Source organism: Stylophora pistillata, chromosome 6 (genome assembly GCF_964205215.1).
Source record: "Stylophora pistillata chromosome 6, jaStyPist1.2, whole genome shotgun sequence".
Classification (NCBI taxonomy): Eukaryota; Metazoa; Cnidaria; class Anthozoa; order Scleractinia; family Pocilloporidae; genus Stylophora; species Stylophora pistillata.
Genome location: NC_142524.1, coordinates 3,468,284 through 3,610,818, shown reverse-complemented (window position 1 = coordinate 3,610,818; position 142,535 = coordinate 3,468,284). Strand labels below are relative to the sequence as shown.

The 142,535-nt window shown below is 37.9% G+C and overlaps 13 protein-coding genes, 1 long non-coding RNA gene and 1 pseudogene across 15 annotated transcripts in view; 5 read left to right on the top strand and 10 right to left on the bottom strand.

Moving 5' to 3' along the window:
- LOC148727759 (uncharacterized) overlaps positions 1-523 on the bottom strand; it is a 5,145-nt gene extending 4,622 nt beyond the window's left edge. The window contains exon 1 of the mRNA XM_088763160.1: positions 81-523. Coding sequence (XP_088619286.1) covers positions 81-333 — 253 coding nt within the window. The 5' untranslated portion in view covers positions 334-523. The remainder of the gene's footprint in view (positions 1-80) is intronic.
- Positions 524-565: 42 nt separating this feature from the next.
- Positions 566-3,100, top strand: LOC111345840 (uncharacterized). The gene is made up of 4 exons (XM_088763155.1): positions 566-1,068; positions 1,150-1,305; positions 1,392-1,522; positions 1,613-3,100. Exons 1-4 carry the CDS (start codon positions 650-652, stop codon positions 2,305-2,307), a joined length of 1,401 nt encoding a protein of 466 aa, XP_088619281.1. The 5' UTR covers positions 566-649; the 3' UTR covers positions 2,308-3,100.
- Positions 1,379-3,830, bottom strand: LOC148727758 (uncharacterized). Its single transcript, XM_088763159.1, has 2 exons — positions 3,403-3,830; positions 1,379-1,516 (listed from the first exon to the last, which is right to left on the bottom strand). The coding sequence occupies exons 1-2, from the start codon at positions 3,748-3,750 to the stop codon at positions 1,481-1,483; spliced, it is 384 nt and encodes a 127-aa protein (XP_088619285.1). The 5' UTR covers positions 3,751-3,830; the 3' UTR covers positions 1,379-1,480.
- A 6,754-nt stretch (positions 3,831-10,584) lies between these two features.
- LOC111339018 (carbonic anhydrase 2-like) lies at positions 10,585-15,234 on the top strand. Its single transcript, XM_088763157.1, has 8 exons — positions 10,585-10,932; positions 11,879-11,944; positions 12,270-12,314; positions 12,663-12,991; positions 13,388-13,447; positions 13,706-13,772; positions 14,300-14,490; positions 15,067-15,234. Exons 2-8 carry the CDS (start codon positions 11,881-11,883, stop codon positions 15,181-15,183), a joined length of 873 nt encoding a protein of 290 aa, XP_088619283.1. The 5' UTR covers positions 10,585-10,932; positions 11,879-11,880; the 3' UTR covers positions 15,184-15,234.
- A 3,157-nt stretch (positions 15,235-18,391) lies between these two features.
- On the bottom strand, positions 18,392-19,150 carry LOC111339019 (uncharacterized). The gene has a single exon (XM_022945594.1). It carries the CDS (start codon positions 19,148-19,150, stop codon positions 18,392-18,394), a length of 759 nt encoding a protein of 252 aa, XP_022801329.1.
- Positions 19,151-19,264: 114 nt separating this feature from the next.
- LOC148727757 (uncharacterized) lies at positions 19,265-19,954 on the bottom strand. Its single transcript, XM_088763099.1, has one exon. The coding sequence runs from the start codon at positions 19,952-19,954 to the stop codon at positions 19,265-19,267; it is 690 nt and encodes a 229-aa protein (XP_088619225.1).
- Positions 19,955-30,556: 10,602 nt separating this feature from the next.
- Positions 30,557-36,184, top strand: LOC111339017 (carbonic anhydrase 2). The gene is made up of 8 exons (XM_088725755.1): positions 30,557-31,902; positions 32,849-32,914; positions 33,241-33,285; positions 33,634-33,962; positions 34,352-34,411; positions 34,670-34,736; positions 35,264-35,454; positions 36,031-36,184. The coding sequence occupies exons 2-8, from the start codon at positions 32,851-32,853 to the stop codon at positions 36,145-36,147; spliced, it is 873 nt and encodes a 290-aa protein (XP_088581881.1). The 5' UTR covers positions 30,557-31,902; positions 32,849-32,850; the 3' UTR covers positions 36,148-36,184.
- A 9,353-nt stretch (positions 36,185-45,537) lies between these two features.
- On the top strand, positions 45,538-52,574 carry LOC148727756 (uncharacterized; annotated as a pseudogene).
- Positions 52,575-55,560: 2,986 nt separating this feature from the next.
- Positions 55,561-60,846, top strand: LOC111339020 (carbonic anhydrase 2). Its single transcript, XM_088763097.1, is given in 8 exon segments — positions 55,561-56,038; positions 56,432-56,476; positions 56,708-57,036; positions 57,282-57,341; positions 57,966-58,038; positions 58,340-58,530; positions 59,338-59,377; positions 59,380-60,846. Coding segments are annotated over 8 exon segments (1,296 nt in total). The 3' UTR covers positions 59,460-60,846.
- Positions 60,847-62,258: 1,412 nt separating this feature from the next.
- Positions 62,259-65,415, bottom strand: LOC148727755 (uncharacterized). Its single transcript, XM_088763096.1, has 4 exons — positions 65,343-65,415; positions 64,466-64,861; positions 63,395-63,534; positions 62,259-62,770 (listed from the first exon to the last, which is right to left on the bottom strand). Exons 1-4 carry the CDS (start codon positions 65,413-65,415, stop codon positions 62,609-62,611), a joined length of 771 nt encoding a protein of 256 aa, XP_088619222.1. The 3' UTR covers positions 62,259-62,608.
- Positions 65,416-65,798: 383 nt separating this feature from the next.
- On the bottom strand, positions 65,799-71,965 carry LOC111339044 (carbonic anhydrase 2). Its single transcript, XM_022945623.2, has 8 exons — positions 71,812-71,965; positions 69,619-69,680; positions 69,188-69,214; positions 68,636-68,967; positions 68,208-68,300; positions 67,801-67,867; positions 67,259-67,518; positions 65,799-66,767 (listed from the first exon to the last, which is right to left on the bottom strand). Exons 2-8 carry the CDS (start codon positions 69,665-69,667, stop codon positions 66,642-66,644), a joined length of 954 nt encoding a protein of 317 aa, XP_022801358.2. The 5' UTR covers positions 69,668-69,680; positions 71,812-71,965; the 3' UTR covers positions 65,799-66,641.
- A 6,512-nt stretch (positions 71,966-78,477) lies between these two features.
- LOC111339021 (carbonic anhydrase 2-like) lies at positions 78,478-81,931 on the bottom strand. The gene is made up of 6 exons (XM_088763095.1): positions 81,896-81,931; positions 81,338-81,649; positions 81,050-81,142; positions 80,845-80,911; positions 80,375-80,634; positions 78,478-79,675 (listed from the first exon to the last, which is right to left on the bottom strand). The coding sequence occupies exons 1-6, from the start codon at positions 81,929-81,931 to the stop codon at positions 79,550-79,552; spliced, it is 894 nt and encodes a 297-aa protein (XP_088619221.1). The 3' UTR covers positions 78,478-79,549.
- A 4,425-nt stretch (positions 81,932-86,356) lies between these two features.
- On the bottom strand, positions 86,357-91,919 carry LOC111339045 (carbonic anhydrase 2-like). The gene is made up of 8 exons (XM_022945624.2): positions 91,798-91,919; positions 90,355-90,416; positions 89,963-89,989; positions 89,320-89,651; positions 88,866-88,958; positions 87,835-87,901; positions 87,321-87,580; positions 86,357-86,854 (listed from the first exon to the last, which is right to left on the bottom strand). The coding sequence occupies exons 2-8, from the start codon at positions 90,401-90,403 to the stop codon at positions 86,729-86,731; spliced, it is 954 nt and encodes a 317-aa protein (XP_022801359.2). The 5' UTR covers positions 90,404-90,416; positions 91,798-91,919; the 3' UTR covers positions 86,357-86,728.
- Positions 91,920-96,976: 5,057 nt separating this feature from the next.
- Positions 96,977-126,473, bottom strand: LOC111339022 (mucin-like protein). Of its 2 annotated transcripts, none has more exons than XM_088762482.1 (37): positions 126,192-126,473; positions 120,369-121,175; positions 119,976-120,035; positions 118,418-118,587; positions 117,962-118,047; positions 117,587-117,774; positions 116,827-117,302; positions 116,205-116,290; positions 115,572-115,759; positions 114,924-115,094; positions 114,406-114,527; positions 113,927-114,015; positions 113,110-113,306; positions 112,421-112,591; positions 111,707-111,877; positions 111,305-111,475; positions 110,651-110,821; positions 109,929-110,099; positions 109,389-109,525; positions 108,749-109,123; positions 108,334-108,434; positions 107,845-107,934; positions 106,837-107,348; positions 106,258-106,476; positions 105,355-105,687; positions 103,560-103,814; positions 102,885-103,081; positions 102,414-102,753; positions 101,485-101,607; positions 100,929-101,051; positions 100,598-100,720; positions 99,939-100,061; positions 99,504-99,632; positions 99,076-99,209; positions 98,794-98,903; positions 98,020-98,370; positions 96,977-97,701 (listed from the first exon to the last, which is right to left on the bottom strand). In XM_088762482.1, the coding sequence occupies exons 1-37, from the start codon at positions 126,262-126,264 to the stop codon at positions 97,578-97,580; spliced, it is 7,467 nt and encodes a 2,488-aa protein (XP_088618608.1). In that variant the 5' UTR covers positions 126,265-126,473; the 3' UTR covers positions 96,977-97,577. The 2 variants fall into 2 exon arrangements, with proteins under 2 accessions (XP_088618608.1, XP_088618609.1); XM_088762483.1 differs by having other exon boundaries at positions 120,396-121,175.
- A 3,564-nt stretch (positions 126,474-130,037) lies between these two features.
- On the bottom strand, positions 130,038-133,402 carry LOC148727754 (uncharacterized). The gene is made up of 3 exons (XR_016002243.1): positions 132,712-133,402; positions 132,124-132,200; positions 130,038-130,866 (listed from the first exon to the last, which is right to left on the bottom strand). It is a non-coding gene; the product is annotated as an uncharacterized LOC148727754 (long non-coding RNA).
- Between the last annotated feature and the right edge of the window lie 9,133 nt (positions 133,403-142,535).

Below are 142,535 nucleotides of genomic sequence, written 5' to 3'. Positions count from 1 at the left end.
TAACACAGTTTGAAAAAATCAAAATGAAAGTGCACCAGCCTTGAAGAGAAATAGACTGATGAACGGAACTCAAATCTTACTTGAGTTGGGTCCGTTGTCGATAGAGGTTTCAGCTGGCAGTTCTTGACAGGAACTGCTCCTCAGCGTCCTCGCACGAAGCTCCTCAATGTTTTGATGGAGCAAAATCTCGGCAAATTGGCTGTTACTTAGCCCCTTGATATTCAACAATTCTTTCCTTTCATTCCACAGGCGAAAAGTTGACTTTCGAAGGATAATTCTTTTTGTTCCCTCGGTTGCCTGTGGTCGTCCGCGGTGAGGAACATGAAAGGCCATCGAAGACCTCCGGTTTACCCGATAAATTTTCTCCCAAACAGAAAAAATAATTAAGAAATAACTAGTCAAATAGAAAGAACAATAAATTTGGAACGCGATTGAGGAAATTCAAGGCCTCAGTGAGGCAAATGTACTCGGATGAACGAGGATTTCTTTCCACTTCACCACTTGTCCAATACCGGATGGCAGAGAAAATGGCGGATTTCACATATCGCGCGCGCAATGTATTGTGGTTGGAAGGGATCCTTTAATCCATTCGCTACTTTCGCATGACCCATAATGCTTTGCGCCTTGGGGGGTAACCACTGTAAACAAAATGGCGGATCTTGATGCTCAACGCAAGGTGAATTTGAAACTCCCAAAAACCTTCAAAGAAGTGTCCAGTTTAACTAAACCGAGGCTGAAAGAAATCTGCAAAGTATTATTTATTGATTTTGAAAAATCAATTGGTAAAAAGGCACTTGTCAACGTCGTATGTAACGCTTTAAAAATCTCTACTTCGGGTCTTGGAAGCAATACTACCAAACAATCTTCTACTTCGTGCACCAACACTCCAACAATTATGTACCTTCCAAAACTAAAAGACTGGCAGAAGAACTTAAATGGAGTACCATTACTGATGGAAGAATCCATAGTAAAAGAGTACTTGATCGGAGCTGGATACGACAAGAAAGCAGTGAGAAAATACAAAACACTACGTGCTTGGGAGCACAAGCAGGGAATTCATTCAGTCAAGTAAGTTTACAATTGAAATTAGCAATATTGATCTGTTTGAAAAGTTGTTAAATTGATTTTTTATTTGCCTTGTTTCTTTAGAGTTCATTTGCTTCCTGAATACAAGAACTTTTGGGCTCTCAGAGGCAGTTGTAATCCCTCGTTTTGTACGGACCGTGAAGAAAGTAAACTGATGTACTTGGTACTACAAAGGTCTACAAGCAAGCCAGTGTTTTCCCACTTCACATGTACTGTTGGGTATGTTTGTTCTGCCATTTATAAAACAGCTCGTACACGTAGCTGTGAATGATTTTTCTGATGTAGTATTAATTATTTATTTATAGATTGAGAGGTGACTGCAGCCATATTGGAGCACTTCTTTTTATGCTCTGTGATGTTGTGGCAGAGGGGAAACAGCAGCTTCCACCAGATCTCACTTGCACTGATTTGCCATGTTCATGGTCTGATCCTAAAGGTAACAGCATTTCACTTCTTGTTAAAACATTTTTAATTTTCCTTTTTGTGGAAACATTTTTGTAATATATATATATTTTTTCATTGCCAGGTGTCAAGGTTGAACCAGTCCTTGTAGAAGATATAAATTTTTATAAAGCCAAGTTTGGAAAGGAGCCTCCTGTAAAGAAATTAAAGCCTACTCCAACCATAACAGAAAAATATTATGGTATTGATGATCTGGAAAAACAAAAAATGGAGGAACACAAAATTAACTTGAAAAGAAATATTTATGATGCAAATCTAGGTAGTCCATTGCCACCAATCTACCACATTCTTGGTAGTAAAGAAAATTACACTATATCTGAAACTGTACTTCATAATCTTCCTGATTTTATGACAGCTGATGACATAAATCTTGTTTTTTGTCATGAAATACAAGTTGATTTTGAAGATAATGAAAGAACCAAACAAGAGAACATTATAAGCCCTATAAAGGATCATCCAGCATCCTTATCTGATATTCTTAGGAAAGCAGATTCAATCATTGAGAAGATTAGCGTGGATGATGACAGAATTAATGAAATTGAAAATGCCACAAGAGAACAGTCGAGGAGCTCCCAGTGGCATGCTGAGCGCTTCCCTAGAATCACTGCATCCAAGTGTAAGCGTGCTCTTATAAAAGAAACAACAAGCCCCACCAAAGCCATGCAAGAAATCCTCTGTTACAACAAAGCCTTTCAATCACAATACATGAAGGATGGAGTCAAATCAGAACTGGAAATTATTAATCAATATTCTAAATGAACAGGGAATGAAGTACAGCCATATGGATTTTTTGTATCCAAGTCCCATCCATTCTTGGGTGCCTCACCAGATGGACTTGTTGGTGATAATGGTTCCATTGAAGTCAAGAAAATTCATCCCCAGGACAGTGAAACACTAGAAACTGCTCTCTTGAGGCTTAACATTGTGAAAGCTACTGATAGCATAAATGAAAACCATCCATACTATTATCAAATTCAACAGCAGTTGTTTTGCACTGGAAGAAAGTGGACAGAATTTATTGCTTCAGATGGCATCAAGTTATTTTTTAAACGAGTAGTATACAACCCTGAGTTTTGGAACACTAAGTTGTCAAGACTTGAGCAATTTTATTATAATGTACTGCTACTGGAGCTTGCGTACCCTAGAGTGAAGGATGGTTTGGAAAGGATAGGTAAATTAGGCATTGATATCTCCACTTTATCTACCTTAAGGCAAGAGTAAGGATATTTCAATCTGCTTTGGAAGTATGGGTGAACTATGCATTGTTTTTTCCTACTTTATCAAGGGATATAGAATCAAAATTGAAAGGAAGATTACGATTAACCATAATGAAAATCACTCTAATATAGGTGACATGTATAGCTTTTTTGCTTAAATAGATTTCAATGGAATAATATGCAAGTAATTCTATTTTCAAACTTTAATAATAATTTACTTGCTTCACAGCCAAGACTCTAGGTGTTGCTAACATTTTTACTTGGTAATATATTATAAACATGAAAATATCAGAAATATAAGAAATCAATAAAAATAGCCAGTTCTTGTTTCAAAACTGTTTGTGCTCACTTTAAAATTGTTGTCTGAAAATTAACTAAATATGCACATACAGTAAAAATCTGTTCTGCCAAGTGAGCCATACTCAGTCGGACTTCATTATCAAGAATGTGATAAGTTTTGATCCTTTGAATTGCCCTTTCGACATGAATTCTGGCTTCTGCTATTTTTTCAGACCTTTCCCCCTCTTCTTTTTTCATTTCTGACCCCCCTTGCCCTTTAAAATCCGGAATAGTAACCTTAACCCCACTTTCAAGCATTGTATCACTAATATCAAACCCCCTATCACCCATAACTTACATGTAGTTCAAGTCTCTTTCGCTTTGGCTTTGGAATTTCAACATACTGTGTCGAGTCCGTTTTTAAACTGTTCTTGCTCGACCTAGATGTCTTAATCGAACTATGGCTGTAGATAAATATTGATGGCACGAATGCCTTGTCACTTGGATCGTCAGACTTTGCACCTCCAACAAAGTGCACTGAGCAAAGACGAGTGTTGTCTGTTGGAGTGAAATTCACTCGTCTTATACGTTGCAACCAAGCTCTTCTTCGCCTTTCTTCTTTTGGAATTCTGTAGAACTTTAAATCTGGATTTCGTTTACGGTTATTTGAGCAACCATGGGCACAACAAAAGTCACTTTTACCCATTCTAGAACATGTCAACAACCAGTCCGTCCGACGAGAATCCAAGATGGCACCCACTGAAGTCCAGGTTACCCCCCAAGGCGCAAGGCATTATGGGTCATGCGAAAGTAGCGAATATACATCCCTCAGGCCTACGGCCCTCGGGATGTATATGCATTAATACCTCCGTTCTCGGTATTTATCTCTTACTTAACGAAGGCGTGTACTAACGCCTTAGTACCACTAACTGACAAAAACCTTTCTAATCCGAGAAATATTCCGGATGTGAAAAAATGCAGATTTACAAATAGCCGAAACTTGACGTTCCATTTTTAACTTATTGTCAAAGATTACACCTATGTTCCTGGCATAGTTCGAAGGCTGTATAACAGATCCATCAATCGCTGTAAAAGAAGGAAGCCGAGAAGCAGACAGGTTGCCCGATCCGATGACCAAAAGCTCAGTCTTATCACCTTTAAGTTTGAGTTTCTTCAATGACATCTAAGTTCCAATATCTTGTAAACAGGCTTCGATTCTCGTACTAGTAACTGATGAAACTGAGTCATGCGAAAATTGAACTTGACGGTCATCCGCGTAAAAATGGAGATGAAGATTAAAAGATAAATTGTTTATAAAAAAGAAACACCTCGCAGTCCCAAGACTGAATTACGTGTATAATATACAAGAAACAAAATTCATAGTTAAAATAGTTTGAAAATCTTAATAATAAAAATATACAAATCTAATAAAAACGTTTCACTTAGGATAATCTTGTGTTAAGAAAATATACATACTTAAACATATATATTTACATCCTTAGGCTATAGCTAGCAACAAAAGATTTTTTAAGATGATCAGTCTTGCACACTGGAAGTTCATATCATGGAAGTTCATATCATGTCTTCTTATAATGTCGCCGAGAGGAGACGTATATTGTAAATACATAATCGGATCTAGAACAGATCACTGGGGAACTCCAAACATCAGATCAGAGTGAGAGGAATTTGATCCGTTTATGCTAACAAATTGACTGCGGTCGGTGATATAAGACTTAAACCAAGCAAGAACCTTGCCTTTGATACCAAACCGACTATAAAGTCTGTGAAGTAATATACCATGGTCGACCGTGTCAAATGCCGCAGATAGATCGAGCAGTAATAAAACAACAGTACAACCACGCTCCACAGTACGTGAGATGTCGTCATGAACTCTCAGAAGGGCAGTCTCAGTGCTATGCAATATCTTGTAAGCAGATTGTAAATTTCTCATCAAGGTTGTTGTCATCAATATACTGCACAAGTCGTGCCGCAACCGCTTTCTCGATCAATTTAGAGACGAACGGAAGGTTAGAAACAGGACGAAAATTCTTAAAATCTTCAGTATCTAAATTAGTCTTCTTTGAGAATGGAATAATGGACGAAAATTCTTAAAATCTTCAGTATCTAAATTAGTCTTCTTTAACAATGGAATAATCCAGGCAGTTTTGAGGGAGTTTGGTATAAAGTGCCTCGTCTAAGGAAAGATTTACAATATCAGTTATCACTGGCAGCAACATTGGTAAACATTTAGTTTGCAGAGAAGCTGGTAGTGGATCGAGAGCACAAGTTTTAAAACTGGTGGATTTAATAAAGTTAGCTATTAAGTCAGTAGAAACACGTTGAAAAGTCGCAAATTCACAGGGCCGGGATTGAGTCGCAGAGTTATTCAAGTAAGGGAAAGTCAAAAATACAGAACCATGAACAGGTAAACTATCGCGTATACGTCGTATCTTGTTAATAAAGAATGATTTGAACTTTTCATCTATGGCCATATCAGAACCCTCAGAAGGATAGCGTACTATCGGTTTCCTGTATAACAAATTATTAACTGCTTGAAATAATATTTTCTGATCTCCTTGGTTGCTTTCAATTATAGATGAAAAGTGTTTCTCTTTTGCGCAACGAATCAAGTGATTCACCTCGCGACGATGTTCGGTGTATAATAGATGATTGGCTTCGGTGTTATAGACCACTTTCATAAATGGCTGCCGGATTAATATTCTTTTGTTTGAATTTAAATTAGCCCTACTGGCCTCGTTCTCCAGTACAAAATTCAAAAGAATACATTATCTCAAGCGAGGCCAGAAGGGCTAATTTAAATTTAAACAAAAGAATATTTATACGGCAGCCATTTATGAAAGTGGTCTATGCGCGCGCCATCGTCTTTCCAGTTTTCTTCTCTTTCTCTTTGCAACTTTAATTTCATCCGTAAAGCATGCAGCATACAAGGGCGAAGAGTAACAGACCTACGAATAATTGGGGCATGATTGTCGATTATGGATTGAAGAGGGGAGTTGAATTGATGAATAGCTAATAGAAAGGTGAGAACTTATCCATACCTATGGCACGTAAACGTCGAAAAGATACCATTTGATCTTGAGCAACAGGTTTACAAAAATCTAGATTACACCGGATCATAAAATGATTCTTGAAGGCATTGGCAGTTTTCAAGGTAAATTTCTTATAGTTCTTTTCTTTTAGTAGCTAATTTACCAACCGGGATAATTTTTCGAGGCAGGTACAACTGAGAGGCAAGAAAGAACTCCAGAATTCAACACACCGATAGTTCTTGGAGGTATCTATCGTTTTGAAATCGTCGAAATAAATCGAGTAAATTAACGAACAGCCTCAGTCGTTCAAAGAAACAGGAATGGACTTAACTTGGAAGGGTGCGTCCATGACAAAATTTTCAAATATCCTTCGCCACTCACTGGTAAAAACGTTGTGAAATGGCCGACCCCTGAACAGTCCATGTGCTTTACCCTATCCCACAGATCATAGCGACTCGTGTAATAATGTAGCCAATTGATTAATATGCAAATCTATGCAGACAAAGAGCGGCCATTTTGAAATTTATATCTGAAAAACCGCTGACAGAACAAGTGCCATTTTTAGGTGCATCCCAGCTCAGCTTGTAATTAGAGATAGATGGATCCAATTAAACTTCAGCATTTTGTACTTTTGGAACCTCCGTGGGAGTTTCTAAATTAAACCTTGGAGAGTTAATATCACATTAAATAGATATTACTCAAAACAAAAGGTCAGGGTGAAGCACTTAAAATGCACTTATCATGACGAAAGGATTGCAAATTTAGCTCTCTAAACTAAGAACAAATATTAACCGAGTTATCTGTTATTAAAATTATCTCTCAATCACCGCAACTCGATTTCATTATTTTCAACCAATTAATACTTTTATAATTACTATTATTATCATCATTATTTATTATACTGTTTTTAAATCACTGTTACTTCGTTCCTTTTAATATCATTCTGTCATCGTTGTACCGCCGCTCTTTGGTATGGTAGACGATGAAAAGGCGTGCAAACCTTTTGTCCTTGCGGAAAAGCGGTAGAGCTCGACGAGGAGAGATTTGATATTAACATATTTATAAGACAAAGGCTTCGACAGAGAATAAAAAGTAGCGGTTTGCGAAGGAGATGTTCGGTTTATGAAATATTACTTTGATATTTTATGATTTAAGATCTGTGCGTCGAAACGTTTTTCACAAGAGCAGGGCTTCTTTAATGTCATCGGATGAAGCTGAGGTTGTAGCCTTTAATAGAGGTCATTCACCTCATTTGATCGTCTATATTCCTACACAATTGGGTCCTTCATACTAACCTCTTCTTCTATACTTTTTTTTTACTCTTTGTTGTTTCCTGAGATAGAAAAAGCTCTTTTCTGCTTCTTTCTTTTTCTTAAACGAGTCAAATTCTACTTTACTTTACTCTTATAAATTTACAGAAAATAAATATATGTATGTACAAACATATAATCATAGTAAATAGCTCTTGGAAGACCTAACAACAGGAATGAACGTCCCTAATGATAAAGGCCACCAGAAACTATATATAAGAAAACGTGAACAAAAATAAGTATACATAATGACAGGCAGTATCATAAAACGAGTATAATAAAATGCTACATGTTAAAACTTAGTGCTAACTAAAATTAAATAACAATTACATTAAATCACCACTATCAATAGCAAAACAGTAGAGTCTTAGGTCATTTTTGAACATAGAAAGTGATTCCCTTCTCCTAATAGATATAGGTAAACTGTTCCAAAGACGAGCAGCTGTGGGAAAGAAAGACGACCTGAATAATTCTGTTCTTGTATAGTTAGTTTTAAAAGTTAGTTCAGTGTTTTTTAAATTATGGGGTTCATGTTCAGAATCATAAAACTGCAGACACTTAGAGATGTCGAGGTCATAATAACTATGCAGGCATTTGAATAAAAAAGTTAAGTCTAAATAGATATGTCTAGAAGATAGTGACGTCAAACCAGTCTTATTCAAACGTTCTTTGTAAGAAATCCTATTCCCGACCATGAGCTTAGTCGCCCGACGTTTTACAGCCTCTACCATATCGCTTAAATAAGCTTGATGAGGAGACCACACTTGAGAGGCGTAATCAAGATGTGGTCTAACGAGGTGAACATACAGCTTTTTAATAACATCAGCAATGACACACGACCCACAAGATCTTCTTTTTAGAAGCAAAACCTTATTAGCTGTGTTGACTTTGTTAATAATATGATCATGCCGGGACAATGTATTGTTAACAAGAATTCCTAGATCCTTTTCACACCGTGTCTTCGCAATGACATTGTTACCAAGTTGATAAGAGGAATTTTTAGGCTTTTTCTTTTTGGAGATACTAAGATGTTTACATTTAGCAGCATTAAAGGACATACCCCAGAGGCCACTCCAGTCTTCAATTGAACAGAGGTCTTTTTGAAGAGCGTCATGATCATCTAAACTCAGCAATTCTCATCGTCTGCATGAAGGTGGATATTTGTATCAGCACCGATGTAAACAGCAATATCATTAATGAAAATAAGGAAAAGAAGAGGACCTATAATTGAACTCTGGTGGACACCAGATGGAACATATCTCCAGTCAGAAGCATGCCCTTCGATGACAGTTCTCTGACACCTATTGGTCAAATAACTTCTAAACCAAGCAAGGAGTTGACCCCTTACACCAACCATCTCCAGCTTATAAAGTAATTTCTCATGAGGAACTTTATCGAATGCTTTAGCCATGTCGAGGTATATGACATCTGTCTGTATGCCGGCATCAAGGAATTTTGCAGTAGAGTGCAAAAATTAAAGAAGCTGTGTGTCACATGATCGATGCTGCCTAAATCCATGCTAATTAACATTTAAAAATTCCAAGACATGATGATACAATCTTTTGTGGACATGTCTTACAAGGACTTTAGACAGTATATAGGTAGTAAAGCAATTCCACGGTAGCAATTCCTAGGTAAACTTTCTCGGTTCAGATGATTCGTCTCCGAAATTTGTAGTACCGCTCAGGGGAAAACATTTGAGCACTGTGTTAAAGAATCATTCAGGTGTTGTTAGGTGTGGGCAGTATTAATGTCAGGTCTGATAGATCTTGATGCTCATATACTGATATCTGCGCATTTAATGATATTATGAAATATGATATTGATGATAATTCAAATGGTTGTTTTGAAGTAAGCTATATTTTCAGTGTCGGCTGATCAATCGCGTGGTAGATAGCTGTTTCTAAGGTCTGGTTTCATATCTTGGGAAAAAAGCCTGGCGATCGTTGATTTCAGGACTTCTAAAACTATTTCAGATTTTGCCGATATATCGTGAGATGGATAATTGTGAATCGCAAGTTCTGTAGCCAAGCAACTAAAGGATTGGTAGCGAGTTAAAACTATCGCTGACTACCTCGACAGTAAAAACTAAGGGGTTTCATAGATTTCAAATGATCGCCAATCATCGCCGAAATCTGGGTCAATGAAACACCTCAATAATTTTTCTCATTTGATGCCGACCATTCTGGGCAATACGGGATGCTTGAGATATCGAGTGTTAACTTGATTCGTTGGAAACTCTGGCACGATCTGGTCATAAGGGAATTCGTTTGCACCTTTTAATTTTCCCGACACATGAAAACAAGTCTTTTTTCAAAGTTTAAGATAAATTTAGACTCGAAATAAAATCTAATCTCTAGGTAGAAAGCTAGGTATACATTTCTAAGGTTTGCCATTCTTCTCTCATAATATTATAGTATTTTAGCGAGGTGTATCATTGCTTGATACTGTCGTTTGTTTATAGTCTTTGGTCGAGACATATTTTCAAAACACAATTTTAAGTCTTTCAACTTTAAAATCAAGTTGTTCTCTTCTTCCAGACATAAGGTGCTTTTTCTTACATGCACCCGATAAATACGGAAATATACAGAATTATGTAAGGTAAAATCTTATGATATCTGCTTCAGTCTGAAAGTTGATATCTATGCTGGGCTACAATTTTTACTCTCTCTTAGCTCCTGGGGTATATGAAAAAAAAAAATAAAGAAACTAAAGTGGACTTTGTAAGAATTACACCAGGAATAAATTGATCCATTTAAAATTCAGCCTTTTGCACTGCTTTTTTGAAAATTTGTAACCCGCAATAGTTCCTTTTTTTTTTTAGACGATATTTAGTTGGAAGTTCTAAAGTTGTATTGCCAAGGTGCTTCGTTTCCTATCAAATTGAATAAATATTGGGTAGTATAAATATCGGACTGAATATTCCTGAATACTTTGTCCTGACGTAATATCTCTCATAACTGCTCTCCAAAATATGAAGAAATATCAGTCTCGTTTAGCTTTGTTCAAATAATCAATAAACCACCATGACTCGATTTCATGCTTTTTTATTACCTGTTATTACTTTTTCCGCAATTTTGCCGTTTTTGGTATGGTAGAGATGAAAAATTGTATAAAACAGAGAAAAATTTAAACTGAGCGTTACATTAAATTACATCAGAAAATATTTGTACGTTTATCATTATATCTATTTATTTCGTTTATACAATATTGATCGCATTAATTTTCTGTATATTTTCTGTAACCATGGTTACCGATTCATGATCACTACAAGTGACAAAAATATTAGACTGATTCTGTTAAATATCAGGTTTATGAGGTAAATGATGGCTTATTTTGATTCTCCTGAGGATAAGTATGATTATATTAGATATTAGGCCAATACCACTTAATCTTAGTGAAGTAATTATCGCCTATTTTGATACACCCGGCTAAGTATTTAAACCTCCCTGATCTCTAAACTTTACTAAGTTACCTCTGGTACAGAGACGAAGCTTAACTACTAAGTGGAGACCAAAATCGACCTCGGTAAGTCATTTGTGATTTTGCTATCAAGTTACTAGAACTGTGTTTTTGTTATTAGCCTACCTCTTCACTTTTTCATGCGGGTGCATTTAGAAGGTTTTTTGAGTGCTCTAGAACAATCCACGAAGAAATAGAAGTTAATACCCATTTTGCATCAAAGCTTAAACATGTTTTAAAGGTCTTAAAATAATTGAGAAGAATATGCTACCTCTCTATAACATCAGGAAAAGGTTAGATATTCTAGTCTTCTCGGATAGGGACGAATAAATGGAGTTCCCGTCTCCTACAGGGTTAGGGTTAGGAGACGTTAATTTCCTACGCACGAAATTACTGCGTGATGGATGTCCTCCCCTGGGGTGGGATGGGTGGGATTTATTGGGTAGACTACTCGCATGGTTCGCATATGTTTCGTTCTAGTCCTACCCTACTGCGGTAATGCAGTGAAAATTGTTAGAAAAGAAAAAAAGAAAAGTTTTTTACTTCATTGAAGCTGCTTATCCGATGAATGTCGACTTGGCATGTAAACAAAATCAGGTTAGCATTTGATTAAATCTAATCAAAAATTCAGTTTCCAGTTCTCTTTGTCCGATTTTCATTCAGTTGAACCCAGTTTAATTGTTGGCAGATGGATGTATGTTACGGAGAATATTTCTTTCATCTCATGCTGGGCAGAAACGTTCTAAGATACATGTAATTTGCTCGTGTCATGTATTTCGATTTTAAAGGTGATCACTCAATTGGAGTTTTTCCATAGATAGTGGATCGTATAACCAAAAATTTGAGGAATTTTTTCAATCAGTCAGAAAGGCTCGATACGTGAAAGTGAACCTTTGTTTTCAAATTTGCTGATATTCTGTGGATGGCCTGAAGTAAAGACAAGCAGTAACCTAAAGTAATGTTTTACGAAAAATATTTGCACAATTATTATATACTTTAATTTTCTTTGAAGGAATGTTGCTGTTACTGTTGTTGCTATCAGCTTTTGGTGTGGCAGTGGGCAACCAATGCGAAGAACGTGAGTACCAGGATATTTTAAGACCAAACTTTTGGAATTTGCTTTACATTAAAGTGATGTACAAACTCTGAAATTCAATAGCGCGGGTTATGTTTGCCAAAGACATATTTTTAGCCCCTCTTGTACGTCAATTCGTAGCTGTGGCAAAAAAGAAGGAAAGAGTAAAGAAAAAAGAAAATCCAAGGCGAAAACCGCTGAAAAAATATCTGGCAGATGCTACAGATGTCGATACATTGTGCCTCTTCATTTCTTACTTCCTTTTGCCCCTCCAGAATAAATGAACCGTAACTTCTTCTAACTTCTTTTCGCTTCTTATTTCTTACAGTGCAAGATGGTGAATTTTTCAGCTACGGAGAAACTACTTCAGAAGGTATTCCTTTTTCTGGCATAGATTTTGGCATGGATTTTGAAGCAGTTAAGAATATACCTCAGGAAATTTAACATTATACATACTTCCCTATTGGGGGTTACCCGTCACCCCCTCCCCCGTCCCCACTCCCCCTTCTCTATTTTTAGGCATTTGTTCTGGTTTCCCTGACAGTACTCCAGTACTCATTTATGTTCCCAGTGGGAGAGAGTAGAAGTGCCTTGAGTGTTTAGGTTCTTTACCAAGAACACAAGAGCCTTAAAACGCCTTGAAAAGTAAAAATCTATGAACACTTCGTAGCAGCTGAGACAGAAGTTAAGATATCCCTGGACTTTCTTCATTTCTTGTTAGCTCCTGGTCCGTCAGATTGGTATAAAAAATGGAGGCAATGTGGTGGTAATCGGCAATCTCCGATCAACATCGACACGAGTCGGGTGAGGCACAGACATTTCCGAACTCTGAAAATAGAATTCGACAGACTGGGCGGCCTGGTCAGTGGGGAGTTAAAAAACAATGGAAACGCTCCCACTTTTTTCGTAGACAAGCACAAGGGAACAGCGAGACTCAAAGGAAGTCGTCTTTCAGACACATACGTGCTTACTAATTTCCACGTGCATTTCGGATGTGAAAACGACCGGGGATCAGAGCACACTCGTAATGGCCACCGTTTTGCTGCTGAGGTAATATGATGCAACTCTTGATTTCTTTCCAAGGAGTTTTTTTTTTTTTTTTTTTTTTTAAATTTTTGGTTTAAGGTTTTTTTTTCGGCTTCGAGGTATCCCTCCATCAGATCACACAAATCAACTGTTCCCTTACTTGAAAGAAGAGAGGACTGGGGAAAAAAAAAAAAGATCACATATGCTTTGAGGTTGAAGGTAGAATAATTAACCTCTTTTGTTTTGAATACCCTAATCCTCGGAGCCATGTTAGAATTTCGATACATCGAAAATGGCCTTCTAAAAGCAACACTTTCCTTGCATTTTTTTCCAGTTGCAATAATACTCAATTTAGACCCGTACTTCGAACCAATGAGTACTAAGGAGAAATCAACTTCTCAACTTTGACTTTCCTTTCAGATTCATTTTGTGTTTGAGGATTCAAGAGGACGGTTTGCAGTCGTAGCTGTATGGCTCAGGGTAAATACTGATAATTATTATTCTTGTTTACCCTAGTGTTTAATGGTTTGAATTAGCGTTAGTGCCATGCGTTAGGTTTCATTTCCTCCTCTTTTCTTTTTGCATTGATGACCCTTTTGTCCGAAAATAAACGGGGACTACGTTCTAAGACTGATTTATATTCTCATAAAGTAATGTATCGTCTGAGAATAGCCGTAAAGCATGAGTTGGAATTATGTGTCTCATATTGTTCGTTTTCTTGGATGATGTTGTTGTCAGGCTTCTAAAAATGAAAACACTATTCTGGGAAGGTTGGCAAATCAGATGCACAAGATTATTGATGTTGGTAAGTTAGCTAAGCTGAGTAATGTAGTAAGCATATTGCTAACTCCCGTGAGTGACAAGGAAGGAATTTCTCATTAAAATATCAGGACAATATCAAGCTGACCGAGCGTTGAGAACAAAGAAAATATCCGTAAGGGATCATTGATTGATCCAATACTAAACTCACCGAGCTTAAATCATGTTCGAATTGTATGGCAGACAGCAAGTAGAATTGCTAATGAGATCTTGTGGTATATCTGGCGTATATCAGCAGCTCTGCAAGTTTTTCTTCTCTTCGCTTTCATCATAAGCGACACTTTTAGAACTTCTCAACATCCAATGATGAAATACTCTGAAAAAATGCAAAGATACGTTTTGAGTGAGAATGACAATGTAGATTTTTTCACAAACCTCTTGTATGGTTGCTCTTCTTTGCATCCGTGTAATCACCACCTCTTTTGGTGTCGTGCTTTTGGTGTCAAAGAAATGGTGACCGCTCCAAGTGTTAGAAAAAATTCCCAAATATCAAAAATTCAAATAATTTTACAGACGAGTCTGCGAAGATAAGGAGGGCGATCGGAATTCGCTTGATGCGCCTTATACCACACAAAAGTCGGAAGCACAAGACATTGGTACTGTCAAATTATTTCCACTACGTTGGCTCCCTCACTACTCCTCCTTGTTGCGAAGGCGTGATGTGGTTTGTCTTGCGACGAACAGTTCCTATCACGGACTATCAGGTAATTATCAACTAGGAAGGGCGGATGTGGAGATTTTTCAGGGGAAGGTCAAAACTTTGATCGAGAAAGGAGTTAATTTTTTCAACATAGCCGAATAAGACTCAAAGACTTGATAATATTAAGTAGTAACATACGATCCTGTCATAGCGAGAACTTTTATTTCAGACAAGTGAAAATACAGACAGGCCTCATAAGGGGGAGGGGAGGAAGAAAGGGATCCTGGTCCCTTGGTTCCTCACCCTCCCCGCGGGATGCCTGTTGTTATCCACGAATTAGAACAAACCCAAGTTAATACATAAGGAATCAAACCTCAAACCTTTGGAATCATATTTTTTTCTTCATCCAGTGCTTATCACAAGACAAAAAAAATAACATTTCTCTATTCCATTACCGAACCCAAAACTTACCATCTTTCTTGTTTTAGCAAGTTGTTAGTTTTGCAATTAACCGGTTGATAGAAGGATAGACATAGCCAATCCATTCTAGCTGAAAGCAGCATCTCTGGGTTAATTACTGGTCAAAATGGATATTACGAAGGAGTTGACGATTCACTGTCTTGGTTTGTTTCGTTTTTAGCTGTCGCAGTTCAGAGTGTTAGAGGGTCGTTTTCCCAAGGACCCCCCGCACATGTGTGACAACTTCAGACCACTTCAGCCGCTCAATCGCCGCTATGTATTTTCTGTTACTAATTAATCGGCTGCTGAGCGACAAAACAAACTAATAAAGTCAACAAGAAATGAAAAATTGCGTCAATTTTGATTACATTTTACTTGCATTTTACTTGCATTTTACTTGCATTTTACTGGAGCCTTTTCTTAAGCTGGAGATGAAGAGAAAGTTCCCTCTACTCGGCCCTCGTCAACAACTAATATATTTCGTCAATCATTCCATGAAAGTCAACAAGAAATGAAAAATTGCGTCAATTTTGATTACATTTTACTTGCATTTTACTTGCATTTTACTTGAGCCTTTTCTTAAGCTGGAGATGAAGAGAAAGTTCCCTCTACTCAGCCCTCGTCAACAACTAATATATTTCGTCAATCATTCCATGAAAGTCCCGATAAAAGTGAGAACAATTTCGGCTTAACGTTCAATCCAAGTTTTCCTTATGAATCTGATCGACCACATCCCTTCATCGATGCAGTAACATCGTGATATGCGGTATGGGTGATTAGGTTTCCGTTGTAGAAAAAAAAAAACCGTGCTCTCGCCTTCTGTGACCAGAATAAATCTATTTGTATTGGAATATATATTTTTGCGCTGGGATATGTATTTTTCCATAAATAGTTTGTATATAACTTTGACAGCAATTTGGAATGAATGTGTACGAGTAAATGTTCTCAAAGACTAACAAATTCGCGTAAGTCCATAGGGTGAACGCTTTATGTGAACTTTTATTCATCCCATGTTATTATGTATTGATGTTATTCATTCAAAAGTATGGAGACAGGTGACGCAGAGACAACAGGCGTAAACTACGTGCCCAAACTATGTGCCTAAACTACTTGCCTATTAAACTACGTGCCTAAACTACTTGCCTAACCTGTTTAAAATATGATTAACCTTTACAAAAAATATCTTTCACTTCTAAAAATACCATCACGCTTCAGAGGAAAAAGCAGCTTTCTTGTACTTTTAAGTCTGAACAACTCAAAAAGTGTTTATTCAGTGTCTGAGTCACTTACTTTGTTTGAATTCCTCAGCAGTTTTGTAACTTTCGATTTCATCGGCAATTTCTTTCTCAAGACAGATCTTTTTTTCCAGAAAGACAAACACAAAGAGCTTTTTGACCATTGTTTTCGCTCATACTTTGATTGAGTCTTAACTTAATGCCTGTCAGGTCTTTCAAAGGTGTGTTTGAACACCTCTCGGGATGCTTTTGTGTATCAACCAATCTGAAGTACCTTGAGGTACCGTCATTCATATAAAAAACGTTACTATCATTAACATAATCATTTCACCACACTCAAGAGGAGACGTACTGCGTCCAAGAATCATGAAAGTGGTGCCAAGTGTGGGCGTAATATATTATGTTTACGTCAATAGATATTGATGCCTGTTGGGAAATGTGATATCGATATTTGCGAACTAAAGGATTTCATTGATATTATCATCATTACTATGGCGGTATAAAACTTCTGGATGCCCACATCCTATGCTCTAAAAGTATGCTGAAACCTAAATTGTTAAAAAAATGTAGACCTCCTAAGATTCTTGCTTATGAAAATGGGAAAAGTTCCTAATGACCGGACCACAAAAACATTATCCTTATCAAGTGTGTTAATATGAATCTATATTATGAAACTACTGTTACGCTTAAAGTCTTCACCGAAAGAGCGATTTGAAGTGGACTGGTTAGGATGGACTTTTTGCATCTGGAAAGCTAATGATCTACCAGAGTCTCCCACAGTATGTTTAATATTATTATTATTTTTATTACTATTATTATTATTACTATCATTGTTATAGTTAGTTAATTATTTTCCTTTTATTTCTGAAAGCAACGTTGTGTTTTCGCCCAAGAACATAACTTTGTCAATACTACTCTAGAAAGAAGCCAATTCGATTGGGAGTACAGAATGCTGAACAGCGGGATTAAGGGTGCTTTGTGGTTGAAATCCATCATGCCTTCCCTAGCGTCAAAAAATAAACTGATTAAACTGCTATGAAGCAAGTTGACGTTTCCAGGTACTAGCCAACTGAATGAGTGAAATTGACGGCCTCTGTTACTGATGAGGTTTTAGTAAAATAACCCTTTCAAGACTTAAAGTCGTAGCCTATTCATAAATACATGAATAGAGTCACCGCTAACGCGCTCAATGAAAAGGGAAAAGAATATTCGATGAACTTGCGCTAGACTACGGAAAGTGTATCATTGCTTTACGCTGTCCTTTATCATCATCTTTGATCAAAACGCACTTTCTAAACACAGTATTTCAAGAGTCTTTATTTTAAAATAATATTTCTGCCGGCTGCCAGACAATATCTGTTTTTTTTTTCCTTTTTTACTCTAAAAATATCAAACAATACCCGGACATTACAGAATACATAAAATGTAGAATCTCACTGTATCTGTTTCGTTCTTAAAAATATAGAAGCATATATGTACTTTCTTTTGACTCTCAAGGCGCATGATAGAGACAATTAAGTATTTAAGACCACAGTAATAGACTGAACTAGAGATAGATCCATTCATCTAAACTTTAGCATTTTGTCAGCCATTTTGTAATTTTCTAACCCGTAATAGTTCTTCGTTTTCTTTCGGATATCTTCACTCAGAAGCTAATAGAGTTTATGTAATCAAGGCCGGCAATTTGATATCCTTAAATAATTAGCAAGAAATTATAACCTATTTTTATTTAGTCAGAATAAATATCAGACTGGTGTTACAGAATAAACGCATTATGACGCAAAGAAAGTTTATTTTGGCTCTCCAAGATAAGAACAAATATTAGTGTTGTTGTCTCTTATCGAAATTTTCTATAAATTTTCAATAAATCACCATGACTAGATTTCGTCCTTTTTAAATATCTTAACCTCAAGGTTTGCCATTTTTTGGTATGGTAGACAGTGAAAAGGAATATAAAGCAAAGAAAAATTAAAGTGAACCTCGCACTAAATATCACCAGAACATCGATTATTATGTTACTGGAAATAATAAATAAATGATAAGACTGACGTTTTCAATATCAGTCTTATGAGGTAATCATTGATGCTCACAATAATTAGTATAAAAAACATTCAATATAAGACTGATACCACTCAGCTAAATTCCCTGGCCTTCCACTGTCTGTTCCTACAAAATTTACACTGAGATCACGTTCTTTATCTGTAGACTGAGTACATCCCAGGGGACCAGAAATAGCCCATCCCAAATGAGTTTCTATCGTTACGGGTTCACCTACCCTCCCCGGACAACATTGCCTGTTTGAAAGTGCCATAAATAATCCGCTCCGATTAGGACATCTATATCTAACTGATCTTCGTTTCGGCAAAATTCAGAAAGCCATATGTCTGCCAAATGGGAATAACTGTTACGCACGATGTCCAGGCGCTCGTTCGGGACTCTCGAAATTTCGGGAACAACAAAGGCCTCTATATGTATTACACCTCCTCTCCCCACTGGGGTCAATGGTATCTCAACCACCTCCCTGAGGTTAGAACTTGTTGCTCGCTGTCCAAAGGTGTTGACAGCGAGCCACTCCCTTCGGACAATTTCTAGGCCACACGTCTCAGCTACGCGTGATGTAACAAACGAAGTATGGCTGGCCGTATCAAAAAGCACTCTTATTCGCGATCTACACTTCCCTGCGACTTGGGCTTGTGCCGTTTGTAGAGCAACACTGTTTCCCGTTTCGATGTGCATGCTGTTACCCACCGCCGAGTCTGAATTGCTAGGACTGCCTTCGCTTTCTGGCGCTTTCCCCTCCCCGGCGGGTCCGTTACAACGGAGACATGAATCATGTTTTCCCTTACAGTACTTACAAATTATAGTGGTCTTACATTCTCTAGAAACATGTCCTCTCCTAATGCAATTAAAGCATCTACCATACCTAAGTAACATTTGCTTACGTTCCTTGACATTCTTGACTTTCTGACAGTCCTCGTGCTTGTGTCCCTCCAAACAAAAGGCACAGTTCATTTGCTTTTCTGTGTGCATTGTGGTTCTTTTCCTCAGCTCATCTCGAGGACCTTTCGCGGGTCGCGTGTTTTTGTTGTACTCTTCGCGCAGCTCGATCTCGTGTCCTAGCGTTTCTAATAATTGTTGCAGGTTCTATTCATGATGATCCTCTCCTCTTGTAATCGTCAGGCGCAGCTGTTCTGGTAGTTTCTCCAGCAGTGAGGGTATCACGATGGCAGAGTAACTATCTTGGCCCACGCCAAGTGCTTCAAGGGCTCGATGCTTAGTCTCAGCAAAATCGTACATCATACGTAGTCGGTTTGTGTCTCTTTCGCTGTAAATGGGTTCCATGTTCAGCAAATCGTTTACGTACGCTCTCTGGATGGCTGTCTTTTTCCAATAGCGTTTCTTCAGAAGGTCCGTCGCTGCTTTGTAATTTGCCGAAGTGAGGAAAAATCCTGCTATCGCTGACCGCGCCGGTTCAACGAGAAGGCCTCGCAGATAAGAAAATTTGTCGACTTCGGCCAGTGTCGCATTCTTGTCAATGGCACTCTCAAAGGAGTCCCAGAACTCCTGCCATTCGCTGATGTTGCCTCCAAACTTTCGAACTTCGAGTTTCGGCAGTTTTGCTCGCACTGGGGCGGTCTGGTGGCTCTGTTGAGCCGGTGAGTTTTCTTGTATTCTGAGACTGCTCGGACTGGGCGGTAACACTGGTGCGTGATGCGTATCGGCCAAACGGTCTTCAATGGCAGACAGTCTCATTTTCACATCAAACTTTACCTTGTTAGTTTCGAGCAACTCTGCGGACATATCTTCTTCGGTGATGTCGTCATCAGTCTCCATCAACTCCAAAATTCGTTTCTTCAACTTCGTCAGCTTTTCTTGTTGTTCTTGGAGGATATCCTTCCACTGAACAATGTCATTTTTTCTTTCCTCAGTGTACCCTTCAAGGCATCCGTCTAAGTCGTTGAAAACCTACGTCAGGTAACTTTTGTGGCCCGCTCTCGACTTTCTCTTGTTCTTCAATTCTCTTTTCGGTTCCCTCATCTTCTGTCAGTATCCGGCTCGAAGGACCAGGTTTCGCAGAATTTCTCACTTACTTTAGAAGAAAGCTCTGCACACGCTGGTTCTGCAGACTTGGACTGTATACTTTCGGTTAACTTGACTTTATTCTTCACAATCCAACATTACACGTTCTGTTCTAGGACCTATGTCAATCCCATCTTTCAGTTACAAAAATGCTACGTTTTATAAGCTACGGATATAACGGCACACCCAGATACGTAAGTCCGCAGTGGTAAGGTAATTTAAGCTAACTTGACAAAGTTCCAATTTTGTTTTACACATCCCGTTACATCGACTTGTTTGACAATCATAGTGTTAATCTACGCATGCGGTTTTACTAGCGAATATTTGATTAAATACATCTTTATTTTGAAGGCTCGATTACACGACGCCGGTCAATACTTCCTTTGACATTTCACAAATCAATGTTGGCGACAAGAAATAATAACTTACTTAATCAACTACTCAATATACCGAAACAGGAAAACTTTATTATGAGCACGTGCAAACTTTTCGCGACAAATGTTTCTATGAGAATGTTTCGACAAAAACGTTCACATGGTCTCAAATAATGAAAATGTTCACTCTTCTAACTCTTTCTTTCCCTCTACTTCTTTCTTCTTCTCCACACAATTGCTTCCTTTCGTCTGCTTGACTCTCTTCAATTTATCTTCCAATCTTTTCTCTATAATGTACTTAAGCAAGTTTCTGACTGCCGTCATTGCCACTCCCTTCAAATCAACATACATCCTATCCCTGGCAAGTTCAGCGTCTGGTCGATTTTCTTCGTGGTCTTCTATTGAGTACAATATTACATCCACATCGATGTCTTCTTCTTTCTTCAAAATATCAACCACTGTCTCTAGGAGAAGGTAAATTTGTTCTGGTACGAAGGCAACTCTTTTCGTGTTGTGAGACATCTTTTCTGCCTTTTGGGTAGCAATTAGATACAGGCAGAAAGAGGGCACCCCTCGGTTTAACATCCTCTAATATATCGCTATTCAACCTATCACAGCCAGATTCTTGGGACACGTAAACATCATGCGATACTCCTGACACACATCCAGAACGTGATACTCCTTTGTCGTAGTTATATTGCTTTACCAGTCTTTGATATAGCGATGCGACTCTGCTGTTTTTTTAAACCATTCTGGGGAATATTTGACACATGTCAAAGTCACCATTTCACTCATTACATCTGAATGACTTAACATGGGATTACGAAAAGACGCAAACACTTCTGTCACATCGTCCACGAAAAACTTATTCCACTTTAAACGCTCTCCCAACTTTTCAAACGCTTCCCAATGTTTAAACATGTAAAGCTGCACGTGTCCTCCTAATGGGTTTGGCCATTCGTTCACCTCTTTGACCGTCTCGTCAAATAATTTATCGCAGGCATTCACGAATCTATACTTGGAGGCGGAGTCGTTCATCTCGAGTACTGGTAATTTCTTCTCGAATACGGCTTTTAAATACCGTAGAAAATAATACACCTCCATGTATTGACGCGATGTAGAAATGATTTCGTGGCGTTTCTTTAGACAGATGGAAACGTTGGCAAAACCCAATATGTAACGTATGACTTCTCGGGGCCCACACACCTTTTTAGGCGCATACAAATCGAATAGATATTTGTTCTGGTACAGTAATTCACAATCGTTGAAAATTCTCACGTCGCTCATGATGCGTTTGCTTTACCGTCCTCGCTACGAATGATGAGAAATTGTCTATTTCTCAAGTTTTTGAGGGTATATCCATCGGCCGTTCGTTGACTAACCGCCGTAAAGGGAATTGACATCTCTGACAATAACACCAATAATAAGGAGTATAATACCAACAAGATGTGCATTGATACCATACTTCTGCCGGTTTATAAGCGATTCCTTTACTCCAACTGACTTGTTTAGGCATCATTCAATTTTAAGTGAAGCAATCTTTTCTGTAATTTCCTGTATCCAGTTTAGCATATATACTTTTCTCAATTCTCTTATCTGTACTCTGTGCCACGCTTCTTTCTCTATCTCGTCAAACAATATATCGCATTGGCCGCATTCGCATGTCAAGTCTTCAACGGAAGGCGTCGCTAAAATGAAGCAAGTGAGTACAAAACGAAAGATTTATATACGCTATGTTTTTATGACAGCTTGTCAGTCAGAGGGAAATATTTTATGTATAACCTAAACTTACATTTCTACATTCATTTCAATCAGCATGTCATATGAAAAACAACTGGACCTAGCACATTTGGGCGAAGAGATTGAACAGAATCCCCAGTGGACCGGAACAATCCTAGACGAGTTATTTGCCATTGTCAAAGAAAAAGCTACCACGCGAGATCTTTGTGAAATACGCAGACAAGTGACAAGATACATTGACGAGATTGAAACCTATGATGCAAAAGTGGGAGAGCATTCTACTTTCCATCAATTGTACAGAGACACGATGACAGCTTTCCTAGCTTATGTTACTTATTTACATCTCAAATATCGTGCAGAGTAAACAAATAAACCAAATGTTGTACTTAATCCCTCCGCCATCTTGGATTCTTTTGTGTTTGAAACACCGTTATGATGTTTTTATTTACCCTACTCACGAAATTTAACCCTAAAAACCCTCGTACACCTACACGAATTTTAACCCTAACCCTAATAACCCCTCGTACACCAACGCTATATGAATAACCCTAATAACCACCTCGTACACCTACGCAACATGAATAAATTAACCTCGGCCGAGACACTCGGACCCAGGCCGTGCGGGAATCACCAGTAAGGCGACCTGCACTACTTAGCTGTATGACTCAGGGTAAATATTTCTTATTCACCCTAGTGTTTAATTGTTTGAAGCTGTGTCAGTGCCTGCGTGTTAGGGTTCGTTTCTTCCTCTTTTCTTTTTACATTGATGACCCTTTTGTCCGAAAATAAAAGGGGACTACGTCCTAAAACTGATTTAATGCTCATAAATTAATATATCGTCTGAGATGCGCTATAAAGCATGGTTGGAATTCAGTATGAGTCTCGTATTGTTCGTTTTCCTGCATGATGTTGTTGTTGTCAGGCCTCCAAAAATTAAAACACTGGGAGGGTTGGCAAATCAGATGCACAAGATTATCGATGTTTGTACGTTAGCTAAACTGGGTAATGTAATAAGCGTATTGCAAAACGCAGAAACCTACTAACTCCCAGTGAGTGATAGGAAGGAATTTCTCATTACAGTCAAACTAAATGAAGCGTACGCCTCAAGATTACATTAATGAATTGATCATTTGGATGTTGAACCCGCCAGTCGTTTAAGAATGTAATAATGAATTGATTATTTGATTATTGAACCCGCTAGCCGTTTCACGAATGCAATAATGGATTGATTATTAGGATATTGAACCCGATAGCCGCATTCGCTTTGAAAAGGCGCGGATCATTGTTCAAATTAGAAGTCCATTTCTGGAGTCCAATAAGATTGTTTTATTATCACGAGGTCAGCGGTATCACGTTGCACGTTTTTCAAGATGGCGGACAATTACAGAAACCATTTGTTGATCGAGTGAAATAGAAAGAACCTCTGATATCATCATTACACTTTGACAAGTAAAGTTTTGATAAGAAGCAATGTTCGAATTTTTTAAAACACCCAAAAAAGGCACTAAAAGCAGAAAAATTTTGGCAACTTTTCGGCAACTTTTTGGAAATTCAGCAACTTTTCGGCAACTTTTTGAAAAAATAGCAACTTTTTGGCAACTTTCAGACACTTTTTAAAAATAGCAACTTTTTTGGGATTCATTAGAAGCGGCCTTTCCTTACACTTAGGTAGCACGGAAAGCCGGAACACTCTTGAACAAAAGCTCATCTTTCAAACCGGCAGTCTAAATCCCACAGGTATCAACCAACGCGTTTCATTCCACTAATTTATTCGTGTTTTTCTCGTTGCCATGTTCCCACCAGTCACCTAGCTCCTTTTTCTGCCTTTAGAAGCACACACAACTCACAATTCCCCTATTCGCTCCGAGGAAGGGCTAACGCTCGAAACGTCAGCTTTTATGATCGTAACGGTGGCCAATTTACCATTTCAACTGTGTTGATATATTAAAATTATGTCTAATAAGTAGGCCAAGCCACAAGTTGCCGATAAATCCCGAAAAAGTTGAATATATCTGGCAGTGCGAAGAATACGACTCGGGCAGGAATACAAACCATGAGCCTTATTAAGGGGAATAGAGAGTATCTCCCTCTCAATCTCAGTTGGTGCAACTGCATAAAAAAAGAACGACTTCTCGTAATTTCGACTTAGGTATCCACTAAAATGACGATAAGATGGTGGTAAATTGAACGTAAGTCTGTGTCCCGCCGAAGAAAAATGTTTATTAAAAATATTAGTGATTACCACGGGGTCATATGTTAAATTACCTCTTATTGGGCACATAACAGAGGAAAAGCCGCTACACTTTTTCTTTCCACGGTTAATTAAGTCATTAATGCCGGCCCAAGTTTGTTTCGTATTGTATAAGTTATCAGAGAAATATTTATGAAAGTATATCTTTTTCGACTTGCGTGAAATATTTAGAATCTTATTCCTATAGATTCTTCTCTTCCCCTTTGTCTCAGAAAGAACTTGTTTAGAAGGAGTCCTCGCTGATTCTAGTTCCAATACCTTGGATTGACATCTTTTGACCTAATTGAAAAAACAGTTGTGTATAATTAACTTGATAATGATGCATAATTATGAAGATTTTTAATGTTCTCTCTTTGGAGATAAAAATCTGAAAGTACCAATATACAATAAAGCACTTTTATCCTACACCTAAACACAGAATAATACACAATGCAAAGAGTTTACTGGTAGGAAGTAAACTGCTCTCGACTGCATGGGATTTCATTGTAGCATGACTGACATATGGCATACCGATGAACATTGTGCCTGGCCAGGAGATCTAAGCTTCCCTTGCGTAAACAGTCATCATAAAAAGCCCTAGAATTGCAATCTCGAAAATAACGTGCTTATTCGGCGGCACTCTCTAGTACATCACTTACCCTCTTGCTGACACAGTCGACTATTCTTTTTTCTTCTTATATAAATATATAAATAAATAAATGACAATTAATATAGCGCCCTATTCAAAAGCTCTAAGGCGCTTCACAATCAAGATAAAAAGTAAAATAATAATCGAACATAATCATTCATTAAAATAACGCTTAAAAAGATAAGTTTTAAGATTACGCTTTAAAGTGTTAAGATCTATACTACATTTTATGGTTTCAGAAATGTCATTACACAGCTTAGGTGCAGAGACAGAAAAGACGCGATCGCCATAAGATTTCAACTTGGAGCGAGGAATCACTAACAAGTTCTTACTCGATGATCGCAAAGACCAAGTAGGCTTATAAGTTTCTAACAAGTCACTGACTAGGGCATAAATTATTTAAAGCTTTAAAAGTATAAAAATAAGGTTTTAAAAATAATCCTCTGCTCTATGGAGAGCCAGTGCAGTTCCCTCAGTAAAGGGGTAACATCATCATGCTTGCGACCACATAAGATCAGCCGTGCCGCACAATTCTGGGCTAATTGCAATCTATGAACTAAATGTTTCGGAAGAACATACAACAGAGAATTACTGTTGTCTAATCTGCATTTAACGAAGGCGTGTTCTAACGCCTTAGTACCACTAACTGACAAAAACTTTCTAATCCGAGAAATATTCCGGATGTGAAAAAATACAGATTTACAAATAGCCGAAACTTGACGTTCCATATTTAACTTATTGTCAAAGATTACACCTATGTTCCTGGCATAGTTCGAAGGCTGTATAACAGATCCATCAATCGCTGTAAAAGAAGGAAGCCGAGAAGCAGACAGATTGCCCGATCCGATGACCAAAAGCACAGTCTTATCACCGTTAAGTTTGAGTTTGTTCAATGACATCCAAGTTCCAATATCTTGTAGACAGGCTTCGATTCTCGTACTAGTAACTGATGAAACTGAGTCATGCGAAAATTAAACTTGACAGTCATCCGCGTAAAAATGGAGATGAAGATTAAAAGATAAATTGTTTTTTAAAAAGAAACACCTCGCAGTCCCAAGACTGAATTACGTGTATAATATACAAGAAGCAAAATTCATAGTTAAAATAGTTTGAAAATCTTCATAATAAAAATATACAAATCTATTAAAAACGTTTCACTTAGGATAATCTTGTGTTAAGAAAATATACATACTTAAACATATATATTTACATCCTTAGGCTATGGCTAACAACAAAAGATTTTTTAAGATGATCAGTCTTGCACACTGGAAGTTCATATCATGGAAGTTCATATCATGTCTTCTTATAATGTCGCCGAGAGGAGACGTATACTGCAAATACATAATCGGATCTAGAACAGATCACTGGGGAACTCCAAACATCAGATCAGAGTGAGAGGAATTTGATCCGTTTATGCTAACAAAGTGACTGCGGTCGGTGATATAAGACTTAAACCAAGCAAGAACCTTGCCTTTGATACCAAACCGAGTATTAAGCCTGTGAAGTAATATACCATGGTCGACCGTGTCAAATGCCGCAGATAGATCGAGCAGTAATAAAACAACAGTACAACCACGCTCCACAGTACGTGAGATGTCGTCATGAACTCTCAGAAGGGCAGTCTCAGTGCTATGCAATATCTTGTAAGCAGATTGTAAATTTCTCATCAAGGTTGTTGTCATCAATATACTGCACAAGTCGTACCGCAACCGATTTCTCGATCAATTTAGAGACGAACGGAAGGTTAGAAACAGGACGAAAATTCTTAAAATCTTCAGTATCTAAATTAGTCTTCTTTAACAATGGAGTAATCCAGGCAGTTTTGAGGGAGTTTGGTATAAGTGCCTCGTTTAAGGAAAGATTTACAATATCAGTTATCACTCACGGGCAGCAACATTGGTAAACATTTAGTTAGCACAGAAGCTGGTAGTGGATCGAGAGCACAAGTTTTCACACTGGAGGATTTAATAAAGTTAGCTATTAAGTCAGTAGAAACACGTTGAAAAGTCGCAAATTCACAGGGCCGGGATTGAGTCGCAGAGTTATCCAAGTAAGGGAAATTCGAAAATACAGAAGCATGAACAGGTAAACTATCGCGTATACGTCGTATCTTGTTAATAAAGAATGATTTAAACTTTTCATCTATGGCCATATCAGAACCCTCAGAAGGATAGCGTACTATCGGTTTCCTGTATAACAAATTATAAACTGCTTGAAATAATATTTTCTGATCTCCTTGGTTGCTTTCAATTATAGATGAAAAGTGGTTCTCTTTTGCGCAACGAATCAAGCGATTCACCTCGCGACGATGTTCGGTGTATAATAGATGATTGGCTTCGGTGTTATAGACCACTTTCATAAATGGCTGCCGGATTAATATTCTTTTGTTTAAATTTAAATTAGCCCTACTGGCCTCGTTCTCCAGTACAAAATTCAAAAGAATACATTATCTCAAGCGAGGCCAGAGGGGCTAATTTAAATGTAAACAAAAGAATATTTATACGGCAGCCATTTATGAAAGTGGTCTATGCGCGCGCCATCGTCTTTCCAGTTTTCTTCTCTTTCTCTTTGCAACTTTAATTTCATCCGTAAAGCATGCAGCATATAAGGGCGAAGAGTAAGTGACCTACGAATAATTGGGGCATGATTGTTGATTATAGATTGAAGAGGGGAGTTGAATTGATGAATAGCTAATGAAGGTCATCATTTAGAGGTGATCTAATGAGCGTGGAGTCTTCCAAGTCAGAGGAGAACTTATCCATATCTATGGCACGTAAACGTCGAAAAGATAACATTTGATCTTGAGCAACAGGTTTACAAAAATCTAGATTACACCGGATCATAAAATGATTCTTGAAGGCATTGGCAGTTTACAAGGTAAATTTCTTATAGTTCTTTTCTTCTAGTAGCTAATTTACCAGCCGGGATAATTTTTCGAGGCAGGTACAACTGAGAGGCAGGAAAGAACTCCAGACTTCAACACACCGATAGTTTTTTGAGGTATCTATCATTTTGAAATCGTCGAAATAAATCGAGTAAATTAACGAACAGCCTCAGTCGTTCAAAGAAACAGGAATGGACTTAACTTGGAAGGGTGCGTTCATGACAAAATTTTCAAATATCCTTCGCCACTCACTGGTAAAAACGTTGTGAAATGGCCGACCCCTGAATAGTCCATGTGCTTTACCCTATCCCACAGATCATAGCGACTCGTGTAATAATGTATCCAATTGATTAATATACAATTCTATGCAGACAAAAGAGCGGCCATTTTGAAATTTTATATCTGAAAAACCGCTGACAGAACAAGTGCCATTTTTAGGTGCATCCCAGCCCAGCTTGTAATTAGAGATAGATTGATCCAATTAAACTTCAGCATTTTGTACTTTTGGAACCTCCGTGGGAGTTTCTAAATTAAACCTTGGAGAGTTAATATCACATTAAATAGATATTACTCAAAACAAAAGGTCAGGGTGAAGCACTTAAAATGCACTTATCATGACGAAAGGATTGCAAATTTAGCTCTCTAAACTAAGAACAAATATTAACCGAGTTATCTGTTATTAAAATTATCTCTCAATCACCGTAACTCGATTTCATTATTTTCAACCAATTAATACTTTTATAATTACTATTATTATCATCATTATTTATTTACTGTTTTTAAATCTCTGTTACTTCGTTCCTTTTAATATCATTAAATTATAGGGTTCATGCTCAGAATCATAAAACTGCAGACACTTAGAGATGTCGAGGTCATAATAACTATGCAGACATTTGAATAAAAAAGTTAAGTCTAAATAGATACGTCTAGAAGATAGTGACATCAAACCAGTCTTATTCAAACGTTCTTTGTAAGAAATCCTATTCCCGACCATGAGCTTAGTCGCCCGACCTTGTACAGCCTCTACCATATCGCTTAAATAAGCTTGATGAGGAGACCACACTTGAGAGGCGTAATCAAGATGTGGTCTAACGAGGTGAACATACAGCTTGTTAATAACATCAGCAATGACACACGACCCACAAGAACTTCTTAGTAGTCGCAAAACCTTATTAGCTGTGTTGACTTTGTTAATAATATGATCATGCCGGGACAACGTATTGTTTACAAGAATTCCTAGATCCTTTTCACACCGTGTCTTCGCAATGACATTGTTACCAAGTTGATAAGAGGAATTCGTAGGCTTTTTTGTTTTTGGAGATACTAAGATGTTTACATTTAGAAGCATTAAAGGACATACCCCAGAGGCCACTCCAGTCTTCAATTGAATATAGGTCTTTTTGAAGAGCGTCATGATCATCTAAACTCAGCAATTCTCATCGTCTGCATAAAGGTGGATATTTGTATCAGCATCGATATTAACAGCAATATCATTAATAAAAATAAGGAAAAGAAGAGGACCGATAATTGAACTCTGATGGACACCAGATGGAACATATCTCCAGTCAGAACCATGCCCTTCGATGACAGTTCTGTGACGCCTATTGGTCGAATAACTTCTAAACCAAGCAAGGAGTTGACCCCTTACACCAACCATCTCCAGCTTATAAAGTAATTTCTCATGAGGAACTTTATCGAATGCTTTAGCCATGTCGAGGTATATGACATCTGTCTGTATGCCGGCATCAAGGAATTTTGCAGTAGAGTGCAAAAATTAAAGAAGCTGTGTGTCACATGATCGATGCTGCCTAAATCCATGCTAATTAACGTTTAAAAATTCCAAGACATGATGATACAATCTTGTGTGGACATGTCTTACGAGGACTTTAGACAGTATATAGGTAGTAAAGTAATTCCACGATAGCAATACCTAGGTAAACTTTCTCGGTTCAGATGATTCTTCTCCGAAATTTGTAGTACTGCTCAGGGGAAAACATTTGAGCACTGTGTTAAAGAATCATTCAGGTGTTGTTAGGTGTGGGCAGTATAATGTCAGGTCTGATAGATCTTGATGCTCATATACTGATATCTGCACATTTAATGATATTATGAAATATGATGTTGATGATAATTCAAATGGTTGTTTTGAAGTAAGCTATATTTTCAGTGTCGGCTGATCGATCGCGTGGTAGATAGCTGTTTCTAAGGTCTGGTTTCATATCTTGCGAAAAAAGCCTGGCGATCGTCGATTTCAGGACTTCTAGAACTATTTCAGATTTTGCCGATATATCGTGAGATGGATAATTGTGAATCGCAAGTTCTGTAGCCAAGCAACTAAAGGATTGGTAGCGAGTTAAAACTATCGCTGACTACCCCGACAGTAAAAACTAAGGGGTTTCATAGATTTCAAATGATCGCCAATCATCGCCGAAATCTGGGTCGATGAAACACCTCAATAATTTTTCTCATTTGATGCCGACCATTCTGGGCAATAAGGGATGCTTGAGATATCGAGTGTTAACTTGATTCGTTGGAAACCCTGGCACGATCTGGTCATAAGGGAATCCCTTTGCACCTTTTAATTTTCCCGACACATGAAAACAAGTCTTTTTTCAAGGTTCAAGATAAATTTAGACTCGAAATAAAATCTAATCTCTAGGTAGAAAGCTAGGTATACATTTCTAAGGTTTGCCATTCTTCTCTCATAATATTATAGTATTTTAGCGAGGTGTATCATTGCTTGATACTGTCGTTTGTTTATAGTCTTTGGTCGAGACATATTTTCAAAACACAATTTTAAGTCTTTCAACTTTAAAATCAAGTTGTTCTCTTCTTCCAGACATAAGGTGCTTTTTCTTACATGCACCCGATAAATACGGAAATATACAGAATTATGTAAGGTAAAATCTTATGATATCTGCTTCAGTCTGAAAGTTGATATCTATGCTGGGCTACAATTTTTACTTTCTCTTAGCTCCTGGGGTATATGAAAAAAAAATAAAGAAACTAAGGTGGACTTTGTAAGAATTACACCAGGAATAAATTGATCCATTTAAAATTCAGCCTTTTGCACTGCTTTTTTGAAAATTTGTATCCCGCAATAGTTCCTTGTTTTTTTTAGACGATATTTAGTTGGAAGTTCTAAAGTTGTATTGCCAAGGTCGTTCGTTTCCTATCAAATTGAATAAATATTGGGTAGTATAAATATCAGACTGAATATTCCTGAATACTTTGTCCTGACGTAATATCTCTCATAACTGCTCTCCAAAATATGAAGAAATATCAGTCTCGTTTAGCTTTGTTCAAATAATCAATAAACCACCATGACTCGATTTCATGCTTTTTTATTACCTGTTATTATTTTTTCCGCAATTTTGCCGTTTTTGGTATGGTAGAGATGATAAAGCGTATAAAACAGAGTAAAATTTCAACTGAGCCTTACATTAAATTACATCAGAATATATTTGTACTTTTATCATTATATCTATTTATTTCGTTTATACAATATTGATCTCATTAATTTTCTGTATATTTTCTGTAACCATGGTTACCGATTCATGATCACTACAAGTGACAAAAATATTAGACTGATTCTGTTAAATATCAGGTTTACGTGGTAAATCATGGCTTATTTTGATTCTCCTGAGGATAAGTATGATTATATTAGATATTAGGCCAATACCACTTAATCTTAGTGAAGTAATTATCGCCTATTTTGATACTCCCGGCTAAGTATTTAAACCTCCCTGATCTCTGAACTTTACTAAGTTACCTCTGGTACAGAGACGAAGCTTAACTACTAAGTGGAGACCAAAATCGACCTCGGTAAGTCATTTGTGATTTTGCTATCAAGTTACTAGAACTGTGTTTTTGTTATTAGCCTACCTCTTCACTTTTTCATGCAGGTGCATTTAGAAGGTTTTTTGAGTGCTCTAGAACAATCCACGAAGAAACAGAAGTTAATACCCCTTTTGCATCAAAGCTTAAACATGTTTTAAAGGTCTTAAAATGATTGAGAAGAATGTGCTACCTTTCTATAACATCAGGAAAAGGTTAGATATTCTAGTCTTCTCGGAGAGGGACGAATAAATGGAGGTCCCGTCTCCTACAGGGTTAGGGTTAGGAGACGTTAATTTCCTACGCACGAGATTACTATGTGATGGATGTCCTCCCCTGGGGTAGGATGGGTGGGATTTATTGGGTAGACTACTCGCATGGTTCGCATATGTTCCGTTCTAGTCCTACCCTACTGCGGTAATGCCTTGAAAATTGTTAGAAAAGAAAAAAAGAAAAGTTTTTTACTTCATTGAAGCTGCTTATCCGATGAATATCGGCTTGACATGTAAACAAAATCAGGTTAGCATTTGATTAAATCTAATCAAAAATTCAGTTTCCAGTTCTCTTTGTCCGATTTTCATTCAGTTGAACCCAGTTTAATTGTTGGCAGATGGATGTATGTTACGGAGAATATTTCTTTCATCTCATGCTGTGCAGAAACGTTCTAAGATACATGTAATTTGCTCGTGTCATGTATTTCGATTTTAAAGGTGATCACTCAATTGGAGTTTTCCCATAGATAGTGGATCGTATAAACAAAAATTTGAGGAATTTTTTCAATCAGTCAGAAAGGCTCGATCCGTAAAAGTGAACCTTTGTTTTCAAATTTGCTGATATTCTGTGGATGGCCTGAAGTAAAGACAAGCAATAACCTAAAGTAATGTTTTACGAAAAATATTTGCACAATTATTCTATACTTTAATTTTCTTTGAAGGAATGTTGCTGTTACTGTTGTTGCTATCAGCTTTTGGTGTGGCAGTGGGCAACCAATGCGAAGAACGTGAGTACCAGGATATTTTAAGACCAAACTTTTAGAATTTGCTTTACATTAAAGTGATAATACAAACTCTGAAATTCAATAGCGCGGGTTATGTTTGCCAAAGACATATTTTTAGCCCCTCTTGTACGTCAATTCGTGGCTGTGGCAAAAAAGAAGGAAAGAATAAAGAAAAAAGAAAATCCAAGGCGAAAACCGCTGAAAAAATATCTGGCAGATGCTACAGATGTCGATACATTGTGCCTCTTCATTTCTTACTTCCTTTTGCCCCTCCAGAATAAATGAAGCGTAACTTCTTCTAACTTCTTTTCGCTTCTTATTTCTTACAGTGCAAGATGGTGAATTTTTCAGCTACGGAGAAACTACTTCAGAAGGTATTCCTTTTTCTGGCATAGATTTTGGCATGGATTTTGAAGCAGTTAAGAATATACCTTAGGAAATTTAACATTATACATACTTCCCTATTGGGGGTTACCCGTCACCCCCTCCCCCGTCCCCACTCCCCCTTCTCTATTTTTAGGCATTTGTTCTGGTTTCCCTGACAGTACTCCAGTACTCATTTATGTTCCCAGTGGGAGAGAGTAGAAGTACCTTGAGTGTTTAGGTTCTTTACCAAGAACACAAGAGCCTTAAAACGCCTTGAAAAGTAAAAATCTATGAACACTTCGTAGCAGCTGAGACAGAAGTTAAGATATCCCTGGACTTTCTTCATTTCTTGTTAGCTCCTGGTCCGTCAGATTGGTATAAAAAATGGAGGCAATGTGGTGGTAATCGGCAATCTCCGATCAACATCGACACGAGTCGGGTGAGGCACAGACATTTCCGAACTCTGAAAATAGAATTCGACAGACTGGGCGGCCTGGTCAGTGGGGAGTTAAAAAACAATGGAAACGCTCCCACTTTTTTCGTAGACAAGCACAAGGGAACAGCGAGACTCAAAGGAAGTCGTCTTTCAGACACATACGTGCTTACTAATTTCCACGTGCATTTCGGATGTGAAAACGACCGGGGATCAGAGCACACTCGTAATGGCCACCGTTTTGCTGCTGAGGTAATATGATGCAACTCTTGATTTCTTTCCAAGGAGTTTTTTTTTTTTTTTAATTTTTGGTTTAAGGTTTTTTTTTCGGCTTCGAGGTATCCCTCCATCAGATCACACAAATCAACTGTTCCCTTACTTGAAAGAAGAGAGGACTGGGGAAAAAAAAAAAAAAGATCACATATGCATTGAGGTTGAAGGTAGAATAATTAACCTCTTTTGTTTTGAATACCCTAATCCTCGGAGCCATGTTAGAATTTCGATACATCGAAAATGGCCTTCTAAAAGTAACACTTTCCTTGCATTTTTTTCCAGTTGCAATAATACTCAATTTAGACTCGTACTTCGAACCAATGAATACTAAGGAGAAATCAACTCCTCAACTTTGACTTTCCTTTCAGATTCATTTTGTGTTTGAGGATTCAAGAGGACGGTTTGCAGTCGTAGCTGTATGGCTCAGGGTAAATACTGATAATTATTATTCTTGTTTACCCTAGTGTTTAATGGTTTGAATTAGCGTTAGTGCCATGCGTTAGGTTTCATTTCCTCCTCTTTTCTTTTTGCATTGATGACCCTTTTGTCCGAAAATAAACGGGGACTACGTTCTAAGACTGATTTATATGCTCACAAAGTAATGTATCGTCTGAGAATAGCTGTAAAGCATGAGTTGGAATTATGTGTCTCATATTGTTCGTTTTCTTGGATGATGTTTTTGTCAGGCTTCTAAAAATGAAAACACTATTCTGGGAAGGTTGGCAAATCAGATGCACAAGATTATTGATGTTGGTAAGTTAGCTAAGCTGGGTAATGTAGTAAGCATATTGCTAACTCCCGTGAGTGACAAGGAAGGAATTTCTCATTAAAATATCAGGACAATATCAAGCTGACCGAGCGTTGAGAACAAAGAAAATATCCGTAAGGGATCATTGATTGATCCAATACTAAACTCACCGAGCTTAAATCATGTTCGAATTGTATGGCAGACAGCAAGCAGAATTGCTAATGAGATCTTGTGGTATATCTGGCGTATATCAGCAGCTCTGCAAGTTTTTCTTCTCTTCGCTTTCATCATAAGCGACATTTTTAGAACTTTTCAACATCCAATGATGAAATACTTTGAAAAAATGCAAAGATACGTTTTGAGTGAGAATGACAATGTAGATTTTTTCACAAACCTCTTGTATGGTTGCTCTTCTTTGCATCTGTGTAATCACCACCTCTTTTGGTGTCGTGCTTTTGGTGTCAAAGAAATGGTGACCGCTCCAAGTGTAAGAAAAAATTCACAAATTTCAAAAATTCTTTTAATTTTACAGACGAGTCTGCGAAGATAAGGAGGGCGATCGGAATTCGCTTGATGCGCCTTATACCACACAAAAGTCGGAAGCACAAGACATTGGTACTGTCAAATTATTTCCACTACGTTGGCTCCCTCACTACTCCTCCTTGTTGCGAAGGCGTGATGTGGTTTGTCTTGCGACGAACAGTTCCTATAACGGACTATCAGGTAATTATCAACTAGGAAGGGCGGATCTGGAAATTTTTGAGGGGGAGGTCCAAACTTTGATCGAGAAAGGAGTTAATTTTTTCAACATAGCCGAATAAGACTCAACGACTTGATAATATTAAGTAGTAACATACGATCCTGTCATAGCGAGAACTTTTATTTCAGACAAGTGAAAATACAGACAGGCCTCATAAGGGGGAGGGGAGGAAAAAAGGGATCCTGGTCCCTTGGCTCCTCCCCCTCCCCGCGGGATGCCTGTTGTTATCCACGAATTAGAACAAACCCAAGTTAATACATAAGGAATCAAACCTCAAACCTTTGGAATCATATTTTTTTCTTCATCCAGTGCTTATCACAGGACAAAAAAAGTAACATTTCTCTATTCCATTACCGAACCCAAAACTTACCATCTTTCTTGTTTTAGCAACTTGTTAGTTTTGCAATTAACCGGTTGATAGAAGGATAGACATAGCCAATCCATTCTAGCTGAAAGCAGCATCTCTGGGTTAATTACTGGTCGAAATGGATATTACGAAGGAGTTGACGATTCACTGTCTTGGTTTGTTTCGTTTTTAGCTGTCGCAGTTCAGAGTGTTAGAGGGTCGTTTTCCCAAGGACCCCCCGCACATGTGTGACAACTTCAGACCACTTCAGCCGCTCAATCGCCGCTATGTATTTTCTGTTACTAATTAATCGGTTGCTGAGCGACAAAACAAACTAATAAAGTCAACAAGAAATGAAAAATTGCGTCAATTTTGATTACATTTTACTTGCATTTTACTTGCATTTTACGTGAGCCTTTTCTTAAGCTGGAGATGAAGAGAAAGTTCCCTCTACTCAGCCCTCGTCAACAACTAATATATTTCGTCAATTATTTCATGAAAGTCCCGATAAAAGTGAGAACAATTTCGGCTTAACGTTCAATCCAAGTTTTTCTTATGATTCTGATCGACCACATCTCTTTATCGATGCAGTAACATCGTGATAAGCGGTATGGGTGATTAGCTTTCCGTTGTAGAAAAAAAAAACCGTGCTGGCGCCTTCTGTGACTAGAATAAATCTATTTGTTTTAGAATATATATTTTTGCGCTGGGATATGTATTTCTCACACACCCCTGGGAGCCATGTCAAGCCAACCACCGCAACGCCTTACACATCACATGACCTTAACCCATCCTCAGGCCCCAGCGGTGTGTGAGAAAAACATTTTCCACTTATTTCGTTCACTCAGCCAGTGGAAAATCACCCTTTTCCATAAATAATTTGGATATAACTTTGACAGCAATTTGGAATGAATGTGTACGAATAAATGTTCTCAAAGACTAACAAAATCGCATAAGTCCGTAGCGTGAACGCTTTATGTGAACTTTTATTTATCCCATGGCATTATGTATTGATGTTATTCATTCAAAAGTATCGAGACAGGTGACGCAGAGACATCAGGCGTGAACTACGTGCCTAAACTACGTGCCTATACTACGTGCCTATACTACGTGCCTATACTACGTGCCTATACTACGTGCCTATACTACGTGCCTAAACTACGTGCCTAAACTACGTGCCTAAACTACTTACCTAACTTGTTTAAAATATGTTAAACTTCGACAAAAAATGTTTAACTTCTTCAAAAACCATCAGGCTTCAGAGGAAAAAAACAGCTCTCTTGTACTTTTAAGTCTGAGCAATTCAAAAAGTGTTATTCAGTGTCTGAGTCACTTATATTGTTTGAATTCCTCAGCAGGTTTGTAACTTTCGATTTCGTCGGCAATTTCTTTCTCAAGACAGCACTTTTTTTCCCAAAAAGACAAACAGAAAGAAGCGCTTTTTGACCATTGTTTTCGCTCATACTTTGATTGAGTCTTAACGCCTGTCAGGTCTTTCAAAGGTGTGTTTGAATACCTCTCGGGGTGCTTTTGTGAATCCACCAATCTGAAGTACCTTGAGGTACCGTCATTCATATCAAAAACGTTGCTATCATTAACATAATCATTTAACCAGACTCAAGAGGAGACGTACTGCGTCCAAGAATCATGAAAGTGATGCCAAGTGTGGGCGTAATATATTATGTTTACGTCAATAGATATTGATGCCTGTTTGGAAATGTGATATCGACATTTGCGAACTACAGGATTTCATTGATATTATCATCATTACTATGGCGGTATAAAACTTCTGAATGCCCACATCCTAAGCTCTAAAAATACGCTGAAACCTAAATTGTTAAAAAAAATGTAGACCTCCTAAGATTCTTGCTTATGAAAATGGGAAAAGTTCCTAATGACTGGACCACAAAACATTATCCTTATACAGTGTGTTAATATGAATCTATATTATGAAACTACTGTTACGCTTAAAGTCTTCACCGAACGAGCGATTTGAAGTGGACTGGTTAGGATGGACTTTTGCATCTGGAAAGCTAATGATCTACCAGAGTCTCCCACAGTATCTTTAATATTATTTTTTTTTTATTACTATTATAATTACTATCATTGTTATAGTTAGTTAATTATCTTCCTTTTATTTCTGAAAACAACGTTATGTTTTCGCCCAAGAACATAACTTTGTTAATACTGCTCTAGAAAGAAGCCAATTCGATTGGGAGTACAGAATTCTGATCAGCGGGGTTAACGGTGCTTTGTGGTTGAAATCCATCATGACTTCCCTAGCGTCAAAAAATAAACTGATTAAATTGCTATGAAACAAGTTGACGTTTTCAGGTACTAGCCAACTGAATGAGTGAAATTGACGGCCTCTGTTACTGATGAGGTTTTAGTAAAATAACCCTTTCAAGACTTAAAGTCGTAGCCTATTCATAAATACATTAATAGAGTCACCGCTAGCGCGCTCAATGAAAAGGGAAAAGAATATTCGATGAACTTGCGCTAGACTACGTGAAGTGTATCATTGCTTTACGTTGTCCTTTATCATCATCTTTGATCAAAACGCACTTACTAAACACAGTATTTCAAGAGTCTTTATTTTAATAAAAGATTTCTGCCGGCTGCCAGACAATATCCGGTTTTTTTTTACTCTAAAAATATCAAACAATACCCGGACAATACAGAATATATAAAATGTAGAATCTCACGGTATCTGTTTCGTTCTTAAAATATACAAGCATATATGTACTTTCTTTTGACTCTCAAGGCGCATGATAGAGACTATTAAGTATTTAAGACCACAGTAATAGACTGAACTAGAGATAGATCCATTCATCTAAACTTTAGCATTTTGTCGGCCATTTTGTAATTTTGTAACCCGTATAGTTCCTTGATTTCTTTCGGACATCTTCACTCAGAAGCTAATACAGTTTATGTAATCAAGGCCGGCAATTTGATATCCTTAAATAATACTGATACCACTAAATATCTGTTTCATGACGTATTCATTACCTATCTATTTTTCCGTTTAAACGATATTGATCTCATTAATTTTCTGTGTAAGTTCTGTAACCAAGGCCATCAATTCATAATCAGTATCAAGGAACAAAAATAATAGACTGACTCTGTTAAATATCAGATTTATGAGGTAAATCGTGGCTTATTTTGATACTCTCGAGGATGATCATCAAATAACATTAGATGCTAGAATAATACTTCTAATCTTAGTGAAGTAGTTTTCGCCTATTTTGATACTCTCGGATAAGTATATAAACATCCCTGATCCCTAAAATTCATCGAGTTACTTCTGGTACAGAGACAAAGCTTAGCTACTAGGTGGAGCCCAAAATCGACCTCGGTAAGTCATTAGCGATTAAACAACAAGTAACTGACTATTTGGCATCGTTATTGGTTGATATGTTTTACTTTTTGGTAATGCAGCAATTAAGATATTAAGATGTTTTATGTCTTGTTAAGTAATCCGCCAAAACCCAGTAGTTAAGTCTATTACAATTTTTTTTTTCGCAAGCACATTGAAACTATGAGTACTCTAGATTTCTTGTAGCGGCCGACCCAAGCGAAGCAAAATTTCGACGACAACTATGAGTTTCACAAATGAAGACACTATGAAGCGCGGATATATTTTACAGACAAGCCTTGAATCGTTTTATTTAACGTAGTCGTGGTATCCAAGTACTTATCGTAAACTGAAATATGAAGTTATAAGGAAGAAGCTAAGCTAAATGCGAATAGACAAACCAACATTCCAAACATTCCGATATAAAAGCAAGATGCAAAGCTAGCTAAAAACTCAAACAAACTCACAGAAGAACTATATATCAGCTCAAGGAAAGGAACATTAGCACTTATATAACAGTCCCGCTTGTAAGAATTGAACCAAAACAAACTTCAATATAAGTTAGGTATTCGGAAGCGAAACGGGAATTCCAAACAGACACTTACTCTAACACAGAAAACTGTCTTACGGCAAACGACAACAACCAAACGATAAACTAAAACAAACTTGAACTACTCTTCTCTAAAAATTGCACACGTCTAGATTAAAAAGGGTCCGCGTGATTTGCTTACGAGATTACTTCGTAATCTCAAAGCACGCGCACGCGAGTCGCGCGCGCACAAGTTTGTTAACGTCTTCTTAAGGAGGCTCGAAAGGGTTTTTTTGACCGCGGGGAGAATGGATTCCAAGATACACGCAAGCTTAGTACTCGCCAGAGAAATAAGCGATGGCGCGCGCGATCAGATCCGCGGCCTAGTTGTAAACAAACATGGCCGCCATGAGCGTTTCAAAATTGCCGGGTACCTCTAGCTCTATTGTTTCCAGCGGAAGTGGTTATTTGAGAAACAAAAATGGAAAGTTTACTTCTTGAAAGCAGGTAGGAAAATGTTCGGATGGCATGGTTCTTGCCGAAAGTGGTCAAAAAATTTTCATTTAACAAGCTAAAGGAGGATGGTGAAGTCGACACCCCATCAATAAAGTCGTGTCGAGTGCATTCGGTAGGTCTTACTTTGTTCCGCGAGAAATTTAAGTGGATACCTCTGAGTGCTACGATTTGTTTCGCATTGTATTTGACTCATAATAAAATGAAATGACCGAGAACTTTCCTAAACAACTCACTGGAAGATGAAAAGGAAAATGAAATCATTGTTGGATCCAGGATTGTAAACATTGACAGTTTTATGAACAGAAATGGAGAAGTGGAAATGTTGCTATAAAAATAAACATAATTTTCAGTAAACAAAGGATCGTAAAAATGTAAATGAGACTTTAAATTAATTCTAATTCAACAACAGACGGTAAAAGTAAAATAAAATATTCATCTTAAACTTGTTAGAAAGATTGTTGATATTTCCCTCGATAACCTGTAAATTACAACTACGAAAAGGCAAACTCGCATTTGTTAAGAAAGGATTGCAAAATTTGTTTTGTTTTCCATTTAAAATGGAATGATGAAAGTTCACGGTTATAGCAGTGGCAAAGAGAAAAAAAAAGAAAAATGAAGCCAAGTCTTGTTCATACCTCTAGTACCTCGCAAATTAAAGAAATTCGCGAAATCTGCGACGACCAACAAATTACTGACGTTTACGAAACCCCAATTTCCACTGAGTTTGTCGCTCATGACAATCTGGAAGACGTTAAAGCAAATTCTTTTCACTAAAAATTATTTTCACTCCTCCACTTCAAATTGCACTTGAACAATAATTATATCGGTCAATCATAGTAAATGCATGTGCATCGCTGAATGAGGCCTTCGATCAAGCCATCTTCTCGGAACAACGACAAGATACCATCCAGACGTTCGATAGAAAGCTTCATCTTTCGACAAACATGGTCCAGAAGCTGGCAGATGCTTGTTTGTCTCATGTTACACGACAATCTGTGTACGAGAAACTCAACATTACCGGCCTCAATGGAGTACTGGTATTGGCGCCATCTGCAAAATCAACTTGTCATCATATATCGAACTCCGCTGGAGAATTCTCTCCGGAGTTCATTTCCAACTGTCGTAACAGTAAGCAGTCTGAGTCTTAAATGATGACTTATTTTTCAGGAAGGTGTAAAATTACAAAACAATGTGAATCCATCTTCAGGATGAACGATTTTTTCCGCTCTGAGGGCATCCATCGATTAATCGCGCGGACACGAACTCGTCCTCGCGAAAATGAGCCTGTGAGTCAGCGGTATAGTTAAAAACGCGTGACCGGATATAAAAGTGTAAGCTAGAATTGCAAAAACCGGAAATAAACCATGCTAAGTTGATGAACTAATATCTCGAAAATTAGTTCGGTGACCTACCCTGATTTTTTGTATACAAATTATTTACATCATTACGCATTTCTAAAGAAAATTTGAAAAAAATCCATCTAGTGGAAATTTTTTTACATTTTAAAACAGCATTTTCCTAAATAATTCAAGTTCTACTAGGTAGTTTTTTTTTATATCACGTACACAGGTAGAGAATGTGATGACGTTTAAGAAATTTAAAAAAAAAAATTAGGTCACCGACTTGGTTTTTGAGATATCTTTCAAAAACTGAGTTTTAGAGGGTCTTTTAGCACTACTGTACTGTTGCCATGGCAACAGATAATGCTTGACGAACCCCCTTAAAAGATTGCCCTAACATAGTGTTATGCATATGTCGATTTATTATCCTGATGATAAGTTTGACAGTCCTGATATCTTTTACTGATTGGCGCTTGCTGTTAATTGTTGAAAACTCTTTCGAGCCTCCTTAACAGCAGGCAAAAAGCGTGGCAGCCGTTACATTTCTAACTAAAAGAGGACGGCGACTGAACTAAAATGATATCGTTTCCATACTTCGTTTGTGTAGCTCTTGCCGGCGGAAGATAAAGCTACTGATTTCTGAAAGGTGTGTAAGTGAATTTGCAACAAAGAGTGGAAAATTCTGATGACTCGAGATCTGATCTCTGATAGTAGTTCAAGCAGCTGATTCTTTTTTGTTTCACAAAACTATATACGACTACCCAAACATAATTAACAATTATTCCACGAGCGCGCGTTGGATATGAGGCGATAGATAGCCAACAAGGCGCGTAGCGCCGAGTTGGCTATAATCATCTCATATCCAACAAGCGTGAGTGGAATAACTGTTTTATTAAAAACTCCCCCAAGAAATTATTATTTTGTAAGAAAAAACAGGATTTTTAGCTCCCTTTTGATTTTAAGCTGACGTGTACGCTTGCCATATTTGTAGATTATGGTATATTGGCTCATATACCATAATGGCTAAGCCAATAAAAAGTCTTGAATTGCATTATCCAATGATCCAGTTTTTAATAATATTATTTATCAAAAACTGGATCATTGGATAATGCAATTCAAGAATTTTTATTGGCTTAGCCATTATGGTATATCAGCCAATATACCATAATCTGTACTTTGGAACATCCGGTTTCTTCCTACCAAATAAAGTCGAGAAGATTTGTTTAATATCTTGGGGGCTTTTTTTTTCGAATGACACTAGATTTTGTTAGACATTTAAGAATATTAAATATTAGCGAGAAAAACACACAACGTTTCGATGACTCCATGTCATCATTCTCAAGTGAGAAGAGAATAAAAATGAATAGTTCATTTATACCGTACGAAGGTGACAAACGTAAAATGTTTAAAATTTTTAATAAAACAATTATTCCACTCGCGCTTGTTGGATATGGGGTGATTATAACCAACTCGGCGCTACGTGCCTCGTTGGCTATCTATCATCTCATATCCAACGCGCGCGCGTGGAATAATTGTTAAATATGAGTCTTCTAAAATGACAGAAACTAGCGAAAAGCAAAACCAATCTTGGGAATCAAATTAATAGTGTCCGTGATACAATCAAGAAAAATGACATCAGTCATAAGGCAAGTCAAGAATCATTTTCAAATTTATTCAAACCAATAACTGGCAAATTAGATGAAGTCATTGACAGTACTTTGAATGTAACTCCAATCAGAAAACGACAAAGAAGAAAAGGTGAAACTCCTGATTATAACATTCCCATTGAAGACGAGGTACCAGACATGAACCTTGGTGATCTTTTTGATGAAACAGTTTTACCACAAAATGATAAACAGATTGTACCCAAACCTCCATCATAGAAAGATTCATTACAAGACATATACTGGGGCGGATCTAGGATTTACTCAAGGGGGGTTCGGAGAATTGTTCCCCTTCTGAGGTGTCCAAGATTTTGAAAATTAGGTCTTCGGAAACATGATTTCCAGCGTTCTGAGGGAAAATTTGGGGGGTTCGACTGAACCACCCGAACTACCCCTGGATCCGCCCCAGATATATGTTGATCCACAATACTTTAAGGAACAACCAGATGAATTACCTCCTGAATACGATGAAGATGAAGTCCCAGATTATGAAATAGATGATGAGGATATGCAAAAAGACATTCTCAATAAGCTTCAACTTCAAGATTAAGGAAATGTTGATAAGATTCTTGCTCAAGAACAAATGAACCCACAAAGATCCAAAAAGTATTTCAAAAAGGTCGTTGAAGAAGCAAAGGTAGAGCGAAATCGACTTAAAGGTTACAAAGCAAACATTACCAAAGACTATAATAAGGGGAAAATATCTTCAGCAGAAAGACAATTAGCTATGAAGCGATTGAATGATGCAAGAGGAGTATTAAGTCAGTATATAAAACATTACGAAACAAGAATGAAAACAATGACTGGAAGTGGTTTGAGAAAACAAAAAGGAGGTAATGTTGTGTTTTTTTAATGATCCCAAATAGCTTTTGAAAAAACTTGAACTCATTAGTGGTGAAATGACAGCTGGCAATACTAGTATCAAAATGAGAAACACAGGTCAAGCCATTCTTGATACTCTTCTGTGGATGTCAATGATCAATAAGAGCCAATACAAAAAAAATTGTCAATAATTATTTCCAGATATAATGTAATTATAATACTGATATAACGGAAAGAGAAATAGTTTTAACATCTTACAAAAACAAATCTGGGAAAAACAAACCATCAGATTTTACAACTCAATTTGTTCAGCTTATAACTCTTGACGAAAATAATCAGTATGTTATTGGCCTTAACAGAATTTTAAACATGAGTTTCACATGGTTTAATGTTAATAGATCACTAAAGAACCAGAAGCTCAAATATAGTAAAAATAACGGCACATCTTTCATCGAAATCACTCTATCAGCTGGTGTATGGAATTATAACAATTTCAACAATTACATTAAATCTCAAACAAAAGATGGTAGTAATTATCCCATAACATTAGAATTTGACGATACAATTTTTCGAGTGGAAATAACACTGGCTGAAAATTATCAGCTTGATTTTCGAGAGAGTATCTTCAATGAGCTTATTGGATTCAACAAAGTGCTTCTCAAATCTGGAACCCATGTTGGCCCAAAAATTCCCAATTTATCTCAAGACACCGATCTTCTAAATATTCATTGTGATCTAGTTGATGAGAGTATGGTAGATGGTCAAGAAACAGACATACTTTACAGACTTAGTACAAGTGTACTCAAGCCATCATATAGTTTCACTCCTGAGAGTCATTATTAATCCAATCAACAAAAACAAAATATCAAGCATTCGTGTCTATATAACAGACGGAAAACGATTATTGATTTGAATGGACAAGACACAGCTTTTCCATTGCTATTGAAGTGACACAATTAATATAACTGATTAATATAATGAGATCTATAGAGTTCAAAAGAATTTATCATCCAAAATTAGGACGTTTTGTTTATAAGCACAAGGGATCGGGTATCATTGTTGACAATTTATTTAAACCAATAAAAAGTATCTTCAAATCAGTTGCAAAACCATTTGCTGAAAGAGCTCCTGATGCTGGTGTTTCACATGATGGAGAACGTCTTGGAAAAGCTGTTTCTCAAAAATTTGGTGATTATATAATGCAAAAATTACACAAAATGTAAAATAACAAAACTCCATCAAAAAGTCCTGCCAAGATGAAACCAAAACAACAAGAAGAATCAACAGACATGATTCTCATTCTGTTGATAAGTGGTAATGGTATCAGACGGTAAAATAATCTAATATAAATGTAATTCAGAACAGATCAGTTTTTTACAACGAAATGAATTAGTAAAAATCCAACTTGATGATGTTATTCGTAACCCAGCTGATGATCAAGAACAATGTAACACCAGTTACAAATTCATAGTCAATGACCGAAGTAGTTTTTTTTTTTATTGGTATAATGCTTACTTCGAGGTCCAGTTCCAGGTTCAAAAGCTAAACGATGGTACTGCCTTTGGAGTAGACCGAGTGACAGTAATCAATGGTGCTCATTCACTTATTCAACAGATGATTATCAAGAGCGGAGGTAAAATTGTTTACGATACGGATAATTTACACAAAGTTGTAAATTTGAAAAATTTGCTTGAATACAGTAATGATTACTCAAGAGGCGTCGCCAAAAATAGTTTATGGTACCTGGATACAGACCATAGAATAGCTAATGCAAATCAAAACGCTGGATTTGAAGCACGACGTCTGTGAACAACCGGAAACAATGATGTAAACGTAATCATTCCTCTCAACCATTATTCATTTTTCGAAGAGCTTGAAGATCGTATGTTGCCACCAATGCAATTACAATTTACTTTATAATAATATACATGAAAAAATTTCTCAGTTCTGATTGGTTAAGATGAATGCAGTTTTCAGTTAATTCAGTGCAGAAGAGAGTTAATGCAGTGCAAAGAAAGAAACAAACCAGACATTCTGGTTGGTCAGAATGATTGGTCAATGTCAATGTCAAGGTCAATGTCAAGGTCAATGTCACTTGCAGGGTTTGAATAAATTATTTTTACACGTGATGCGCGCGCTTTTCTTCTGCAGAGTTATGAGAAGCTACCTCGTATTTTTTCATGTATATTATTAATAGTTATTACACGACTTGGGCAGTCAGAGGGCCAATGACTAAAATCCACTAATCAAAATGCTCTATTGCCGGTCCAATATTCTTTAAGTATTGGACCTGGCACTGTCCCGAATGGTCCCGAATGATACCGCACTTGTGTCCCTTTGAACTTCAGTCGTATAATAAATCTCTTATTAACCAAGCTCGTTCGGGACCGTACTGGAAGAATATCAGCCCTCGGTCTTTTTTGTATGGACCTCGCTGCGCTCGGTCCGTACCGTCAAGACCTCAGGCCGATATTCTCCCAGTACGGCCCTCGCGCTGCTTGGTCTTTGAAAAAATTAACTCGTACTTATTTATTCCAAATTGCACTCGAAATCATGTGATTACCTATACAAACTGTTAAATGACGCAAATCTCATCTGGAAATTGAACGCTGTCAATGATGCTCGTGTTGTCATCGATCGATTCTTTTTAGGGGTTCCCAGACTCCAACCAAAAGATAGTCTTCACGAACAATTTCTATCAAACTTTATGAAAGTGAATCAGTGGACTTATAGTCAAGAAATGTTTGAACAATCAACTGGCACTAGATCATCAGGATTTTATCAGATCAGTCCAACCATCGGTAATGTAAGGCATGTCTTTGTATTTCTTCAGCGTGATAAAGACAATAATGCTGATACATATGATGCACGATCCTCGCAGTAGATAGCGCTATTTAAGCAATAGCGAAAATCAGACCTGAAAAAAAATCAGGCCTGTACGGGATTCGAACCACTGACCTCTGCGATACTAGTGCAGCGCTCCACCAATTGAGCTAACAAGCCAACTGGGAGCAGGCCGTTAACTTGATTCGTAATAAACCCGTGAAAGTGATAAATGAGATACAATGAAATATATGAAGTTCATATATTTTGTACTGCGGTATTAGATACGTATGATGCACGATCCTCGCAGTAGATGGCGCTATTTATGCAGTAGCGAAAATCAGACCTGAAAAAATCAGGCCTGTACGGGACTCGGACCACTATCTAATACCGCAGTTCAAAATATATGAACTTCATATATTCATTCTATCTCATTCATCACTTTCACGGGTTTATGACGAATCAACTTAACGGCCTGCTCCCAGTTGGCTTGTTAGCTCAATTGGTAGAGCCCTGCACTAGTATCGCAGAGGTCAGTGGTTCGAGTCCCGTACAGGTCTGATTTTCGCCATTGCATAAATAGCGCTATCTACTGCGAGGATCGTGCATCATACGCTTTTACTTTTCTTAGTGATTCAAGTAGGGCAGAGACTGCTTCCTCGAACTCCTTAAAGTCCGAAAATGTTAAAATGCACAGTTGGCAAAGCAATTGATAAGAGAAACCGTGTACAAGCAAGATTGAGGGAGACTCAGCGACATTGTCAGAAGCTGAGTACATTTCGTTGAGAGCAGGATTTTGCGACACCGAATCTCGCGTATTTGCGAACATCTCAGGTATAAAGTGTATATAAAACGCAACTAGAATCCTCCCCTTCGCTATTTCAATAAATGAACTGCCAGTTATCGGAACCTCGTGTTTTCGAAAAATTGTCTGAGGTCGTCAAGACGCAAACATTGCAAGTTACCAACAAGAAATATTATGGCGCAAGGTTGTTTTGACGTCCAAGAAAACGATTTCCAAGTGAAATTACCGCTTTTTTTCCACCGTGGGGGAGGAAAATGAGGAAAATGTAAGTTTTTGTTTTCGTCCATTTACGCAATACGCCCCGCATATTTTTATTCATGTTTTTCTCGTTGCCATGCACCCACCAATAACGTAGCTCCATTTTCTGCCTTTAAAAGCACACACAACCCACAATTCCTCTATTCGCTCCGACGAAGGGCTAACGCTCGAAACGTCAGCTTTTGTAATCATTACGGTGGCCAATTTACCATTTCAACTTTGTTGATATATCCAAATTATTTTTAGCTACACCAACTTTAGATGCCAATATCTAGACAAGCAATGAGAATATTGAACAGGACTGACAATCTTTTGTTGATTGATGCCTTATAAATAAGACCACGTAGACATTTTCCCTGTGCTGAGGCATCCGATACCCGATAAATTAAAAACTGAAGAACCCTCGGTCGTTTTATGCCTTACCAACTCCTGACACTTCCTATAAGGAATACTCACTTAGATTATATGCCAGGATTTCATGAAAGCAGGTGCGCGTACGATTTTTTTTCGGATGGACGAAGATGGAAAGAAACCGTAAGTCTTGGATAGGATATATCTTCGACCACAGAAAGTCGGTGGTGGTGTGACTAGGATAGTCTCGTTAAAGAATGATAAATGTCTTCTTTCAAACTGATCTCATAATCATTTTTTAACTGAATTGGATAACTTCGACAATGATGCATCCTTGTGCTTTATATATATTGGTGATTTCCAAACACGTACAACGTTGGAAGGTTGCTAAAGGATCACTGCATCCCGCGGCAAACTGGTTCTCCTAGCTTCTTCGTCCACATGATCAACGCTTCGCCATCCTCTACCAAGCCGGCAACTATTCAGCGGTTGAGCGTGTATGTCATATAACCAGTTACAATGTGGCCGGGGCAAAGAGGCTGCCAGAATATATTTATGCACTCCGGGGCCAGATATGACAGCAGACAGCAAACGATAACATATCAAATGTAAGCAGAAAACTTCCGATAAAATATGTAAGTGATTTCTATACACGTGTCCGTTTTTTAACCATTTTCTTTTTCCTTGTGCTGAGAGGAGACCAATACATCACTGTTCTTTTGTTTTTCGGTGAACCAGCAACTAACTCAAGCTTAACAAATAAAAAGTCAAATATTTGACCGTAATCTGTGTTACATTTTAAACTTTGCAGTAAATGGTTTGAACCCGGGGGTAACATGTGAAGGTGTAGTATGATCGTCCGGGTGAGTGTAGTCCTGAGAAGGACTGTTGTCGGTGGCAACCGACAACAGTAAAGCTGGTTTACTAACTTAGAAACAATAAAGCTGGTTTACTAACTTAGAACAGACTCCCCTAAACAGATGTCAACAACTACCCGCCCCATACAAACGACTCATTCACGACATAAACATCACAAACGACCGAAAAAGAACAACCTAGCTTTACCGACAGACCGAAACAGACCAATCACGACCGACTTACGTCACTTGAGTCTTACAGCCAATAACATCACGGCAAAACCAACCGATCATTTCACACGAACTGGAATAAGAACATTCTACTGACAACAATCATTCACTTGACTCTGATGATGACTTCCGCACAGGTTGTCGAAACGTCAGTCACTGCCACCGACAACAGTCCTTCTCAGGACTACACTCACCCGGACGATCATACTACACCTTCACATTTTAAACTTTGTGGACTAGAAACACAACATGCCTAATGAATACCAAAGTTGACCGCTGGATAAAATTGCAGGCGCGATAATGACTACTTATCTAGCAAATTATATCAAGCCAATAGATGCAACTGAGGCACCACAGAGACATGTATGTATTATCAAGTTTCTACCTAGATTTCTACTAACTATGGTCAAAAAGTTCGACTAAATGCGCCCTTGATGTTCATTGTAGTGTATTGATTATACATGCACTTATTTTGATTATTGACAGCGAGCTTAGTATGGGTTCTAAGGTGAGCACTTTGTACTTAATTCAGTAAATGTACTACTCGCAGTAATCATACTGTACTGGAAATACTTGCAGCTGTAATATTATTATAAGTCAGTTAACTCTTCTACTTCTATATGTGTAACGTGTTTGTTAATAAAGTTCAGTTAACCTTTGGTAATGAAGGAGAGACAGTCTCTCTTGTGTCTGAATGACGACAATACATTCAACATCAAATTCTACGTTTACTCGAGAATAAACCTAATATACCTGCGAAAAAATTTCTCAAAAAGAGCTCAACTTTCGCTATTCAAAGGTTCTCTCCTCAAAGGTTCTCTCCTTGTTTGTGTTAAAACGATACTCTCTGAGAAATTTCTTGTAATTTCAAGCTATTTTAGGTTAATAAAACAAATATGTAGTTTACGGAATTTTGATGTTATAGATTAAAAAGCGAGAGTTAGATGTAAATTTAAAGTCAGCACGGGTGATTAAATCAGTTTCTCCGAAATTTTACAACCGATTTTGGAAGTCCAGTGATGGCTTTCACTACCCATGTAGAAATAATGATCAGAAATGGTTGGTCATCGGAGATATTGGGCCTTAAAATACCCTTATTTTTGGACTTTGTCAAAACCAGAAAAAGTTGTCTTCACTTAAGCGAGATGTAAGGGAACGAATGAAATGAAAAAGTTAAAACAGTTCGATTTTCTTAAAGCCTAGCAGTTGATTGAATTGGCAGATGGCTTTTCAATCTATCACTGTAGCAATGCAAAGTTAGGAAAAGTGGGTTTTCCAAGGGGGACACTATATCTCCCAGGAAATTAAATTTTTTGACCTATGATTTTCACACATTTGTTAATTCATACTACTCAGTATTTTTACCAAGTTTGAGCCAAATCGGTGATTTGAACTTTATCACCCTCTGCCCTGTTTTCTCGTGGACACGCTCTTAAGACTTGAAGTCGTAGCCTATTCATACATGCATTCATAACATCGCTACTCATAACATACTGAAATGGGAAAAAGGTATTCGATGAACTTGCGCTAGACTAGGTTAATTTATAGGCATACAGCCGTGAACTATACATTTCTATGGTATTGCAGTGTATGGTTGCCGAAGTGTGTAAATATTCGATGTCGTGTGTGTACGTTTGATGACTTAAAATATGTGTGATTTTGTTCAATAATTCGTTAAACTTGTAGCAAAATTCAATAAATTCACCTTGATATTCATTCTATAATTCATGCAATATTCTTTCGATAGTACACGCTATATTCCTTCGATAATTCAAGCTACAGTCATTCAATATTATCACGTGCCCTGTAGCTACATGACGGCTTGCCCAAGTCTACAGCAAAGTCTTTCAGTAAGTTGTTGCCACCAGTATCGGTGAATCTCGCAAAAGCATTCGCGAAGCTCAAGAAACAAAGGCTGTCGTTCATTGTTAACAGTATCGGCCATGAAAATAATAACTGAAAGAGCCACTTCAACACCATTGGATACATTGGCTGCGATAGAATATGTTAGTTCTTCAGAATCTATCTCACATCTATCTAGTAAATTGAGCAGGCTAAGCGCCAAAGACTCCCATTCAATTTGTTCCGCCATTTTAGACAACCAGTAGCCTAGCCTTCTATCCCAAATACGGACGATAGGTCAAGTGCATTATTGAATGAATATTGCTTGAATTATCGAATGAATATTGCATGTATTATCAAATGAATATTGCATGAATTATCGAATGAATATCAAGGTGAATTTGTCGAATTTTCCTACAAGTTTATCGAATGTATTGAACAAAATCACATATATTTTAAATCATCAAACGTATACACACGACATCAAATATTGACACACTTCGGCAACCATAGCAGTGAAGTGTATCATTTCTTTATGCTGTCCTTTGTCATCATCTTTCATCAAAACATATTTACTAAACGCAGTATTTCAAGATTCTTTCTCTTAAAAAATATTTCTGCCGGCTGCCAGACAATATCTGTTAAGTTCTTTTTTTGTCTTCTTTTACTCTAAAAACATCAAACATTACCTGGACAATACAGAAAATATAAAATGCAGAATCTCAAGATATCTGTTTCGTTCTTAAATTATATAAGCATTGCTGGGACACAATATATACTTTCTTTTGACTCTCAAGGCGCATGATAGAGACAATTAAGCATTTAAGGCCACAGTAATAGATTTAAACAGGGATAGATCGATTCATTTAAACTTCAGCATTTTGTCGGCGATTTTGAAATTTTGTAACCCATCAATGAGATTAATATCGTTCCTTGTTTTCTTTCGGACACCTTCACTTAGAAGCTAATACAGTTTGTGTAAACAAGGCCGGCCACTTAATATCATTAAATGATTAGCAAGAAGCTATAGCCTATTTTTAATTAGTGAAGATAAATATCAGACTGGTGTTCCAGAATAAACGTATCATGACATAAAGAAAGCTTATTTTAGCTCTCCAAACAAAGAACAAATATTAATTTTGTTATCCATAATTAAGATGTTATAAATCTTCAATAAATCACCAGACTAGATTTCATCCTTTTTAAATATCTTAATCTTCAGGTTTGCCATTTTTTGGCCTAGTAGAGAGTGAAAAGGAATATAAAGCAAAGAATATTAAAACTGAATCTTGCATCAAATATCACCAGAACATCGATTATTATGTTACTCCCAATAACTTATAAATTTGTAAGACTGTATATTTTCAATATCAGTCTTATGAGGTAACCATTGATCCTCACAATAGTCAGTATCAAAAACGTTAATTCAATATAAGACTGATACCACTAAATATCTGTTTCATGACGTATTCACTACCTATTTTTCGTTTAAACGATATTAGTCTCATTAATTTTCTGTGTACGTTCTGTAACCAAGGTCATCAATTCATGATCAGTATCAAGGAAGAAAAATAATAGACTGATTCTGTTAAATATCAGGTTTTTGAGGTCAATCATGATGGCCTATTTTGATACTCCCGATTATAATTATCAAGTAACATTAGATACTATATGAATACTACTACTCTTAGTGAAGTAATTTTCGTCTATTTTAATACTCTCAGATAAGTATATAAACATGATCCCTGATCCTTAAACTTCATCGAGTTACTTCTGGTACAGAGACGAAGCTTAGCTATTAGGTGGAGACCAAAATCGACCTCGGTAGGTCATTACAGATTTAACAATAAGTAATCGACAATGCTATGTTTCATTTTTTGATAATGCAGCCTTTTTAGGTGTTAAGATCTTTTATGTCGTGTTAAATAATCCACCAAAACCCAGTAGTTTAGTCTATAACAGTTCTTTTTTCTTATGCACATTGAAACTACGAATACTCTAGATTTCTAACTAAAAGAAGACGGCGACTGAACTAAAATAATATCGTTTCCACACTTCATTTGTGTAACTCTAGCCGATGAAAGATAAAGCTACTGATTTCTGAAAGGTGTGACACTTAACTTGCAACTAAGAGTGAAAAATTCTGATGACTGGAGATCTGATCACAGATCGTAGTTCAATCTTGCAGCTGATTCTTATTTATTTTACAAACCTATGTTCGTGGACGGACGTATGGTATAAGGACTTTTTCTTTTATTTCATGCTAGCGTTTTTTTTTTTTTTTAAGATATATGTAGTTTGCTCAAGTTTCGAATATATTCCGATGATGAAAGGGAACACTCCATTTGAATTTTGAGAGAAAGAATGGTTGGTACTGAAGTTTGAAAAATCTTTTTCAATCAGATAGGGGCACTCGCTCCACAGAAATATGTCACTCTATTCATCAACCAAGTTTTGTTAGTATGCAGTAGAAACAGGCAGTTAGTTAAAGAACATTGACACAAAAATTGATAAAAACGCGCTTACCTTTCAGTTTTCCCAATTCGTGACTGATCTGTGCAAAAGTTGCAGTTCCTTTTAATGTAAAAATATTTTACATAATTCACTTTGAATTTTTCAATGATTATCTTTAAAAGAATGTTGCTGTTGGGGTTATTGTTATCCGGGCTTGGAGTAGCAATGAGCAGTCAATGCGAAAAGGATCGTGAGCACAACAATATTGAATTTGTGCATTAGAATGAATTATGAATAAAGAAATCAATTAGCCTGGGTTATGTTTGTTTGATATGTAATTCTTATCATCTTTTCCATCTCGATTTGTGCATGACTCTGAAAAAAAAAGAAGAAAAAAAGAAACAAAATATTGACATTTTGAGCGTTATTGTTACTCCGGTGAAAACCACTGAAAATGTTCTTATCTTGATGCACATGTAGACTTCAGATGTCGATGTGTTGTGGCTATTCAGTTAATGCTAATTTCCCTTAGTTTAAAATGTTATTACCTCCAGAATATTATTGGATGCCATGGACAATAATAGACTATCAGCCTTGATACTATTAGATCTATCAAAAGCTTTCGACAGTATAAGCCATTTTATATTATTACAGAAGTTGAGCCTTGTCGCCGCCGATAAAACCACGAAATGGTTTGAGAGTTACCTGTCTGATGGAACTCAAACGGTCCGCATTGGCACATCCGCATCTACACCCCTCCCTATCAACCCTCCCTATCACCCATGGCGTACCCCAGGGAGCAATGCTTATCCCTTTTCACTCCCTGTGGAGCATAGGTCCAAGGAAACCTCACGCCATCTCCTTCTATCCCGGGCCAACTTTTCTTCTTCATTTCAGGTGTAGCCTGCCTTGGCCGCCTCCTTGTCCACGGTTCTTCTCCAGCTGTTTCTATGACGGCCTTGTTTTCTCCTCCCCTGTGGGTTCCACCTCAGTGCATGCCTGGTAACACTGCTGTTTGGTTTTCTCAGGGTGTGCCCTATCCAACCACATTTGCGCCATCTAATCTGGTTGTCTATTCGTTTCTGTTCACTTCTTCCCTACAAATCTTCATTCCTTATGATCTCTGGCCAGTGTATGTCCATGTCGGACCGTACGCAAAGCCTTACGTAGCCCGACTCAGTCCACCACAAAGGCCTAATATTGCCAGCTTATAAATGGTCATTTCATTAGCAATTTGTGCATCCTTTCCAGCCTCGTACATAGTCCTGACATTCCAGGTACCGACCAATGTTGTTGTCTTGGGGGTAAGGAGGGGGGTCGGCCTCGTAGCTTCCTTTCGGTTTTTACCACGATTCGTCATACTAGTCTCCGAGGAGACGTTCTCCTGACCTTTGACGGATGTGATTTTGTGCCTGCTTCCTATGGTTTTTGTAATCAGTTTAATCCACTTAGTGAGTGATTAGCCCTCCAAGCTTCACCGGAGCCACGTTGGCTTGGCGCTTCGGGGTTCTCAGCAGGCCTTCATGGCTACCGAAGCGGCCGGGGGGAAACAAGCCCTCCACCATACTTCGCCCTACACAGCAACCCCCCACATACCTGTTTCCGGCTACCGCGGCAAAGACGAGGGGTTGGACTTTGGTAGCCCCAGGGAGCAATATTGTCACCATTATTGTTTTGTATTTACATCAGTGATCTTCCACTCGCTCCTCAAGTATGCAATCTTGAGTCCTACGTAGACGGCTCTAAGATCTTCTTATCTTTTCCAAACAAAAATGCCAAGTCTGCAAAACGCGATCTTCAGGAAGATTTAAGACGAGTGGCTGCTTGGTGTTGTAAAAATCAACTATTAATTAACCCTGAAAAGACCAAGTTCCTAATGGTCGGGACACAACAACTACTGCGCAGGCTTCCTAACGAAATCGCGATCTCTTTCTTGGGGAAAGGGATCACACCTGTATCCAACGCCAAGGATCTCGGAATAATTCTAGATAACAACTTAACCTATGACCAACACATTCATCAAATTACCTCATCGTGCATAGCCAAACTTTGTCAAATAAACTGGGTAAAGAACAGTTTTGATAGGGACACACTACGTACGATCATTTCCGCTCTAGTACTAAGCAATTTGTTCTATTGCTCTACCGTTTGGTCAAACACAACTGCCGCAAACATCAAGAAGCTTCAAGCCGTTCAGAATTTCGCGTGCAGAATCATTAGAAACACCAAGAAATTTAATCATATTACACCTGCATTACACGAAATCAAATGGCTACCAGTAAATGAGCATCTTCACCACCGAGACACTGTAATGACATTTAGGTGCATCAAGGGCCTGGTCCCCACATACTTATGTGAGTCTTTTCGAAAGCGCAAGTCTATTCATTATCATGACACTAGAAACAGAGAATCCCTTGATATTCCCCCAAGTAAGACAAAGTCCGACCAGCGACGTTTCCTCCACAGAGCAGTCAACATTTGGAACAATTTAGACAACGATTTTAAACCGTTATCTTTAACACTATTTAAAAAAAAGGTTGAAAATACTCATGCTAGAGAATTATTTTAATGACGGTTTTTTATAAATCATAATTTTATTCATTTATTATCATAATATATTTGTATTGTTTAGAAGTGAAAAGCCCTTAGGGGAATGCTAATAAAGTATGTATGTATGTATGTAGAATAATAATTCGTAAAGATCACAGATGATTCACTAAGTTTCTTTCCGTTTTGATATCTTACAGTGCCAGATGGTGAGTTTTTCAGCTATGGAGAGAGTTTTAAGGAAGGTAATTCTCCTTATTCAAGACTGTAATTTAATCTGGAGCTTTTAGAAATGTACCTTAGAAAATTGAATATCATAAGGCACTTCCAATCAGTTACGCTACTCTTCATTATCTTAAATCGCAGCGACAGGTAGAGTTAAAATTCCATTTATACAAAAATTTAAGAGTCTCTGGAACTTGCTCCTCCTGTTAAGGACATTCTTGATTAAAGCATTGATCTCTATTTCTCTGCAGTTCCTAGTCCATCAGATTGGTATAATAAATGGGAGCTATGTGGCGGTAACCGCCAATCTCCGATCGACATCGACACGACTCGGGTGACGAACAGACGGTTCCGAACTTTGAGAATAGAATTCGACAACCCTGAAGGCCTGGTTGAAGGGGAACTGAAAAACAATGGAAACTATCCCTCTTTTACTGTAGATAAGGACAAGGGAACAGCTAGACTTAAAGGGAGTCGGCTCACAGATATCTACCGATTGGTAGGGTTCCATGTGCATTTCGGATGTGAAAACGGCGAGGGATCTGAACACACACGTAATGGCAAAAGTTATCCTGGCGAGGTAATATGATGCGACATAGTTGTTTTCTCCAAAAGAGAACTTTTTTTTTTTAAGTCAGAGAGCTCTTTGAGGCTTCAAGGTATTCTTGCCACACGACACACCAAAAAATCATCTCTTGATTTTTGGAAGGATCCAGAGGCCTTTTATTCAGTCCCTTTGTCATTTAGATCCTTACTAAAATCGCATACTTATTGGTTAAAAATGAAAGCAAATATTATTTTTTTCAACTTCTTCTTTCCTTCCAGGTTCATTTTCTATTTGAAGACAAAAATGGACAATACGCAGTGGTAGCCTTTTGGCTCAGGGTAAATATTGATAACATGTGATTCATATTTACCTTACTGTTTTGTTATTTGAATTTGTCTCGCGCGGACGTGTTTAGGAAATGTCAAACTGGAGGATGTTAAGGAAAAGGTGTCGGTCTAGTAAACTGCTTCAAACAACAGAAAACTGTTGAATGAATCGAATGTTATTTTAGGTTCAGTAGAGGCCAGCTGTAACATGACAAACTGTGCATTTAGGGCTTGACTTTTTTCGGTATCTTTAGGGTGTTTCGAAGGAAGGAGCAGTGCCCCGGTACAGGGGAATGTAAACTGTTAAATTTTAGTGAGCTGTTTGGCTGTAGAAAAGACAGCCTAGGGATAACTTTATTTTTCCAAGACCTTCCTCGTAAATATCAAAACGCTTTCTCTTTGAAATAGCGCCAATCCAGCTTCCATATCCACCCTTTTCATTCAAGAATCCTATTCCGAATCTTAAACAAGAGTCTTAGGAATATGTCTTTCTAAAACTGACTTCCATTGGATCAATATATTTCATAAAACTGAATACCTTTTCTCTTAGTATGGTGAGAAAACGGGAATTAATCATTTGTAACGTAATTTTAAAGTGATGCTCTGTTCTTACTCTTGTTTTCTGTTACTGTTCAGGTATCTATAGCTACGAGAGGTAACAAGATTTTGAGAAGATTTGCAAATCAGCTGAACAAGATCATCGATGTTGGTACGTCAGTCATATTTCATTAACTAGCAAAAGGATAAGGTGATTAGATTCCAGCATGTCGGCAAGTTTTCCTCCTATATATTTACTTACCACTTAAACAGCATGTGAGAACTTTTCAAGATATGTTGACAGCTGACCAAGCTCTAAAATGATGCAATGTATACAAAGATTCATAGTTAGCTCTTTTGTGACTCCCATTGATTCCGTTTTTAAATGTCGTGATTTTGGTTTCAACCAAATGGCGATCCCTAATACTGTGGTCATACATTGGCTAATATTGAAAATACAATTGTGTTTACAGATGAGTCTACTACAGTTAAGAAGTCGGTCCGAATTAAACTGATATATCTTATACCCCACAAAATTAATGAACAAAAAGCCTTGATATTAGCAGACTATTACCACTACACTGGCTCCCTAACCACCCCTCCCTGCTGCGAAAACGTGTTGTGGTTTATCTTGAAACCAAGAGTTCGTATCACGGACTATCAGGTAAGTATCAAACAGTAGGGCGTATCGAGGAGTTTTTGATTAGGGGACAGGGGGCAGACCTTGATGACCTAAATAAGCTGGGAAATATATCAAGACAAGTATGCAAGCATTTTGTAGTCAGATAAATGGTAAAATACCCACAATGATATCCAGCCCTGTCCCTACATCCGCTACTGAATATCTCTCACCATCCACTTACAAGTAAACATTTGGATTGTGAGTTGTAGAGCCAAAGCAAAAATGTTAAAACAACGAATAAGAATAGATGAGAAGATGACCCGAGGCTACAGAATATCAACTGATATTCTCTTGAACTTAAACCAAAGCCATGGAAAAGAGCGGGAAAAGAGAATGGCAAAGTCGCAAATAGGAAATTGTTAGTTTTGCAACTGTTTGATTGAGATAGGGATAGACACAACTAATAATTGAAACGAAACCAATCTAATTGCTTGGTAATTTTGCTTTTATCAACTGAGTTGTTAATGTAAAGTAGCCACCGTAAAGAGTTTCAAAGCCGACGTTTCGAGCGTTAGCCCTCCGTCAGAGGGAATCTTATTTAATTTGATTAGTGATTCTTTTTGAAAATAATTTTAATACATGGGTCGAACGGCTCAAATATTTCGGCTTTAGGATGTAAAGCTCGCGACAATCTATTCGAACATTACATGAGTGAAACCAACTAACTTGATTTTTTACTTGAGAAAAAGGGTAGGAATTCTGGTAGAAGTAGTCCGGGCTAGTTTCTTGTTTATGAAAGATAATATATCAAAGCTGGCGGCTCACTTTATTTATTTCTTTCCTTTATAGTTGTCGCAGTTCAGGGTGTTGAAAGGTCGTTATCCCAAGGATCTCCTGCCATGTGTGACAACTACAGACCACTTCAGCCGCGGAATGGCCGTACTGTTTATTCCGTTAAAAACGTAAAGTAAATAAATGAAAATGCAAAATTCATCATTTGGCTGATTGACAAAACAACCTAATAAAGTCATCAAGAGTTGAAAAAAGTGTATTTTGTTTTGAATGCATTTTGTTCTGCCTGTCTTGACTCCGCACTTAAAAAAGGTCAGAATTTCAAAATTTTTGTTTATTGTAAAGCCTACAGGAATTGAAGTGTTTTGTCTGTTTTGTCGTATTACATCGCATATATAGACTTCCTTTCTTGTATTTTGACATTTTTAAAAATCTTCGTAATCTACTAAAACTGATCCCATAACTGACCTTGGACTTCGTGAAATAACTTCTTAAGATACCTCAACTTTTTATAAAGACTGGGGGAACGAGTTCGTAATTTGGTAAAAAATTAACATCGCAATGCTACAGAGGTTCATGGGGCTAAATAACGACCAGTCTATTTATCAACTAGATTCATAACGGCTTCTAAAACGAATTAAAATCTCCAAAAAGTGACTGAACTCGCAAGAAGGGAATTTTATATCAAGGCTAGTTAGTAATCAGGGCAGGAAATCGTAAAATGGTGCTATAGAATAAACTAAATAAGGGGAGTACTTAGATCGCCAAACTTCTCCAGCAAATGAAAAACACTCGAACTTCAGAATCCTATCTTTTATGCTATTTCGTAAATAATCATCCCATGCAATAAGCTTATTGATTACAAAAAAAATTCCCCTTTTTCGCTTATTGATTATTGAAACTGAAGTCGAATATATCATTTTCAAGGCTAAAAAATGGATTTCCAATCAAATCGTCGAGACGAAATTAATCTATTTAAAGAAAATTAAGAAAATTCGGTTAAGAACGTCAAACAAATTTCATTTATCACAAATTTTTGCAACAATGCATCTACTGCTTGAATGTCAAACACGATTTGTCAATTACAAAATGTTCAGATATGATTGGCTCTTAAAAGCCCTTATCATCCAACTACACTTCGTAGAGTACAAAAAACTTCCAAGACGAGTACAAATGTGACGCAGTATTTGTAATCCAGAGAACCGGTTAGACAGGTTTTCTCGCATCGCGCAAGCGACTTATTAGTTACAAAAAAAAATGGCAGGCAATTGAAATCATTTTCTGACGACGAAGAGTCGGAATGGCCGGCGAAGATTGATCCAAGTTTACTAAAGAAATCGAACGAACAAAGGCAGTTAGACGACAGTGACACTTCATCGTTTATTGAAGAAAATAGAAACATATATGAGCACGATCCTTCGCAGTAAAGCACTATTTGAGCAATAGTGAAAATCAGACCTGAAAAAAATTTCAGGCCTGTACGGGATTCGAACCACTGACCTCTGCGATACTAGTGCAGCGCTCTACCAATTGAGCTAACAAGCCAACTGGGAGCAGGCCATCAAATTAACCCGTAGATGATAAATCAAACAACAACAAACATATGAAACATATGTGTGAACTGCGGTTATGAGACGTATATGAGCACGATCCTTCGCAGTAAAGCACTATTTGAACAATAGTGAAAATCAGACCTGAAAAAAATTTCAGGCCTGTACGGGATTCGAACCACTGACCTCTGCGATACTAGTGCAGCGCTCTACCAATTGAGCTAACAAGCCAACTGGGAGCAGGCCATCAAATTAATTCGACATAAACCCGTAGATGATAAATCAAACAACAACAAACATATGAAACATATGTGTGAACTGCGGTTATGAGACGTATATGAGCACGATCCTTCGCAGCACTTTCCGGTCTGATTTTCACTATTGTTCAAATAGTGCTTTGCTGCGAAGGATCGTGCTCATATACGTCTCATAACCGCAGTTCACACATATGTTTCATATGTTTGTTGTTGTTTGATTTATCATCTACGGGTTTATGTCGAATTAATTTGATGGCCTGCTCCCAGTTGGCTTGTTAGCTCAATTGGTAGAGCGCTGCACTAGTATCGCAGAGGTCAGTGGTTCGAATCCCGTACAGGCCTGAAATTTTTTTCAGGTCTGATTTTCACTATTGCTCAAATAGTGCTTTACTGCGAAGGATCGTGCTCATATACGTCTCATAACCGCAGTTCACACATATGTTTCATATGTTTGTTGTTGTTTGATTTATCATCTACGGGTTAATTTGATGGCCTGCTCCCAGTTGGCTTGTTAGCTCAATTGGTAGAGCGCTGCACTAGTATCGCAGAGGTCAGTGGTTCGAATCCCGTACAGGCCTGAAATTTTTTTCAGGTCTGATTTTCACTATTGCTCAAATAGTGCTTTACTGCGAAGGATCGTGCTCATATACGTCTCATAACCGCAGTTCACACATATGTTTCATATGTTTGTTGTTGTTTAAAATAGAAACAGCAACACTGACAACGCGCCAATTCGATTCCCCTTCGTTACTGAGGGGCCGTAAGGGGGGGTCACGCGCACAGTTCACGGCAATTAAAAAACGCAAATCACCAAACACGATAATTAATTTTCGAGTTTCACGGTTCACGGAAAATAAACTTACACATGAGAAAGACTTGTCGCCTGACCTTATATATATAATATTGTTGACAGTCGTTTTAATGTATTTCAGAAAGCGCTCAACTCGTGATTGTGTCGTGATTGGTAATGTCAGATTCGCTTTCACAGCTTTGCTCTGCAGCAGACAGGCAGTCGCTTAAGATTTCAGTCTCTCGTTGAATTCTTCAATCTCTCTGTCACTGTCACACTGTGCCACGTCTCCAAACTCGTTTGCAGACGCCGCTGCCTTAGGGCAATTGTCTCGAAATCTGTAATTGCAAGGTAGTATAAAAAATACACGATCCACTTGACTACTGAAGTCTTAAAAGTTTTAATAACTGATATTATCATTCAATCTTGAAAGTTGGCAATTAGAACTGATATTATAAACGTGGATTCATCTTGTCTTGTGACTATCGGTATAACAACAACTAAATACGCCGTTTTGCAAAAGACCTTAAGATACATCGAGAAGTAAATAGATCAGAGGATCTTTAACAAAAAAAAAGGAAAAGAAATGTTTTACTTAGGCTGATGGTGACAGATTGGTTAGTATAATATCACAGTCTTACAAATAATGTGAAAGACTCTTACATGTTGTCTAACTCTAAATCACGATCACTGTCATTTCCCCCTGATATTCCTTTAGGTGAACCGACGTTTCACATTACACTTCCATCCCTTTGACTTTCTTGATCTCCTCCGCGGCTTCCACTCTTCTTCAGGAAGGCTTCCATATTTCTTTTCATTCCAGCTATTGTTGCATTGTTTCTTGGCATTATCTTGCTCGTTTCGACGGTTTTGACAAGCTGTATTAAAGTGTTCTGTAAGGCAGCAACAAATATATGACCTCCAGTAATCTTTACTTTTTTAAGAAAACAATGAATTTTAAACACCTGCTTTATTCTTTGACAATACAGAAGTTCTCTGGATGGTCTTCTCCAGTGGTTTTCTTTTAAAGTAAAATTGATGATGATACTTCAAAGTAAAACTTCCGAAGCTTTAAATAGAAATGTTTCTGCAGACAAGCTTGAAGGATAATGCTCAACATTTTACGTACTTTTTTTAAAGTATCGAGCTTTAGTCTACAGAGTCCTGTCCGTTGGTACAATCTTTAACTTCTGGCAACGACCACACCTTATAGTAAATTCATTGACCGCTGTGCTATTGAACATACTGGCCAGAGCTACAAACACATTGAAAGGCTAACTCACTAAATACATTAAAGACGATTTAAATGATCATCGTTATCATCATCGTCTCCATTATAGTAATAAAATGATAAAATTTTAGGAAAAATCATGGCTGTTAATAATAACCAAAATTCTTAACGATTTCTTTTAGTCGCACATAGCCAAATTTAGATCATCCAACATCTTGGTCTGTCGTTCATTTCGCTCAACACTTTCGCCCTGTTTTAGGTGCTTTACAAGGTGGTCGCCCTCTACCTTTGAAGCTGACCTTTTCCTTCCACCTCTTGGCTTTCGTTTGCTGATTTTGCTCTTTTGCTGTTCTTCGCCACCAGCAACTGTGATATTTATCACCGGGGAATCTTTCGAAAAGACGATTTCCTTTTTAAGAACATTGACTGAAAGAAAATAATGACAATAAAATTAATTAATCAAATAATAATCTTTTGACTGCGTCCTTTTTATCTTTTGTCTATCTACTTTGACATTTATATTGGGTTCAGTTTACTGTCAGATTGCCGCGAAACTCTGTAATGGCTTCGCGCACGTATAAGCCCGAGGAATATTTTCGCCGTTCTGTGGGGGCCAAATTGTTTGAACAGAGTTTGAAACAGTCGGAGGACAACAGTGTCGACATTTCGAAACAAGACATAGATGATCATGAATTAGTGGTCGACGAGAGTACCATAGAAAGCCGCTCGACTCGGAAAGATATGTAAGACGGCTTGCCACGTGAAAAATCAAAGAATTCACAGGGAAAACGAAAAGCGTCCTTCGCCACTGCTCTGTGCGACCATGATTCCGCCAAATTCTCCCTCGGCGACAAAATGGCTCTCCTTCGTACATGCCTTATTCGTCGCATTGCAACATTGTACTGGGCGGCTACCTGTAGCGCCATTCGCTCTTGTCGGCGTTTTTCTATTAGGGGATACGACAGCAAGAACCCACAGCTCTGAAAAACCGCAGCCAAAGAGGCAAGCGCAAGGAAAATTGAATTTACCGCCAAAAATACTTCGTTTGTCCGCCATTTTAGTTGTTTTGTACTTAGCGACCGCGCAGTTATCTCCCTCGGTGCCAAATTCAATAATCGCGATAGCCCTGGGGACAAGACTTTGCATGTAAACGGGGGCTATCTTTTGCCCCTTCTAGAAGGGTGACCCTCCTAGGGGGGGTCACCCTATCTCCATGTAAACAAGCCCTAAGAGATGTAAGAAATTAACGCGAATTAAAACAAAGTATGGATATCAGATACCTTACACACGTGACTTTCAAGTAACACGTGTCATAAATTATGATCTCTCATCAAATTTTCATGATGAAAACACTAACCTTGTAAAACTGCAGAATCGACAAAAAGCGGCCTTTTTATGTTCCACTGCGCTTGTGTATTGATTGAGAAAACTTTACTGCCTTTTGCGCCTTTGGCTAGTCTGCACAGCTTAAGATCAATAGATGACCCTATTCCCCGCTTCTCAACTTCGGCCTTGAGGCCCGCGTGTTCAACAATATGCCTTTTCAGGGCATCAAGGGAATTATGTTCTCTTTTCAGGGGAATTCTGATCCTTTCCTTTCCCCCAAGAAAACTGAAAGACCCAGGAGATTTGGGATCAACGAAGTAGAGAACCCCTTCTAAAACACGAAACGGCTCTTCGCTGACTTCGCTCTTCGACACTGTGGGTCGTGAGAAATGAAGACAACACGTCAGACAATGAATGATCTGAAGACCTGATCGTTGGTGTCAAAGGTCGCATCAGCTTTATTTTTGGATCAACGGGTCATGCGAAACCGTATTGTTTGGTCACGCAAGCTGAAGAAAACAGTCACGGCGATCACCTGGAGAGTTCCTTTGTGGGGTCTTCGTAGCCGTTCACGGAAAAAGGTCGTTTTCGTGTTTGTTATCACGGGTATCGGAAAATTATTTCTCTGTTTCACGTATCACGACAATCATATCATTCACGGTTCACGAATTTTAAAACTTTTAGATTACGGATCACAGAAAATAAATTAGTCCGATCACGTTTCACGTGAAACCCCCTTACGGCCCCTCGTTACTTCTGTCACGCACTCTCCGTAAATAAATATTCGCGAAATTCGCCCGCAGTGAAATAACAATTTGGTTGTTAGAGAATTAATAACTTATTAGAAGTTTTGTTGTGTAGTATCGCTGAATATTTTTATTCGTTATTTGTATTTTAACTCGCATTACGGGCTCGTAAAAATACGGCATAACTCGTAAAAATAGTCAGCGGTACTACACCACAAAACGTCGAATAAGACATATTTATTTGTGGCTTATTTCGCCAAATTGGACAGTTTTAATGAACAACATTGATTAAGCGCTCTAAGCCATCAGCCAAGGAAATTCGACTACTACCCTAAGCTAGCCAGTCAAAATCAAGAAAAACTTCTTGAATTAGCAAGGTATCTGATCCAGATAACGATTGGAAACTAACAAGAAATAAAATGAAGTGAGCTCTTGCATTAAATGTTTCAATCCTGAAATTCTCGCACTTCGTTATTCAGACATAACTAATTGGTAATCGGACTTTGTGTAGTACAATTTAGGTGCAATCGTGCTTCCAATTTCAAATAAGCCTCTCGTTATACGAGTACGGCCAATTTGAAATCACTTGTTCGATTAATGAACACCTTTGTAAATAGGTTGATATTTAAGCTCCATTTATTGTAATGACATACTTTTTAATTCATAATATGTATGTAGATTTCTGTAGTTTTTCCAAATTCATTGTAACATAAGATATGTAGTTTTATCTTATGATGGAATAAAGACTTTTGTTATTAATACCTGAGTTGTACTCCGCTCAGTTCTATAACCATTCTAAAGTACCAAGCTACTAAATAGCAAGAGTTTTGATCAAGCATGCATAGTTGCTAATGGTGAAGACCGAATTCTCAAATATTGTTAAAATCGTATGATGCACGATCCTCGCAGCAGAGAACGCTATTTGTGCAATAGCGAAAATCAGACCTGAAAAAAATCTTTTTTTTTTTATTTTTTTATTTCAGGTCTGATTTTCGCTATTGCATAAATAGCGTTCTCTACTGCGAGGATCGTGCATCATACGTATCTACGACCGCAGTTCAAAATATATAAACTTCATATATTCATTGTTAGCTCAATTGGTAGAGCGCTGCACTAGTATCGCAGAGGTCAGTGGTTCGAATCCCGTAAAGGCCTGATTTTTTTCAGGTCTGATTTTCGCTCTTGCATAGATAGCGTTCTCTACTGCGAGGATCGTGCGCCATACGTATCTACTACCGCAGTTCAAAATATATGAACTTCATATATTCATTGTAATTGTTAAACTCCTCGCACAATACAAAATTATTCCCTGGTTAAAAAAATTGGAATATTTCACAATTATATACATGTGGCACCGATTTTTACACATTTTTCTTAAATAATAAACTCGCACTTGCGCCTTCAATTTATCTGATTTTTTAAGTAAGACCAGGAGAAGTTTAAAAAACAGCTTTTGGCTATTTAGTCCCGGCTTGAGACGACAGAATACACCTTGCGTTTGTACAGCGGTTGTACCGGCCTCATGTTATCACACATTAAACCAGGAGCACCACCGTACTGAGCCTTTAGTTTCCTGAACTTGTTGAGCTGAAAAAGAGAGAGAAAAGGATTTCATATTAACGTTTGTCTAACACGGAAAGGGCAGAATAACTTCCTACAGCCTACATCTTTGACGGCCTTGACTATAAACCTAAAATAAGGTGGCTAAGTATGGAGTATTTGGTCTAAAACGATAAGAAAAACTCAGAGAAACTCGGGGCTGACTTATAGAAATTAAAATATAAAAGCTCTTCGAAACCAATTGCAATTAACTGCGAATTAAATGCGCGATGAAGTGGATCAATCGAATCAGTTCTTTGTTTTTAGTCCGCCGTGCTAGAACGTATCAATGGTCTCCGGAACATGTTTATTCTAAATTAAACAATCGTCATAGAAATGAAAACCAAATGCAGTTGTGGCAGATTTCAGAGGACAAAAGAATCAGTGTCAACTAAACACTCAAAGTCAACTATCCCACTGTTATCGGTTAAGGACGTTAGTGCCTTTAACTTTTCCCTTTCACACCACCCACAACTAACCTGAGTGTTCGAAATCTTGACTTTGTCCTTGAAAACGATCCAAGTGACAGATTCATAGCAGGGAGGAGTGGTAAGGGAACCTTTGTAAGTGTAGTAACGTATTTTCTTTTTTTCGTCTTCATCGTCATCTTCGCTGTTAGCAGCGGCGTCATCATCATCGGTTTCGTCTTCATCTTCCTCCTCGTTGACTTGTTTGTTATTGTAGGGCATGAGGTAGTTTAGACGAATGCCGTCGGCGGTGGTCACATTAGTCCTGGCGCCTGAATATATTAAGATGATTAAGATGCGTTGATGGAATACTGGAAACTAGGGCGATGGGAATCTGATTCACCTGTTTATCACGTCGGACGAAGTGATTCATTGGTTAATTGTTGTAATTTCTGTGTTGGAAATGCTGGAATAATTGAACATATAGGGAGACTTCAATAAAAGACAAAGGAAATCAGTTTCAAACGGGCCTTATTTCAGAGTCTGTTCGTAAACTGCAACTTTATAGCATTTGACTGATAAAATGGTTTCCTAGAGTAGAGTTCGCTAGTTACCTTCGTCAATCACTTTTTTCAGTTTATTAGAAAATTTTCCTAGAACCCTGTTTCCTGGGCACGTCGCCTGCAAACAAATGCACGAAGAAACACTGTTAAGCTTTCTGGGGAGTTGATACAATATCTAGGTTACGTTTTCAACAGGCAATAGTCCAAATTATTAGTATATATCAAATAAAAGAGTTATCCTCCTAAGTGAGCTGTAATTTAGACAATTACAGAAAAGAAGCCAGAAAAAATTCAGGATACATATACAGATTGCTCGCTACTGCCAACTGGACAACGAAACCACACGTTGGGAGCGGGGCACATTTTAGAAGGTTCTTCTTTCTCGTAGACGATTCAGATCATTATAAGTACTATTTTTTTCAGTATGTAGTTGGAAAATCTTCTGTATTCATACATACCGTGAGAAGGACTCCGAGAACTGCTAAGCCGTCCGGTTTATCCACTGCGTCCTTGAAGGAGTTGTACTTTTTGTTATAGAAAACCAAATGAAGCTGAAGGGAAACAAAAAAAGAACCATTAATTAGAAAAGGTAGTTAAAACGGGATAAGATGAAATAAAAGTCGTGAATCTAAACAAGTACAAACTATTTTTGAAATGTTCACGATTTTTCGAAAATGATTGCTCTTGAGGAGTGTGCATTAATCTCTTGTTACTGTGGAAAGGCATGGTAAGTTAATTTTTGTATATCTTGCTGTTTCAAACGATGCAGAAAATCTAAACAATTCAGGAATGTTTTGACTACCAGGAAAATCTCAGAATCGGTAATTCGGTGATTCATAGCGACATTTACTTTATTTTTCTCTTGATTGTAAAAACTATTACATACCTGAGCTGGGAAAGTCTTGTTGTCAATCAAGTGCTCCGATCCTCGACTGTTTTCGCATCCAAAATGAAAATGGAATTGTTGAAGGGCGTACTCGTCACACTCCAAGGGACCGCCACTGAGTTTAGCGCTCCCCTTTGAGCTGTCGATGTTGAAGGTAGGAGAATGGCCGCCATTAACAAGCTCCCCGGTCACCAGTCCACAGGGGTTGTCAAAACTGATCTTGAGATCAGGATAGCTTTTCTTCTTCACTTTCTTTGTCTCGATGTTGACAGGAGACTGAAGTTTTCCGCCGCATTGTGGGAAGATTTGGGGCCAGTTTGCTGGGCCTGGAGCTAATGGAAAGAATCAGTATTCATCAGCGGTATTCAAAATATACAAATAAGCTGGGGAAAGAAAATATTCCTTTTCTCCACATTTTTTTTATAACAAGCTCTGTGGCCTTTTTAAGAAAGCCTAGTTTTACAGTTGTTTAAATGAGTAACAACGCAATTTTTTAGAGAGACTGCTCATTGTCCATGCAAAAAGAAATTCATGGAGTTGATTTAATCTTACCTTTTTGATCAGACAGGTAGGCATAATCTAAATAAGAAGTGAAAAGAACTTGATTAGTAGCTACTCCTTTATATATTCATTACGAAACTTCATATCTCTGAGCAACTTAAAATCATTGTGGACATTGATTTCACTATCACTTATTAATATTGACCATCGGTTTCTATTGCCAATCATTTATGCATAGATATATAGTTTTCGTTACAACAAACAAAATAGCAAGGGTATTTGTAGTTTTTCATGAAAACACGAGCAACAAGTGTTCTTTCTTTGACTTTCTTGATTGTCTTCAATCGCTGCATCTTTTAAACATTTGAATCAGATAAATCTGGCTGACAGAACATACATTTTTTTGCACTACAGTTTACATCTTGTCCAAGGAAATACAATACATATTAGAAATTTTCAATCGAATATGGGAGAAAACTCACCTTGACACACAACGGCGCCAATCATAGAAATTAGCCACAAAAGATACATCACTATAACTGGTCTGAAAATAGATATGACCTGATTAGACTTGTCAGCTTATGAGAAACAAGCTACACGAGATTTTAGTAATTTTGAATAATAATTTATTTCTTATACAGTGCTATTTACAATGACAGATCAACAGCGCTTTACAATTAATGTACTAACCCACCCATCCTACCACAGGGGAGGACATCTATCGCACAGTAATCTCGTGCATGGGAAATTAACGTCTCCTACCCCTAACCCTGCAGGAGACGGGACCTCCATTTATTCGTCCCTTTCGGAGAAGACTAGAATATCTAACCATTTCTTGATGTTATAGAAAGGTAGCATATTCTTCTCAATTATCTTAAGACCTTGAGTGTTGGTCCGGCCGAGGCTCGAATCCTCGAACTCCCGCACAACAGTTCAGCGCTCTATCCGTTGAGCTAACCGGGAGGCGGTAAGCTCAATGCAAAGGATACAAATTTTGTTCATGATAAACACAGCTATTTATCTCGGTATTGAATTAACAGCTTTAACGGGTCAAGGTTATTTGGCTTCAAGGCTCGAAAACAGGGTGATTTTGTTTCGAAGCGTATTACAGAAGACCCGTAAAATTTAGGAAGTTGGATGGTATAGAAATCTCTGAGAATTGAAATCACTTAGCTGCGCATGCTTAGCTGAGACGCTGTTATTTTTTTAGGAAGCAATTTCATAGAGGGATTTCTCACATTCGATCAGTGGTGTACTTTTTCTCTTTGAATGTGACAATTAAACTAAATAAAAAAAGGTAAAAGAGTATTTGGTAGGGAAGAGGGTAAACTTCAAGTCTCAAGTGCAAAAGACGTGAGTCATTTGCTGGGCTTGCACGTGAGTTGATATTGTGCACATCAGTCTGGCAAATGCACGTGCCTTACATCATGACACAACTATCCTCGATACATAACATTTAAGTGACAGGCATGTGAGTTGAAAGGCTTGTAGAATCCTAGAAAATTCTCCGTGAAATAACACTTTCAAAGCATTTTTCTTCCAGCGACAGACAAATTACAGAAAAACCTGATGTGAACTCTAGTTTCACTGCTTATTATAATAAGTTAGAAGTTCCTAGAGAAAATATCTTAAGTTTTAATCTTTAAAAGTTTAAGATTTTCTGATAACCAAGCCTGCTTCAAGAACAGTCTGATGAAATTGTTGAACTAATATGGACATGATGTTGTTTAACTAAGATTTTTTTTAATTCAATATTTTCAAAATCACTTTTCTTGAGAATTTGTAAATGTGATTAGTATAATTTCAGAGCTGAACAAAGAGTTTCCAGCAATCTGATTGGTCGAGCGGTTCCTTATATGACGCTATATAAACCGCTCCGCGCGGTTTATATAAAATGTTAAACTAAAATGTTAAAAAATGTTACCAAAATGTTATGATTTTAGAAATTTCTCTGTTGTTCAGCTCTGAAATTATACTAAAACAATTATTCGCCTCAGGTTCGGCGAGACGAAGTCGAGGGGATTATTCGACGATATTCACCTCGCCTTCGGCGAATAATTGTTAATTATCGTGTACGTAAAACTAATGACAGGAACTGTTGGAAAATTAAGCCGAAGGAGACAATCACGTATAACCGACGGGGAAAATGCCGATGGCTGTATACTGATAACATTGCAAGTTTTCCCTGACTTATTCTCGTTCCGAGAACCTAATCTGTTAGTTAAACACTCAGAGAAAAATTTGACTGTTGGCAGATTTAAAGAACTATGCTAGTCTCGAGCTCAATTTAGTTATAAACATGACCTATCTTGATTAAAACTATTCAAAATTTTGATGCAGTTACATCGACGGAGTAAGGTGTATCAAATAGCAACTACTGCATTTTTCTCCATCTCGTTATATGGCTTTCTTCCAATAGTGTGCAGTTGAATGATCTAAAACGTGATGTTAAGCCAATAAAGTTTGGCTGCATTTTTACGCTAAAACTAAGACAAAAAAAAAAAACCTACCTAAAATTTATGGACACAGACAAAATAAATAAAATAAGAAAATGCTAATTTAACCATAAAACCATAAATTTCATAACGGAAAAAGAAATTGCTGTAACACGAAAGGCTCAAGATATGAAATTATCTGACTTGACTTGAAATAAAAACTGAAATTTCTCCACTTACTTGAGATTCTTCGCTTCTGGAAAGACTTCTCCAATTTCGGATCTGTTTTCTCTGGCTAGTGTCTATGAATGTGCTTTTTGATTTGGATGCAGCTAAATTTATGGAGTCGAAATTGATCAGTATCATCTGCAAAATATCCATAACATCATATTAATTCTTGTCAAGATAGTATTGTTTCAAGGGCCCTCACTTGTAGACATAATTCCCCCCCTGTGTTTCTCAGCGCACTGTTGCTAAAGACAGAAATAGATATAAATATTTACATCAATTAATCAAGGAAACTTCCTTCGTTTATATAATATAGCATTTAAGAATTTCTGAAATTAAACTCGCACGCAACAGAACAGTAAAAAGTTAAACATGATCACATACCTTTTGATGTCTGAACTATACTGCGAAAAGACGTTACACTATTTTTTTCAGGAAGAGAATTTCACTGTAACATACTTTCAGCAAAGGAAGCTTCTGATTGGACAAGCACGCAATTTTACCTTCTTTGCACCTACTTATTATTCATATTATTATATTCATAGTTGATCTGTTTACCCTCGACATGCGTCTGCCGCACGTGATCAGGGTTCATATGGTTTTTCAAGCTATTCAAATTCAGCACGTGCATCGATCTCACTACTTTGTATGAGTTGGTAAATTCTTAGAATAAAAATTTAAATGGTTCCGAAAAAATGGCCAGTCTAGCTCAATAAGCTCTTACAATGAGCGGACTGGTAAACTGGTAATGTTCACATGATCAATAAATATAGTTTTCGGCCGCGGAAACATTGAATAAATATTTCTATATTTAAACAGGTTGCGGTACTTGAAAAATATTTTCACCTCTGAACGTTAGCTGAATATTATTCCACTACGAGCCCTATGATGTTCTCTTGTTTTGATGAAATACAGTTTCCTTAAGTTAAATTTTGCTTGTTTTAGTCATTTCGACTGAGCAATTTGATAGTTATGCAAAAGCCATTTTTACTTCGTAAGTTTACAGGGGTGAAGTATATTGATAAAGTTGATGTTCTTGTTACAGGTTAGAAACATAGAAACACAACAACATCTAATCAATTCAATATGGACATTTTCCAATTAAGGTGAACTTTACGCGGTTTTGGATTTCTTTTGTAGAGTTGTATAAAGTCCTCATCGACTTTCACTATGGCCAATGTCTTTCTCACACTAAGGTGTAGCGTTCGGGGAGGAGAGCCAATGTGTCTAATTCCATTTTCAGTTGCATTTTAAGATGACAAACACAGCCAGTTTTGAATATCAATACAAACATTAACGTCTCAAGAACAGATCTTACTTCCTTAGATACATGAAGTGCCTCCAGGTAATAAAATACAGGATAAAATGGTCAGGAACCCATAGACAGTCAATAATATCCAAAAGGCATCCGTTTGCGTCAACGAAATCTTCACTTTTAACAATCAGGAAATTAACTCTCAGCTGAAAGAAGCAGTTTGGTTCAAGTTTGATTGAGGGCTCTGTCACGGTTAATAAACCCTAAAAATTTAGCTTCTTGTTCATTGTTTACGTTGCTGTTCCTCGCCATCTTCTGCTACCCTCATTCCTTTTTGTCTATCATTTTCAGTTTTCAGTAAAGTCGCCTTTACGACAAAGAATATTTTGACAGAAGATTGCCTCAAAATACCGCTTTTTAGCGCCTCTAACGGCTGACTCAAACTACATAATTTAGAGTCAATATCCGATATAACTGATTACCGGAGATGGCAATCTATTCGATACGTTGTATTACCGTCCATCTATGTCTTATTTTAGATATTGTTTAGTCTGATCCCTCAAGCGCTCTAATTGCTGCTTACGTCTTTCCAAAAAGGAAACTTTCTTATTTTAGAAGATAAATTCTACAGCCTTCTGTCGACTTCCCTAAACATGTTTGTATGTTTCCGTAACAACAAAACAAACAAAAACTTTATTCTTGCTCTGATTGTGTCTTTAAGTCTCCGGAAAAAAAGGCCAAATCCCCAATTTCATTGCAGTTAATTGTCATATTATCTGCCCTTAACATAAGCTTTTCATTGGCTTGGGCTTAACAGTCTTTTCATTAACACTAGTATCTTTTTCATTATCGTTGTAGAAATTTCACTTGAAACTTTGGGAGTAAACATGGAAATGTGTAATATGCCTTATCAAGGTTTGGATGAAACGAGTGAAATTATACTCAAATGCTAATTTGTTCAACTGAATTTCTCTTAGAAGACAGTTCCACCGACTGTACATGTGTTTTACCACCGCTAGCTAGAGTCATAACATTGTAGTCTATAACCCTGTCGACGGAAGACAAGTGGATGTACACAACGACATAAGACGGTCACTATTTGAATTAAGGGACCGCTGTTCCAATAAAAACACTGAACTCAGTGCATTGATCTGTATTAAAGCGCTAATTATAAAACACATACCACATGACATTTGGAGACGGGAAAACTGCAGACGGCGTTTTATGATTACTAGAACAGAGAAGAATCGTACAGTATGACTGCCATTTGAAGCATTTGCATCAAGGAATGGGTGTCCCAAAAATTGTTATCATCATCTTTATTTGCCTTATTTTAACAATACAAAGATTTATTTACAGCTAGAAGGCGGGGAGACCCAGGAAGCCACCGGGCTTATGGGAGAGCCACCTCACTTACAATAATAAATCAAGTAAAGAAAAAGTGCTGCGAACTTGCGCTTTGGCCAATTCAGTGTTTATTTAAGGAAAAAATCTTGCATTTTTGTCTTAAAGCTAAGAAAGTTTGACGAACGTGTGACTGACATAGGAAGAGAGTTACAAATTTTAGGACCTGAGTAGAGAATTGTAAATTGCTTGAGATTTGCACGGCACAAGTGCGTTCGATAATTACTGGCTGTTCTGGTACCATAGTTGTGAATTAATAACTGTGTAAGAGAGGAACTTTATGATATTTGAGAGAACTTTATTCATTCAAGCAAAAATACCAGGCTTAGATATATATATATATATTTTGATAAATTATATTCTACAATGTTGCGTTCAAAATGCATTTTGTAGTTTGGGCCTTTTTGCTGTCGGTATCTATAAACAAAACAAAGTAAAAGAAAAGTAGCAAAGATACACTTTCTTCGATACTTTTTTTTTTCGTGATCATGAAACACTATATTCAATATAGTAGCTTAGCCACACGAGGATCTTAAACACTTCATTGATAACATTTTTTTTATTCCAGCTTGAAAAAAAAAAAAAAAAAAAAAAAAATCAAGCTGGAATAAAACAAATCTCGGACCTTTTTGACTCCTGTGAGGGTCAATTCCTTTCATTTAATTCTTTTCGCAATAAATTCAATGTAAAATGTAACTTTTTGCGATATTATAGCATTCTTTCTTCTATTCCACAAAATTGGAAAAAACTATTGCAAGAAAATTCCCAAGACCCAGTTACGCCTCCTACCTCAACCTGTTCACTCTCATGTAAAGCAAAATACAGTATCCTGCTTAACCTCGAAGATCTACCGCCACCAACTTCTGAGAAAAAACTTTTAATGTCTGGCATCGAGAAAAGTGACTTGAACAAAATCTACCTCCTACCATTCAAAGCCACGAGAGAAATTAAATTGACAATGTTTCAATACAAAATTATTCACCGAATTTTACCAACGAATAGCTTGTTACATAAAATGAAAAAAGTTGCATCGCCCTCCTGTCCCTTTTGTCCTTCTGAGCACCAGACCGTCTGGCATTTGTTTATAAACTGTAAGCAAGCAAGTTCTTTTTGGAATAGATTCCAGGAGTGGTACTCAACCTCTAGTAATATGAAACTGTCACTGTCAGAACTGGAGATTATGTTCGGAATTATTCGCTGTCACACCTACTGTTTAGCCCTCAACCATCTCATTATTCTAGGCAAATATTTTTTATATGTTAACGCTTTAAATACCATAAATTGCCGTTTCGATGATTTCGTCTCACTTGTGCGCGACAAAATTTATCTAGAAAAATATATTGCTGTCACTTGTAATAACGAGAAGGAGTTCAGGAACAAATGGAAATTTTTTCTGTCGTTATAAGATTGTATTGTCTTTTTTTTTTTTTTCAACTTTGTAGTTTGACCTCTTCGCTATCTTTTTTATTTAACAGTTTATTAATTTCTGGAAAATCAATTCCCTTGTAGTTTAAATAGCAAACACAATTCTCAGTAGTCACTCGACAATTAACATGCAAACAATAATGTGGTAAATAGATCAACTGTAATTAAATTTGACTAGTGTAACTGTATTGTTATATATGTATTGTAAGTAGTGTAAGTTAATGTAGGTTAAACATGGTGTAAAAAGTAATTATAGTGTAAGTACATGTGTAAGTGTAATAAACAATGCTGTAATAAAAAAAAAAAATAAATAAAAAAAAAAAAAAAAACATTTTGCCGAAGTTGTTCTTATTTTAGCACGAGCTATTCGTTAAATTATATCGTCAGGTACTAAACATTTTAAAGAAAGAAAAAAAAAACAAGCTTTTCAGGCCTAAAATAGCGTTGTGTTGACGTAAGTTTACGAACCATTATCACGCGTAAGCTCTCCTTTACTTTATGATTGGTCCAAACTCGGGCCATGCCCGCAGCCAATCATATTCAAATCAGCTATGCCATGTTCTAAGATTATTTCAGTTGCAATTGTGTCTTAGTTGTTTGGCGCCTGAAATAATTAGAGCCAAAGAGCTATGTTTAGCGTGTTTTGATTACTATTATTTATAAAAGTTAACAACTTAAAAATTACTCCTTGAGAGGTGATCTTAACGAGAACGGAAATTTTACTTGAAACTTTGGAACTATTCATAGAAGTGCCCCATTGAGTTTTGGATGAAACTGTACTCAAATTCTAATTTACTACAACTGAGTTTCCATAAGGTCTTAGTAGTAGCAAGTATGATAAATATTGTAAGAAATAGACAACTTTTTTGAGAGACATGTTTCGGCATGCTTATGCCATCTTCAATCAATGAGTAACAGAACGTGAGAAATTATATAACATACGTCATACTGTAAATATTTTATTCATCTACTTGTCTGTTATATAATTACTCGCGTTCTGTTACTCATTGATTGAAGATGGCATAAGCATGCCGAAACATGTCTCTCAAAAATCTGAATTTCTCTCGAAAGACTTTGCTTCAATTTTGAATCTATTTTCTTGGTAAATTGTAATAGATCAGATTTTTCATTTACCCAAATCGACCATTACGTTATTACTTAGGATTGCCCGTTAGCAAAAGTTGAGCGTTTAATTGTTGTCACAATGATATTGCCTAAATTAATTGCTAGTTATTAAAACTTGATGGTACTTGTTTTCTCTGCCGATAGTATTTACAAAACATAACCAGTCATTTATTAAAAAAAAAAAAAAAAAACATTTGGGTCTCCAATGTAAAGTCGCATTTTCAATTTACCTTTGCTGGAATCAACCTAAACTTTGATGAGTATAGAAAAGTAATGGTTCATAGCTGCAGTTACTGTGGTTCCTTCATAACTTTGTGACAAAAAAAAATATCCCATAAATATTCCATAAATATTGCTTTGCTAGTACCTCGGAAAAATACAATTTACGGATTGGATAAGTTTCCTTAATTGGAAATATCTGTAAGTGACGATCATATGATCAAAGCACACGCACATTGTAAATTTGCAAGTCTCCCACGGTCGGTGCACTTGTCAGTCTCCCCTTAATAATATTTTTGGAGACAATTATTTTGATAATGGATCATTCAAGCCAAAATATTTTAATACATTTTAGTAAATTTTTGTCTACACAGCACAAAACACAACACGCATGAAGTAAGTAATATGTCCATTTAGCTTTAACTTTACAAGCATAAAAGTCAACACGATGTCATTGAATTAAAAGTCATTCGATTTTAATGTTGATTTCCCATCTGGCACTTGAACATCCGAGGTGTACAATTGCAACTTCCTCGTGAACTAAAACAATATTGTTCTGAACCTCAAAGACTGCTCCGTTCTCACGGTACACTTGGAAAGATCCAAGATAGCGTCGCCAAGGTTCGGCGGTGAGTCCTCTAAATTCAACAAGCAATTTCATTAATTAAATATCAAACCCGGCAAAAACAACTTCAGCAGTCGAGGAACACAGTCTATGTAAGTAGATGTGCGGCTACCCAAATGAGGTATAAAAAGCTGGACGGGATTAAGTAGATTTATGACTGAGAGAAGAACGGGTATCTTTGATCATTATCACCTGGATCGAGTAAAGAGGAACATCGAAATCAAGGCAGAGTTTCGGTCTGAAAAGGGATTCGGTCTTAAGACTTCACCTTCAATTCGGTTCATAATTGTTAAACATTGGGATGTGCCTGGTGATGTACATCTTACATGAAAATTGTAGAAAAATTCTATGTCGATGGTGTAATATATCTAACGATCTTAAATTTAGATGAAAAACCTGCCATCCTCTAAAGGTCTATTATTCAGTTCATGATATTTCGATAATTATTATCAGTGACTCTGAACTCAATGAAACAAATCCTATATTTCGTCTGTTGACCGCTGAAAGATCCAAAACTTATAATTTTCAAGGGTAAAAAGAGGGATTTGATAATGTTTTTATTCCGTTTTCTGAAGCATCGGCAGAACCTGACATTCATAAAGATTAGGATAACTCAGTTGAGAACTTCATACAGTTTTTGTTTTATTTATCAGATCCCTTTGTAACAATTCATACAATGGCTAAACTCAAACTTCGTACAGAATTACCACACTGCTAAAATATTAAGAGTTCTAATCAAGCATGTATTATATTTAAATCCTAACAGTGAAATCCGAATTCATAAATATTCAATGATAAATTCCTCTTATAATAAAAATGTATTCCCGGATTGAAAGAAAAAAAGAGAATTACAAACTGATATAACCTTATTGACGATTTTTTTAAGATCACAAACTCCGGCATTTGCGCTTTCAATTATTTCCTTTTTGAAGCACGACCTAGTGCCAGTTGCCTAGTGCCAGTTGTGCGAAGGATGAATAAATAATATTAGTATATACTAAAACAGTGGATAGTGTTGAAGGCGCGCTCTGATTGGCTCAGTAGTCAAACTCCGAATATCCTTTGCTATTTACCTCCGAGCAACTCGGGAAAAAATGGCGTCCCGGTTTGCATCCGTGACAAGTGAAGAAATCACTCAAATTAACGACGGTGGTGTATATTATCTCCCTGTTTTAGTATATACTAAAACAACTATTCACCTCAGTGTCGGTGGTTAGCGGTGGATATTTACCGAGCCGCGAAGCGGCTCGGTAAATATCCACCACTAACCACCTCCACTTTGGTGAATAGTTGTTAACTAACGTACTACATTATCCACTGTTAGTATAATTTCAGAGCTGAGCAAAGAGTTTCCAGCAATCTGATTGGTCGAACGGTTCCTTATATGACACTATATAAACCGCTCCACGCGGTTTATATAAAATGTTCAAATAAAATGTTAATAAATGTTACTAAAATGTTATGATTTTAGAAATTTCTCTGTTGTTCAGCTCTGAGATTATACTAAAAAAATTATTCGCCTCAGGTTCGGTGAATATTGTCGAATAATCCCCTCGACTTCGTCTCGGGGATTATTCGACGATATTCACCGAACCTGAGGCGAATAATAGTTGAATAGAGATTTATCCAGAGGATAGCGTTATCCACCCTCTGAACAACCAGGGCCAGTAGGAGCGTTATGTGCTGCTGTCGGCTATTTAGTCCCTGCTTGAGACGACAGAATACACCTTGCGTTTGTACAGCGGTTGTACCGGTCTAATGTTGTCACACATCAAACCAGGGGCACCACCGAACTCAGCCTTTAGTTTCCTGAACTTGTTGAGCTGAAGAAAAAAGGAAAAAAAGGTTTGGTTTTAATCTGTGTCGAACAGAAACAGTACAACAACCTCCTTTCCTACGGTCTTTTTTCTTTGACGGCCTTTAAAACAAACCAAAAAACACATGCTTGAGTTTTTCACTTGCAGAAAATGCGTGGTGGGTTGGAACCATTAATTAAGCTCTTTAAACTGAAGTCAAGCGCGCTCTTAGTCTTTTTAATAAAAAGGAAATCTGCTCCAGAAGCCATTCAATTCCGAAATTCATAAATTATAATTAAATATAAATTATAAATTATAATTGGCACTTGCATGTGTTAAAATATTGAATATGGACGCCGTAAACTTTAATCAATCTATTTGCATCCTGGTCACTTTCATATAATGATACAAAGTTCTACTTTGTTTTACATCTCCTAACAATCTGCTTGAATGATAACAAGCCACACAAAAAGACATGCTTCATGTACTGATTTTCGTTGGTCATTCTTTGAATTATCAAAACCCAGTAAGTAGTTCATTTGAACATCTTTTTAGTTGCAGACGTAAAATACATCAATGGACTCTGCAACGTTCTTCTCCCTAACTTAACAATAGTCGGGGCTGTGAGAACCAATACAGTTATTGTCAATTGAACGCTCTAAATTAACTGTGCAACTGTTATCGGTTAAGAACATTGCTCTCCACATTATATTACCCGCAACTAACCTGAGTGTTCGAAATCTTGACTTTGTCCTTGAAAACGATCCAGGTGACAGATTCATAGCAGGGAAGAGTGGTAAGGGAACCTTTGTAAGTGTAGTAACGTATTTTCTTTTTTCCGTCTTCATCGTCATCTACTTCGCTGTTAGCGACGTCATTGTCATCGGTTTCGTCTTCATCTTCCTCCTCGTCAACTTGTTTGTTATTGTAGGGCATGAGGTAGTTTAGACGAATGCCGTAGGCGGTGGTCACATTAGTGCTGGCGCCTGAATATATTAAGATGATTAAGATGCGTAAATGGAATACTGAGTGATTCACCGGTTAAAAAGTGTAATCTCTGTGAAAAGGTCGTTGCAGATTTGTAATTTCTTGAGCAATTCAAAGTATAGGAAGACGTCAATGAAAGAGAAGTGTGTTGTGAAACTTTGACCTAATTACACTTCACTGTGATAAACAAAAATTCCTTATCATTTTACCTTCGTCAATCACTTTTTTCAGTTTGTTAGCAAACTTTCCAAGAGCCCTGTTCCCTGGGCATGTCGCCTGCAAAACGATACACGAAAAATCCCTGTTGAGCTTTTTATAAAGCTTTATTTAAATACAGTGTTAAGTTTGCGTTAACTTTAAGATGCAAAAGTTAAAAATAATTTGTATGCAGTTGGCAAATTGTATGGATACTACCGTGAGAAGGATTCCCAGAACTGCTAAGCCGTCCGGTTTATCCACTGCGTCCTTGAAGGAGTTGTACTTTTTGTTATAGAAAACCAAATGAAGCTGAAGGACGAACAAATAAACAACAATTGACATAACGAGAATAAGATGAAATAAAAATTTGTGTCGGTTGCCTAAACTTAATTCGTGTAATTTAAACTATAGTATTTAAAGTGCATAGTTTTACTCTTTCGTTATTTTGGAAAGGCATAGCGACACTTTCTTACTTCTCTCTTGTTTACTAAAACTACTACTTACCTGAGCTGGGAAAGTCTGGTTGTCGATCAAGTGCTCCGATACTCGACTGTTTTCGCATCCAAAATAAAAATGAAATTGTTGAAGAGCATACTCGTCCCGCTCCAAGGGACCTCCACTGAGTTTAGCGCTCCCCTTTGAGGTATCGATGTTAAAGGTAGGAGAATGGCCACCATTGACAAGCTCTCCCGTCACCAGGCCACATGGGTTGTCAAAACTAATATTGAGGTCAGGATAGCTTTTCTTCTTCACTTTCTTTGTCTCAATGTTTACAGGAGACTGAAGTTGTCCAATGTAAACATGATGTTTTTGTCGCTAATTTTTACTTGTATTTTTCAACAGCGTTTTTCTGGGAATTTGTAAATTTGATAATCTTTACCTAATGAAAGTAAGGTTGGATGATTGAGCTGAGCAACAAAGAAATTTGTAACCAATGGGAAAAAATTCGATAGCTTCGTATTGATAATATTGCAATCTTCATCAGTTTTCTAGACCTATTCTTGATTAATTTGTTAAACTTTCAGTAAAAAAAAAGTTTCGAATGTTGGCAACTTTTAAAACCCTACTGGTCTCGAACTTTGTTTGATTATCATTCATGACTAATCGAGAGAAAGACTTTACGAAACCTTGGTGCAGTAACGTCATCAGAGTATGAGATTTATCAAATAATTTGTTAGCGACAACTGCATTCTTTTCGATCTAGTTTTAAAAGTTTTTTCGACAGCATGTAGTTAAATTATCCAAAACATGATTTTAAGCTGGTAAATTTTTGCTATTTTTTATTAAAACGAAGACAAAAAGAAGTGTACGTAAAATGTATGGACACAAACAAAACTAATAAAAAAAGCAAGTGTTGACCATAATTGACCATAAATCTCATTACCGAAAAAGAAGCTGCTGTGACACAAAAGCCCTAAGGTATAAAATTATACAGCTTGACTGAAAATAGAAACTGATATTTCTCCACTTACTTGAAATTCTTCGCTTCTTGAAAGACTTCTCCAATTTCGGATCTGTTTTCTTTGGCTAGTGTCTATAAATGTGCTATTTCATTTGGATGCAGCTCAATTTATGGAGTCGAACTTGATCAGTATCATCTGCAAAATATCCATAACGTCATCAATTCATATCATAACAGTATTGATTCAACAGCCCTCGCTTGTAGATATAATGGCCCTCTGTATTTCTCAGCGACTACTACAGACAAATAAAAACACATATTTACTTATAGTAAAAAAGAAACAATTCCTTCTTTTATTTTTGATTAGCATGAAGGAATCTCTGAAATTGAACTCCTAAGAAGTAGGACGGTGAAAAGATAAACTTCATTATCTTTTCATCTTTGAACTTTTCTACAAAAAGACATTCTGGCGGTTTAGTTTTTTAAGAAGGGAATATCACTGCATTATACTTTCGACAAAGGAAGCTTCTGATTGGACAAACACGCAATTTCAACTTTCTTACACCTCTCATTTACTTATATTATTATATTTATAGTTATTTCGCACCCCACGACATACATCTGCAGCGCGTGATCAAGACGTGTATGTTTAATTAACCCGTGCATTGCACTAGTTTGTTTTTACTGACATTCGATTAAACTCCGTTAATTTTTGTTTTCAAATACTCAAAATAAAAATAATAAATGAAGTAATTCTATTAAATGGCCAGTTTAGCTGAATAAGCTCTGATAAATAGCGGCTGGTGAATTGAAAATGTTTACACGATCAATAAAGTACACTTTTCGGCCCTAACAGCATTAATATATTTCTATATTTCAACAAGTTACAGTACTTGAAAAAGTATTTTCAACCTCTCAACGTTAGCTAAGTATTAACCCGGTAAGAGCTCTATCGTGTTCTCATATTTTGATGGTAAACAGCTTTATTAAAATTATCCGACACTTTTTTGACTTTATTTTAAACTAGCAATTTGTTCTTAACGCAAAAAGTCAAGAGGAGAGTCTGAAACAATGACCAAGAGAAAACCCTTTTTCTGATAGATCTGAAATAGCCATTTTTATTACGTAAGCTTAAACGGGTGAAATATATTGGCAATGTTGATGTTCTTGTTACAGGTTAGAAACAACCAAGTCAGATTAATTCAATATCACCATTCGCCACTTAAAGCGAACTTTACACGGCTTTATTTGATGGTTCAGTGGAGCCCATTTTTTATAGATTTTCTTCGAAATCTTGTGCCTTTATTAAAGACACAGTATCTTCGTTTCAAGTGTTCATGGAAAATAGCAAGCACCTCTTTGAAAGTTTTTGTGCTAAGACATCTAATTGCGTTTTTAATATGAATTTATTTTCAGTTTTAATTTGAGAAAGGAAATTTTCTTTTTGTCTCACTGTCCCATTGGGCTCCTGATAGAACTGAAAGGTATCCACTCTTTGTTTTCTCTCGCTCACGGTGAAGCATTCGGGCAAGGAAAGCCAATATATCGAATTCCTTTTTCAGTTGCTTTTAAGATAACAAGCCCAGCTATTTTTTTCTTAGAACGATTCATCATACTTAATATTCCTTCAGTTCCTGAATGACATTGCTGTCACACAATAGATTTATTTTCCTTAGATATGTGAAGTGTTTCCAGATAATAAAAAACAGGATGAAATAGTCGGAACCGAGAGATAGTAAATAATATCCTTAAGAAAACTATTTACGTCACATAGTTCTCAGTTTACTTACATTAGTCAGGAAGTATGCTCTTAACTGAGATAAAGAAGGTAGGATCAAGTCTAATTGTGAGCCACGTCGCTAAAAGAACCCCCTGAAAATTTAATCTCTTGTTCATCGTTGCAATCCACACCATACCCCTCCATTCCCTCCATCTTCTGCCACCCTTGTTCCTTATTTGTTTACCTCATCAGCTGCAGATTTCCTCTAATTACCGCTTTTTAGCGCTTCTAAGCTGATTCAGACTATGCAATTTAACATAGATGTCCGATATAGCTAATTGCTGGAGATGGTAATCTATTCGATATTTTTTATTACCGCACATTTATTTCTTATTTCGGATATTGTTCAATTTTGATTCTCTGAGCGTTACCATTACTTTTTACGTCTTTTCAATAAGACAAGTTTCCTATTTTAGCAGACTAATTCTACACCATTCTTGCTCTCGATTTAAAAATAACCTTATGTATATATGTCCCCATAACATTCATTTTCATATGTTCATGCAGCAAGTTTAAGAATATTAAATGCGGAATAAGTAGGTTCTAATCTATTCAAAACTAGTAACTAATGTCTCCGTAAGTAAATGCCAAATTTCAAATTTCACTGCGGTGTCCAAAAATTGTAGTTCAAATTTTCATTGCAGTGTCCCAAAAATCGTATTTAACTGCTGAGTAACATAAGAAATTTATTTTATTTGAGGAGTGAACTTTGTCAATTCGAGTAACAATATCGCAAACTGGGCTACTTCACACAGCTTATAAATAATCGGCAATTTTAAAACATATTTTACCATTTAGGATAAAAACTAAATTATGTAGTTTAGACCTTTTTTCCACTGGTATGAAAAAAAATAATTAACGAGAAGGAGCTAGCAAAGATTTATTTTCTTCAATGGTTTACATTTTTGTGATATTTGACGATCTTAACATTACATAAATGGCAACACTATATTCGTTCCGGCATCTTAGCCATACAAGGATCTTAAACACATCATTGATAACATTTTACAACTGTCGCTTTTATTTTTAGCACGAGCTATTCGTTAAACGATATTGTCAGTTACCAAATATGTAAAAAAAGATAAAGAAAAAAAAGCTTCTCAAGCATAAACTAGCTATAACACGGTGTTGACGAGAGTGTCAAAACTAATGCATTATTAAACTTGAGCTCTCCTTTGCTCTATGATTGGTCCAAGCACGGGCCATGCTCTCAGCCAATCGTATTTCAATCAACAGGGTCATTTGCTTTTTACAGCGCTACTCACGTTTTTTTGCACGTGAGGTAGTTTACTTTCGGTTCTTTTCCTCTTCAGTTTATCCTTTTTTCTTTTGTCTTTTGCCCCTTGTGATTAGAATTAGGTTTTGAAAGATTTTAATCGACAATCGTTACTGATAAACATATTATCGGAGCACGAAAAAAAGGGTCATAAAGACGAATAGTTTTCAATATTCTGTCTATTGATCTCTGAAAAAGTCAAAAATATAATTTGCAAAGATAAAAAAATATGGATTTTATATAGCCTTTATACCGTTGTATGAACCTCAGTCAAAGCATCGACCGCACATTCACGTATTAACCCTTTGAAAGGAAGTTAGGACGACTCAGTTGTCAAAGGTCAAACAATTTTTATTTAATCGTATTCCTATTAATAAGAAATTTTTGTAACAATACATCTAATGTGAAGGTGTAGTCTGATCGTCCGGGTGAGTGTAGTCCTGAGAAGGACTGTTGTCGGTGGCAGTGACTGACGTTTCGACAACCTGTGCGGAAGTCATCATCAGAGTCAAGTGAATGATTGTTGTCAGTAGAATGTTCTTATTCCAGTTCGTGTGAAATGATCGGTTGATTTTGCCGTGATGTTATTGGCTGTAAGACTCAAGTGACGTAAGTCGGTCGTGATTGGTCTGTTTCGGTCTGTCGGTAAAGTTAGGTTGTTCTTTTTCGGTCGTTTGTGATGTTTATGTCGTGAATGAGTCGTTTGTATGGGGCGGGTAGTTGTTGACATCTGTTTAGGGGAGTCTGTTCTAAGTTAGTAAACCAGCTTTCCAGAGTCAGTCGTTGAAAATAGTCAGTGCTGTAGGTTAGGCATTGCGCAGAGTCCCAGTCAATGTTGTGGTTGGTAAGTCGATGGTGTTCAGCAATGTGATTGCTGACATCACCTTTCCTCGTCGCCCGTCTGTGTTCAGTCAGTCTTGTTGTCAGTCTTGGTGTAGTCCTTCTCAGGACTACACTCACCCGGACGATCAGACTACACCTTCACATGTTACCCCCGGGTTCAAACCATTTACTGCAATACATCTAATGGCTGAATTCGAACTTCGTACGAAAGTACCACACTGCTAAATATCAAGAGTTTTAATCAAACATGTAATGAATATGTTAAAACCGAATTCTTAAATATTGATAAAATAATTTTATAAGATAAATTTATTCCGGGATAAAAATATAGGAATATTTTAAAATCAGATACAACGATATTTACACATTTTTCTCACATTACAAACTACGGCTCTTTGGCCTTCAATTGTCTCCTTTTCAAAGCAAGACCTAGTGCCGCTTGATCGAAGGATTGATAAATAATGCTATCCAGCGGATAACGGTTAACAAAACGTAATTTGCTATCCACTAACAGAGTTTTATCCATTGGATAGTGCTATCTACCCCCTCGAACAACAAGGGCCAGTAAAACTGTTATTTGCTGCTGTCGGCTGTTTAGTCTCTGCTTGAGACGACAGAATACACCTTGCGTTTGTACAGCGGTTGTACCGGTCTAATGTTGTCACACATCAAACCAGGAGCACCACCAAACTGTGCCTTCAGTTTTCTGAACTTGTTGAGCTGAGGAAAAAAAAATCAACTTTTGTAAGACCGAGAGAGTACAACAACCTCCTTCCAATAGCTTGTTTCTTTGACGGCTTTGACATGAAATAAAGAGGAACTATCGAGTTTGGCTTGTAAAATGCAAAAGCTGTTTGAAAGCAGTCACAATCTCTTGCATAAAACTCGCTGTGGGCAGTAATCCATCAAATTAACTCTTTGAAATGTCGACTCAAGCGCGCTCTTATTTTCTTGTTAAAGGAGAAAGCTGCTCCAGAAGCCACTTAGAAGTATGATCAGAAATTATACATAGCACTTTGCCCGTTTTGATGTTATTTAAAAAAAGAAATTGAGTATGGACGCTACTCTTTAAAATCATTCCTCACTTGCACCCCGGCCGTTTTTCGGCGACGAAACATAGCTTTACTCTGTTTTCCATCTCGCCATCTTGCATATGGTATCTCTATTCACGCCACCCACAACTAACCTGAGTGTTCGAAATCTTGACTTTGTCCTTGAAAACGATCCAGGTGACAGATTCATAGCAGGGTGGAGTGGTAAGGGAACCTTTGTAAGTGTAGTAACGTATTCTCTTTTTTTCGTCTTCATCGTCATCTTCTCCGCTGTTAGCGACTTCATCATCATCGGTTTCGTCTTCATCTTCCTCTTCGTCCGCTTGTTTGTTATTGTAGGGCATCAGGTAATTCAGACGAATGCCGTCCGCGGCGGTTACATTGGTGCTGGTGCCTGAAAACATTGAGACGATTATGATGCGTTGATGGAACAGTGGGAACTAAGGCGATGGGAATCTGATTCATTTGCTTACGGTGACAAGGTGATTCACTGGTTAAGAAACTGCCGGAAAATTTAGGAAGACCTCAATCAAGTACAAGGGAAATGTCTAGCGGGCCTTATTTTAGAAATTAACGTCTGTTTGTAAACTTCAAACTAATTGCATTTCACTAATCACATGTTTACTTCTATTAAAGTTCCTTATTTACCTTCGTCAATCACTTTTTTCAGCTTATTAGCTAAATTTCCTAGAACTCTGTTTCCTGGGCACGATGCCTGCAAAGCAATGCCCCAAAAAAGCATAGTAAATCTTTTTTTAGAGCTAATACAATGTCTAGTTTAACTTTTATAACATGCAAGAGTCCAAATCATTGGTATTTATGAGGCATTTATTCATTTATTCATTTATTCATTTTGGTATTTATTTGTGAGGCGTGAGTAGTCCAGTGGTCAGTGCGCTGGACTCTAGGTCAGATGGCCCGGGTTCAAGTCCTGGCTGGGGCTTGACGTTGTGTCCTTAAGCAAGACGCTTCACTCACATTGCTTCGTCTTCTCGGATAGGACGTAAAGCCGGAGGTCCCGTCTCCTGCACCTATCAATTAGTTAATTTCGGCAAGGGACGTTAAAGAACCCACATCACGAGATTACTGTGATGTGGTCTGGCCTGTTTACTGGGAAGGGGGGGAGGGGGCATCTGTAAAAATTTCTCCTTTATTAATTGTAAACTGCCGCCGGCAGTCTGGAAAAGTCCCCCGCACAGTGTTGTAAAGCGCATTAGAGCATTTACATGGAAATGCGCTATAGAAATTGATCTATATATATATTTATAACATAACCAAAGTAAAGCGCGCGCTCTGATTGGTCAATTTAGCATCCCCCATTTGCCCATGGGTGTACGTTGCTGACGTGAGCAAATGCAAAGACTATTTTTCCGCGTGCGCTTGTTTTTTTCTGGTCACTTAAGATTTGTTAAATAAAAGGGAACTCTTTAGCTACAATGTGTTAATGTTATGTTATAAAACAAATGGTAAACACCACAGCGTACACTATTGAGTTATGGATGCACTTGGGAGGTTTGCTAAGCACTCAAGAAGCTAGAGTCGCTCTCGGCTATCGCCTCGAGCGACTCTTACGCTTCTTTCGTGCTTAGCAACCTCCCGCGTGCATCCATAACTCAATAGTGTACGCTGTGGTGTTTACCATTTGTTAAATGTTGTTGGAAAATCTTATGAACTCATACCGTGAGAAGGACACCCAGAACTGCTAAGCCGTCCGGTTTATCCACTGCGTCCTTGAAGGAATTGTAATTTTTGTTATAGAAAACCAAATGAAGCTGAGAGAGAACAAGTAAAGAACCATTAATAAGCAGGGTTGATAAAATGTGGATGAGATGAAATAAAAATTGTGTTGATGCCTGAACTAAACTAGCGCATTCTAAATTATTATTGAGACTTTTACATTTCGAAGATGAATGGTCTTGAAGTGCGTATTTTTCTCTCTCGTTATTGCGGAAAGGTATGATAAGACTGTTTCGCACGATGAAGGTAGTTCAAACAATTGAGAAATTCTGTGACTGCAATTAGACTTTTAAGATCGTTTTTCAACGTGATTTTTTACTGCTGATTTCTTGAACGTAATTTACAGCGATACTTTGTAATTTTATTTTTTCTTCGATTTCAAAAATTGCTACATACCTGAGCTGGAAAAGTTTGGTTGTCAATCAAGTGCTCCGATCCTCGACTGTTTTCGCATCCAAAATGAAAATGAAATTGTTGAAGAGCATACTCGTCACAATCTAAGGGACCGCCACTGAGTTTAGCGCCCCCCTTTGAGCTGTCGATGTTGAAAACAGGAGAATGGCCGCCATTGCGAAGCTCTCCAGTCACTCGGCCACATGGGTTGTCAAAACTGATCTTGAGATCAGGGTAGCTTTTCTTCTTCACTTTTTTTGTCTCAATGTTAACAGGAGACTGAAGTTGTCCGGCGCATTGTGAAAATATTTGGGACCAGTTTGCTGGGCTTGGAGCTAATGCGTAGAAAAACTATTTATTAGTGGTATTCCGGTATTCGGCACTATTCATACAAATGAGAGCCTGGGATCGAACGTGAATGAGACTATTCATATTTGTTTTAAAACAAGCTCTGATTGGCTGTGATTTCCACATGATATCGCACAGATTTCAAAAAGGTCTTATTATGATTTGGTCACGTAAGTTTTTCCGAGACAAGACAAGAAACCCTACTTTAATTGTTGGTTAAATAACTTACTTTCGCGACTAAGTTCATTCATTAAACTATCCATTCTAAAAAAAATTCATGAGTTTTATTTAATCTTACCTTTTTGATCAGACATATAGGCATAATCTAAATGAGAAATGAAAAGAATTTGATCAGTAGTTATTCCTCACGAATTCCTTCGGTCAGAAACTTCAGATCTCAAACTCTCAAAGCTAGTTAAGATCAATTTTAATATTGATTCAACATCAGTATTTGGTCCTCGAGTTTTGATGTTAATCTTTTGTGAAAATATATGTTCAATATTTATTCCATGTTTCTTTAAACAATACATCTCCAGTATTTTCGGTTTTCCAAGTAAACATGAGTTGTTAAGTTTTCATTGTTGTCAGTCGAACCAGACATACCAGGCTGACATAGAATAAAATTGAAGGCCGTACAATCTACATTCATGCCGTAAAAACCCGAAAACAGATTTTTCCCAGAAACCTCACCTTGACACGCAACGGCGCCAATCATAGAAATTAGCCACAGAAGATACATCACAATAACTGGTCTGAAAATAGATATGACATGATTAGACTGATCAGCTGATGAGAAACAAATTACTCGAAATTTTACTGTAAAGGATAACAATATTGTTCAAGATAAACAGAGCCATTTATCTCGATACTCAATGAACAACTTTAAGGGGTCAATGCTGTTTGTCTTTAAGGCCCAAAAACAGAGTGATTTTGTTTCGAAGCGTAGTTAGAGGAGACTTTTCAAATGTAGGAAGTTGGACGGTATGAAAATCTTTCAGAATCGAAATCACTGAATTTGTATACTCAGCTGTGACACTGTCACAGTCCTGATGATAAAAGCAATTTCATTTTGTACGCAAAATATGACAGTTTAACTGAATAAAAAAAGCAAACGTTTATTTAGTGGGGGGGGGGAGGAGGTGTTGAAGTTCAATTTCACATGTAGGTGACATATGTCGTGTGCTGAGCCGGCACGGGAGTTGGTATTGTACACACCAGTCTAGCATATGCACGTGCCACGTGCCTTACATCCATCATCGTTGGATAACAGTTTAAGACTGAACAGGCACCGGAGTTAAACGGTCTTTAATGATTGGGGTAAGATATTATTCCCCAGTAAATGTCGCTTTCAAAATCACATTTCTTCCAGGGAGCAGCAACAGGCAGTTTACAGTACCAATTCTTTACAGAAACGCTCGAGGTGAACGCTACTTTTATTGCTTTTTGTATACTTCGAAGTTCCTTAAGAAAAGCCATGATGTCTTTATCCTGTAAAGGTTTAAGATTTTCCGATAACCAAACCAATTTCAGCTGAAAGGGATTTGGTTATCGGAATTTGTAAATATGTTTATCAGATTTTATAAATATGATTACCGTGTACGTAAAACTAATGACAGAAAAGTTGGAAAATTGCACTTTGTAACCCGATAAGAAAAATGCCGATAGATGTGTATCGATAATGTTGCAACCTCCGTTTTTAGTTTTCGAGACCTACTCCTGTTGAATGTGCTAATCCACGAGTTTGAAATTCAGAGAGAGTTTCTACCGTTAGCAAATTTGAAACTATTCCAACTTTTAGTGCAGTAACATCATCAGAGTTTGAGATTTATGAAATATCGACTAAAGCATTTTTTGGATTTAGTTTTAAAGGTTTATCCGATAGCATACAGTTGAATTATCTTAACGTGACGTTAAGCTAATACAGTTTTTATTCCAAAACTAAGCCAAAGCGAAACTACGGTACGGAAAATGTTATGGACACAGATAAAATTAATTAAAAAAGGAAGTGTTAATTTAAGCAAGAAACCAATAAATCTCAAAATGGAAAAAGAAACTGCAGCTGTAACATGTAAGGCTCAAGATATGAACTTATCTGACTTGACTTGAAATAAAAACTGATATTTCTCCACTTACTTGAAATTCTTTGCCTCTTGAAAGACTTCTCCAATTTCGGACCTGTTTTCTTTGGCTAGTGTCTATGAATGTGCTTTTTGATTTGGAGGCAACAAAATTTATGGAGTCAAAATTGATCAGTATCATCTGCAAAATATCCATAAGGTCATTAATACTTGTCAAGATAGTATTGGTTCAACAGCCCTCACTTGTAGACATAATGGCCCTCTGTACATCTTTAAGCAGTTACTACAGAAAGAAATTAATATAAATAAATAAATAATAGTTACTAAGGAAAAAGCTTTTGTTTCATACCGTAGCATGAAAGAATTTCCGGAGTTGAACTTCCAGACAGAACAGCGAAAAGCTAAACCTGGTCAACTGTTGTAGTGTGGAAAGACGTTTTAGCATTTCATTTATTAGCAAGAGAATATCAGAGTATTAACTTTCAGCAAAGAGAACTTCTGATTGGATAAACACGCAATTTTACTCTCTTTACACCTATCATTTATTTATATCATTATATTTAGACTCATTCAGTATTCCCATGACATGCGTCTACCGCACGTGATCAGGGCGTGTATGTTTTTCAAACCATTCAAATTCATTACGTGCATCTCACTGTTTTGTTTTTATCGAGATACTGATAAACATTCTTGATTGTTTTTGGTAAATTCTCGAAACAAAAATTATAATAGTTCTAAAAAATGGCCAGTCTAGCTCAATAAGCTCTTACAACGCGCAGACATGTTTACATGATCAGTAGAGTATACTTTTCAGCCGCAGAACCATATATATACCTCTATATTTCAACTGGATGTAGTGCTTGAAAAATATTTTTCAATCTCTGAACGTTAGCTGAGTATTAACTCACAAAGAGCCCTATGGCTTCCTCTTGTGTCGATGGAATACAGTTTTCTTAAAATGTTCTGATGCTTTCACTTCTCCATAGTGACAACGCCATATGCATTTCGACGGCGCATTATTTGATTTTTATGCAAATATACTGGAGTAGAGCCTTGACCTAACCGAGAAAAAAACCCACTTTTCCTAGTAGATCTGAATTATCCATTTTTACTCGTAAGTTTACAGGGATAAAATATATAGGCAACGTTGACGTTCTCGTAACAGGTTAGAAAAATAGAAACACGATAACATTAGATCAATTGATATCAACATTTTTCACCTAAAGCGAACTTTATACAGTTTTTGATGTTATAGTAGTTTTTCAAATACCTCATCGACATCTTGCGCCTACTGAAAGACAAACTTTCCGTTTCAAAAATTTAAGAAAAATGTCCAACAGCTGGAAAATGTTTCTAATGCATCACATCCAAGTAAGTTTTAGAAATTTTACTTCTAGTAAAAAAGAGAAGCGAAAAACCTTAACTTCAATTCTAGTTCGAGAAAAGATATTTTCTTTGCGTTAAAGAATGAATATGTACCTCAAAGGAATGCACTCTTTCTTATCTCTCACTTAAGGGGCCGACCATTTAACTTTTGAGGGGGGCTGGGTGATTTCTGGTCATCAAGAAATTTTTTTGATAGTAATCTGCCGTGCAGGATATTTTTTTCCGATTTTTTGGTACATTTTTTCTGTTACATTTGGGCTGCGTGGAATTTTTTTCTTCCAACAAGCGCTTGCAGGAATTTTTTTTTCAAAATCACCCACCCCCCCTCAAAAGTTAAATGGTCGGCCCCTTAGGCGTACGTAGCATTTGGATGAGGAAAGCCAATATATCTATAGTTTCTTTTTCAGTTGTTTTTAAGACAAACGCAGCTAGTTTTATCATAAATCAATGCATTGTACTTATGTTTTTCTTTTTTTTTTATAAGGACATTAATGTCTTAAGAATAGATATTATTTCCTCAGATATCAGGTAACAAAATACAGGATAAAATGGTCGGGAACCCATAGACACTTAATAATACCTCAAAGGAAGTTGTTTGCGTCAAATAAATCTTTACTTTTAATAATCAGGAAATTGACTCTTATTTGGGATGAAGCAGTTTGGTTCGAGTTTGATTGGGAGCTCTATCGCCGGTAATAAACCCTGAAAAATTAGCTTCTTGTTCATCGTTGCAATCCGTGCTATTTCTCTCCATCTTCTGCTTTCCTCGTTCTTTTTTCGTCTATCATTTTCAGTTTAAAACTCCGTTGCGATTACGAATATTTTGACAGGGGGTTGCCTCAAGATACCGCTTGTAGCGCACCAGTTGATTCAGACCATACCATTTAAACTCAGAGTCCAATATGACAAGTTGCCGGAGATGGTAATCTATTCGATATTTTGCATTACTGTCCATCTATATCTTATGAAAGATATTGTTCGATTTGATCGATTGAGCACTGAAATTGCTGCTTACGTCTTTTCAAAAAAGGAAACTTTCTTATTTTAGCAGTAACATTCTCAGTTTGTTCCGAGTGAAAAATATCCTTATGTTTATTTTTTTCCATAACAATTCTTATTGTTTACATGTGTTCAGCAAGTTTAAGAATATGACATGAACAGTAAATGACTCAGCTGAAGGAAGATTTTAAGTCAAGATCTAGAGGTTTCCTTCTGCAGAGCCGTCACGTCTCCGTAAGTAAAGGCAAAAATTCCAATTTCATTTAAGTTAACCGAAATATTATCAGGCCATAAACATTTTGTTGGGCTTCTTTGGCAAACCACTAAACCATTATTATCATTGATATCGTCTTTACCATCATTGGTGTTGTTTTAACTTCATGAAGAAAACACCTCGTAAGTAATATGTATCAACTGATTCATAGTTTTCAAATTGAGTAAGATTTTTTCCAGTTGTGATTCCGTGACAACAACAGCCGTCTTGTCTCAATTTAGTCCAAGCATGTCTCGACTGAAAGCAGTAATTAATTTTAAAAAGCGAAAATTTTACTTGAAACTTTGGAAATAAAGCGGCTTCCAAATATGTGATATGCCCTATTGAGTTTTAGATTAAATTGTACTCAAAAGGAAACTCATTCACCTGAATTCCTTTTGAGAGACTTGAATTTTTAAATATAAATAAAAGTTCCAGGGATTGTAGACAAATTCTATCACTGTTAGAGCCGTTAATTATAAAAACTGTTGGCTAAAAGACTATCGACGGAAGACAAGTGAATGTACTCAATGAGATTAGACGGTCACAACTCAATGTATTTACCTATATCAAAGCGCTAATTATAAAACAAATTCTACATAACATGGCAGACGGGAACAAATTGAAGTTAGCGTGTTTATAAATTACTAAGATTAAGAAAGACTTACATTGAAGTTTTGACATGCAAGAAATCATGAAGGAATTTCCCAAAAATCAAAGTCAACTACTGCAGCGCAGAACAGAGGAACTTTACATTATTTGAGGAGTTATAATATCGATCGTAGGCTCTCTGCCGCACCTCACACAGCTTTTAATTAATAACCTTGATTGTTGGATTAAAACTGAGTTTTGTAGTTTTAGGTCTTTTTGCCACTGGTATGACAAAAAAAATCATTAACGAGAAGGAGCTGGCAGAGATGCATTTTCTTCAATGATTTACAGTTTTCTGCTATTTCAAGATCATGACATTGCATAAATGGGAACACTATATTCGTTCCGGTAGCTTAGCCATACAAGGATCTTAAACACGTCAATGATAACATTTTGCAAATGTTGTTCTTATTTTTAGAACGAGCTAGTCGTTAAATAATATCGTCAGTTACTGAACACGTAAAAACTGAAAAAAAAAAGTTTCTCTGGTTTAAAATAGCGCGGTGTTGACGTGAGTGTCCAAACCAATTCCTCATTACACGTGAGCTCTCCTTTGCTCTGTGATTGGTCGAAAATGACGCCATCCTCACAGCCGATCATATGCAGATCAGCTAGGCCTTTTGCCGTATTCTCTCTCGCGTTTTTCTGCACGCGAGGTAACTTATGTCCGATTTACTCCTTTTCATTTGCTTTCTACCCTTTGTGATTTGATTTTAGTTTTGAAACACTCATTCGACACTCATTTACGCATTTCTTGTCAGAGCACTGAGGAAAACATAAAAACGTGAAAAAGATCAAACTTAACGAATGCTAAATCATTTTTTTTGTTTACGTAGCACGCAACAGATGCAGTTACGAAATTAAATTAAAAATTGACGTTCATTTAACTTAAATATTACAAGCTAAAACAAACCTTAAGACTTAATTAAACGTTATTTAATATTGATTTTTTTTTTTTTTTACTTAAGCAACTTCGGCGCTCAATTGTAACTTCCTTGAAAAGGAAAACAATACTATTGTGAACTACAGAGATTGTTTAGTTCTCACGGTTTTCTTTAGCGTCGCCATGCTCCGGCGGTAAGTGCCTTTAATTTAATCATCTAGTCAACTATTTTGATATCAAATAAGGTAAACTAACCTCAGCAGACGAGGTATATGGTACACTAAAAAAAACAGGAGCCAATAAAAGTTATAATTCCGTTGAAATCAAGACAGGTATTTTAGCCCTTTTCTCATGAAAAATGCCAACCGCTGTTGCCACTTGAGCATTTGGTATACCAACCTGAGTTTATGTTGCTCGATAATGAGTCTTTGAACTAAATATTTCATCAACGATTTTCCTTATCCTTAAGACTTTTTTTTCCGATTAAAGACCAACATACATAAAGCTGCAATGCGAGAGCCTTTCTCAAATTGAAAAAGTAATGATGCATATGAGAACCTTAACTGATTGATACCAACATACGAGAATCAAGCCATTTCCTGAATTTCAGATAAGGAGAGACATGGCGGTCTTAAGACCAGCCGTATGAATTCCGGGCCCGGTCGGGCAGTCTGGGCACGATTTCTGGCCGAGGCAATGCTCTGTGTGCTCGAAAAACATAGTTAAAAAAGATAGACTGCAGTCGTAATCTGTCATCGCTTAGCATCCCAAAGAGGTAAGGTAACGGTATCCTCATATGCTAAATGCTTATAAGGCCGGAATAAGCTCTGACGAATATTTGCTGGCCATTTTGTTCGTGAGAGAACTTTACCTGAATATTCGCAAACACACTGTCCCAATATCGCAGGCTTTCACGGGGCTAAGGGTAGCCGTCAGCCGATATGATAGGTTTTCCGTACACGTTCATTCTGGATAGGGACATGCTCTTTTCAATTTCGCCCCTATATTTCTGGCGAATTTTTTTAAAAAAAAAATCTAAAAATTCCATTAACGACAAGCCTATTTTCTTTCAATGGCATTTATTGCTTACAGTCTAATTCACAATGGTTGCGTAGCTCTAATTAAACCAACTCAGTGGAAATGCATGTATTAAGATATATAAAGCTGGCCTTGGTTCTCTTTTTCGACTAAGGCTTATTTGTCATTGATGGATTCTTCGTTTATTTATTAAGTATTTCCATGGTTACATTTGTCTATCAATAGCTCTTATGCACGATGAAGTCAGTCCATTAAAATACACTCACAAGCCTCGTTTACATTAAATTTTCATGAAACTTTACCAATCTTTTTTTTCACAAGAGGTATTCTTTTGATTTCAGTGTCTTGGGAGCACTTTTCTTTCAAAATCCATTAGTTGGCCTCTTGAAAGCAAGGCTTGGGGGTGAAATTGGGTTTTGCAACGTAAATTACGCCAAGAGTCTATTCCTATGTTTTTTTTTTCTTTTTGCGATTAGTAATGAATATCTTATGTTTCAGCTTTAGTTTCACAATCGGTCTGTAAATCGTCAGTGACCGTTGTTACGTGTTTGAAACCATGCCAGACTGTTCAAAGGGTGACTGGCATTGTTTATAGATTGCAATGTCATTGTAAATTGTGACATTTTTACAATTTAGTGACTTGATTTGTTAATCCGAATACAGTTTCCTCTTGGCTCCCGGCCCATTGGCGTAGAATGAATTCAGATTTCCTTCCACGCTTACTCAGCTGCCTGGAAGTTCGTCTCCGTCTAGGAAAATAAAACACAAGGTGAGATTACAAAAAGAGAGTAACGTTTAAGGTAATAAGGTAAAAACTGACAAGAGCTGGCAGGTTCAATTGAAAAGGCAAAAAAAAAAAAAACTGAAGAGTGTATCTTTTGTCTGGAAGTGATAAAAAATTCTTTCTTCGCTGAGAGTGGCAAAGTATGCAACCTTGTCGCAATAACAATATGGCCTATAAATATCCACTAGGCCGCCGGGCGCTGGCAGCTTATTTGTGTCAGAAGGAAGTCGACTTGCATAAAATAAGAGAAAGAACTAATTACACTCAAATACAGCCCCATTACCTGCAGGCGACAAATATCGCTATCATCACGAGAACGATTACAGCAAGGGAAACACCACCAATTATGAACCATTTGATATGTGACGCAACCATCCGGGACTCGCGAGTAGGTGGACTGGCTTCATCCGAGTCAAATGCCTGGATGTCGTGAACTTCTTTATTAATTCTGGCTGACAGCCTGGCCGCTGATGTTTTAAGAACCTGCAAGAGCGCAGCCTGGGTCATGAGGTAGCTTTCTTGATTCTTGAAATGAAGGATGACGTAGAAAGCTATGACTACATCAGCTTGCTCTTGCTGTGGGTAATTCTTCAACATGTGTACAGTTGCATCTAGGATTCCTGCGCTGATCGACCTGCATTTTATCAAATCGATAAACAAACATGTTAGCTGCTGTTAAGGGGGTAGTGTCACAGTATTTTTTACACACTCTCAGAGATATTAACTGTCAATCACTACAACATTTCTCACCGAATACTCGACGCATTTAATTCAATGTTTTTGCTAATTTATTCTCGTTCGGCGATTCCCTCCAGTGGTGAGATATTCACAAGATTTAATTTTATCATCCTTTCCTAAAGTATAAAGACATTTCTCAGAAGATGTCCTGAAGATCATAGAATGACAACTGATGCATCGGTCATCGTTTTTAACGATTAACTCTTGGTTTAGTCACCTATCAAGAATTAAGCCTTTCTCTCTTGCTAGGCAAAGAATACCGGCCTCGTTCACCTGAGATGACTGGGATTCTACCTATTAAGGCCAATAATTTCCTCACCTTTTCCTCAGTTTAGAATGACGGCAGTTTTCGTTATCGTCCTCTTGGCAATATTTAACAACAACCTGGGAAACGATATCTTCAAACAACTGAGAAATTCCATCTTCCCACTGTAAATTTTACAAAAGTAGGTTAATTCTTAATAGTAAGGGGTTAAGGAAGAATTCTGCCAACTCCTCATTCATTAAACTAACTTTTTGCCCTAAACACCTCGAAAACCCATCTATTACAATAGCATTGAAGGGAAATCGTGATCAACACCAAATAATAGATTGTCCTTACCTCCGATATGTCTGTATTTCTTATTGTCATGACAACAGCATTGTCGGAGGCTTCCTCTAGGGCCTGATCAGTTATGCCAGGATTCGTGGCTGGGCTTTCTGTGGAACTTGGTTTTCCCGTTTTTGGATAAATTTCTAAAAGATAGAATAGTGATAAAAACTGATTTAAGAAACTAAAATCGTAACTCCCTTCTTCATGATCAAAAAATAAATTTTAACCTCCTTAATGACATATTCTCATTGGGACACATGATAGAGTCACTTAAATTTCTCTTTATGGATGTCCCAGAGCGCGATGTTCCGTTCAATATGCTATTTTTGAACAAAATGACCTTGTCTGCAATGCGCTCCTTTGGAGTGAAAAGAGAGAAAAGTTTTTTACTTTTAAAACTCGGTCAATGATACGAAAAGCAATTAATAAAGGCCAACCTTCGCAAGTGTTGTTTATACGTTGGTAGCCCTGTTGACATTCACAGTAGAAGGATCCTATTGTGTTAATACAAAACTCCAAGGGATTAGCACAGTACACCACGTCTATCAAACCACATTCGTCAATATCTAGAAGGCGAAAAAAAACAAAGCATATATGAGAAGGTTGAGCATTATATTCAGTGACTATGATTTGTTTTACCAAATTACTCTACAGTAAAATGCAATTACAAGCAAACTGAATAAGTAGGAAAATCAAAGAGAAATTATGTACATGTATAAATAAATAAATACGTAAATAGAAATGGGTAGTGGCTCATCCACGGAATGATTCTTCATCCACTGATTTTGGATCGAAGAATGAATTTTCATTCCGCTCTGCCCCCCCCCCCCCTTACTCTCCCTAACCCCACTACCAAAGGAGAAGATACTTACCACTGCAGGTCCGATAGTCTGATTCCAGGTTATAGCCTCCATCACAGGAGCAGGTGTAACTTCCTTCGTTGTTGTGACAGTTCTGTGAACATCTGTGTCTATGTGTGCTGCACTCATCGATATCTGGAATGACAAAATGTATGGGGGGGTAGATGAAGGAAGAACAACAACCACTTCACTAGAGTTGACAATGGAATGCATGTATCTTATTAAATCGTTTTTTTGTGTTAGTATCGCTGAACATTTTTACAAGTTGCGCCGTATTTTGACGAGTCGTCAAAATACAAACTAAAAGAGATTTGTTATCCAACAAACCACATTGTTATTTCAGTACGGGCGAATTTCGGTTCTCTAGAGTACAAATACTGCGAGATATTTGTACTCGTTTTTGAGCTTTATTGTGCGCTACGAACTGCACAGGTGGATAATGAAATACCATAGTAATCTTAAAAGCGTTCCTAAGGGGGTCGCTTAATTTCTCAAATCAGTGGAAAAATAAAACACCAAAATCAAACGGCTGTTAGAGGAAAATCGATGGTCTGTTTGGGACACTTAGCAATCACAATTTTCTCAGGAATTTCATCAATATTAGTTTCGTGGTTTTGTCAGGGACAAATTATTCTTGTAACTATTGAGATGATGTAAGTTTAAACAATTACCAGAGCATGTTTTACTGTCTCCTTTTAGTTGGTAACCCTTATGACACGAACACTTCGGTTTTCCTTGTTCCTCCACACAAACCTGCTGGCAGCCTGCTTGCGAAACATTGCAGCTTGCAATTGCTGAAGCAAAAAATACAGAGTAAGTTATGCAAGGTCCTGCCCTTACTTCAATAGAAGCAGATGTCAGAAACTCTTTAAAACCAAGATGTCACGATGAAGTTATTCTGAACATGAATGCATCGATAACTATCTTTTAGATTCAGACGAAGGTCCTCTTTAAATCGACTGTAGATTCGGTGAATCAGCAAAACGCATGCGTGATACTTACGTGTACAAGCTGTATCATCAGTCTGGCTAATCTGGAATCCCTCGAAGCAAGAACAATTTCGTCCACCGGGGTAGTTAGTACATCTTTGCATGCAGTCATTGGCATCTACACACTCATTGATATCTGATAAAATTTTCACAAGGATTAACAAGAATGTTTGTTTCATAACGGGCTAATTTACCATGTCCAGAAGAGCTGTATTGTTTAGGAATATGAGAGGTAAGAAGAAGTGGATGGCTTTCGAGAGCACAGGCATCTAATAGTCAATTTACTTTCATTTCGTTTTAATTCCTTTCATGAATTTTCTGGCATATAAGAAAAGAATGTGCTTTGGTTAACAGGGGCTCCTAAAAGATTCCTGTACGTTAGTGATCTCTCTCCTTTTTTCCAGAACTCAAGCTTTGGTGCACGACACTACAATTGAGTAAGAAACACTACCCCCAAACGGCACTTTCGGATGCCAAGATACAGAGCTATCCTTTCGTAGCCGACCATTGCCAAATAAAGTGTTCAAATCGACCGATCAAGAGATGGTTCAATTACTGACTTAACTTACCATTACAACCGAAACCGTCTTTGTCCAGTTTATATCCTGGATTACATTCACACACATATGAACCTGGAATATTAATACATGATTGGCTGCATTTGCTCACGTGATCCAGACACTCGTCATTATCTGTTGAGGGAAAGAAATCAAATTGAGAGTCGCGCAAGGGGAAGACTTTCTCTGTTATAAGTGAGAAGGCATTTATTATTATTATTATCGTTTATTTGTTTATTGTTTATAACTTTATGATTACCATACCTATTGTTAAAGCATACTCAGTAGGAAGTTAGGGTTAATTACTACAGAAATGTTTGCTGGTAAATGGGCATATGAATAGGCCATTTCCCAATTACCTTTGGCCTCTTTCTCAAAACGAGGCCTAGAGCTCAACCATTCGTATGAAAATGAGTTCAAATTACATGTGAATGAAAACTTATAATCATAGGAAACGATGAGCACCAGGACTCGCTTTGAAAAAAGAGGCCGAGGGAATTTCGGGAATGGGCAGTTCAAGGGTACAGAATTGCAATATTACCGATCTAATGCTTTGCCTGTTTCATTTGTTCGGCGAGTAAAACAGAGCGCTATGGCAGAGAGCGAAGGAACAGGGAGGTTGGGGCCTGGCCGGATAATGAACGCGACCCGACCCAGATCTCCCTTGTTTTTTTCACTTTGCCGTTTACTATAGCGCTCCCGTTTTTAGTAAAAAGAAAGACGCCTGGAATAGACTACGTAACGCTATTTACTAAGGCGAATGTGAACGTCTTTCCTACAAAAGTAAACTGTTTTAAAAGGACATTGTTGGTTAGGTACATGGGCGTATGATTTCAATAGGAATTGTAATATTGCTCATTTCATGATTTGCCTTGGGGAGGCGTTTTCCCCAATAACCAATAGAAAGCGGGAGCCAGTTAAGAAGGTTTCTTTAAACGTACCAATGCAGTTAGCTCCATCACCATGATAACCACTCGGACATGGACCACATGTGTACCCATTTTTATCGATAGATAGAGGAACATTGTTGCAGATAACTCCAGGGAAACAGGGATCATTGTATTCTACGCAGGCATCGACATCGCTTTCACAAAAATTTCCTGTGAGTCCTACGGGACATGCGCATGATAAAACAATGAATCTTACACCGCTGTCCAGTTGCCGCTGAACATCGTTGTCCTCCACACAATTTCCGCCATTTTGGCATGAGCAAAGTCGAATCAGAGGGCGGAGCTCTGATGACGAGTTACTGCTGTCAGTAACAATAAACACAGGTTCTATCTGTCGATGATGAAAAGAAAATCAATTAGCTGTTGTTCGATTTTTTCCCAGTAAGATACTGTATTTAGAAGTGCAGCGAGTTCCATGAAACTGCTGGATTACGCGCAAGCTATATTTAGAACAATACAGACCTTGTTTATGGATGTGGGCCGCCATCGAACGACCAGACTCAGCGAAGTATTTGAGACGACTTCCACATCTGGGAAAAATTCGACGGTAAACACGAACGAGTCGCTGATGTTGTGGCGAGCTGTGATGTTCACCTCAACTGTTTCGTTCAAGGTAGCGTTAATAACTTGTGGTCCTTCGATTTGTGGTGGAAAAGTTTCTGTGATGAAATAATACGAGAATCGTCGAAATCAACTTCTTGAGCAACTAAACTTTACTTATTCGACTCAAATCCTAATTTCCTCTTCCTTCCTGTTTTCAGGTCTTAACATACACTATGAATAACTTAGCAAGAGTTTTTCAAGTTCATCAATCCCAGTGCGTGTTAACAAATTCAACCATTCTACTTCCTTCCTGACTATCACCGGTGGTGGATCCAGAACTTGAGCTAGGGGTGTGTGTATGTGTGTGTGTGTGTGTGCGTGCGTGTGTGTGTGTGTGTGTGTGTGTGTGTGTGTGTGTGTGTGTATACGCCTGCCAGCTTTTCCTTTTTCTGCGTTTATTTTTTTGCACATCATAACGACAGAACTTTGAAAATTCAAGAACTGCAAAACTCAATTCTTTGGCAATCAACTCAATTAAGTAGAATTCTTTTTTGAGGGCGAGTTGTTCCGACTTTGAAATTATGTACTGCTTACCTAGCTTAGTGTTAACTTGAACATTATTTTCCTCCAGCTCTTTTGTTGACATTCCAAAAGAACAGTCTACAGTCACGGCCGCATCAAACAAACAGTGGGTATTATTGCCGCAGACACTCTCAGCCTGTCGTCTAAAGGATTCGTTTGTCCATGTAATGTTGTCAATGAACATTGGCACGTAGCTTAGATCTATGAAGGTCGCGGGGTTTTCGTGAGCTTGGTATGTAAACAGCGATTCGGAGGCGTTTATTTGCCCTGCAAGATGGAATGAATAAAAAAAAAATTCAATAATGATTCCGCAAACAGATCAATCAATCCAATCAATCAATCCTTTATTTAAACACGTGACACCTAGGAGTACAGAAGTTCTCGTTAAAACGTGTACGTGTATGTAAAATTAGAAAGAAAACATAATTTCTGGAAGAATACAAATAATAAGTGGATCTATTAAATAAATAAAAACAGGATCGAAGATCATAGACAAGAGCTATCAACAAAAAGTTACAATACTAACAATATCAACAATAACGATGTTTACAATCACTACTGCTAAGCCATGTGGGCTTTAAGAGAACGCTTCAATGAAAAAATATCTTGAGATTCTCTGAGGTTAGGGGGTAGCACATTCCAAAGTTTACTAGCTAAAAATGAAAATGACCGATGTAAAAACTCAAGATTAAAAGGAGGTAAATCTAGCCTTGTACTGAGCCCGCGTAAACTATACGGTACATTTCTAAAAATAAAAAAATCCCTTATATAAGGAGCCCCCTTATCATACAAGCACTTATATCACATAACTAACGATTGGAATTGCCCACGATTCTCCAAGGACTTAATGTCGGCCAACTTGAGGAGGAAGTTGTATAACACAGACTTCGAGAAGCCTAATATAGTTCTTAATATAAAGTAATTAGTTGTCTCTAATTTAGTAGTCTCCGCGTTACCTACTCCCAGGACTGCAGTACTCAGGATGAGGGAGAACATAGGCCTTGTATAAACGAACTAACTCGTCCTTTGAAATAAACTTCCGTATTCTCCGCAAAGTCGAAGCCTTTGCGCATCTCTTATTCAGCTGTTTCTTTATGTACGCTTTAAATGTTAATTTGCTATCTAGGACCACCCCAAGGATTTTGAGTGTGTCCTTTGTATGGACATTAGAATCATTAAGATGGAAATCATACTGGTATGAAGATGGGCCAATAGCGATAGCTTGCGTTTTGGCGGCATTAATCTGTAAAAAATTCATTGAGAACCATCTCGATAGAACGCTCAGATCAGAGTTAATTATATACTGCAAGACTGTTGGTGAGACATCAGAGGCGTAATGATGATGAGAATAAACAATTTCATCAATTATCTTGTAATAATATCTAGGTAGTTTAAGTGGTTATGGTTCTGTTACGCCAAGCAAGTTATTCTGGCAACTTGATAGCAAAGTTTTGTCGGGTATTGTGAGACTAATACAGAACGTTATTCCATACTTGTCTCGAGGGTAGGACAACTTGCGCTCAAGGATTCTCACTTAAGAACTTGGAATTTCGTGGTCCTATGTTGTAACAAACAGAAACCATCCCAAAGGTCAATCCTCTCCTTCCTGTAATTTGTCTTGCAATCTGATCATACTATTACGCATAACGGTTTCTGTTTGCTACAGCAAACAGTACACAAGAATACTTAGCATTAGGGGTGATTTTCTCCATTTTTTAACGCGGATGTCTGAGAAATGCATTTGAAAGTTATATAAACTTACCCTTTGAATATGACTGTTCAAAATTTCACTGATTGGAGAACTTACATTTCAATCCGAAGTCGTAGTGTATCTGTTGGGGTGTCGCATCAGCTGGTAGCACTGTGCCGTTGGGAGTCCTGAAATCATCTGAAGGATCATCATTCCACGTCCCTAAGAGTCCTTTAGTCTGGTTCACAAACCCGACTGGCCCATTGAATGTGGTGGCTAAAGCATCCGAAACCCGAGAGAAGCTGATTGAGATCTCGGATGGGAAAAGAGCTGTGATTGAGCCAGCAGTCTCTCTAATCAGCACAATGTTTGAACCTGGGATCAAAGTCCCTCGCTCTGAAATAGTTAGGATATTTTGCTGGATTCCTGCTACGAAAACCTCAAGTTCACCTAGAATTTCCAAAAAAAAAAATAATTAAGGCATAAAACGATAACTCCAATTAAAGTAGAAAATACAGCCAACACAAACGATATCGATCATGTACTTTTCCTAATATTTTTTGACATTTGTTTTGATAAGCTGTGGTCATGTTTTATCCGTCTTATTTTTACGCTTAAGCTCGTTTATACTTTATAAAGGGGAGGAAAAGCTATTCTGTCGATGATGTTAGCTTGCCATAAAAATGTTCTTCATCTTTGAAAATTATACAATCGGCATTATATGCGGCTAAACAGTTATGGCACGAATAACAGCAACAAGCAAAAAGTAAGTCGAGGCAGACAAAATCGATGGATTGAAACTGACGAATCACAATTGACCTGATCTTACAGCCAATGGCATCACAGAAAATTTGTTTGTCGGATCTCACGAACCAGACGAACACACCACTGGCGAACAATTCTTTCTTAAATGAGATAACGGCTTTCGCCTAAGCTGTTGAAGTAACAGCCCTTTTTTAGGAATAACCTTTGTGAATGATTACAATACACGACCAGAAGCAGAATTACCAATCAGACTACCTTGGCTATTTATCCGTCCTTCCACCGCAGCAGTGTTGGCTTCCTTAGCAACCGCTGCTGAGAACACTGTACCCAGTCCCCTTCCGCTGGTCTTCTTGGTGCGCGCCTGCAGCTCAAATCCCACGCTGTCAATGGAAATCATCGTGTATTCACCAAGGCCATTGAATGTATAGGCTTTGTTATCAAGAGTGACAAAATGAGGATCTCCCCATATTAGGGCTGTTGAGACATATAGAGGACATAACGAATTATTCTCGGATTAGACTTTTCTTATTCATCGGTTAAGAGCCCATCGCAAACTTGCAAGTAACTGCTTTGTCAAGCAGATCGATTGCTAAAGCTTTAGGCTTTACGAAGTAAAAATCTAATTCAGTATCCACACAGATGAAGAGTCGCATCGTTCTACCTTCGTTGACATCTTAAAACCGCGTGTCTTTAGTTAATATTTAATAATAATTTAATATTTAATAACTTCATTACTATGAAGTTTCAGATTTCGGCAGTGAAAATTTGCAATGAAAGTTGATGTATGAGTGAATCCGGAATGAGTTCTTGCAAAGGAGAACAAGAAAGACTCACCTTCTCGCCTGCTGCTGTAACGGGAACAAGTATCAGAGGATCGAAACTGATAGTATCGAGCGCATAGGGACGCATTACAGCAGTAACTGTGCGCTTCTAGATCTGTGATAATCGGAAGGCCGGGTATCCCAATTAAAAACGGAGTTCCCCCCTCTGTTTGCCCGATGGAAAGGACTCTTCCACCTCCAGGTATTTCTGTGTAGCAGCATTGCTGTGCCCAACGGTTTGTTAGATCACGCACCGTGTATGCGCACAACGTCAGGTTGCTACGTTTTGAAATCACTTGGTTATAATCCACGTAAAAGTTTTTATCCGCTATAGCTTGGTCCAACGTGCATGGACATGGCCGTATCGTAGGCACTTGGATGTTATCTTGCTGTTTGATCCATGTATAACATTTCTTCGCTGGCAAGTCAAGAACAGGATTCGCATCCAGACGGAAAAACCATACTCCTTCTCGGTTTGCATTCCCAAGGCGCTCGTCTACCAAGTCAGCTTCCACAGTACCCGAACTGATGTCAGGAGAAAAACGCAATTAATTCAGAGTTGATTGATTGATTGATTGATTGATCTATCCAACGGCTTATTGACAAACTGATTGATTAATGGATTGATCGATTGATCAACTGACACCCTAACAAGCTGACTAGCCAATACAAGGTAGCAAGGACGTACGAACGGGCGGACGAACGGGCGGACGAACGGGCGGACGAACGGGCGGACGAACGGGCGGACGAACGGGCGGACGGATAAACATCCGTATCCTGCGAGTTCGAAACACTTCGAGAAGCACCAATCTTTTTAAAGTTCAAATTTCGAAAGTGCTTCTCACCTGTACATATATCACTTCGTTCCTTTTCATATCAAATTTTCTTAATATGCTATTTAAGTATGTCAACACCAGTCATAATTACGGGATTGAGTGCATCCTGTTGCTTAGTTTAGCGTATTAGATTGTTCGTAAGTTTGGAAAAAAAAAATTATTCTTGAATCTTTTTTATTTCTCACCCGGGTATGTTGTAGAAGCGCAGATTTCTTGAGTCTCCAGCGTTATATCCCATCACAGGAAGCCCTCGTTCATTCTGGGAAATGAAACGACTGAAAAGGAAAATGAGACAAATCCATTTGAATCACCTTATACACCTTTTTTTTTAAAATCTAATTCAAAGTAGCAAATGATCGGTCACAAGGGAAATCTGGTGCTCTGATGGTTAATGCATAGAAAATCAGGCTGATAGGTCAGTACGAGCTCGGGCAACTTTTCCTTCTCCATCCAGTAGTATAGAAAGGCGGCAGAAAATTGTCAGAAAACCTTGTGAAAAGCTGAGAGGTTAAAAAACAAACAACTGCGGACAAATAAAAACAAACAAAGAAACAAACATATGAGAAATGTAAAAGAATGTGTGAAGTATGATTTTTGTTTTCACTTCCTCAGCTGGGATTTTTATGCAAAGTAAATTTAAAAAAATTAATGGCGACAACAAAATATTCGCTCACCTTCCTGTGGAGGATGCCCACTGGATTCCGTTTTCTGCATAATTATACAAGGTGAAGGTATGCTGCCCATCACTGGCAAGTACAAGCTGGAATGTGTTTGTCTGAATATACAAAATAAAAAATACCTCAGCGGGGATGATTTTATCACTGGAATCCGTTCATTTCAGTTGAGTAACACAGCAGAACACAACGCCACTGAGTTCACCGTCAAATCTTACGGCAGTCAATATTCGAGGGTCTCGAGAGGGTGACGCCTTTTATGGTTAACGGTTAAAATTTCGGCCAATTTACGGTGAACAGCTAACCCAAAACGACACAATGACAGATTGTAGAAAGGAAACGTTTTTACGGTTAGCTAACTTGTCAATTTTTACGGCTATTGCAGTTGGGTAGGTTTTTTTGAAATGCTACTTACCAAATCGACAACTGGGTAGGTATCTGGATACAATCGAACCCAGGTCACCTTCAAAATCCAGCTCGCGTCAAAATTGGGAATGCTGGGATCTGTTTGATACTGCTGTACATCTTTGTTGACTCGGTCAAAGACCTCTCTGGCGTGACTAGATGATACATGACCAAGAATGTCCTTGCTGTAGACTTGATAAAACAATTGTGACGCCTGGCTCGTATTAGAGATTCCGAAAGGAAAGTGACTGATTTTGCTCCATAATGGCGCCAAGATGAAATACCGCTGAAATCTGTTTGAACCAGTGGCTCGGACTCCTGGAAATCGCTCTGGCCAGCGGATCACGGTTTGGGCAATAAAGCGTAACAATCCGTTTCTACAAATCTGTCGGTAAGAATGAAAATCATCCTTAAACTGAATATTTCAGATTCTCTGTATTTATGCGCTTGGAATATTTCGGAGATCAAAGAAAGCAGTGTACGACCACAATAAATAAGTATTTCAAGAGAGGGCAAACTCGCAGAAGACGTGATTTGGTGAACAATGGTGTCTTCCTCGAGGCAACCAGGTTCAATGTAAGAATAATGCATTTTTTTCGAAAAAATTAAAATACAAAGCGATAGTCAGGAAAAAGTCCCACGCCACTCACAGAAACTTCGTTGTGTTCCCTCAAGAAGAATGGCAATCCCTGACCAGGAATATCAATCTCTCTGCAGTAAAATCTGTACTGATTAAACGACGGCAGTTTTGTGTCGCCAACAAGGCTGCCATACGGATACAATCGAGCTGCAGATATACAACAGAAAGGAAACAAGAATCAGAGAAGTATACTTTCCGTGGTAGCAGGTTAAGTTACGAATTGAAAGTCAATGATGCCAAGCACCTCTTGTGGGAGACGCGGTAGCCCAGCCAACTCGGCCAGATATCCCTCGAGGGAGGTACCCTTGCCAATTAAACCGGGTGCTCGTTGCTTCCACCCAGGAATAAAAATAGATGATGAGCGAACTGATGAAATACTATTGGGACGATGGGGAGGGGGGGGGGAGGGTGAGAAGGGCGGGGGTTACTTGCAATTGCTAGCACAGTGTGCAAAGGGCAGTGGAAGTACCTTTTCGTCGCTACATGCTATTAATATTCCAACTGTAATAAACTGTTTCTGATCTTACACTCTTTTTTTCGTCAAACTTACGGGCACATGGCTCAATGAAACACTCTCTAGTCTCATTACTCGGGCCCACGCAGTCACGGCCACCATTGGACGGTGGCGGATTGATGCAGGACCGGTACCGACTTTGAGATCCATTTCCGCAGGTCCTATTGCAGGGTTCCCAAACTGTCCATTCGGTGTAATTTCCGTCAACTGAGAAAACCGGTGACATAAACAAATCAACTAATTTATGAATGCATTGAAATGATAATCTCAACATGAGGATTTCTTTTTCTCATACTTGCGATTGGCTGCGATCTACAGTTTATACTGACTGCGTATTGTTCGTGAGACAAATCATTAAAAGTTAACTTGTAAGTGCTACAGCTCATTACACAAGCATTGTACAATAACATTTTCAGCTTTAGATATGGAGCAGAGGAGAGATATCTTTGGCATAGATCTACCTGTTTCAAATTCTTCTAAATTCAAGAAAGCGTTAAGATGACTTACTCGCCTGACTTAAATATACGCCAAAACTGAGGTAGTTCTAAATACATCTTGGGAAGCCAAAACTGTATATGACTAGAAGTCTAGTGATTGTAAAATTGTCATCATAATGATAATTTCTGGGTCATAAGGTGAAGTTCCCTTATTGAAAATAAGTCTCAGTGATCCAATCCTCTTCTTTCTCTTTCCTGAAAATCCAACGAACAATTTAAGCTTGTAACAATTGTTAGAAGTGAGTTCCGTCTGAAACGTACCTGGGCACGGTCCTTCGTAGCATTCTCTCGATTCATTTCTAGGTCCCATGCAATCTCGTCCACCATAAGCCGGTGGAGGATTGGTACAGTTCCGTACGCGAATCTGAGTGCCATTTCCGCAGGTCTTACTGCATCTGCCCCAGTCTCCCCACTCGCTAAAATTACCATCGACTGCAGGCAGCAAAACAAACTTTTACAAATAATTTCAATGTTCATTAATAAAGTCTGAGCTGAAGTCACATGAAGTCATATGCTCGAAAAGTTGCCGGCTTAACTATCAGCTTGTGTTAATCATATGAAATTCAGGAAAACGTCTGACTAAGCCGACATCTTTGATTTCCTACTACGTAAGTAGCAAGTTACGACCCTAACTTTTTTCTAGTCGTTTTGTAGGGAGCAGAATCCTTTACAGAGACAAAAGAAGAAACGAACTTTTGCCCCGCACTCGACATGGAGGCGTGGCCTGATTTTGTCAGGCTTCATTTACTCTCATTCCTAAATATGAACCAGTGACGTTCGTTTCTTATATTAACACAGTGAATTAATGTTAGCAACTATATGGATTATTCGCTCATTACTTTTTAGCAACTTTGCAAGTAAAAGCTTTCTGTAATTGCCATATAAGGAAATATGATTCGAAATTGGTATATAAACCTGGACATGGTCCATCAAAGCAGTCTCGAGTCTCGTTCCGAGATCCTTCGCAGTCATTTCCTCCGTTTTGTGGAGGGGGATTGGTACAGTTTCTGTAACGGCTCTGAGTTCCATTTCCACAAGTCAGGCTGCAAGAGGTCCAGCTTGTCCACTCCGTAAAGTTACCATCAACTGGAGAGAGTCAAGATAAAGATAAAATTTAACCGAAGCGGGAAGGGAAGTCAGCACTTTTCTCTTCGGCTGCCCAACATAAAGTTTTTGAAAATATTTCAGCAACAAATTGGTCTAAAAGAACGCGAGAAATGCTACATTTACTTTTGTGGCGTAAAAGTTAGAAATAGAAATTAACTTCTGTCCTCTTTTTTCAAGGAAGAAGTATGTGAAGAGAAAGTTCATTCTTACCCACACAAAGTGTTAAATTACATTCTCTGGTCTCCATCCTGGCCCCAGTGCAGTCTTGGCCACCATTGGACGGCGGAGGACTAGTACAGCTTCTGTATCGTATCTGTACTCCTCGACCACACGTTGAAGAACATGTGCTCCAGTTTTCCCATTCACTGAAGTTACCATCAACTTAACAAGATCATATAATTTTAGATCAGTATTAACAAACAAAAATGGGCAAATACACACTAACGTACTTTGTTCCTTACTAGAGCAGCTTTAAGACCTTGCTTATCATTCCCAACGTGCAGAAACAACAAGAGAAAAAAGCAGTGACCTGGTCGGTTAGACATTCACTGAATTGCCAATGCAAATCTTATCCTCTCATTAAAATTACCTTAGACTGAGTTTGCTTTCGAGTAAACTCAGGATGTGCATGTAAACGCTTTTGATAGAGAAAAATGTAAAGTAGCCAAATCTAGAAATTTCCATCTGCTTGAGGAACACAAGTTCTCTTGTTACTTAGCGGCCAAAGTTATAAAATTTGAGACCTTCGCAGCTGACTTATTGTGATTAGCAGGTAAGAGTCCGAAACAAATGGTGGATCTATGATTTTTATGTCTGGGATTCTAATCAGATGACAACTTAGCTTAGCTGATCCACGATAAAAACGAGGAGATTCGGCAAAGGGCATTCTTCAAACCTCTGTCACCTTTTCAACGCGCCTTTTACCTGGGCAAGGTGTCAAGTCACATGGGCGTGTCTCGTTCTTAGGTCCCTCGCAATCCTGACCATTGTTAATCGGCGGTGGATTTGTACAGTTCCTAAATCGTATCTGAATTCCAGGCCCACAAGACGTGCTGCATTCACCCCAGGGACCCCAATTTGTAAAGTTTCCATCGGCTGTATATAAAAAGTGACAGAATCGTTAGATACAGTAGCACGTAACTCTTCAAATCTAAATAGCTTACGATGTTAAAAAAATTATGGCCAGAATTTCTTATAGTGCACTAGCAAGAAGTGACAAAGAAATTTAACAATGCTGCACACAAGGAACGACGGAAAACTGCATGACTAATTTTAAGTTTATTCAACGGACAACACGTGAGTTTAGTTTTGTGCCGGAATCGATCTGAAATGTGACGAGTTTTTTAAGAAAACAAAAACATCAATAACAAAAAGAGCAGCAACAGTGCAATGATAAAAAATTTTACATCTTGTCCAAATTTAGACACTTAGAACCCTAACTTTGCTTTCAAAGGAAAGCACTCCCTCTCAGAGCCTGCAATTCCTTAAGTCAGCACCAAAGCTGCTGGCCTGAAGGATTGCGGGGTCTAGCGGTAAGAACGTTGAAAGATGATGCGGATATAAAAGCTTTGAAGGGCAAGATAGAAATTAAATTGAACAAAGAATTTGCTCACCTATTAATTCTGCGCCCAATGCATCACTTATGTTTTGAGCAAAATATTCGAATATCACGTGCAGGACCTCTTTGTCTATCGTAACATGTTGATTGATACCAGCCTTCAGACGTACGTAAAATCGGAGTTCTAAGGGACTGTTAACAACGGGAAATCCAGGAAGTATGTTTATGAGATCCACGTCAGACGGTAATGAACTGGTAGTAGAAAAACATGAAATTAATCAGAGATTTGTGCCTAGGAAAGCAAATGGTCATGCTCATGAATATTTACATCAAACCTCTCTGTTAAAACAAACGCGTAATCAGGTATGTGATTAAGTTTTCAATCATACTCACTAGTAAACTGATAACAAGCTAGGGATAATGTTAAGCTAGGGGAGGAGTGAGGGCACAGTCACTCAGACATTGACATTGATCCGAAGTTTCCAAGGCAAACCATTACCGGAGGCAAACGATGGGGAATGCAAGTGGTTGCAAAATATTTCGAGACTGGTGTGAAAAGGGTCTACACAGAGGAGTGGGACTGTGTACTAAGTTTGTGCTGGTGACACCTCCTCCCTCCCATCCTCCTCATTTTCTTTCTATCTCTCTTTCTCTCCAGATTGATTTTACGCTCCTCGTTGTCCTATCAAAGTTCAACAGCATTCATTGTTATCACTGTTGGTCGAGAGAAGGCCGAGTTTACAATTAAAGGCGATGCTGACGACGAATGTCTCAATTCTCTATCATGTTTACCCTCAGTCATATATATTTGTGAGTACAGGCATTTTAACCTCGAGACCAGATACATCAAATTTCACTTGGCACTTTCTTACCGGTTGGCGCATATCCCGATCTGAGCATTGCAAAAGTCAGTGACAAAATCGGCGAGTAGTAGTCTAAATTCATCTTCTCTTTGGCACCACTGCAATGATATTTGCAAAGAGAACGATTCATCTTATGTTTTCCCATATTAACCCAAAAAATACAGAGCCTCCCTTGAGGGTAAACACTTAGGTAGATGCCACCACAAATCAGACTTTCTATAGAATTGCAATTTTGATTTGGAACCATAGTGTGCGCCTTTTGAATAATGGCGTCCACCATTGACTGTCTCGTCAATAAAGCACAAAATCTGATGAATTTGATACGTAAAAGCCATATTTTTTAAAAATAGCTTTTATTTTATCTTTCACCAGTTAATCCATCTCCCGGAAATTAGCTGAAAGAGATCGACCTGGTTTACTCTTGATGCAAGGTAAGAGTCCTATAAGGTACTTTATGAAGGTAATAATCGATACAAATCCTGACAAACCTCTTGAAGAGTAATATTCAAAATGTATATAGAAATAGCATTTTTGATCTCCTCCTGATTGGGCGTCCTGCGGTTTGGTAAAATACAGGCTGGTGTTGTTGGCGGCGGAGGTGCTGTTGTAACTGCGGAGGATCGTGGAACATGAAGTTAAAATCTCTATTGTTATTTTGTACTGACATGAAGATAAATGCTATGAGAGGAGAACGAAATGTACAAAGGTATAGAAGTCTACGATAGATCTGCCTAATTTCCCTTTGAACGCATTTATAACTCACTTATCATCAGCTGACTCGAATTGTGTCCGACCCTTTCATAACTGAAAGCCGAACATCCAAATCGTAAGGACTGATAAGGCTTCATCTCTGAAGGGTGAAGGACTATTGAAAATGACCGTTCATGTCTTTTTCCGCTAGATGCGGTTCTCCCTCATTTCCAATTCCTTAATTTTGGGGGGAGCGGTGTATTCGTATTTACCCGAATCCGTAGAAGGACGTCTTAGTTCGTAGGAAATTCTATACCTGGACAAGCTCCTGAGTCACATGCCCGAGTCTCGTTACTAGGTCCCTGACAATCTTGTCCATTGTTGATCGGTGGTGGATTGGTGCAGTTTCTAAATCGCATTTGAGCACCAGGCCCACAGGAAGAGCTGCATTCGCCCCAAGGACCCCAGTTTGTGAAGTTTCCATCCACTGTTCAAGATAAAACGTGACAGATATAACAGCAGGGGATCAAACTGAGAACGACATATGCAGAAGGATACAACTATATCAGTTCTGAACATTCTTTTTGTCCCTTTTTTCCAACCTATAGCCTCTGCTAATTTATGAGGGAAGTTTGCATAATGCATGGCAAGCCTGTCACCTCAGTTCAATATCTGCTACCAATCACTCTGCATAATGTGCATGCGCCAACTCTGCCTTCTTATATGCACCATCTAGTCCACTAAAGACATGAAAGAGCTCCTGTAAGTAACCTAGCTCTGAATTGCTTGGTATGTTACGTTTCTTTTCGATTTTACTTTTGGTTGGGGTTTACTAGACAACAGATCGCCAAAAAAGAAGTAGACTTCATTTGTTTCGATTCATTTGTTTGCAAGGAAGGTTACGCTTTTTCAGTTTTGAATGATGACGGCAATTTGTAAAACGTCATTGAACCATCAGTGTTACCTGTCAATTCTACACCCAAGATGCCACTCAAGTCTATGAGGTAGGATTCCAGAATCGTTGTCAACTGTTCAACTTGCAAGGTGGAATTATTGTTTGCAGCGTCTCTCAATACAATGAAGAATCTGAGTTCGAGAGGACTGTTAACTCTGGGGAAGCCCTCCGGGATCAAAATAATCACTTCAGATGAACTACAGGAAATGGAAGAAAGAGGTTCTCTTTTGACTGATTTTTCCGAAAAAAAGGAATTATATTTTTAGTTCATAGGTTGAAGGCGATTTTGGGAAAGATTAGGGGGGCCCTGGGGGGGGGGGGTTATTGGAGGGTTATTATAATAGTATGGAGCCTCATAGGGGGGGATCAGGTAGGTTTTACTGTCACACAAACAAAACTCCTCCGACTATCTTCCCCCCCCCCCACCCCACCCCCTCATCCCCATCTCCATCCCCAGCCAAGGCGATAAATAATGACCGGCCTCTTATTGGAATCTACCAAAAAATCTATGTGACACATGCGGTAGAAGATGCAAAATCTTTTAAAATAACTTGAGAGCCTTCGTAAGAGGGCCTATATTGAGGGGTTCAGTTTCTTAGCTTTATCCGTCCTCTCTTGTTATTTACTGATGAAACAACTCACTTGATAGGACACAATCCTGAAGAGGCACAATAACGCAACACTTCCTCGGCAAGTGATTTCGTGAAGTTGTCCTCAATTGCACACCACTGGCATCAACAACGGAAAAGGAAAAAATTATAAGAATAAGTAAAGAAAGAAAAAAAGCAAAGAAAAAAGTACTTTGAGCACAAAGTAAATTTTATAGCCACAGCGTAGCTTCTCTTCCTATACCGAAAAGAAGTTTATCTTTCGTCAAAATTTAGGTCAATAATTACAACGAATGAAACGATATCTTTCATAATGTTATTAAACTGGGGTGTTCTATAAGGATTCCTAGCCCCGAGAAAAGCTGTAACAGCGCATGTGTAAAATTACGATATTCTTTTTACGTGTATACGATATCGCCAATTAGCTGCTGACACAGAGACACGATTTGTAGATCCTTTTTTCATTCAGTAATAAAGTCGATTTTTCTTGTCAGTAAAGGCCTATTTTGTTTATATAATGAAGATGGCGAGTTAAACACGATTTAAGAAATTCCGTATCTACACGCGTCCAAATGGTATTCTCTGTGTATCGACCTACCAAAATCCAGCATCATAAATACTTAGGGTGTTCAAAACCGGACGTAAAACCTACATACCTGCGGAATAGTGAAGTTTGGAACTATGATTGAGAATGCGTTCGTTAACTGCTCAGTTGTTGCGGGTTCGCGATTTAATAAACAAGACGGCGGTGTCGTAGTATCTGGTAGACCCGTTGTTGTAACTGGTGGAGTTGTTGTGTCTGGGGGACCTGTTGTAGTGTCTGGCGGACCTACAGTGGTACCTGATGGATTTGTTGTAATGTCTGGTGGACCTGTTGTAGTGTCGGGTGGAGCCGTTGTAGTTTCTGGTGGACCTGTGGTGGTGCCTGGGAGACCTGTCGTAGTGCCTGGTGGAGCTGTATTGGTGTCTGGAGGACCTGCGGTGGTACCTAGTGGAGTTGTCGTAGTGCCTGGTGGAGCTGTTGTGGTGTCCGGCGGATTTGTAGTGTCTAGCGGACCTGCAGTAGTTTCTGGTGGCGCTGTTGTTGTTTCCGGACGACCAGTCGCTGTTAATGGAGGGCTAATTGTTGACACTTGAAAGAAAGCAATTAGTAACTAATCTTGAACAACAAGGTCTGGAAGGATGTCGGTGTGAACAGATTTCGATTACAAACGCCTTAGTCCTTCCATTGAAAACTTGGTCCTTTTTATCCAAAATCAAGCTTAAATATTGGCCTTGACACACATTTCTTTTTACGTATAAATAAAAAAAAAACAGAATCAGAGACGTGCACTTAAATAATGAAGCGCTTAAGAGGAGAGGCTGCAGAGGCAGCACATTTAACTATAAAAATGGAAGAATTTGCTCAACAAATACCTGTAAATTCTACTTCCAACGTGTCGGTTAAGTTTTGTAAAACAGTGTCCAATATATTGTTCAGTTGTTCACTTCCCAGGGTAACATTTGTGTTATTTTCGCTTCTCAGACGAATGAAGAACCTGAGCTCCAGAGGACTGTTGACTCTCGGAAAACCTTCCTGTATTACAACTTCTACTTCCGATGGTCTTGATGCCAAAATGAAACAATATAAAAAAAAATAATAAATAATAATGCTTCTGTCTGGCTTTCTGTAAGTGTCTCTTCTTCGTCAAAAGAAGCGTTTGAGAGAAAGGACTGATTTCATTCGTAAACTATGTTGCTCTTGTGTGATTATTTAGAAGGACAAAACTTATTGCAAACTCCTTCACTCACGAGAAAGGGCAGACTCCTGGAGTGGCGCAGGAACTTGAGACTGTTTCAGCAATTAGTTGAGAAAAGTTCGCTTCCAGTGCACACCACTGAAAGAAATAATCATTAGTTAAGCATCTACAATCAGATTCACTTTTTCTGAAAATATACAAAAGGCAAACATTTCAGCTCATCTTAACTTGGAATATGGGGTAACGATCGTACAAAAATGGTTCTAATGTGGCTGAAAGACTAATCAAAACAATTTGAGAGCACGGGACGATTTCAAAATATCCAAAAATTTGCCAGCTGATTTTGCCCACTCAACAGCATTTTATTCTTTGAATATTTACAGACCTAATGAAACGGATTGAATACAAAAGTTTCACGAAGAGACTGTAGATAATGATGTTGGTCGGTGCTCACACGAAATACTCTTCTTGAGAAATTAAAAGAAAGCTAATGAAAAGAAGTACAGACCTCAGGAATAGTTATATTTGGAATAACCAGTGAAACTGAGTTTGCTATTTCCTCCTGAGTAGCGGGTTCGCGATTGGACAAACAAAAAGGCGCAGCCGTCGTAACTGGAGGACTTGTTGATGTAACTGGTGGGCCTGTTGTGGTGTCCAATGAACCTGTTGTTGGTGGACCTGTAGTCACATTCGGGCCGTTTGTTAAAAGAGTGCCTTAAGATTTGGAGTTAGCTATTAAACTCTATTTACATGAAAAATTTATAGAAGAAAAGGTGAATACTAGGAATGTTCTGAAACATTGGTATAGATCTCCCATCATTAAAAGCTAATTTTCTCTCCGCCAGCAATTTGTCCAATTCAATCAAGCTTACTCTCCGATGCAAACCATCAAGTGTGGTGTCTCTCAAGGTTCGATTTTAGGCCCACTATTGTTTATTCTATACATTAATGACCTTCCTAATGCCTCTGAATTATCAGACCCTCTACTTTTTGCTGATGACACCAGTATCTTCTATTCTCACTCAAATCTAAATTGCTTAGAATCTATACTTAATGATGAACTCCAAAACATTGACGTTTGGCTAAAATGTAACAAGCTTTCAGTTAATGTAAAGAAAACCAACTATATAATTTTTAAACCCAGACAGAAGAAATTTAACTCCAGCATTTCTCTCTCCTTTGGAGGTAAACCCCTACAACAAGGCAATGTAACTAAATTCCTTGGGGTCTATATTGACGATCATCTCACCTGGAAATACCATATCAGCTATGTATGTAAACAAATCGCTAAAGCAATAGTCTCGCTTTTCCCTATCCTCGGCAACCTCGGCAACCTCGGCAACCAAGCTCACTTTGTATTACACCTTAGTTTATCCTTATACCGTCTGGTCGTCCAGATACGTATCTAACTTAAATAGAATTTGTTATTGCAAAAGCGAGCTGTGCGGGCTATCACCAACCCAGACTATCGAGACCACTCTGCCCCTTTATTCTCCAAACTAGGAATTTTAGATATTTTCCGAGTCATTACGTTTGAAATCGCTAAATTTATGTTTTATTTCAAAAATAACTTATTGCCCCCATTGCTTCTCGATCTCTTTTTAAGGAATAGCCAAATTCACAACTATGGTACCAAAACAGCCAGTAATTATCGAACGCATTTGTGCCGTACAAATGTCAAGCAGTTTACAATTCTCTACCAAGGTCCTAAAATTTGGAACTCTGTCCCTATTTCAGTCACTCGTTCGTCAAACTTTCTTAGCTTTAAAGCGAAATTGCAAGAGTTTTTATTTAAATAATCACTGAATTGGCCAAGCCGCACATTCGCAGCACTTTTTCTTTACTTAATCTATTATTCTAAGTGAAGTGGCTCTCCCATAAGCCTGGTGGCTTCTTAGGTCTCCTCATATTCTAACTGTTATCACTGTAATTAACTATTTTTTAATTGTTAAAATAAGGCAAATAAATATGATGATGATGATGATGATGATGATGATGATGAACTCTCCAGAAAAGTACAAGACTGACTCACTTCATTAAGGTGATATCACCAGGTGATACATTACCTGTAGTTAAATCTGGGCCGCTAGTGGTTGTAGATGGAGATGCTGTTGTATTCGGTGGCTCTGTTGCAAGAAGATGTGAAAAACATCGTAATCAGATTATGAAAATTACCCTAACATACCGTGTGCAATCTTTCTCATCATTCCACTAAGCGTTTAAAGATTAAAAGCGCATTAAGAGCCCATACTGGCTAACTAACTAGTTCCCACCTTCGTGAAATAAGTTTAGGGGACACACAAAAAAACTCTATAACACATAACTCAGAATATTTCGTATGTCAAGACTGTGGGCTTGTTATAACTAACTTTACGTATGGTCAGAGCGCACGTCGTTTTGAGCTCATATTCTAGCTATTAGTCTGAGCTTCTTCATGCATGAATGGATGGTTGACAGACCTGTTGTAGATTCCAGTGGACTTGTACCTGTTGCTGCTGTTGTGGTGCCTGGGAGAACATTTGTCGTCGTACCAGGAGGAGCTGGTGTTGTTCCTTGAGGTGTCGTTGAAGTATCTTGTGGAAGTGTTGTGGTACTCGATGGAGTTGTCGTTGTATCTGGTATCGCAGTCGTAGCATCTGGTAAAACTGTTGAAGCATCTGGTGAAGCAGTTGTTGTACTAGATGCAGCTGTAGTGGTATCTCGCGGAGCAGATGAAGTACCTGGTGGAACGGTTGTGGTAACTGGTGGAGCCGTTGTGGTGTCTGGTGAAGCTGTTGTAGTTACTGGTGGAGCTGTTGTTGTGTCTTGTGGAGCTGTTGTAGTTACTGGTTGAGCTGTTGTGGTGTCTGGTGAAGCTGTTGTAGTTACTGGTGGAGCTGTTGTGGTGTCTGGTGAAGCTGTTGTAGTTACTGGTGGAGCTGTTGTTGTGTCTTGTGGAGCTGTTGTAGTTACTGGTTGAGCTGTTGTGGTGTCTGGTGAAGCTGTTGTAGTTACTGGTTGAGCTGTTGTGGTGTCTCGTGAAGCTGTTGTAGTTACTGGTGGAGCTGTTGTTGTGTCTTGTGGAGCTGTTGTAGTTACTGGTTGAGCTGTTGTGGTGTCTGGTGAAGCTGTTGTAGTTACTGGTGGAGCCGTTGTGGTGTCTGGTGAAGCTGTTGTAGTTACTGGTGGAGCTGTTGTTGTGTCTTGTGGAGCTGTTGTAGTATCTAACGGATCTGTTGTAGGGACTGATGGGTCAATGGTGGTGTCCGGGGGTACGGCTGTGCTGTCTTTTGTGTTATCAAGGCACGTATTACAGTAAACGAAAGATAACAGTCAGTTAACAACGCAATTTTTTGTCATATTTTACATGTGCAGTCAAACCTCGATCATCTGAACCTTAATTATCCAGTATTTTCGATTATTTGGTTTATGTGGACTATTCAGCCCATTCCCGATGGGTCTGGATAATCGAGGTTCGAATGTAATTGGTACTCTACCACGCGCGCTCTGATTGGATAACAGTGTGTTTGGTTTGAATTAGGTTTCTATCAAACCTCCCGCTTATGTTTCATCGTGGCCTATACCGAGCTACAAAATAATGGTATCTATCGCTGAAAGCCACCCCCATACCCAGCTCAGATGAACTTCTCCAAATCAGTTGTGTAAAATTCAGCCACTGTTTATTTGGATCGATAGGCGTGCCCGTGCGGAAATTGTACTTCGAAATCTCATTATACAATTCTGTCACAATGTGACGGCAGAGAACACAGTTTGTTTGGTTTGAATTGCTACAAATGGGCTGCGATGGTTTGGTGAAAACAAAGCCAAGGTTTTCACCAAGATTTTTGCTGTCTAAGACGTCGAACTCATGAAGTAGAGATCGGTTCTGTAAAAGAAACTGGGAGCAGTTCCGTGCCCCTTCAGCAAGTTCTGTATTCCAAGTTAAAGGCCCAACGGCTGCATGCAATGATCGAAAATTATTATGGTCCAGACAATCTTGTTCAAAGAAGGACAAGCCTGCCAATTAGAGAATTTAGCACATTTTACCTACAGAACGAGTACACTTTTTCCAGATTTGGCGATAGTTAATTCATCTTAAGAGGCTGTCTCTCTTATTTCTACTGGTGTTGGCGAAAAGGTCGCAAATGCTCGTGCATGTGCTAATTCGAACGTTCGTAACTTTTGACAAGTCGAAAACGTACAGGGGTTTTTGCATGAGTTTACCTCAAAAGGTCTAAATTCAACGGCTTTGTAGGATAGAGTTGTCAATCAGTCCCAAATCCCAAAACTTAACGTCTAAATAAAGGTTATTTACGGCCATTAGCCGATGGCGATTTATATTGGTCAGAATATAAGCTAAGATTCGCCTTTTCAAATGTGCTGAGAGGGAAATATAACTTTCTGGACAAACTGGAAAGGTATTTAATCAATATGACATAGATTTCGTGGCTAAACTATGCGAATCAAATATTTTACAATGTTACAATATATGCTAATTTTTTTAATTTTCGAGGCGTTGCGACGGTCCCTACGCACTGGGGAAATAATTATGCCCTCTGAGGCAGTCAAAAAATTATTTCGAATCAAACCAAATCTACTTTAATTCTTTCCTAAGAAAGTCTTTCAGTTAGCAGAGTTTCACGCAAAATAATTTTCGACGCGAAATTGATCGGTTGAAAATAAGAGACATCCTCTTAACAACTTATTCACTGTTTGTCTTTGATAGGGCACGTAGTAGAACTAGTCCTTACGGGGGCTTTCCGTTTTAGTGATATCTTTTAGAGAGCCGTTGTCTGTATCAAAAAGGAGTTGAACCTATTTTACACAGCCCAGTCTATCATTTCCTCTACCGAATGGTGGATTTGAAGAACACAGGCACGATGGACATTTACAGAGTCTGCCTTTAAAAGCCTGATAGTAATCCGCGCTGCAAGTGCGGCTTATTTAGTTAATCCTAGTTCCCGTATCAGACCATGCAAAACTTATGACTCTTAACCATCTTTGGAGAGCAATTTCACTTTTGGACATGCAACGAACGCTCTGATTGGTTGAAATAACATCTCCACGAAAAGGTGGCTATCTTTTGTGCATTTTATTGTATTCTCGTCGACACGTTTAATACTCTAACTCATACTTTTTAATATTCTCTTTGTTGCAACTTTTTCTGAGCAAGAGTGAGTACAAATAAAGATTGTTGTTGTCGTTGTTGTTGATTCATTTTATATCAGGAGTATGGAATACTGCTATTCGTAACTAATAACACCTTAATGAGACGGTGGTTTATTCAGAGTTCAACTAATGCAGTGTAACTACATGGGCGGATCCAGAAATTTTTGATTGGGAGGGTCCAAACTTTGGTTCAGAAAGGACTGATGGACTCTTTTGAGGCAGATTACTTCTCTCCCACATCTACCACACCCCCTCTCACTAGTCCCGGTTGCACGTTATAATTCCTTGGCCGCCTACCGTTTACTTGGATTCATTAAGAAAATCAGCCAGTTAAAAATTGATCTACGATCCTGTCGATGTAAGAATTTCAGTCTCAAAGTTGTAAGCGTCAGGTCTGATGGGGGGGGGGGAGGGGTCCGGATCCCCCAGACCCTCCCCCCCTGGATCCGCCACTGAACTACAGCTTTCCATTCTCTCGTATCCAAGCAGAGCCCGCGTGATGTAACCAAAATTACTTAATAGATAACAATTTAAATTTACCTTGTTTTTCACAATATTTTGATGACCTTGAGCTGCGAGATATTAGCTGAATAACAAGGTACTAGAGCTTATATTATGTGTTGACTAGCCAGTAATTACTTTCAGGTATACCAGTAAATAGGGGCAAGCAATTTGAAAGGAGTTTAACTAAGACCCCGGTTTTGGAGAAATCAATGGACTTAGAAATTTCTATCTAAGTGAGTTGTTTGAATGGAACAGATATCATGCCATTGTTGGCTGTAAGTCTTCTTGATACTGTTACAAAAGCTAACAATGAGATTAAATGCATGGTCATATCGCATGAAACATCAAATTTAAAGCCAAAACTTTCGGAGAGTCGAGAGTCCAAAGCGCTATCGCGGTAATTAAAATTTCGAAAGTCACCTTGTCTTCGTTCTATAAATTTAAAAATAGCCGGAAGAACAAGGTTGCCACAATCATTTTCAAGAGGTGACATTTCTTATGCTAATTACACCGTATCGAAATATATGCATCCTGTATGGCTCTAATTACATGTGGAAATTTTTAGCGAGACTGCAATAGAGGAAATTTCCTCAATTAAAAGACCGACCCTGATATGTAATGGTCAACAGAATATGTATAATCTTGGATGGGCCCTCGAAATAGTTTGACGCATGTTCTTAAACAGGTTTTTAAAAGAGTTGATCTGTCCATAAAGAGTTATTTTTCGACACTTAAGGATACGGTAGACCTTCGAGGACTAATTTTTTGGAATTTGTTTGCAATTTTTTTTCTTTACCATGTTAAACTAAGCATTTTTATTTTAACTATAGTTTCCAAAGAGAATTTTGGCAAAATATTGAAACGCACGCGAGTTATTTACAAGAACGCATTTTCGAACTAGATGCTTTTGTGTTTCTATTGGCGGTCGGCATTTTGAGTTTGCTAGAGTGCTGACATAACTTGACATGTGATCACCCAAAGGCGCCGTTGGGAAAACTTCGTTTTCACACGAATATGCCTTCTTTGAACGAATTAATAGGGTATGTAAACTTTACGGATTACCCTGAAATTTGGTCTGAGGACTCTCAAGGTACCAACCTAAAAGGACTGTGTGGGGGAATTCCGTTTTTCACAATGATTCTCCCGCAATGGCCTCCGACGTAGTAAGTATCAGTAAAATTCTGATCAGCGAAATTGACAGATAATAAATTGCAAAGCAGTCAATATGAATATCGAAAATCCCCACATGGTTTTGAGAACCAACCCCTGCGGATTGAAACTGTGCAGAAGTTTTATTTGTGCAGTCAGATTTGATATGCGATTAATTCACTCAAAGTAACATCGTCCACTTCGAATTGTTGCGCCCCATTCGATTCGGTTTACTACTAGATGGAGCTAAAACGAAATAATTTTTGCCGAATAGTGCATTTAATTAGGCTTCAAATAGCACGTTTAGCTTTTTTTTTTGCAAACGACACCCGCGAAGGTCTACCGTATCCTTAAATATCTCAGAAATATGGCTGAAATAGATGAACGTATTGCCGACCAACTTCTCAGGGTTGTACTCTGGCAGTGAATGTTTGTGGTGTTGTCGACAGAACAAACAGGATGAAGGCCGTTTAACGTGAAAAGCCTCAACAACTTTTGAAAAGGTGATATATTTCTGTGCAGCAGTAAACGATTTGTTTTAAAAGACTGAGGCGCCTACAAAACCAGAGACATGCCAGTATTAAGTTGAGTGAGTCAATATCTTCATACTAGACAAAAAGAATTTCATTTGAAACCAATTATATTCAAGTGATCACACATCCACTAGTCATCGAACCAAGATGGTTGAAAATTTCATCGGGAAACAATCTTGAATTGATCGAGGGTGGAACTTTGACGATCTTCCAAGCATAGGGGCTGAAAACTCTTGAACATCATTTCACTTGAAATACACTTCAAAAGCAATTTTAAGAAGTTGACGAAAGGCAATATCGTGGAAAGGCAATTATGCATCAATATGATGATTTCCGAACAACATTTTTTGTGTGAATTTGAAATCCCTTCACGAATCGAAGCTTATTGACTTTTGAACACCAATCCTAGATGGTGAAATTTTTTCAAGGGGATGCAAAAACTTAAAAGAAAGTAAACTGATCCGTGCCAAGAGATAAGCAGAAGCGACTGAGATTAATTTACTCTTGTTATCGGCTTTTGCAGCACACATATATGACCATGTGTAGTTAAAAACACAGTTTTCATAAATGTAAACCATAGATCTTTTAAAGAAAGTTGATTCTATGATCAAATGAGTTGAATTCCTGAACATAATTTACTAAAAACCATTTGAAAAATGACTGGTTTCGTATAAGCAATTCCTGTCTGTTTCCTCCTGCTCTTTCAAACCATTAAGTAAGTGGTTTTTGGACTAGTATTTCAGATAAGGTAAAGCCAAATTAGAAAAGAACTTCGAATGCTCATTCTATAGTTATTGAGATAAAGGAGTCTCCAAACATCTCGATTGTAAAACATGCAGTCCATCAAAGGTGTTGAACATCTACGGTTTTTCTTCAATGCGAAATTGTTACAACTATTCTACCGACACACATAAAAATTGCTTCATCAATAGTCACCGATTTACTTACCTATTTGGCCCAGAGAATTCCTACAAAAAAATGTGAACAGTAGCAAGGCTACTCTCAACAAACATGACGCCATAGTAAAGCTCTTTTTAAAATTAACGAACCAAGTAAAATTGAATCAGTTCAAGCCTTCAAGGAATTTCGCCGGGCTACGAACATCAGCCCTTTTAACCAAACCAATTCAAGCCTGTTGACTAGAGGGCCTTCGTAAACAATGCCATGATGTAGTTTTCCGGATCGAGCTTCTGGAAAGTGATGTTTCTGGACAACAAATACTTTATCAAAAACACCCTCTCATATGCATACATTGAAATCCATAGTTTTGAGAGTTTCTATGACAACGAAGGATATTGAATGTTGAAGATATAGAGCTTCAGAATTATGTGTCTTAGGAAACGAGAAATATTGGAATTGTTTGCTTTTCAGTTGGTATATCGGAATATTTCCCGTTTGTTCGACGTAAGTTCTTGTTGTTGTCACGTTTTGTCTGGGAACGCACACATAAAGGTTTTAACAGTAAATTACCTCCCCGTTTTGTCACCTGTTATGTGATAAATAAAAACCGAAGAGCTTATTCATAAAAATAACCAAATTATATTTACTTCTAGGATATACTAGCAACATTTTGAATATTGTAGGGAATGTATTGGTTATAAACTGCTGTCAATTGGTTGGCTAATTGAGCAAATTATTTTAATGGGTCAATTACAACGATGATACAAGTATGCACTTAAATGAGCCCTTAGAGAAAAACTGTTGGAATGCCACGAACCGCGGGATTATTTAATTCAAGAACAATGATCGATAACAAGAGAATATCTGAAAAAAGCAACTTCCCGTGGTACGATTTTTTAACATCTCAGTTGTATTTGGCAATACATATTTTTAACAAAGTTTAAATAGGCGTCGTTATTCTAAAACCACAAATTATTAATCTTTTAAATAAATTTAGCCTTTGCACAGGCGACGTGTTAGGGATATATTAGGACGTTCACTTGAAGTACTGACCTTTATAAGAAAGGGATACGTGTATGATTATTATCAAGTCAAGATTACGAAGATACAGTCTTTGAATGAAACTTTTTCCCTTTACCCTGGTTCAAATGTTTCTTACGTAATTCTGGAGAGTCTATAAAGAGTTTAATAGACGATCACTATTGCGATAGCATCAATTTCAAGTTCCATTAACCACAAAATTCATGTGGCTTGGTCGTTGATTTTGCACCTGAATTACAGCTTTGAAACTAAATGTGTTGAAATTAGTAAAAGGGCTGAGCCAAAAACTAATAAAGCATGCTTGTACTTTAAGTGTTTAAGTGACAACCGTAAATTCTATGACATTAGATGTCCAAAAACAAAATTAATTTTCACTTCCCAGACTTTATTATGTTTATCGCTTCAATATGTATTTGTCTCAACCAAACACACTGATCCCCCTAATATAAAGAATCTATCTGGTGGGGAAATCAGTAAAAGAAGAGTGAGAAATGCAGTAATTTATAAAATCCTTCCACGAAAAACTAAGATATTAATTTCGAAGTTCTTTAGAATTGAGGAATATCTCCATCATTTACAATACTGTGATTAATTTTTAGGCTGGTCGAATTAAACTGAGCTCTGAATATTAATCAGTATCTATGATAAAGAAATGCCATTTCAGTTTGTATGGTGTGATTACTTAAGACAACAAACAGATGAAGTATTTCAAAAGCTTAATTACAAACGTCATTAGGCAAAGCCGCTTTTCAGCATTCTTCATTTATCCAAGTGAAGTGGAAAAAGATCACGTTCAACTATAAAAAAATTAACCTTATCTCATTTCCGATTTCTGCACAAAAGTGCCGCTTCAAAAAATTAAAAAAACCCCGACAATCAACGTCACGTTCCATTAAGAAAACAGTCTACTTGGCTAGTTTGGCAAGCGCCTTACTTGTTTTTTTTATGGCGGGAAATGTAGAAAAATTGTAATCAAACAGACACATGTGTCGGGTTCCGAGTCTAAACTTGTTCGATCACACAAATAATCCCAAAAACTGTTGTACTTTTGTGATAGTGGGGTCTGGTGGAAAAGACTCACTTCCTGTCATCATTTCCTATGAACACAAGGTATTGCATGCCGATGAGGAAAAACAACCGACCCGAACAGCTTGGATTAGGTCATGATTTGATGCGTGCATGATTTGATAAAAAAGTTCATTAAAATCAAGAAAACCTTCATTGAGATGATATGCTACAAAAACAATACGATTTTCAACTCCGCCCTTAAAATAGGATACATGATTGTTTCAGATTACTGAAATATCAAGAAAAGCGGAATGGGCCTTTGTTACGTCACAAGTAAACGGCCAAGTTATTGAGTTAGATTCAAAATGGCCACCGCCTCCACAGTCGAATTCTGGGCACATTTGAAGACAGTTTTCAAAAGGTCGATTCACCCTCTGGGATCTCAAAACTCGATCAGTGTCATAATTTCAAATAAGGTTTTTGACGGTGGCGATAGAAATTAAATGATGATGTTCGTTCTTACGTGATGGGCGTGACTTCTCCAGTTAATCTACAAGTCACTCCAATCATGCGAATTTCTCGGGGAGGCCAGCGGAAAACAATTTCTGATGAGAAAATATATGTTGAGAAGAAGTGGATTCGTTTCATAAGCTGCGGACTATGTTGCCTTTTATGGTTTCTCCACTTCGTTTCCAGAGCTTCCGTTACAGAGAGACAAAGGACACTTGGAAAAAGCTTTTTCATCTTGCGTGACAGCCATACGTCTACTAATCGCTTCTCTTCGAAGAGAAGGTTTTCGGGTCAGGCTAAGTTTCTTTCAGTCTTCAGAGAGGAGCCTGCTCGCACAAACCGCTTATTTAGATTTCTAGTTCTCGTTAAACGAAAGGAAAAGGCTGTGCTCCGAAACGCGCCAGAGTTTTGGCGTTGTACTTCAACCTTCTTGCATGACTAATCACACAGCCAATCAAGAGCGTCCTCATCAAGGGAAAACATTACAATATTATTCATATTTAACCAGCCTGCGCAGACGATGCGACAATGCCGAACTGAACTGACCAAGACGCTGCTCCTCCACCCAGCTCTTAGCCTTTTCACGGGTGATTCGAAAACTAAGACCTCTGATTCTAAAGAAATAGCAGGGATGATTGCTTTTTAAATACAAGTTCACCAGCCAATAACTTGAATGATGTTCATGCATACTATTTGTTTCAACAGTCCAAAGAGGAGAGATAATCTGTGATGTATTCCAGAACATTTGAACTCAAACTACCAAGATTGATTCAGGAAATTCCAGAAGCTTCAAAAACCTCCTTCCCCCCCAATCCCCCCCCCCTCTCCAGATAACCCACTTAGCTGCCTGGGGTGCTGGGGTGGAGAGTTTGAACTGGAAGTGTCAAAGCTTTCCAGGGAAATACAAGAGTTATCTTGAACTATGAGGGGTGTTTAAAGGTAAATAGTTCAATTTCGCCAGGGAATGGCTCACAAGAAAAGATCTCTACAAAGTCCAGGTCTCAAAGTTTGGTCAATGTGTAGAAAGTGACGGCAACTTATTTTCCCTTTAGCGAAAGAAAAATTGAACAAACCAATCTTCAAAAGTTCGTTCCCCCCAGGGAATGTTGAGGCATGAAATTCAAATTGACAAATTGATCGACGCATTAGTTAGAGGGAGGCATTGAACAAGAAAATACAAAGGAAAAGGTGTAGGCTTACGTCACCTTACCAAGATATAATTTCCCTCCAGCAATGTCTACTCTAATCTCACAGCTTACTTACTGGGTAGTTCTGAGCGAAAAAAAGTGTCCTGAAATGGTTCTAACAATGAACAAATAACTGAGCTACTGTAGCAAAACTTTATTCAAATTTAAGGTCGTTAAACTATATTTAATAACTACCTCCACTGACATGAAGTCATCTGGTTTAGGCAGCTGGTATAACAAGACTAAAACAATTATATAAGTAGTATTTGTAATATTACTTGTGACTCTATCACGCATCCGCAATGAGTTGTCTGTGTATATAATTCACATTCATAGTGAAGTTCGGATTTAACGCCCGCTGTCATTGGTTGACGAAGGGTGTGTTCTATCTGTTATCTGAGATTCTGAAGAGACAACAAGCACTACCTTTAAGGACCACAACTTCTCAGGTTTTTAAGCAAATTGAAAAATGAACCAAGTCTTTTACATTTTTGGATGGAAACAATTCCTGCAAAGACAATGACGTCAAATTCAAGGAAAGAGTGTTTGAAAAAGAAAGATTGTTAAACTTAAGAAACCCGCAATTTACTGAATTCTTATGTGATGTCAAGATAATTGCATAGTTAAGCTTCATAGTTAACCACAAAGAGAACATTATAGAGGGTAAATACAAAAACTGAAATAATTTTCATGTCTTCATAGCTAGTGTTTCAAGACCCCTATCCACTACCCTTCGATCTACGATCATTTCATCAAAGACAATGCCGTTGTTGTTCAGGTTGGACACAATCTTAAGCAAGGTTTAAATTGATTGTGAGTAACTTTCCGGTGAATGTTCAAATCCCAAAGTATCTGCTATTTGCAGTGTCTAATACAGAAACAGGTGCAAGTGTTCTGTTCTTATCTATCTCCAATTTCTCTCCATTCATGATCATTTCATCCAAGATCATAAGCACTTTATCCACGTTGAACATAATCTATAGAAAGGTACACAGTCAAGGAAACTTATCAAGTATTATTTGTCAAAGATTTAAGTTACGATATTACAATTATATTTTTAAAGGATGTTCTCTTAATCTGAGTTTTTCCTCTCACGCAAAATGGCGAATAGGATGGTACCACGTGAGAATGATAAACTTGTAAAGGACAGACGGTCAGAAAAAAAATTATTCCTTCTTGACCCAGTCTCACTGCCTTAGCCCTTGGTCAGAATATTCAGCTTTCTTTAATTAACAGAAAATATATCTGCTACGAAGGCTAAGAAATAAGATGTTATAGTTTATTTCATTAGCATCATTTATTAGCAACAACTGTTGATTGATTGGATCAGAAAACCAGGTATAAGCACGGGGAAGGAAGAGAATCCAGACATGGATGGAGGAACTAAAGCGTGGGCAAGGAAGAGTTTTGGTTGGAGACCAGGTTGTCCTTATGTTCTTTGCTTGCGGGTTGAGTACGCATTATAATGATGATGTTGACGATGATGGTGATGGTGTTCATGATTAATATCTAACGCCGACAGGATTAAATATCCGTTGTCATCACCACAAACACAAAGTCGCCTGATCAATAATTAGCCTGTCACAAAATATTAAGAACCAGAGGTGTATCATAATTTTTGTGTACATGCATCTATTTTTGTATCGATTTTTTGGTCCATTGTATCATAAACCAGTCTCTGGGTATATTTCATTTGTCTCCTTTCAAAGAATAATGATATTGCAGTAAATGGCGTGAACCCGGGGCTCTGAACCCGGGGGTAACATGTGAAAGTGTGGTATGATCGTCCGGGTGAGTGAAGTCCTGAGAAGGACTGTTGTCGGTGGTAGTGACTGACGTTTCGACAACCTGTGCGGAAGTCGTCAGAGTCAAGTGAAGAGTTGTTGTCGGTAGAATGTTCTTATTTCAGTTCGTGTAAAATGATTGGTCAGTTTTGCCGTGATGTTATTGGCTGTACGACTCTAGTGGCGTAAGTCGGTCGTGATTGGTCTGCTTCGATCCGTCGGTAAAGTTAGGTCGTTCTGTTTGGTTCGTTTGTAATGTTTATGTCGTGAATGAGTCGTTTGTGTGGAGCGGCTCCAACTATTCACTTGACTCAGATGATGACTTCCGCACAGGTTGTCGAAACGTCAGTCACTACCACCGACAACAGTCCTTCTCAGGACTACACTCACCCGGACGATCACACTCCACTTTCACAATAATGATATTAAACATATAAATAAGAAGGATACATCCAATTCACACTGAAAAAAAATATAGAGACAGATTTGTGAAACTTCCTTTGGTTAAATATCAATTTATCCATTACCTATAACTAACAGCTCAAAACGTCAGATTAAGAAACTGTTTACAGTGGCCAATTTACATTATCAACCCAGTTCATAAAACTGAATCACCCTGTGTATTAAGCGTAACGTTCAATCAGAACTTTTAAGTGTAGACCCCAGATTTTTAAATCAGTGCTGCAAATACTAAGTTTAGAGTTTTTGCACATTGCAACAACGGAAAACTTTAAACTGCTAACTAAAAGTACCTTGAGACTCAACACATTAGAAAAATGTCGATCCAGAGTTTCTTCAAAGTTATGAATGAACTCAGTTATTGACAATTTATTCTGTAAAGATCAACTCTTATCTTCAAGATAATATGGTTTTATTAAATGAGTTGATAAAACCAAATTATCCTGATGTAAATACTCCCGCACCGTTGCAGCACCTTAGTTTCTTTAGAAAACTACTCCTTTTATCCTGTTATTGTCTAAATTTTGAATTGAAAATGAGAAAAGTTTACCTCAGAAGTAAGAAAGATTAATAGCTCACCTTACAGCATTAAAGACGGGTGACCCGAGTTGAGTTAGCAAAATAATTTGAATATAAACACTAGCGAGAAAAACACACAACGTTTCGATGACTCCATGTCATCATTCTCAAGTGAGAAGAGAATAAAAATGAATAGTTAATTTATACCGTACGAAGGTGGCGAACGTAAAAAGTTTAAAATATTTAAAATATTTAAATAAATAATTGCGCGTGTCGAGTTCATAAATGTAAACTATTAAATAAATAGTTTCGCGCGTATGGAATCCGATTGTTTGTTCAAAGAGGGCTTCATCTTCTTTATAAAAAGCATTTCATGAACTAAACAGTCCAGTTTCCCGGTGCACTTTTTAAGTACGTTGAAATGCTTGGTCAGGTCGCCGATGGTTTGTAGCCCGTGGTCGTTCTTTAGATGTTTGCCGATGGCCGAATTACGGTGCTCATTAATACGTTGATGTAAATGCCGGCTGGTGTACCCGACGTACTCTGCATCACACAGATCACATTTATAATTATATACAACGCATTGTTGGCTAACTATAGGAGGTTTAGGCTCACGAACTCTGAGATCTTCACAGATTTTGCGACTCTTGAACACGGGATGAAGGGTGTGATTGATTTTGTTGCCTAGATCTGATAATTGCCTTTTCACTGCGTCAGCTGACTTTTGATCTTTAAAAGGCAAAACCACTCGGTGAACCTCAAGTATCCCGACCACCTCATCAATTCCACCATCTCTCACTTTGTCACCTCAGTTAGGTCGGAAAACCCTGGAGTGCAAGCTCAATTATCCGTCAACGAAAATGCTGTTCACCGAGTGGTTTTGCCTTTTAAAGATCAAAAGTCAGCTGACGCAGTGAAAAGGCAATTATCAGATCTAGGCAACAAAATCAATCACACCCTTCATCCCGTGTTCAAGAGTCGCAAAATCTGTGAAGATCTCAGAGTTCGTGAGCCTAAACCTCCTATAGTTAGCCAACAATGCGTTGTATATAATTATAAATGTGATCTGTGTGATGCAGAGTACGTCGGGTACACCAGCCGGCATTTACATCAACGTATTAATGAGCACCGTAATTCGGCCATCGGCAAACATCTAAAGAACGACCACGGCCTACAAACCATCGGCGACCTGACCAAGCATTTCAACGTACTTAAAAAGTGCACCGGGAAACTGGACTGTTTAGTTCATGAAATGCTTTTTATAAAGAAGATGAAGCCCTCTTTGAACAAACAATCGGATTCCATACGCGCGAAACTATTTATTTAATAGTTTACATTTATGAACTCAACACGCGCAATTATTTATTTAAATATTTTAAATATTTTAAACTTTTTACGTTCGCCACCTTCGTACGGTATAAATTAACTATTCATTTTTATTCTCTTCTCACTTGAGAATGATGACATGGAGTCATCGAAACGTTGTGTGTTTTTCTCGCTAGTGTTTATTCTTAAATGTCTAACAGAATCTAATGTCATTCGAATTTGAATATATCAACAAAGTTGAAATGGTAAATTGGCCACCGTTACGATTATAAAAGCTGACGTTTCGAGCGTTATCCCTTCGTCGTAGCCCTTCGTCATTCGCTCCGACAAAGGGCTAACGCTCGAAACGTCAGCTTTTTTATTCGTAACGGTGGCCAATATACCATTTCAAGTTTGTTGATATATTCAAATTATTTCGTTACTCCCACCGACGCAGCCCCAAATAGTTTCTTCAGAAACTATCAGCCTCTATTCATTTGAGTTAGCAAAAATCGAGTATGAAAACAATGCTGCTTCCGTTTATGTATGGAGATCTTAACCTTAGGCAAGCATTAGCTTTTGTGTTCACACGTATTGTGATTTTATTAATTGGTGAAAAGTTTAATCCTTACACTTAAAGCACCAAGCTATCCTTTCTGTATTATCACACCAACATTTGAATATAGTCAACAACCTTGAAATTCTTGAATTCCATAAGAGGACCCTGTTGAGGAAAACAACAATTTATAGGGGCACTCTAAGATTACGCCATGGTTCAAAGTCAAAGTCATCTTTAATTAAGCAGGGTGGTCCTTTCAGCACTAGGCTGGTATCAATAGGAGCCCTGCGTTATTAATGATTACTACAAAGGAGGATCAGTCGGGTATCCCATTAGCCCTTGCGCGTTATTATCGATGAGGTGTCACATTGCATCGAAGTCGAGTGCACGCACTAGAAAGTCGACTGAATTTTAAACGGCTGTTTGTCCTTATTCAGGAGCACGGAAGGTGATTTGAACGGTTTCATGTATTCTTGTAACAGTTAAGTTGACTTTAGTAGTTTAGTGTGTGAACTTGCTCTTCTCTAAATGGAGAAAAAAACGCCTTTGTTATGAGTGGTATGCACGACTGAGTAGCTTTGTTTATGCGCTTTACTCTAACGTTTGATCGATATTGTGCTATTATTGGTGGGTACTTAAGGATATTATTCCGCCTGGTGGTGCCTGAATAATGGCACTTTTCAATATTAGCGAAGGTCCCCTTAAGTCCCCAAATTTTGTAGGAATATGTGGCCGTTGAAAATTGTTTAAATTGGCGCCAAAATTGTTACGTCTTTCCTCGACTGGTGTATCACCCAGCCCGCTTTTGACCGATCAATAGCCTTTGCTACCTATATTAAATGCCCCTTTTAGTACATCTGTGTAAAAGTTTGCTCCCGAATTAAGGTTATTATCTTGTGATGGAGTGTTTTCTTTATTTCTTTTGGTAACTCGAGTCGCTTGCCACTTCTTCAGAAGACTGGCTTTTCACGGCGATTTTTCCTTTCGTCGGGTAGCAACTGCAACATTACAATTTGAGACTTGTAAGTCTAGCCAGGGCATCTCTGGGATGTTATCTCCTTCATATTCGTCATATGGTCGAATATCCGAAGCGGCAAGAGACCGATTTTCGACGCAATCGAAGTCGAAGATTATAATCACTGAACGTCTTTGATCTTCGCTTTCATCCTCTAGCTGTTTGGGTAAATTTAAAGAATATCACATTGAGACGCCTGGAAGTCTCCGACAACAAGCCAAATTGGAAAGTTTGATGTTAGTCTGACTATCCAAATCCAGGTAGTTGACATAAATTAGTGGCGAGCGCGAGAGCACTTCGCTGTTGATCTCAACTACCTCCATCCCGACTGAGTGATTACGTGACTAGAGCGAATTGATAATATAGTTCGAAGCGTGGAATTGTGGGATACCTTACTAATCCTCCTTTGATTACTACATAATAATCGAAAAATTACCACCGGCTAAAAAACTACTACAAGATAAAAATACAACAATCATGCATAATAAAGAGCTAATGAAATATACAATATCTCATCTAGTAAAATATTGTTTAAGAAGGTTCTTAAACTTGGAGAGTGATGTAGCAGTTTCAATGTTCTAGGTAATTTATTAAAAAGGATCGAACCTGAATACCTAAAAGTGTTTTTTCCTGGACTTAATTTAGGGTTCAAATTAATTCAACCTTGGTTAAAACTCTTGCCCTTGATCTACATTAATTGTTGTAGTTATAAGTACTCAACTGATTATCAGGAATATATATAATAACGTAAAATAGGAATGACTCCGTCTAGAAACTAGAAAATTTTGCGCTACTACCTTCGTCAGTATAATTATAGTATAAATAAATATATGCAAAAAAAGAAAAGAGTTTAAAAGATAAAAATAAATAATTCCATATACTAATTGAGATTCTATGTACTTACTGAAAGAAATTACGCACCAAGATAAAAACCAAAACTTTGCAGGTAAGCGAAATGTTTCCACAGGGCGATTTTTGCTCAGCAACTCTCCCCCAAATGACCTAAATGCTGAAAAATGCTGCAACCTCCAGATTCATGTTAGCCACTTGGTTCGTATTGTTGTATTGCTTTCAATTCACAACATGCTGTAATATTTATTATATGCTGTAATTTTTTGTCAATATATTCCAGACTTATTAAGGGCTCGAAAAGAACTTTGAGGATCCTAGAAAATATCTCCAAAAAACACCTTTGAGAGGATTCTTTTAAGATCTTTGAAAGATCCTTGTTTTGTTCCCGAGGATCTTAAAGGATCCTTGCACAGATCCTTCAGAGATCTTGACAGGGATCCCTCCAAGATTTTTATCAATTCCTTGTGGTTCCTAGCAAGGATCTTAATAAGATCTTCAAAAGGATCCTTTTAAGATCTTTGAAAGATCTTGATAAGGATCCTTGTAAGATCTTTATGAAATCCTTAAGGATCTTAGCAAAGATCTTATTAGGGTCCTTGAAAGGATCCCCTTAAGATCTTTGACAAGTCTTTCACAATCTTCAAAGATCATTAGAGATCCAGTGAGGTTTTTCACCTGGGAAGGAACAAGTTCCCATCTTCGTGAAAAAAGTTTACGGGAAACACAACAAACTTTATGATACAGAACTCAGACGATTTCATATGTCAAGACTGTGGACTAGTCATGAGTACCTGATGCTGCTGTTGTGGTGTGTGGGGGAACATTTATAGTACATGAGAGAGTTGCCGGTGTATCTCGTATCGTAGTTGCATTATCTGGTGGGGCAGTTGCTGTAGTAGATGCAGCAGTTGTAGTATCTGATGGAAGTAGTGTTGTGGTTACTGGTGAAGCAGTAGTGGTATCTGGTGGAACTGTTGTGGTAACTGGCGAAGCAGTAGTGGTATCTACTGGAACTGTTGTGGTATATGGTGGAACTGTTGTGGTAACTGGTGCAGCAGTTATGGTATCTGGCTGAACTTTTCTGGTAACTGGTGCAGCAGTAGTGGTATCTGGCGGAAGTAGCGTGGTAACTGGTGCAAGTGTAGTTGTATCTGGTTGAGGTGTTATGGTAAGTCGTGGAGTAGTTGTGGTATCTGGTGGAACTGTTGTGGTAACTGGTGCAGCAGTAGTAGTATCTACTGGAACTGTTGTGGTATATGGTGGAACTGTTGTGGTAACGGGTGCAGCAGTTGTGGTATCTGGTGGAACTGTTGTGGTAATAGGTGGAGTAGTTGTAGTATCTGATGGAAGTAGTGTTGCGGTTACTGGTGAAGCAGTAGTGGTATCTGGTGGAACTGTTGTGGTAACTGGCGAAGCAGTAGTGGTATCTACTGGAACTGTTGTGGTATATGGTGGAACTGTTGTGGTAACTGGTGCAGCAGTTATGGTATCTGGCTGAACTTTTCTGGTAACTGGTGCAGCAGTAGTGGTATCTGGCGGAAGTAGCGTGGTAACTGGTGCAAGTGTAGTTGTATCTGGTTGAGGTGTTATGGTAAGTGGTGGAGTAGTTGTGGTATCTGGTGGAACTGTTGTGGTAACTGGTGCAGCAGTAGTAGTATCTACTGGAACTGTTGTGGTATATGGTGGAACTGTTGTGGTAACGGGTGCAGCAGTTGTGGTATCTGGTGGAACTGTTGTGGTAATAGGTGGAGTAGTTGTAGTATCTGATGGAAGTAGTGTTGCGGTTACTGGTAAAGCAGTAGTGGTATCTGGTGGAACTGTTGTGGTAACTGGCGAAGCAGTAGTGGTATCTACTGGAACTGTTGTGGTATATGGTGGAGCAGTTGTAGTATCTGCTTGAAGCGTCATGGTAATTGGTGGAGTGGTTGTGGTATCTGGTGGAACTGTTGTGGTAACTGGTAGAGCAGTAGTGGTATCTGGTGGAACTGTTGTGGTATATGGTGTAACAGTTGTAGTATTTGGTGGAAGTGTTGTAGAAACTGGTGGAGTAGTTGTGGTATCTGGTTGAACTGTTTTAGTTACTGCTGGAGCGGTCGTGCTATGTTGTGGAATTGTTGTGGTAACTGGTGGAGCAGTTGTAGTATCTGGCGGAACTGTTGTGGTAACTGGTGGAGCAGTTGTGGTATCTGGTGGAACTGTTGTGGTAACTGGTGGAGTAGTTGTGATATCTGGTGGGACAAAACAACAATAGAAACTTCCATTCGATGGGAGCAACATACACGTAATCATCATCAACTTTATCATTTTAATTTAAAACTTTCCTTGCATACATTGTTTTGTCTCCATTGTTGTGTTGTCTCATTAGCATTTCTTTTATAAACTCTAAACTCAACTTTGTACTTTGTATACTGAAGATGACAGAAGAACTGTCAAAACATTTTTTTAACAAATGTCTATATTTTCTTAAATTCGTGACACTTCTGCTGCTATCCAAATGGTTTGTTATTGGCAAGGACTTTGTCTTTAAGTTCGAGGACAACTCCCACACCTGTTAGCCTTACGCGTAACACATTTCTATCAAATCTTTCGCCCAAGTTTTCTCGTGGCCTATACTGAACTACAAGATAACGGAATCCATTGCTGGAAGCCACCCTCATATCCAGCTCAGATGAACTTCTCCCAGTCAGCTGTGTGAAAATGCAGCCACTGTTTATTTGGATCGATAGGCGTGCCCGTTATGAAATTGTAGTTTGAAATCTCATCAGACCATTTTGTCACGATGTAACTGGAGAGAACACAAGATGTTTGGCTTGAACTGCAACAAATGGGTTGTAATGGTTGGTGTAAATGTTTCCTTTCAAGTTAGAATCTGCACTCGATGTAATCGCTTCCGTTAAAGCTAAATGTTACCGCTTCTGAAAGAAGCTGCGGAATATTTTATGGTTTCATAAACGCCTCCGTGATTAGTTCCTTTTTGGACAAAAAATTATGGTGAGCGTTTCAGTTCAGGATAAGACCTCGTGTAATCAAGATCGTTTCTAAATAGAAGACAAGTTAGACCGTAATCCTCGATAAAGTAGTCAAGACCTGCGAACGTTGGTAACCAACAATTTATTTTCTGATTATGTTAACTCGTAGTTGTGATACAAAGCGAAACCTAGCGCTAGTTTTTTACTTTTCTTGTTTCTTTCAATTGTCATGTGCTCGTTGCCCAAACCGATGTTATTCTTAAGGGTACGATCGAATAATAGTTAGGTAATTTCTTCACGTAATGATTTCAGCTTACCGCTTCGATATAAGAACTCCTCAGAGAATGGGAAAGAAAGAAAAGATCCTATATTGGTTTGGTGCTTATCGCATGCGCGTGTATCAACCCCGGAATCGAGTGCAAATTCTAACTTGAAACAAACAGAGACAGAACGGTATTGAGTTCAGTAAGTTAATATGTTAAATGCTAGACAAAAAATTTCCATCTTAAACCAATTGTATTCAAGTCATCACACATGTAATAGACGTCGAAGCAAGAAAATTGGAACTTTCTCAGAAGGACACGATCTTAAGCTGAAGGTAAAACTTTGACTACAATCCAAGCAAAGAAGCTGAAAACTCTTGAATATTAATTCACTTGAAAATTCTCTTTATAAGTAATTTAAAGTAATAAATACGTCAATTGAAGCTCCTCATAGGGGCTTTTCAGCCACACAGCCAATCAGCCTCAAAGCGGGCCATTAGCAATAGGAAAACGACGAAAAATCATATTGCTCAGAAGACCACAGATGATGTGTTTTCGAGTTTTGTATTATATCAGGGTGATATTCTAAAAGTTCTGTCATGCAGCACGTTAGTCTTCAAAAGATGCGACAATTTTACTGCAAAGGTCCAGACACAAGAAACATCAACCAATTTTAAGGCGTCTCTTGTATAAAAGTTTACAAGACTTCGATACCATGTAAATAATGATACTTTATTGTACTAAAATGCATTTTCATGACGTTTCTGTACATTTTAGTACCAAAAATGTTAAAGATCTTTACGATTTTAATTCATTTAAGATCTCATGCTCTGCACAAATTTGAGACAAAAATTGCTCTTGGAAACTTTAGAATCTTACATATACTACAGAGGATAGCATAAACCTTCAAAATACATTTAAATAAAGTCAGGTTCCACATATAAATGAACTTCAAACATACATTTCTTTTAAAAATTTGAACGGAAAAAGTAACGGAGGTTACCACTTGCTCTAACAAGTATTTGTTATAAGAATGAAAACACTGAAACACTCAAACCAATATTAAGTCTAAAACTTATTACAGCTATCATGCTTATTTAAAATACTATACCAAAATTGAACTGATTACATAGTGGTAAGTGTTAAAAAAACTTGCCGTTTGATATGAATTTCGTTTGTTTACAGCATGTATAAAATCAAACCTCTCTCTTGAAAAAGAGTGATCGAACCATGCTTTTCGTAAATTTTGCGTTTCCGCTTAAAAAGGATTAATTAAAATTATCGCACCGAAGAGAAATGATTACATCATCACTCTGTCCACATAGCGTATCGAGAAACTGGTAACGTTAATGGTAACCAGGAGGTTACTCGATAGTGACCCTCATATCTGTGTTGCTGTAAAGCCAATTTGGCTGCATAAGTCAATCACGAACCAAAAACAAAACCATTAGGGAGTATTTGCCTGGTGGCGAGTAAACAGGCTTTCAATCATCGACACATTGTCCCCATTCAGCTTGTACTGTCGCTGAGATTTTCCACAAGGGATAGGAGGCACAAACACGTATGGCGCGAGCTAAACGATGCGGGTACGATATATTTCGGCCTTCTCTGGGCAAAGGCTGTTTTGCCAACCCTTATATCGGGATTTTCTGTTCTAAACTTGGCATGAAGGAAATGGATATAATCATTGAGGTAATGCTTCTGGACCTTTTCGCCATTACAATTTACAAAGTCATCTTTCCCCGGCATAACGCGAGAGTTGTCTCCCCTCTCTAAAAATGCAACGATGGCGTCAGTCAGTTTCTTTGATTTTTCTGGAAGACGTCTTCTCGATGCGGAATAAGACAGCTTTCCATTCATCTTGGACAGCAAATTTCTGCTGATCCCGGTCAACTTAGTTTACGAGGGGAAGACAACGGTATCTCTTCAGGAATCCCGCACCAGATACAGCACTGGCTGTAAGCCCGCGCCGTGTATTACTCTTTTGTGGTCCTTTTTGCGAAGCCTGCTTGAAACGGCTTGAGCAAAAACCAGTTGCTTTCGAATTATGTGCGGCACTATTCGCGGGCTCATTCCTGCCTTCCTCAGTGTTGAGTTTGCTTTGGTTCGTGGTGTTTTGGGGACTTTTCTTGAGTAGTGGCTTTTAGTTTCTCTGTCATCTTAGACTTTCGCTGCAGTTGCTTTGTTAGAGTCCAAGTTTTCCGTTGCAGTTGAACGTTCTTCTCCTTGAGGCTTTTATTTTTTTTGTGCGCCTTGGCTACCCCTCTACTTATGCGTTTTGTCCGAGCGGCTGCAGCCGTTTTTTTCGCTTTGAAATCCATCTTCACAATCACTTTTTTGGGTTGGTTCGCATCTCTTGTCGAAGTTTGAGGTAGTTTGCTTTGTGTTCTTCTTTCTCTGAAGCGCTTCACCTTTTCCCTGTTTAATTTACTCCGCTTGACTTTTTCACTTTCAGTAAGAAGAGCAGTGGGAATGTAGGCTTTCCTTTTTCTATCTCTTTCCCGTTCCAGATACGTTTTGTCATCTTCTAACTTCTTACGTTCTCTGTAGTTCCGTTGAATCTCACTTCTCGTTTTACTTGGCTTCTTTGGCACACCTCCTTCTTGTTTTGTCCTCTCTCGATAATCTCTTTGAGTTTCGGCGCGTGTTTTGGGTGCCATTTGTCTAGAAGCAGAGAACTTGTATCAATTTGTGAAAATCAGCTAACCTATGGATTGGTAAATACTTTAAAAGGAAGAAATCTAAGTAATCAGTATCAGTTGAGCTCTTCGAATCATTTCCTTGCCCTGAACATTGCCCCACTTCACGATACTCGATTGATAACGTGACATTTAGGATACCTTCAGAAATGACCACTGTTACTATTTTCGTTACTTTGATATCATAGAAGAAAATATCTGTCGTGGAGTCCTTTGGTAAAG

Bases quoted from the DNA above. Each gene is read 5' to 3' on its own strand.
- LOC111339017 (XM_088725755.1), top strand. From the start codon at position 32,851: ATGTTGCTGTTACTGTTGTTGCTATCAGCTTTTGGTGTGGCAGTGGGC. The intron at 32,915-33,240 runs GTGAGTACCAGG...TATTTCTTACAG, and splicing joins GGGCAACCAATGCGAAGAAC to TGCAAGATGGTGAATTTTTC. The intron at 34,412-34,669 runs GTAAATACTGAT...TGTTTTTGTCAG, and splicing joins TCGTAGCTGTATGGCTCAGG to GCTTCTAAAAATGAAAACAC.
- LOC148727758 (XM_088763159.1), bottom strand. From the start codon at position 3,750: ATGGGTAAAAGTGACTTTTGTTGTGCCCATGGTTGCTCAAATAACCGT. The intron at 1,517-3,402 runs GTAAGTTATGGG...TGTTACCTTTAG, and splicing joins GAAAGAGACTTGAACTACAT to GATCAGACCATGAACATGGC.
- LOC111339045 (XM_022945624.2), bottom strand. From the start codon at position 90,403: ATGTATCTTCTGTGGCTAATTTCTATGATTGGCGCCGTTGCGTGTCAA. The intron at 88,959-89,319 runs GTATGTAGCAAT...GTTCTCTCTCAG, and splicing joins ACCAAACTTTTCCAGCTCAG to CTTCATTTGGTTTTCTATAA. The intron at 87,581-87,834 runs GTAAATAAGGAA...CAATGTTTTCAG, and splicing joins GAAAAAAGTGATTGACGAAG to GCACCAGCACCAATGTAACC.
- LOC111339022 (XM_088762482.1), bottom strand. From the start codon at position 126,264: ATGGCGTCATGTTTGTTGAGAGTAGCCTTGCTACTGTTCACATTTTTT. The intron at 111,878-112,420 runs GTAAAAGGCGCG...GATCTTGTTAAG, and splicing joins TGACTTGACACCTTGCCCAG to TTGATGGTAACTTCAGTGAA. The intron at 105,688-106,257 runs GTAGTCTGATTG...TGGAAATTCTAG, and splicing joins AGGACGGATAAATAGCCAAG to GTGAACTTGAGGTTTTCGTA.
- LOC111339044 (XM_022945623.2), bottom strand. From the start codon at position 69,667: ATGTATCTTTTGTGGCTAATTTCTATGATTGGCGCCGTTGTGTGTCAA. The intron at 69,215-69,618 runs GTGAGTTTTCTC...CTTCTTATTTAG, and splicing joins TGGCGCCGTTGTGTGTCAAG to ATTATGCCTACCTGTCTGAT. The intron at 67,868-68,207 runs GTATGTATGAAT...ATTTGTTTGCAG, and splicing joins TTCTCGGAGTCCTTCTCACG to GCGACGTGCCCAGGAAACAG.
- LOC111339018 (XM_088763157.1), top strand. From the start codon at position 11,881: ATGTTGCTGTTACTGTTGTTGCTATCAGCTTTTGGTGTGGCAGTGGGC. The intron at 11,945-12,269 runs GTGAGTACCAGG...TATTTCTTACAG, and splicing joins GGGCAACCAATGCGAAGAAC to TGCAAGATGGTGAATTTTTC. The intron at 12,992-13,387 runs GTAATATGATGC...CTTTCCTTTCAG, and splicing joins GCCACCGTTTTGCTGCTGAG to ATTCATTTTGTGTTTGAGGA.
- LOC111339019 (XM_022945594.1), bottom strand. From the start codon at position 19,150: ATGCACACAGAAAAGCAAATGAACTGTGCCTTTTGTTTGGAGGGACAC.
- LOC111339021 (XM_088763095.1), bottom strand. From the start codon at position 81,931: ATGAATGATAATCAAACAAAGTTCGAGACCAGTAGG. The intron at 81,650-81,895 runs GTTTTAAAAGTT...AGTAAAAATTAG, and splicing joins CAAAGTTCGAGACCAGTAGG to CGACAAAAACATCATGTTTA. The intron at 81,143-81,337 runs GTAAGTAGTAGT...TTCGTCCTTCAG, and splicing joins ACCAGACTTTCCCAGCTCAG to CTTCATTTGGTTTTCTATAA.
- LOC111345840 (XM_088763155.1), top strand. From the start codon at position 650: ATGGCGGATCTTGATGCTCAACGCAAGGTGAATTTGAAACTCCCAAAA. The intron at 1,306-1,391 runs GTATGTTTGTTC...ATTTATTTATAG, and splicing joins CACTTCACATGTACTGTTGG to ATTGAGAGGTGACTGCAGCC. The intron at 1,523-1,612 runs GTAACAGCATTT...TTTCATTGCCAG, and splicing joins TTCATGGTCTGATCCTAAAG to GTGTCAAGGTTGAACCAGTC.
- LOC148727757 (XM_088763099.1), bottom strand. From the start codon at position 19,954: ATGGAGACTGATGACGACATCACCGAAGAAGATATGTCCGCAGAGTTG.
- LOC148727755 (XM_088763096.1), bottom strand. From the start codon at position 65,415: ATGTCTTATTCGACGTTTTGTGGTGTAGTACCGCTGACTATTTTTACG. The intron at 63,535-64,465 runs GTTAGTGTTTTC...ATTTTCTTTCAG, and splicing joins CGATTCTGCAGTTTTACAAG to TCAATGTTCTTAAAAAGGAA. The intron at 62,771-63,394 runs GTAGAGGGCGAC...GCTGCCTTACAG, and splicing joins GGAAAAGGTCAGCTTCAAAG to AACACTTTAATACAGCTTGT.